This window comes from Pongo abelii, chromosome 10 (assembly GCF_028885655.2).
Source record: "Pongo abelii isolate AG06213 chromosome 10, NHGRI_mPonAbe1-v2.0_pri, whole genome shotgun sequence".
NCBI lineage: Eukaryota > Metazoa > Chordata > Mammalia > Primates > Hominidae > Pongo > Pongo abelii.
The window spans coordinates 114243033-114387211 of NC_071995.2; the positions used below are offsets into that span (position 1 = coordinate 114243033).

General features: G+C 42.7%; 1 long non-coding RNA gene across 1 annotated transcript; it reads right to left on the minus strand.

Annotated features, from left to right (window-relative positions):
• Positions 1-7850: 7850 nt before the first annotated feature.
• LOC129049234 (uncharacterized) lies at positions 7851-83510 on the minus strand. Its single transcript, XR_008512162.1, has 3 exons — positions 83437-83510; positions 78148-78240; positions 7851-8037 (listed from the first exon to the last, which is right to left on the minus strand). It is a non-coding gene; the product is annotated as an uncharacterized LOC129049234 (long non-coding RNA).
• Between the last annotated feature and the right edge of the window lie 60669 nt (positions 83511-144179).

Here is a 144179-nt window from a genome sequence, read left to right on the forward strand (position 1 = left end):
TTTTTTAACCCCATCCAGCTTCCCTCAGTGTTAATATCTTACATAATCATAGTATATTGCCAAAAACAGGGAATTGACTGTAGTACTTTTTAACTCAGGAACAGACCATATTCAGACTTCACCAGTTTTTACATGTAATCGTGTGTGTGTGTATCATATGCAGAGTTCCATGAAATTTTATCACATGTAAACAAAGGTAACCATCATCACAGTCAAGATGTGGAACTATTTCATCACCATAAAGAACTTCCTTCATATGGGCAATTTTAATCTACCACAAGGTCTAACATTGACAACAGAGATTCCCCAGTTTGAAGCCCAACATTGTTAAAAGCTGGATGAGGCTGGGCACGGTGGCTTATGCCTGTAATCCCAGCACTTTGGGAGGCTGAGGCAGGCAGATCACGAGGTCAGGAGATCGAGACCATCCTGGCTAACATGGTGAAACCCCATCTCTACTAAAAATACAAAAAATTATCCAGGCATAGTGGCATGCACCTGTAGGGAGCTGCTCAGGGGGCTGAGGCAGGAGAATCGCTTGAACCCAGGAGGCAGAGATTGTAGTGAGCCAAAATTCAAACTTGTGCCACTGCACTCCAGCCTGAGCGACAGAGTGAGACTCCGTCAAAAAAAAAAAAGCTGGATAATGCTGGATGATTCCATTGCAGATCCTCAGTTTCTTTATCTGTAAAATGGGTCAACAAGGAGAGGATCCATAGAAACCAGAAAGCCCAAGTCACAGATCTAACTTAAAATCTCAACTTCATACTTCATCTTTGTGAACACAAGGAAATAAGCTCCAGTTAATTTCAGCTCAGTTCATCAGTAAAATTGGAATACAACAACACACATTGTAGGAATGTAGTGAGGATAAAGGAAGATAATGTGTGCAAAACCCCAGCACAGTGCCTGCCAGAGACTCTTAAGAGTCTGTCCCCCATTCTCTTACATTTTTCAACTTACTTGTAATCCTGCCATCTTGAGGAGTTTGTATATTTACATACTAAGCTTTATGGTAATTGGCTTTGGTTAGTTGTTTGTGTAATTGGTTAGACACAATTCTGTATTGATTGTTAACACAATACTGTTTTTTAAAATTCATTTTTTAACCACTTCTAAATCAAACCATCCTTCTTCTCTTACTCTGAACAATAATAGATCATGCAGAAACTCAGCCCCTAAAAGAGTCTTAGCGTGATTAAAGAAAACCCAATGTGAAAAATCCAACTATCGGAGTTCCACACATCTTTAAGAAAGCCCCTATATTTAGTTCTGAGCCTTAGATGTCAAAATCTTCTACTACCCTGCAACATCACCAAACGAAATAAAATTTTAAAAAAAAAAAAGGAAAACAAAAGCAATTTACCTCCCCCCAGGCAAAAGAATGATTTTCCCCTTTCTTTTGATGCTGTCATTTTCTCATTCTCAAGAATTCCTTTTCAGTTCCTCAACATTTTCCTTCTCCTCTTAGCTAGTTCTAAGTCTGAATTCATTTCTAGAAAGGAGAATCACTGGGCCTGGAATCAAGGCAGAATTTGACCGAGGACCTACCCAAAGTATCTTGGCCCTAAAAAGTCTTGAGGCTACTTTTTTCTCTTGCCGCAGTCTACTGCCTGTCTCTTCCACAACCACATTTCTGGTACACCCCATATGTGTGTTTCTGGGGGTTTGCACACTTAGAAACGTGGCATTTATACAGTTTTACTTGGGGAGAATTTAAGTTGAAACAGCCCAACAGCATGACTTTCAAACAAAACAAAATACCAGCTTCTGAGAGTCTGCAATGGTGCCCAGGCAATATTGGACAGAAATTAAATTACGACCATTTTGAAGGAAACATGAGGAGAATTCTTTGGTTTATCTATCCTTGAGAGAGCGTTGCTCCTCAGCCGGGTGAAACCTCTGGCCTCATTCCTGAAACGTTGCAAACTTTGCTTTGTACATATTTGCTGAGGAAAGCACACAGGTGTCTGTCCTCTGCTCAGCCTAGAAACAGCATTAAGTGGCAATGATCAGCCCCACACATATCATGAATTGGACTCCCTGCATCAGTAGCTGGGGACGTTAGTTCTGTTTTGACATGCCTGCTCAAATTCGAGGCCACTTCTTTTATTTTAAAGAAGGAAACAACCACACTCACCTTTACTCTGGAGACTTCTGGAAAGATGGGGTGATGCAATAAGATCTCTAAAATAGTGTCTCCAACTTTAATGTGCACACACATCTCCGGGGGATCTTATTAAAATGTAGATTCTGATTCAGTGGCTCTGGGGTGCACCTTGAGATTCCGCATTTTACCTGGCTTCGAGATGACACTGATGCTGCTGGTTAGGGACCACACTTTGAGTAGCAAGATTCTAAAGCACTTCAGTGATGAAGGACTGAGAAAAAAACATTGAGGTCCCTTGCAAATCTTTTCTCCTTAGACATACTTCAGTAAAGCTTTAGAATCCATTGTAGCTTATTTCATAAGGCAGACTGCCTAAAAGTGAGCAACCAATGAGCAATCAACCTGCAGTCTTCCAAGTTCTGAGGGCATCAAGTCTAAGAGTCAAAACCAGACAGCAAGCTGAAGGGCTCTTCTTGTATGTGTCTGTCTTCTGTGGCTGCTGTGACAAATAATCACAAGCTTATTTGCATACAACCACAAAATTATATTATCTTACAAGTTCTGGAAGTCAGAAATCTGAAAGTGGGTTACACTGGGCTAAAAATGAAGGCATTGGCATGACTGCGTCCACTCTGGAGGCTCTAGGGGAGAATCCACTTTTTGCCATTTCCAGTTTCTTGGGACCTCTCACTTTCCTTGGCTTGTGGACTTTTTCTTGATTTTCAAAGCCAGCAGTGTAGCATTTTTCTAATCTCTCTCAGCCCTCTTTCCAGCATCACATCTCCTTCTCTGACTCTGACACTTCTGCTTCTCTCTTATCCTCTTCCTATCTCAAGGTTCTTATCTTAATCACACACACAAAGACTCTTTTGTCATGTAAGATAACACAGTCACAGGTTTCAGGGATTAGGATGTGGACATAGTTGGGGGCCATTATTCGACCTACTATGTCTTATTTCCATTGGTGAATCCTGGTGGGATAGTTTGCTCTAGACAGTGCTAGGGTATATACAGATCCTCTAAGAGGTCATCTTAAAGCTTTGACTTCAGGAGTCCTGAGAAATATCTTCCTAAAACTAAAAACTCCCCCAGAGACCAGTTTATTTGATTTAAATCATGTGGCTGATTGTTTTCCGAACACAACAATATTTTCCATTCTATATGCTCTTCTACAATATGACCTTGCACCCTCCCATGCAGCGGTTGGGGTTTGTGTTCCCATCCTTTAGACCTGGGTGGGCTGTGACTGTTTTGACCAGTAGAGTCTAATAGAGTATGGCAGAAATTATATCGTGTAACTTCTAAGGTTTTGACCAGTAGAGTCTAATAGAGTACAGCAAAAGTTATATTGTGTAACTTCGTAAAAAGCAATACTGCTTCTTCCCTGTCCACTAAGACACTTATGCTAGAACCTCAAAACACCACGTAAGAGTTCCAACTAACCCTGAGGCTGCCACACTAAGAGGAAGCCCAGGCCACATGGAGAGGCCATATGTAAGTGCTAAGCGATGGCATTTTTAAGTGATCCCAGCTCCTGTAAGTAAATCTGCCTTGCAGATTTCTGTATCAGAGAATTCCAAGCAGAGGGGGCTATAGTGCAAAGGTCACGAGGTTGGAGTGAGCTGTTAGTTTTGAACAGAGGAGTGCCATGGTCTGGTTTAGGTAACAGGTCCTGGGAGCTGGGATCACCTAGAAATCCCTTCACTTAGCACCTACGTATCCCAGCCATTGAATTATGTCCAGATTAGACCTTAGACATCTTGGAGCAGAGAACACCTGTCTGCACCTTCTCCTATCAAAACTTCTGAGTCACAGAATCTGTTACCTAATGAAATGGTTGTTTATACCATTAAGTTTTTGGACACTTTGTTACACAGCAAAGATAACTGGAACAAAGTGGATCTCTTTGGAATGCAAATGTCTATCAGTATGAGAAATATAAACAATCAGAATTGCGGAGTATATATTCCCTTGTTTATTTATTCACTTACTCTCTTACATGCCCATTTATGAACACACGCATGCTCTCCTAATTTATTCACGTACTTATCCAAAAGCATGATAAATTCTCACTATGTACAGAGATACCCTCTGAGAGTTCACTTGGCAGTGGGGATTCATTCATTCATTTCATAGATATTTATTGCCTGGGAAGTGTTCCTCAGAGATGTATCAAAATAGGAACAGACTTTCTTTCCTGCTTTGGTTGGAAAAATCCCAGGGAAGGCACCTCATTGGCTCTGTTGGATGGTGTGTCCAATGCTGCACCAATCACCCAGCCCAAGAGGGTGGGGAGCTAGCATGGACAGCCTCTATTCAAACCATATGTTTAGAGAGGAGGCAGGAGCAGTTTATCAAAGGAGTACCAGTCCCTGAAGAAGTGAGGGCGCTGCCAGGTCAAACAACGGCTGTCCCCTACGAAAGACCTGCCTTGCCTGTTCTCCACTGACATCATGCACCACCTTCGGCAGCTACTAGTGTTTATCTATCTGCTTTGGCTTTAACTACCAAACTCTAGAGGCATTTCTATTACTCGAAGCAGCAACTCAGATTTTTAAAAGCTGCTGCTTGTATCGTTTACCGTGAGATCAGCCAGGCTATAAAAAAGCATCCGAGTCTTCCCAAAGGATGAGGGAGGACTAGAAGTAAAGAAACTCTTATTTCCCTAGGCAAGTCAAAATGTCAACCCTCTGATAACCGAACTCTCTGGTGCACCTCTACTCTGCAGATTACGTGAAAAGAAACCTATTCTATATCTCAGTCCAGTGACATCATGGGAAATACCAGGAATTTTTTGGCTGCACACAAAATTCCTGTAAGATTCTTGGAAAATCTTACACAAAACTGTGAGTAACAGGGACTTAGTAATCTCAAGGCATCTTAATCAACACCAGGGGATAAAAGGAGAATATATTTTGAAACCAGGCAGATCTATATTTGAATCTCCTTGTTCTACTATTTATCAGCTATGTGAACTTGAGCAAGTTACTTTTCTCTAAGGCTCACTCTTTCCATCTTTAAAATGGGCATTATGATGCTCACTTCAACGGTTTCCAAGGGCTGATATGAAAGAATTAAATCAGTTAATGGATGGAAATGTGTGTCACAAGGTCTTGCACGCATCTCGGTTATTATGATTGTGTTGTTGCTATCACTTTTGCTGATAAGTCATAAAGCTGCATATCTTTTCTGACATGAGATTCAGGGGTATCCCAGGAATAGAAAAGAAGGCTGTATGATGTGAGAAAAATCAAAGAACAAAATGATATATTGTATATCTAAATATGGAAGTAAAAACAATAAAGTTTCTAGAAAACACTATAGGAGAGTTTTTTTAAAATTTTTATTCAGGCAGGGAATGATTTCTTAAACAAAAACAAAAGACACTCCCCAAAAATCATATTTAAAGGAAATATATACGTGTGTGTGTGTGTGTGTGTATAAAATAAGAATTTCTGTTCATAAAGACACACTATTAATACAGTGAAAAGTCAAGTAACAGAAAAGAAAAAGATATTTGCAACACTTATCACCTAGTAAAGGCTCATTTTCAGAATATGTAAACAGCTTCAGAAATCCATAAGAAAATGAGAGATAACCCAATTTTAAAAAATGGGCAGAAGACTTAAACAGGCATTTCATAAAAGATCTGCAAAAGAATGGCAAACATATAAACTGTTGGTCAGCCTCAATAATAATCATAGTAATGCTAGTTACAGCCTCAATGAGATACTACTATCCACTTACCAGAACTACTACAAATTCAAAATACAGACAATACCAAGTGCTGCCAAGTATGTGGAACAACCTGAACTCTTGCACGTTGATGGTAGAACATAATTTGGTACAAACACTTTTGAAAACATGTGGACATACATAAAAATATACACGCATTCTTTAACCGAGCAATTCCACTCCTAGGTATGTACCTAACAGAAATGAGTGTACCAAGAGAGGGAAAAGAATACTCATAATGATACTATTCACACTAACCCCCAAATAAATCAAATACCCCTCAACAGAAGAATCAATCAATAATCATATCATCATGCAACAAAATGACATTCAATGATAAACAAACAAAAGCTTCAGACACAACAGAAAGGGAGCTCACATACACAATGTTCAGGAAAATAAATCAACCACAAAAGAATGCATTTTGTTTATATTAAGTGAAAAAGCAGACAAAACTGTTGTTAAAAATCCAGAAAGAGGTCACTTTTGGGGAAAGGTGTGGATGAAGGATAACAATTTAGAGAGGGCAGGAGGGAAACTTCTAAGGAGCTAATAACATCTTAGGTCTTGATCTGGGCAAACGTTTGCAATTTCATTGAGCCATTCATTTAAGTTTCCTGTTGTGTTTTCTCTGTAGGTACAGTATAACTCATAAGACAGTTTAAAAAAAAAAAATCAGAAGGCCTGCCTTGTACCCGCCTTGTACCACCCACTTCAATGGGCCACACCCTCCCTGTAGCCAAAGCCCCAAGCGCTGTTTACCTTAGGATTGGAAGGATATGTACTGGAGGCTCCATCACCAGACCTCCCTCCTTGGGCCCAGCAAGTCTGCTACGTCCGGTTGGCCTCAGGCCAGCTTCCTCCACTCCTGGGGTCTTTTGTGCTCCTCAGGTAGAGGTGATCTCCCAGCATGCTCTGCACCGCTCAGTAGGAGGCCAGGGGGCCTGGGTTTTGTTTCCTCAGTGTCACCCATCCCTGTGGGCTTCTTCAAATGAATCCTTGGAGGACAGAGAAATGAGAGAGTATTAAAAATGTCAGAGACAGATCCTGAGATACACAGCTGGGTAAATAGAGCCGGTGGAGATGTTTTTATTAGTGGCTTTCTGGTCATGCTCACTTAAGTTATGGATGTAAGGTGGGGGTGGAGGAGAAGAGGCGTGAGGGTCTTCTACCCATTTCCAGACCTGCTCAGTCCCAATCATCCAGCACCCTCAGATGTGGGGGCACTGTCTCAGTTCTGAGGGGACTCACCATGTTAGGAAATTGTATACCTGTTCATTATGCCTCTGCAGAGAATTTTCCTTCCTGGTGACAGAAACATAGAGGGCCTTTTCTCTTGGATTTCTCTAGGAAGCCTCACCCCACCTGGGGAAGAACTGATGCCACATCGTTTCTCTGGCAAAACCTGGTCAGTTTCATATGAGAAGTAGGAAAGGGGGTGGTATTTTTGAGAAGTAGAGGATGGAAACTTCTCTGATCTACCATCTCATGGTCAATGTTCTACCAGAAATGAAAGCCATCCTTACCACTGTAATGCCCAAAGCAATCATTCTGTGAATACTCATTATGTGCCTCAGAGACCAGAGTTCAAATTCAGGCTTACCAACTTGTTGCTACTTGACCTTCGGAAAATTATTTAGGCTTCTGTTTCCACATCTCTAAAATATAAATAAAATAGTACCCACCTCATAATGCCATGGTGAGGGATAAATGAATACATCCCTGGAAAGCAGTTAGCACAGTACCAGGCACACAGTAAGCCCTCAGTAAATGTTAGATACTATCAGTGGTAGAACACCTCTTCACAGAAGGCATAATATCTGCGTTGTACCAAAAGACACAAGTCATATGAATAGTATAGGGTGGTCTCATTTTTATTATTGCATAATAATCTACTCCCAAATGTAGTAGTGTCTGGGCTCAGTGGCTCACACCTGTAATCCCCAGCAGTTTCAGAGGAGAAGGTGGAAGGATCGCTTGAGCCCAGGCATTTGAGATCAGCCTGGGCAATAAGTGGACTCCATCTCTAAATTTTTTTTTTTTTTTAAATAGTCAGTTGTGGTGGTACATGCCTGTGATATCGGCTACTTTGGAGGCTGAGGTAGGATTATCACTTTAGCCTGGGAAGTCAAGGCTACAGTGAGCTGTGATCGCACCACTGCATTCCAGCCTGGGTGACACAGAGTCAGACCCTGTCAAAAAAAAAAGAAAAAAAATGTAGTAGCATAAAACAATGGTCATCTCATGTATTCTGTGAGTCAAAAATTTGGACAAGGCACAGAGGAACTGGGTGAGCTCTGCTCCACTATATCTAGAGTCAAGTGGGAAAACTTTAAAACAGCTGGGACTAGAAAATCTACTTTCAAGTGTCTGGTGCCTTGACAGGGATGGCTGGAAGGCTGGATGCAGGAGGGATTGTCAGCTGACATAGCTCCTAGTAGCCTACCCACTGTGGCAGCCTAGGGGTAGTTAGATGTCTCACCTGGTGGCTCAGTGGTACCCCAGCAAGTAAGGCACAAGTAGCATTGCCTTTTATGACCTAACCCTGGAAGTCACATAGTATCACTTCTGCCATACTTCATTGATGAAAGCAATCAAAAGCCCACCTAGATTCAATTGGAAGGGTCATAGATTCTATTTTCTATTTTCCCATGAGAAGAGTGTCAAAAGATTTATGACTTTTTTTTTGTAAATGACCACAGGATTTACTCTGTGCCAGGTCCTGAGCTATACTCTTACTATATGTGATTGCATGTGTTCTTCACAATGAGCTAATGAAGTCAGAATTATTACTTTCATTTTCTAACATGTACATAAGGAAACTGAGTGCCAAGTGGTTTCTTGCCCAAAGTCAAACAGCTAGTTTTTTGACCCCCCAAGTGTTGATACCATGTTGTCTGACTTCAGAGTCAATGTTCTCATTAGCCCTATAGTATTGAAACCCTCCCAAAATAAACAGATAGATAGATAAAAGAAGACAGGTAGCTAGACAGACAGAGCGATAGATATAGATATATAGGTAGATGATAAATTATAGGTAGGTAGATAGATGATAGAGATAGATAGATAGATAGATAGATAGATAGATAGACAGATAGATAGACAGATAGATAGACATAGATGCCAAGCCTAAGTTAAGTTGAAACCCAAATTCTTAAAGTATTGCAGGATATTTGCAAACCTGAATCTATACCAGCTCTCTGAGCAAGGAGAATTCTTAGGAAACTAAAATAACACAAATATACCTGAGAACACTGACAAAGGCCTCCTAGGTGGTGTCTACAAGATGCTGAACATCTGGTTACTTCCAAATATTTGGATGATGGACTACCAGATTTCATCCAGCTTTCCTTGCATTTGTTTGATAAACACAGCTGGCTTAAAAATTAGTCGTGGAATCTTAATAGTGGTAGGATCCTTAGATATTTTCTCATCTAAACCCCTCTTTATACAAATGCAAGTAAATGTACACCCATAGAGAGGAAGGGTTCCGAGAAAGTTACCTACCAAGTGGCTTTGACATCCTTATTTCAACATGACTTGAATAAAATCTATTCTGATTTAAATAAGATATATCTTAGGATCCAACAGTCTACTTCCTGGGAAAATCTTACACAGATCTGTATGGTGGTAGTGGTGGAAAGGAGCTGGAAACAACGTAGGTATCCACCTGTGATGGCTAATATTAAGTGTCAACTTCATTAGATGGAAGGATGCAAAGTATTGTTCCTGAGTGTGTCAGTGAGAGTGTTGCCAAAGGAGATTAACATTTAAGTCAGTGCACTGGGAGAGGCAGACCCACCCTCAATCTGGGTGGGCACCATCTAATCAGCTGCCAAAGAGGCCAGAATAAAAGCAGGCAGAGGAAGATGGAAGAACTAGACTTGCTGTGTCTTCTGGCCTCCATCTTTCTCCCATGCTGGATGCTTTCTGCCCTTGAACATTGGACTCCGAGTTCCTCAGCTTTTGGACTCTTGAACTTAAACCAGTGGTTTGCCAGGGGCTCTCAGGCCTTCAGCCACAGACTGAATCTGCACTGTCGGCTTCTCTACTTTTGGGGTTTTGGGACTCAGACTGGCTTCCTTCTCCTCAGCTTGCAGACAGCCTATTATGGGACTTCACCTTGGGATCGTGTGAGTCAATACTCCTTAATAAACTCCCCTTTTTATATACATCTATCCTATTAGTCCTGTCCCTTTAGAGAACCCTGACCACCTCTATAGGAATGATGCAGAAGCTGTAAGGAATGTGTAGCATGAAACTCTATGCATTAGTTGGAAATAAATACACACACACATGCACAAAAGATAAACACATATATTTTAATATATTCATCCAGCAACAAGGAGAGGTCTTAAACACATGACGTTGAATAAAAAAATTCAAGTGGAAAGTAAGGTGTATAGTTCGATAACTTTTATGTAAATCAAGCACATGCACAAAACCATACTCTATGTTTTAGAAGGAAAAGTACTTAAGGGCATATTTCAGACATGTAAAAGAGAATGCCTTCAGATGCTTTCAGTGAGTGAAGGAGAGAGATGGGAGTGGGACTGGGATGAAAGAGGGAACTACAACAGATACAACGCAATGCAATACCATATGAAACAACAGAACACAACGTAATAAAATGAGGTAAGGGCGGTACCTTGCATGTTAAGATGATAAGATGATAACATGTTATCAAATGAGAAGCACCTCTACTCTGCAGATTAGATTAAAAAAAATCTATCCTATATCTCAGTCCAATGACATCGTGGGAAATAGCAGGAATTTTTTGGCTGCACACAACACTCCTGCTTTTGGTCAAAAGTTCATTGAATGAAGCTGAAGAGTGAAAGAAGCATGTCCTTTAAAAATCTTGTTTTCATCAGCGATAATGGGCTTAAGCCACATGTGAAATATGGCGCAGGTTTCACCTTTCAGGGCCTCCAGGAACCCGGTTTCCCTTTGCCTGTCTCCAGGATTTACATCTCAGCGGGTGATCACACTGTGGTCAGCTAGGGAGATCACTTTTCGGAAATGACAGATGAATTTCTGTCTTCCGAAAGGAAAGGCCTTTTTTCCAGCCACCAGACATGCTTTCTGGTCGGTGCCATCCACCACCAATATCACAGAGCAAAATAAATCATTTTCATTTTTTAGCACTGTTTATGCTTTGTAAAATCCTCTCACAATTATCACATAAATTGTAGGTGGATTAGCAATTATTGTCCCTGCAGAAAGCAAGTTAAAAAATAAGGGCACATCCAGTGATGTGCCCAAAGTCATACGTGTGTCTTTCAAATCCCATCCTAGAGCTTTCTGATATATTATTTCTCATGTAATATCTGTACTTCTACTATTACTAAGAATAATAATTTCAATGATTGATTTATGGCTATGTGTAAAATACTTTACATGAAGGGTGTCATTGAACCCTCCTATGTTTGACATACTATTCTATGCATTTGACAGACAAGAAAACTGCCATATGGAGGTCAAGTAACTTGCCCAGGATAACACAGCTAATACGTGGCAGGGCTGGTATTCAAACTGTGCTGTTCGCTTCCAAAGACTTGCCCTCTAACCACCGTACTTTGCTACCTAGATTGATAAATCCAATTATTTGTGTAATTTCTTACAGCTATAAGCATCTTGTTAATTTATTCATGCATTCATTAAGTGTTTATTTATTACTTGTTATGTGCCAGACACTGCGCTAGTCTCTTTAGTGAGGGATAGATGCGTGGGTGACAGGGGGAATAGTCAAAGATCCAAATTCTAGAGTCAACATTATTTAAGCCTGGGTTCCCCAGAAAACAGGCTGAAACAGAGATATATGTGTTTTTACTTTGCTGGCAGATGTGATCCCAGGGAACAAATGAGAGCTGGAGGAGCAGAGTTGGCGGGGAGGGGTTGCAGGCGGAAGAGAGCTAATACAAGAAGGTGTTGTTATTGTGCCACCATGAAAGCCACTGGGAATGTGCCTCAGCTCGTCTGCCTTGGGAGAAGGAAAAGGAAGTTTTCATCTCCTGCTCACATCCCTTATTCATCAAAGGCTCATCCAAACAGGCATTAAATTCCTGCCACTTCCAGGTTACACACGGGTGGGTGAAGACTTGGTTCTCTGCTGAGTTCCAGACTGTGACAACAAAAGCAAAAACCTGGGACCAGGAGCAAGAGGTATACAGAGTGAACCTGAGGTGGAACTCTGTGCATTGCCCCTGCGTGAAATCTGGTCAGACCCTGCATAGAACCAGACACCAAACAGCAGCTGGAATCAAAGACAGCCAAGGCAACGGGATGGGCAGAGTGCATCAGAGGTCTCTGAATCAACCACTTGCCAGCTGAGTTCAAGAGCCAAATATTAAATAATAATTTTTATTATAGAAATAACTATATTCATATGAGCATGGTACTTGCCACAAAGGACAAATAGATTGCAGACTCTGTATGTGTACACGTTATACAAAATGTTTTAATGCATCTAGACAACCTCACCAATCCTCACCAGGATCATATGAACCAAGTACGGAGATGAGTATGTTTCCATGGACAGATGAGGAGCAGAGTTGAGTGGTGACGTTGGTTGCTAGGGTTACCCAGATGAGTATGATGGATGAGCTGGGATTCAAACTCAGATCTCCAACTCCAGGGTTCTTTCCCTGGTATCTGAAAGTTTAGAATTCTTGTCCTATCCTATTTCAGGAAAAGACAGCTGGGTGAGAGGGAAGAACAGCTGCCATTAGCTTCATAAGAGATGAGTTTCTTGCCCCCCACTGCTACAGAAGGAAGGGAATGAATTCTTTGGTTCTAACTGGAAATAAAGAAAACTTAGCTAAAACATTGTAAGACAAAGAAGGAATATTTTTTCAATTTCATTCAGAAAGGGATTTAACCCATTCGGATATTCATGACCAATTACTATATGTGTGACTCTAAGTGAGTTACTTTTCTTCATGCTTCAGTTTTCTTATCTGTAAAATGGAAATGATAATAGCACCTAACTCAAAGGATTGCTGGAAGGATTTTTAAACGATCAGAACCGAACACAGCAAGGGATCCAGGAAATTAGCTCTTATTAGCATCATCTGTAGACTACTTTGCCACCTGTGACTAGACTATCGTTTATGCAGGTTATCTAAATAGTTTACATTATCCTATTTTCCTTCTCAAATACCTTTAGTAGTTGCATTCAAGGGCCTACAAAATAGGATCTTGTCTCCCTCTTCATTCTTTTTCAAAACCTGTGTGCTGTTCCCCAAGCACACACTGTAGTTTCCTGCTTTCAGGATTCTACCCATGCCCTGCCTTCCACATGGAATACTCTCTCATCCCCATTCATCCAACCACTCATTCAGTACTACTCAAAGCCATCTAGGAGCCAAGCCCATGGCTTAGCCTTGGGGATATAACAGTTAGCAAGATAGGTACCTGCCCTAAGGCGCTTTTGCCTTTTCACTTAAGGCAGGTGAAAAGTGTTTCTCTTCAGAGCCAACTCCAGTTCATTGTAGCTGGTTGGGCTGCCCTTAGCACTGTATTGAGGTGGATACACCACCTTCAGGCTCAGCTGTAAAGTCAGCTATGGTGGTTTATGGATGTCTACCATGGGCAGAAGATACGGAGTAGGAACATTCCATTTGCCATTTCTGGTCAAGGGGAAATTTAACATCTTTTAGGGACTTTCTAAAATTCTACCTCTTCTATCAAAATGGACCACATTCATCTATTCCCACCCCCAACCAGTTATGCATTGACTCTCCATCTAGGCACTAGTAATTCGCCCCTCTAAGAGCACCCATTTTAGCTTTATACACTTGACAGTGAGACCTTTGAAGACAGAGACCATTATTACTCATCCTTAATTCCCTACAACCTACCACAGTGCCTTAAATATGGTTAAGAATTATCTTCAGGACAGAAAAGTGAGGTTTCCTGGTTTTCTTTATGTTGTTATTGTTGGTGGTGGTGGTGATGGTGATGATGGTGGTGTTGGCAAAGATGTGAAGGCCATTATTATTAACAATGTCAATAGTGGTTGTGTTGATGGGTTAATGCTGGTGGTGGTGGTGATGGTCTTGCTCTTGGTGGTGGTGATGGATATGGTGATAAAAATGGTGGTGGTAAAGGTAATGATGAAAGTAGTGTTTTGATAGTGGTGGCTTTTTTCCTTCACATCCCCACAAATCTATTGAAATACGTTATCATATTGCATTAGAGGAACTGACCCCATGAATCTGAAATGATTTCCTCAATTCTCGAATCCATACATTAACAACATTTCCATACCTTTCACAGGTAGGCTGGTTTTCAGGCAATTTACACAAATCAAAAGAAAGAGGTGTAGAGGATAGTCATCATAAACCCAGATACATTGTTATACCTGAAGGTAATTTTTTTTGCAAAATATATTGTACCGTGAGTAATGGATTGTCCTGCTATGCTTTCAAGGAAAGCATATGTTGTATACTGAGAGTTTAATTTGAAAACGCACTGCAGTAAACATGTTAACTCTAGTATCTCCATTAATCTTAACAACCACCCTGACAGTTAGGTCCTATTTTACTCATTTTGCAAATGAGCAAACTGTGGCTCAGAGAGACTGAGAGCCTGTGGTGGTGCTTAAAGGCTGGTATGTCTGATTCCAATGCCCAGTCTAATTTCCTTGGGCTACAAGGTCTCAGAGGAACTTGGATCCTGGAAGTGAGAAGTGACCTATTTCAGATCTCCACTAGAATGTCCCTTGGTGGTCCCAATGCTCATGGGCCACCAAGGCCATTCTCATTCTGACACAGCCTAAGACCTCTCCTTTCTGCCCCCGATGATCACAGGCCACACACCTGAAACAATATACTTGAGGCCCCCATCTGTGCCTCAAAACAATATCTTTTCCTCTGTTTCCTGCACTGATGAAGGCCCTGTGGGAAACACATCTATTTCTGCCCTGGTAGCCCCTGCATTTCCCTTTTCCTGTATCTCAGCCACTTCCTTATTTCCCAGTCGCTCCAGCATTCTACTCTACAGCCAAGCATGAGTGCCAACCTAAGCCAGATCCTAGACACGTCCCCACTCTGTCAGTTGTGCATAACTGATCACAAAGCCCCCACTCTCTTAAAAGAATATTCAGATTCCAGTTTTACAGGATGGGCAGGGATCGTCAAATTACATTTAAGTTCATCCTTCAGATGAACTTCACAGAGTTCAACAGCATACCTGTCAGGTTAGGAACAACACATTCGGGAAATAAGCTATCACCCAAGACCTTCTGATCTCACACATTTTTAACAAAGGCCATTTTGGAAAGTAATTTTGATGTAGATAGTTCTTTGTACTTACCAAGACTCATTTGCTGCTGAGCATGTAAGATGTACAATGCATTAAAATAATGTAATTATTTTGTCTATACTATTAATATTTTCCATTTTAAAAAACTTATTTTTAAATTACAAAGATGATTGTTTATTGTTATAAAATACAGGAGCATCGGAGAGAAAAAATTACACATAATTCTGTCACCCAGATATTGGTATAGTTGTATATAATTAATTACAAACTTGTAAACATAGCTAGAGATATAAACATTTATTAGTGTCTTTTTCATAAAATTGGTATTGTACTCTTTATTCTGCCATCTTAATTTACTGTATCATGAATAACTTTTCATTACATTTAGAATTCTTCAGCAGCATACATTGTATTGGCTGCTTAGAATTTTATTGTAAGAATAAACCGTGATTTTTATAATCAGCCTCTTTACTCATGCATTTTAGTTGTTTCCATTTTTTCAAGTGTTCTACACAACACTGCAATGAACTTCCTTGACAGTAAACTGTTCTAGCCATCCATGATTATTTAGCAAGACAAATTTCTAAATGAAGCATTCCTAGGTCAAAATAAATGAACTTTTAAATTATAACTGCTTTCAAATTTATAACATTTAATAATTGGTACTTCCCGGTAATTTTTATGACATGTAAAGTCTCACTGTTATTTCAGGTTACTGAGATTTTATGACCTATTTTCATAATTATCAGTGTAATAAAGCAAGTTTTCCCTTCAACTACTTTTCATCTACTTTTCTTTTGCCCTTGTAGATCATCTTTGCCTAAGAAAAAAAATCCTCCTCCCTTTGAGAAAGTACATATAAAGTTTATTTTTTAAAAAAACTGAAAAAAGTATGAGAAAGTAATGTTCATTAAATGTCTATCTATAGGTGTTTGTGACATTTATTCTCTGTATGTATTTTTCTGTGTGCTTGAGTTATTACATGGCTAAAAGGAAAAGGAAAAGAAGTGTTAGTAAAGATAGTGGAAGCACCAAAGAGGGAATCAACATTTCTCCTTGAGAAGAGCTTAAAAGAATCCATAGAGAAAGAGGGACTTTATCTGAGCCTTGGAAAAACTGGGGAGGTGTGTGCCCAGCTAACAGGATGGGTGAGGAACAAGGTGCTTCAAGCACAGGAAGCAGCCTGAGCAAAGGCAGGGTGTGTGAAATGGTATGGCGCAGCCAGGAAAACCATGGGGACTCCTGGGCCTACGTGTTATAAACACATGACTTATCTTCTCTGCTTCTCAGTTTCCCTCTCTCTAAAATGGGGCTAATACAACTATAAGCCTCCCAGGGTTATTGTCTTGATCCAATTGTGCTGCTATACCAAAATACCACAGACTAGGTAATTATAAGCAACAGAAGCTTATTCCTTACAGTTCTGGGGGCTGGGAAGTCCTAGATCAAGCAGGCAGTTTTGGTGTCTGGTGAGAACCCTATTTCCTCTTCCAAGATGGCACCTCACTGCTGCATCTTCCAAAAGATGTCCTCACATGGCAAAGGATGGAAGGGCCACAAGGTGTTTCTTTCAACCTTGACCCCTAATCTCATTCATGGTGACTTAATCACCTCCCAAAGGCCACACCTAATACTCTTGCACTGGGGATTAAGTTTCAACATAAATTTTAGAGGGGACACCATCATTGAAACCATGGTAGTTATCATGAAGATTCTGTGGGATAAGCACCTATCACAGCACCTGGCAGTTGGTAAGTACTCAAAAATTATGAGCTATGAAAAAGATAAACTTCAACATGGTGAGCACATAATGTACAAGTGGGGTAGGCAGGAAGAAAGAGAAAAGACACAATTCATTCATTTATGCATCCATTCATTCAAAGTTGACAGAGTAGGGGATACAGCTTTAAACATCATGCTACCCTATCCTCAAAGCATATCAGTCTACATGGGTAGAGAGAAAGGTACAATCCCTTCAATATTGGGATAAATATGCATGTTCACATGAAGAGGTGTGGTCTCCAATCTGGAGGGAGCATCTAAATGCCTTTATATAGCTTGTAAGACCCTTTCCTGTATTCGCAGAAAATGTCTGGTGTGTGTAATGTTTGGTAGACATGTTGCAATAGTGATAAATGTCACTCCAATCCAGGGTTACACATCCCCACTAGGGAGATATCATTCCAGGTAATAGCTGGTAACAGATCACAGGAGACCGAAGGACAGTATAGTGCAGTGATTAGAAACACAGACTCTGGAGCCAGACTGTCTAGATTCAAGTCATATAATCAAAGCACACATTTATATCCAACCTCGTATTGTATGGCTGTTGGGAGGATTGAGTAAATATTTGTAAATTACCTAGGACACAGCTTAGAATGTAAGTGCTTTACTATTATTATGTCTTACCAAATCTTAATATTTGATAATCATTAGATGAATGAATTAATGATGAACTCTTTTAAGCCAAAGAGTGACAGGATGCACTCAATATTTCAGAAAGAGCCAACTTTCCTTATCATTCCTCTGGAAATTGGCTGAACCTCTCTTTGGAGGAATTTATCTATGGATGAATTCAACAGGGCTACTAAAGATTACATTCTCTTCAGTCCCAGCAGTTTTCTGGTCTTTCTTCTTCACACCGGGACCTCTACACCATCTAAGAAACATTCTTAGATGAATACCCTGAGGTTGGAATTGTGCAAGGGAAAGGACTTGGCTTACACAGCTTAGTAACTGATGGAAAGTATTGCTTTGGAACTAATTTATGTAGGAACAAGAACCACTTACATTTTAGAAGTGCATTGTTTCCTTTGATCCTGACAATAACCCTGAAAGAGGGGTCTAATCAGCCCCATTCTTCAGATGAGAAAAATTGGATGCCAAGAAATTGGGTGAATTCTAAAAATGTTTAATTGTGTTATGGTAAAGATCAAGGGTGTAAGAATCAAAATGTAGTGAGAATCCCATTTTAGCTCTTTGCCAGGGCAACCTTGGACAAATTACTGAAATTGCCTAAACTTCAGTTTCCTCATCTGTTAAATATAGGCAGTGATTATTCTTGTGTTTTGGGATTCTTGTTATGAGCTTATAAGAAGAGCACTTAGTGCCTGGCATACAGTAAATGGGAGATGTGACTATTTCTGCTCAGACTCCTGTAAAATTGTTCATCTACCCTCAGCCCATTTAGTTGCGTTGAGTGAAAAAAAATGCACAGGCAAAGCAGAGGTCAATGTTTCCAAAGTAAAAATAGAATATCTCTGCCCATGAAAGATAAACCCAATCTTTAGGAACATAAAATGGAAACATGGAGAAGGAGCTAACGAGCCATTTTGCTGACTAAATGTTGTTGTTTCTCTAGACTGCCTATGAGATGTCCAGATGTGCTAGAAGAATATTGCATACAGTTGCAAGTTCTTGCTTTTGCTAATTTTCTGCCACAAAGTTTTGGCTCAGGACAAAACAATGATTCACATTATAGCTTACCTCACTCAAAGAATCAAGAGAAAATATTGCAATTCAATCAACAAAGCCCATGCCCAAATAATCCACCTTCAGATACCCAAATGAGAACTTTAGAGCTTCTTAAAGCCACAAAGCCAAATTAGAACTCTGGTAAGTCAGTTACAATTTGGCTAAAGACCAAAGCCATCAAACCCAAGAGAGAATCCAGAAGAAAGAACAAGTCATTAGAGCAGGCACTGCTTTCAGACCAGTGAGCAGAAAGAGTAGCCACTGACCACTGTTTGGCTAACATGCTGGGGAAAAAATGTGACTAAAAATTCTACAAAGCAACATTAACATCCAGTGGGGTCTAGAGTCCAGCCTGAAATGTCAGAACAATGGTAGCTTTCATTGACTTATATACTTATGTGAATACTTCTGTGAATAGCTATATTTTAAGATTTCTAATTGAAGTAGTATAACATCCCAAAAGTAAAAAAAATGAACAGATCATAAGTTTACCATTTGATAAATTTTCCAAAAGGAACACAGCATAGAACAGACACATAGATTACCCAAAAAGGACATTACCAGCCCCCTACAAGTCCCTCTCATCCCCCCCTTCTATTATTAACACCTCCTCCCACAAGGTACCCCTTATCCTGACTTCCAATATCATAGATTGGTTTTTACCTGTTTTCACACTTTATGTAATACAATCATACACTATGTCATCTTTTGTCTTTGACTTTGTTTAGTCAACCCTGTTTGTGATATTCACACATGCTGTTGTGTGAATTGAAGATTATTCATGGTCATTGCGGTGTAGTATTCCAGTGCATGAATCTACCACAGTTTATCTGTTCTACTCTAGGTGGGCATCAGGGCAGTTCCCAGATTGGGCTACTATAAATAGTGCTACTATGAGTATTCTGTTACATGTTTTTTAATGACCATATGAGCACATTTCTGTTAGATTTTCCACGTTGGTGTGGAATTGTTGCATCGGAGAAAGACACATACTCAACTTTAATAGATTCAACCAGTTCTTTTATAGTACCAATTTATTCTTGCACAAGAAAAATAGCTATGATGTTCTGAGCACTTACTATGTGTCCAATATTGCACTGGGCCCATTACATATGTCAACTTATTAAATCCCCACAAACCTGAGAGTAGAATGATGTTAATACCCCCATTTAAAAGACAAGGTAACTGAGTCCCTGGGAGGTGATATGGTCTGGCCAAGTTCACACAGAGAGTAACTGAAAGAACTGAGATATAACCCAAGGCCCAGCTGACCCCAAACCTGACACTTGCCATTGTGCCAGTTAAGGCAGCTTCTGTTTGGAGTGTGATATGGTTTAGGATAGAGTTTTCAATCATCACATATTGGAATACTCACAAGAATGAATGGCTGTTTAATATCCAGCTCCTCTGGCTGGATTACTTTTCACACTTCTCACCCCACTTTATCTAGCTATTTGCCCCCTCTCCAGATCTCAGAATAGATGTCACTGCCTCTGAGAAGCCTGCCCTGATGTTCCACGGCAAGGTGCTTCCTCTAGCCCCAAACTTCTCCTTGCCATGACCCTTTATGCAAATTATTTTACTTACCTCTTTAATGACATTTGATCTCATTAGAGTGCATACTCCACAAGGGAAGACTGAGTCTCCTTTGCACAAAGCATAGTACCTGGAAGAGAGCTGGCCTTCAACGAATATTTCTTGAATGAATGAATAATACTTTCTGGAACCCCATAGGCTCACAATCAAGAAAAAAAAAAAAAAGAAAGAAAGAAGGAAAAAAACACTTTTACTTGCAGCAGATGTTTAAAACTGGAGTAAAGACCAATAATGCATCAGTCTTCAGCACAGTGGGTCCCGTCAGGACTGCATGTAGGATCCTGTACAGCCTGGCATGTGTTTCCCTGAGGCTTGTAGTTCTGGGGATTTGGTCTGAAACACTCGTGTAGCTTCAGGATATCCACACTGGAATGTCTTTCCCTTCTTTGCCATGTAGACCTGCTCTGACTTCAGAAATGTTATTATGATGCTGAGTGAGAGGAAGATAAGAAGGAACTGAGTGTGTCTTCCATACCTTTGTGTGAACCAAGACCTAACACATAGACTTAGCTCTAATATCAAGGCCACCTTGTAGGTCCTTTGGCAGGTTCTTTCTTTTATTCACCTTTTTTATATACCCTTTGACTCCTCTAGCAGCCTGTAAGTCTTTGCAGGCAAGGTCTCTGTCTTGTTCATCATTATATCTGGCACCTGCCTTCATCTGCAGCCTTATCTCATGTCATTCTGCCCCATTCACTAACCTCAAGCCATACAATTTTTTTTCTGCCTTGGGAGCTATGTATTTAGGCTCATTTTTGTCCCAGGCCTTTTGAGCTGTCTATTCTTTCTTCCTGGATGGCTTTTTCTCTTTTCTACATGTGACTCAGCCCTTCTCATTTTCCAGGTTCAGATTACATGTTTCCCCCTTAGAGATGCCTTCCCTGGACACTATTTTTATTTATTTTCCTTTATTATTTTATTGTTTGATAATACAGCTGGGAAATGTTTTGCTTGTTTCTTTACATGTCTAACACCTGCCTCCCTATCTAGAAGTGAGTCCTTATAGAGGCTTAATCATATCTATCTTATTCCCTTATATTTCTTCCAGCTCCTAAAATCAGAAAACTCACTGAATGTCTGTTGAATGAATTGATATATTTCACAGCACTGAGCACAGAATCTAATATATAGTAGACAATTGATCAATGTTTGTTGAATGTATCAGAAATCCTAAGACAATCCCCCAACCCTCCACCCCCCCTCCAAAATAGCTTTCATTCATTCATCCAGTCGGTCAGCAAACACTAACTGAGCAAATACCAGGTACATGTACAGAGTCAACAATGCAGTATTCCTTATCTCAGCAGACAGAGAAGCCATTGAGTCGGTTGCTTCAGCACAAATCCTTGGTTTCATCCTTGATTCCTGTCTTTCTCAATGCACACTCAAACCATCAGCAAATCCTATTGATTCTCCCTTCAAAGTATACACCGAATCCTTCCACATCCTATCACCTCTACCATGACCCCCCTGGCCCTGAGCATCATGATCTGTCACCTGGTCAATTACAACAGCCTCCTAAATGGTCTCTCTGCTTCTGCTTGTGCCCCGCTATGTTCTGTCCTTCACAAGTCAAGCAAGATGTCTGTTACAGTAATTTAAGCCATATACCCTCACCCTGCTTAATGCCCCCAATGACCTGAGGTCAAATTACAATAAAACCCACACCATAGCTTGCAAAGCCCAATGGGATCCGTCCTTTGCTCACTTCCCTGACCCCATTACCTCACACCTTGTCCCTGCTTTCTCTGCTCCAGCCACACTGAACAACTTGCTCCTCCTCAGATATCCCAGGCATTTCTCACCTTTGCATTTTCTCTTCACTCTCTCCAGAATGCTTTCCCCTGAGAACGACATGGTTCTTTCCTTCACTTCAATCACATCTCTCTTGAAATGTCCAAAAATGATCCCTGATTTTTTTTACTAAAACAGCCCCCGATCAGGATGCCTTGTCCTTATCCAACTTTATTTTTCATCTTAGCATTTACAACTGCTTAACACACTTGCTTGTGTCTCTACAACCTATTGGAAGCATCATGACAGCAGAGTCTTTACATGATTTATTCACTGTCACATTCCTCAGCACACAGAAGAGTTTTTTGCATGTAGTGGGCACTCAGTAAATAGTTGTAAAGAGAGAGAAAAAAAGAAAAGAAGGAAGAAAGAAAGGAAGGAGAAAGGGAGGAGAGAAGGAGGAAGGGAGGAGGGAAGGAGAGAGAGAAAGAGAGGAGAGAAAGAAAGGAGGGAAGGAGGGAGTAAGGAAAGAACGAGGAACGGAAGGGAGGAAGGAAGGAAGAGGAAGGAGGGAGAGAGGAAACAGGGAGGGAGGAAAGAGAAAGGAAAGAGGAAGGTAGAAAGGAAAAAAGGAAGAAATGAAAGTGGGGAGTAAAGCAGGAAGGAAAGAGGGAGGAAAAGGGAGGGAAGGAAGGAAGCAGGGAGAAAGGAGAGAAGGAGGGAGGGAGGTAGGAAAAAGAGGAGGAGGGAGAGAGAGAGGAAGGAAGGGAGGGAGGGAGGGAGGAAGGGAGGGAGGGAGGCAGGAGTGAAGGACTGAAAAATGAGATGAATGAATAAATAGAGAAGTGAATGAATAAATGATTGAGACCCAGTCCCTGCCACCTACAAACTCACAGGATAAGTCCCAGTTCAGCTCCCTCAGAAGTCCCCTAACCAGTCCAATGTAACCCACTTTGCCTGCAGTCATCATTGAGGGAGACCCTGCCCAGCACTGCCCTTCCTTTCTCCACATTTCCCCCTTTGTCCTCCTCCTTCCCAACCCCACCTCTGCCTCCCATGTTACAGATTAAAAACAATAGCCAAGCTGACATTTACTGACTGTCAAACACCTCTCTTAGTTTCCTCAGAACAAACAGACTCAGCCTATGTTTTTGTTTGTTTTCTTCCTTTTTCTAAGCTGCTGAGCTGTCCCTGGAATTGTGCAAGAGGGAACACAGAGGGACTGTCAACAGCTCCCTAACGTAGGTTCCTACCCCAGAAAGGGGGTCCAGGTTTTACAGGCCCAAGCGCCTGGGCAGGAACACACACACACACACACAGGCTGCTGTTTGTTTTCTCCGACAGGTCTGGCATTTTCCCCTTGGGAGAGAGGAAGCTTAAAACACAGAAGGCCCCCTTCTCTAATTAGACATGAAAAACAGTTTGGATAAGCAGAGGCATGTCACCCAACTGTACAATCCCTTCCTGGAGAGCAGGAGGGTTGAAGCCTTTCAGGGATTTTTTTTCAACTTTGTTTTTAAATTTTAAAAGTTTTATGATAAAACATTTCATATATTTTATATAATATAATGAAAGCCAAAAGTCCCTAATAAAACCTTTAATTCCATATCTCCCAAAAAAACAACAGTTTGTTGTTCAATCATGCATTCATTGATCCATTCAACAAATATTTATGGAGTGCCTACTACACGCCAGACACCGTTCTAGCTTTTTGGGATTGCAAAAGCAAGTAAAAGCTGACCTTTGCAGAAAGTTTCTCTTTGCAGCCAAAAATTAAAAAATGATCTATTACAAATAGGGGAGAAACTGGTCACATCTGTGTCATCCCACATAACCCTCGCAGAGTGATTGTACTAGACACACTGTTTGGGGCTTCATTTTCTTTATTTAAACATATATCTTGAGTTCTTTTCCATATCAGTTCATAAACTTCTACCTTATGCATTTCAGAAGCTGCACAGTGCTCCATTGTTTAGCGGTACCATAACGTATGGAAAGTTCTCTGTAGTTGGATACTTGGGTTATTTCCAAGCTGATTTCTAGAAGTGAGATTGCTTGAAAGAAGGAAAGGGTTGAAAAACTGACAGATATTTGCAAAAGGAGTGAAAGACTTTGAAAAGTGAAGGGTTAACTTGGCATCTATCCTTAGCTTCACATGCTCCCTCCATCTCATCTTAAAAATAAAGATGGTTTTTCCTAAGACACTTGGGGAGTTGGAGAATTCACTGACATTTACTGAACATAAAGGTATGCCCAACCTTATGAAACCCTGATTCTCACTTGTCTTGCTGGATGATAATTGTCTAGTTATATATTGGCTTCTGCCATGAGACCATGGGCTTCTGGAAAGCCAGGGACTTATCTTTCTAGTGCCTAGAATAGAACTAGAGACAGGGAGGGGAGAGTACTCAGTAAAAGCCTGCTGAAGGAATAATTAATTTGAAAGGAATGAATGAGGTATCTATCCAAAAGAAAAGAAATTATTACATAAAAGGCACCAGCACTTGATTGTTTATTGCCGCACTACTCATAATAGCAAAGATATGGAGTCAACCCAAGTGTCCAACAATGGATGATTGGATAAAGAAAATGTAGCACATTATATATATAAACACACATACACATATATATGATACTTCATATATAGTACTATAATATATAGTACATATAATTATAACCTTTTAATATGTAATATTACTATATATAATGTACTATATTATAATATATAATGTTATATATATTATATATAAAGTAATACACAAACACACACACCATGGCATACTACATAGCCATAAAAATAATGAAATCATGCCTTTTGCAGCAACACAGATGGAACCGGAGGCCATTATCTTAAGTGAAATAACTCAGAAGCAGAAAGTCAAATATCACATGTTCTCACTCATAAGTAGGAACTAAATAATGTGTATGCACGGGGACAGACAGTGGAATAATAGACACTGGAGTTGGGAATAGTGGGAGGGTAGGACTGTGGTGAGGAACAAAAAGTTATCTAATGGGTACAAGGTACACTACTGGTGTGATGGCTATACGGAAAGCCCAGACTTCACCACTACACAGTCTATCCATGTAACAAGAATTCACTTGTACTCCCTAAAGTTATAAAAGTAAAAAAAAAATAAATAAATTTTAAAATGAGAAAAAAGAATGAATGAATAGACAGACGTTGGGTGGATAAATAGATAAATGGGTTGGTGGTTAGAAAAATAGAAGGATAGATGTATGTATAAATGCATGGATGGATGGATTAAAAGTAGATAGATAGGGCTGGGCACAGTGGCTCACATCTGCAATACCAGCACTTTGGGAGGCTGAGGTGGGCAGATCACTTGAGGCCAGGAGTTTGAGACCACCCTGGCCAATATGGCAAACCCCCATCTCTACCACAAATACAAAAAAAAAAAAAAAAAAAAAAAAACAGCCAGGCATGGTTGCACATGACTGTAGTCCCAGCTACTCCAGAGGCTGAGGCAGGAGAATCACTTGAACCCAGAGGCAGAGGTTGCAGTGAACTGAGATCATACACCACTGCACTCCAGCCTGAGCGACAGAGTGAGACTCTATCTCAAAAAAAAAAAAGTGAGTAGATAGCTGGGTAGATGGATAGATACTTAAACATACGGAGGAATAGATGAATGACTATACAGATAAATTGGTGAATTAATGAACGAGTGAATGAATGCATGAATGAACATACAAAGAAGTGAGTGCATGAGTAAGTGAATGAGTGAAAGGGTGGGTAGATAGACGGATGATGACCAACTGATACATTTACACAGTTAACAAATTACAAAGATGATTACTTAGCAAATTAATTAATAGATTATTGTAGAATATCCCATAAGATTCATTTTAATAATAAACTCCTTGGATACATTAAACATTATCATTTGATTTGCACATTGCTTGTGAGAGACACACCAAATGTGATTAGTGAACCCAACTGCAACCCATTCTAGATCTTAGTGCTTAGTTCACCATGGGAGTCCAACAGATAGTAATTCATCAAGGTGATGAATAAGAAGGAGGAGGTTATGTGGCTCTCAGGGCACCAGATGTGATGCCCCATTACCAACATCTGCCATCCAACATCTAGAACAGTGGGAATGTGATGCCAGGGACTCTTTGGGCCTGGAAAATCACTGCCTACAATTGCCTCCTTCATGAATACACATCCTCCTGTCTGGAGTGTTTAAATACCCAAGCCATTACCAAGGAATGAAAAAGCCCCACCTGTCTTCATAGGTGGCACATAGAGCCATCTTTCCAAAATCAACAGAGATTAACAAGTCATTCCACTTTCAATCAATGCATCACTAGACTTCTGTCCCAACTTGTCTGTCAAACCCCTTTGACCTGACCAGGAGCCTCTGGGTCTCCTGATCCCTTGCCCCAGCCCTCAAAGGCCATCAGTTAAACAAACCACCTTGGGAGCCATCAGCACATCTTCCAAGGCAAACAAGCCTAGGCCCCAGTGAGGTCAGCAGCAAGAAGGGTGAGGCAATTAAGCCAGCATGTTTGTCTGAAACTGGTCTCCTGCTGCTGTTCTTGACAGACAGCCACTGGGGCAGTAATTGAATCCCCTGCTTCTGGGAAGAGGAACGAGCAATATTCATCAAGCACCTGCTTTGTGCCGGGTATTATGCCGGGCTGTGGACAATGTCCCATTTTATCCTAAGAGGGGGCAATTTTCATATGAGAAAACAGGGGCTCAGAGAAGTGAAGTAGCTTACCCAAGGTCACACAGCTATCAAGTGGCAGATGGAGAATGTAAAGTTAGGTCTGCCTTTTGCTAAAGCCGTTTTAAAAAATATTTTGTGACTTGTGGCTGAAAGGATAAACAATGAGACTTGTCCTCCAACTTGCTGTCCTCATAGTGGAAGTTTTAAATATTAATGCCTATAAATGCATTTTTTAATCAAAATAAGAAATATGTCAAAGATTGAGTTATTGCATTGCCCAGAGAAGAGAAAAGAGGAAATTAATCCGTTTTGATTGTCTCAATGGGCCAGGAACCCAAACCCTACCCTCATGGAGCTTTCAGTCTAGTAAGAAAAAGAGCTACCAAGCAAAGACTCAAACAAATATACCTGGAACTGCAAACAATGAAAGAAAAGTCCAATGGGCAATGCTGGTATGAAATGGGGGATCCTGAATGTTATCTAGGTTTCAAGGAGGGCTTCCAAGAGAAAGTAACATTTGAATTGAGACTGGAAACACAAGTAGGTATCAGTCAGATTAAAACAGGTAGAAAAACCATCTCAGACAGAGCATGAGCAAAAGCCCTGTGGCACAAAACATCATGTGGCACTTGAGGCAATGGAAAGAGGTTAAGGTGGCTGGATCAGAGAGAAAAGTCAATTAGGTGAGAAAAGACTAGGAGTTCTTTAGGCCCCAATCAAGTAGGGTCTAGCAGGCCACTGGAGTGGACACAGAGATACACTTAGATCCCTCTTTAAGAAAAAATGTGCTCTGGCTGCTGAGAGCACTGTCAGCAGTTGGCCTTCATTAATCAACCCCTTCAAGGAGTCCCCCAGTAGCAGAGAGCAGCTTTGCAGCCATACCCCTTCTCAGAGAGACCCACATCCCATGACTGATTCATGTGGAAATATAAAGATCTGGCCATTCCAGTCCAATGAGGGAAAATGCTGAAGAGCATTCTAGCTCCAAAGTTCCCCATGGGGCTGGCCAAGGCTGTTGTCAACTGCATCCCTGTTCACTTCTGTTCATACCCACTCCTGCTCCTTTCCCTGCCATTGCACAAGGATTGATGCCAAGAACATACCAGAAATATCTTGTGCACTAGACTCCATCTCAGTGTCTGCATTCAGGGGAACTCATAAAGCAAAGCCCATGCTAAGGAGCTCAGCTTGCATCCTAAGACCAAAGAGACCTGAGGGAAGATTTAAAGAGAAGGTGGTGCGGATATCCCATTTTTATTTTCCAATGTAGAAATGGCTACTGTCCTGAGTTCTCCCACAATCAAGCATCTTAGAGCCTGGAATCTTCTTCAGATTGGTGCATGAAGGAGAGAGATGGCAGAGGGTATATGTATCCTGACCCTGAGTAACTCTTAAGCCAAGCCCAGCCAAGCCAGACCCTGGACTTGTTGAGCACAGAGAAGTCCCTTACCCACTGTTGGGGACATGGAGCTAGGAGGTCACAAGGGGTCAACGAGGCTCACATCCAATTGTCCATCCTTCTCTCAAGGTTGTTGTCCATCTAACCTTTCATATCTGGGCCAGATGAACCATCACCCACCCAGTCATTCAAAATCATGTTGATGTCCCCACTACCATGCTTCACCAGTTGGCCATGCTGTCCGTATTTGGAATGTATTGCAATCTATCTGTCCTGCTACCAGCTACCATAAGGATACCGGCTAACAGAGCACTTTCTACATGTCAAGCACTGTTCAAGAGTAGTTTTACATGAATTATAGACTATCACATTCATAAATTATGACATATTTCATAGAGCATTTTACATGAATTAGCTCACTTAGCTCCCAAATGACTCCATGGCATAAGTACCATTGTTAGAACTATTTTGCAGATGAGGAAACTGAGACTAGGGAAGCTTAAGTAACTTGCTTAAGGCAACACGGCCATTATAGTAAGTGTACAAACTTTGATATAGATGCAGACATACTGGTCCCAGGGCCCAGACCCTCAGCCAATACACTTGGCTCCTCTTAGTTCTAATGCTCTTTTCTGGACTATTCCTCCAGCCTCCTACCTTTCCTTCTCTCTCATCTGTTTCTGTCCCCATCCCCCATCCTCCATATTGTTCTGGAACCAGCATTCTAAAGTTTAGAAAGGAAATATAATCTGAGTATTCCTCCCCTACTTAGCAATCCTTGACGAATAACCAAATATTGTGGAAGCATTAAAATAATACTTACAAATAATGTTTACTGACATGGGAAATGTTTTGGGATATATGTTGAAGGATATACTCTTTATAATGTGATCTGAACTATAGAATAACACGAATAGGAAGATAGTAACACCCTAGAACATTATGAGTGCTTGTAAGGTGTTCTGGATTTAGGGAGTTAGAACACCCAGAATACAAGCTATCACCAAAGGTGATGTCCAAAGATACAACATACACAAGGACTATGTATAATTTGAAAGTACTGAATTAATCCACAATACACATTAGATGGCTGAATGAAAAATGGATGGATGAATTGTTTAAAGCTAGACAGTGACAGGGCATACTCAGCATTTTAGAAAGAGCTATCTATACTCACCATTCATCTAGGAAACTCTCTAAACCCTACTCTTTAAAGGAATTTGCCCGTGGAGGTGTTCAACAGGTGAGTTCACACAGATCTTATTGAGCAGAAAATACCACCCATAAAAGGTAAAATAACAGTTTTGCTTTGGGTAAAAGAAAGGATATCAGGCCATTGATAGGAGGCCCTGAAGAACATCTAGGATTCCCAGCCTTTCTTGATTGACAGCTGCCAGACAGTATGTCCCCATGACAACAAGGGACATAGGGGAGCTGAGCCAGAAGCCTGCTTCTTTGCAGCCTTGGGATCTGTCCTGGGCTCAAGAGCCCATGATGTGAGTGAGAAATGTGGCTGTTCATGGGCAACACAACTTGTTAGTCAAACATGAGTCTGATGTGGTCATTGTCTGTAGAAACTTCTTTTCTATATTCTTTTCCACAAAACATTTCTGTGCCTGGCTCAAGGTTAGGTATTTGAGAATAATGTCTAAGATATGGCCCTTCTTCTCCAGAACCTCTGCTGAAGATGGGTCATCATTTCTGAAAAGATCATTTAAATAGACTATGGTAAGTGCAATTCATTTTTCAGACATTATCTCCAAATCCACAGGAAAAGAGTAAATTCTATTTAGATAAAATTGGGATGCAAAATTGTTTGTCATATGATAGGCACGCGATAATATTGCGTCAATAACTTAGCTAATCATCTAGGGCAGAGACAGATTGTCTGCTCACCCAACTCACTTCTTATTCCTCTCGGGTAGACAATGAGATAGTATTTGCCAGCCTCTCTTGCAGTTTGGGGTAGCCATGTGACAGAGTCTGGCCAATGGGATCTGGCAGAAGTGGAACGCGTCACATCCAGGTTTGGCCCATAAAAACTGCCCCATGAGGTCCTCTTCCGGCAAAACAGAGAAACTGAGGCCTTAGAGGAAGGTAGAGTCACAAGATGGAGGGAACCTGGGTCTCTCAATGACCACGTAGAAGACATCCCACTAACTAGGACCACCCAACTGGCCTTTAGTGTGAGATGAATGAACTTCCATTGGGTGAAGCCACTCACGTGTTGGGGTTGTTACAGCAGCAAGCTTATCCTGCCTGACCCCATCCAAATCCCTCCCTACCCAAGGCCCACTTGAGGCCCAGAGCTAGCACAGGCAGAACCCTCATGTGAATCAAAAAAGACAACACTCTGTCCCTGCTAACCCTGTCCTCTGTCTCTTCATTTTCCACCTAGACTGATATTGCCCCCAAACATTAAGCATTCTTGTATTACCTTCATGATTTTTGTGACATCTATGTACCACTTATACTATGATACTTGATGATTTTCTTTATGCCAACTCACTTTATTGTTAAATATATTTATTTCAAAAGGTAAACTCTATATTGCTACAGTAATTGGAAATTTATTTAGAGTAAAATCCTTTAAATAGAAAGTCACCTTAAACATAAAGACAGCCGGGCATGGTGGCTCATGCCTTTAATCCCAGCCCTTTGGGAGGCTGAGGTGGGAGGATCACTTGAGCCCAGGATTTTGAGACCAGCCTGGGCAAGGCAGAGAGACCCTGTCTCTACATAAAAAGTGAAATATTAAAAAAAAAAAATAGCCAGGCATGGTGGCACATGCGTGTGGCCCTGGCTACTCAGGAGACTGAGGTGGGAGGATCGCTTGAGCCTGGGAGGTTAAGGCTGCAATGAGCCATGACGGGCCTGCTGCACTCTAGTCTGGGTGACAGATCAAGACCCTGTCTAAAATAAATTTTAAAAATAAAGACAAAGAATACAAAACATTGTTGCTAAATTCTAGCTGGATGATTCCAACAAGGGCCCAAGGCTTGAAGGGTACGCTCTAAGAGAGGTTAGCAGGTATTGGGGAGGAAGTAAAGAAGTATTAGCATCCAACCGAAACATGCCATCAAAGAAATCTCAAGGTATGAGTAGAAATAAGGAAAAAGGAATATATTTTTCATGGTGTGGTTTAATGTTAGATATGATCTTGTGCCTCTCCCACATAAGGATACTTTGTTCTGGGAGACCAGTGAGATGAACTATGGTCAGTTTCTGGGTCCTAAATAAGGCTTAGATTAAAAACAGGCAACTGGAGGGTCTTTGGCTTTTTGTTTGTCACCCTGGGCTTACCCTACCCAACCTCTACTGGCCCTGGCATGCGGGCTTTCAGAGCCTCTGAGGCCATCCTATTCTTGGCTGGAAAACTAGGAAATGATTCCCTGGAAGTGCTGCCAGGTCGGATCACCCCTGCTCATTTCTCTGTGCTGCCCCCATTCATCTGCTCCAAAGTCCTTTTCTCCACACCTTCCCTGTCCTTTGTCCATGCCACCCTTGTATCAGAAAACTAAACTTGGGGGTAGCCAAGATGCTTTGCTCTAGCACATAGATCCCATGACCCTATATGGGGAGAAAAACACACACATGAACACACCAAATACCACAGTGCCACTCAAAGAAGGAAGAGGAGTGTGTGTTGTGTGTGTGCTATATGCATTGTGTTGTATGTTCTGTATTGTGCACTGTATGTGTGTTATATGTGTTATGTGTGTGTTATGTTATATGTGTGAAGGGTGTTCACAAATGCCCCTTCCGGTGTGCTTAAATAGTAGTTATTATTTTAATAATTTTACAATTTGATCTGCACAGAATGAAGCGTGCATTTATAAAAGGTCTTCAAAGTTCATTCCAATTTTTAAAATAATAATAAGAATATCTTTAAATATTTACATACAATAATTATTGTCATTATTGTTTCACAACTCTGCCAGAAACTCCCCAGCTAACCAGCTATATATCCTTAGATGAGCTGCTTTGCCTCTCTGGGTTTATTTCCCGACCTATAATATTCCAGCTGGGTGTTCCTTGCAGCCCCATCCAGCCCTAAATACTTATGTCTTTATCATTCCATAAGGTATTTACAAAAGTCACTGCTGCTGGGGAAACAGCATAGAGCTCTATCACCTACTAGCTGTGTGTCCTTGGGCAAGTCACTGAGCCACTCTGTCCCCCAGTATTCTCCACTCTGTAAATAGGGATCATGCTAGTAACTACCTGGTTAGGCCATAAACAGGATTAAATGAGTTAATCCATGTAAAGCATTTGGTAGGGCACCTGGTATAATGCAGCCATGAAACACTAGTGCTGGAACCCAAACTGAGTGACTTCTCTATGACTTAGTCTCCCTAGCTGTCACATGGGGATGCGAGGGTGCATCCCTCGTGGAGCTGTGTGAGGATGGAGATAATAGCAGTGGCTGGCACGTGGTCAACTGGCCATATGAAGCAGCCATTACTAACTGGTGTTGCCGTTGCTATTATTCCCAGGCAGTGCCCTGATACCAGATGAGGCAACCTCAGCAGGTGAGAGGGCTCCTCCTACAGGGGCTTAGATTCCTTCAAAACTGAAAAGTTCAGAACTCCAGAGACAAGTGGGGCTGATTTGCAAAATCACTGCAACAGGGCTCTGCCCAATTCCCAGTCACCGGGCAGCCCTGGAAGCTTAGAAGACATTGGGGGAGAAGAAGGGGGAGGAAGGGAGGGTAAAACTGGTGAGCAGGAAGGGCTTCGAGTTCATCAATGCCACTCTGAAGATTACAGGAAGACTAATAGGGCCCCAAGGCCTCGGGGATGAACAAACACGATCTTTGTGGTGCGCCTTTGTTGAGTAACCAGGGCAAACTCTCTCTGTGTGTCTGTCTTCCTTCCTTTTATTCCACTAATGAAAGAGAAAGAGAAGAAAGATTTCCCTTTAGAAAATCAGAAGACAAGGAGAAAACATTAAATGCTGAAACCCCAGAGGGCATCTTCAGCATCTACCCACACAAGGCAAATTCCTTGTCTCTCTAAATCCTTCCAACAGTTCAGCGGGCCAGGTGTTGATGGCTAAGTGAATGATTGTCACACTGGGGATGAACAAGTTCAGGTTGGCTCTCAGGACCCATAGGTGTCGAAGCCAAAGAGAGAGACAAGCCCTGTACTCAGTGATGTTCTAAGGCAGGGGTGTCCAATCTTTTGGCTTCCCTGGGCCACACTGGAAGAAGAATTTTCTTGGGCCACACATAAAATACACTAACACTAATGATAGCTGATGGGGAAAAAAAAACCACAAAGAAATCTCATAATGTTTTAAGAGAGTTTACAAATTTGGGTTGAGCAACATTCAAAGCTGTCCTGAGCTGCATGTGACCCGTGGGCCTTGGGTTGGACAAGCTTGTTCTGAAGGATCGGTATGAGACACATCTGAGGACAGGAGTTCTGACAGGACAAATGAAGCCAGGGAGCAGTTTGGAGCAGAAACCCTGACCTGGGAGCCTGAGCTCTCATCTCAGTTTGCCACCCACCTGCTATGTGACCTTGCGCAAAGCCCCTTCACTTCCCTGGGCTTTGATTTCTACATCTGAGAAATAAAAGGGGAGAAACTCATGGTCTCTAGGCTATCTTCTTATCATTTTGTACTGAGGAAACAAATTTTCTCTGAGGCTTCATGAGGCTTCTTTCACTTAGCCTCATGTTTACAAAGTTCATCCATATTGTAGCATGTATCAGCACCTAACTCATTTTCATGGCTCACTAATATTTCGTGGTAGGGATATACCACATTTTGTTTATATATTCATCTGTTGATGGACATTTGGATTGCTTGTGCCTTTTAGCTAGGATGAATAATGTTGTTATACACCTTTATGTACAGGTGTTTATGTGGACATACGTTTTCATTTCTTGTGGGTATATACCTAGAAATGTAATTGCTGGGTCATGTTTTAACTCTATGTTTAATTATTTGAGGAATTGCCAGACTGTTAGCCCCAGTGACTTTACTAGTTTATATTCCCATCAGTATTTTATGGGGGTTCTAATTTCTCCACATCCTTATAAACACTTGTTACTTTCTGACGTTTTGAATCTAGCCACGTTACTAGGTGTGAAGTGGGATATCGTTGTTTTTCTTGCATTTCTCTGATAACTAGTGACGTTCAGCATTGGCCATTTGTGTATGATTTTCTTTTTCTTTTGTTTTTTCGTTTTGAGATGTAGTCTTGCTCTGTCACCCAGGCTGGAGTGCAGTGGTGCGATATCACTCACTGCACTCTGCCTCCTGGGTTCAAGCGATTCTCATGCCTCAGCCTCCCAAGTAGCTGGAACTACAGGCACAGGCCACCATGCCCAGCTAATTTTTGTATTTTTTAGTAGAGACAGGGTTTCACCATGTTGGCCAGGTTGGTCTCGAACTTCTGACCTCAAGTGATCCAGCTGCCTCAGCCTCCCAAAGTGCTGGGATTACAGGTGTGAGCCACCGCACCCAGCCTGTGTATGATTTTCTTGAAGAAATGTCTATATAGATCTTTTGCCCATTTTTAATTGAGTTATTTATGTTGAAGTTATAACAGTTCTTTGTATATTCTGGATACTAGCCCCTGACCAGATATATGATTTGCAAGTATTTTCTCCTACTCCATGAGTTATAATTTTATTTCCTTGATAGTGACCTTTGACATACAGAAGTTTTTAATTTTGATGAAGTCCAATTTGTCTGTTTTTCCTTTTATTGCTTGTGCTGTGTCATTCGAATAATTATTTAAATGAGAAAATAACACATATAAAATTTTTAGCACAAAGTCTAGCTCATAGTAAATGCCTGATCAATATTGAGCTGCGATTATTATTTTTTTGAGACAGGGTCTCACCCTCTTGCCCAGGCTGGAGTGCAATGGCATGACCATGGCCAACTGTAGCCTCAACCTCCTGGTTATAAGGAAGTTCTATTCCAATTTCTGCTGTAAGCACTTACATGTTCATTCTCCCATTGGTTACTTCTAAACCACCTTTAAAAATTGGCTACATTATCTGCCATGTAATGGACAAGGAACCTTACAAGAAGACCTGAGAGGTTGAATGATGATAGTCGGTCAAGCTGGTATACACACCCAGAGCCCTGTCAGACCCAAAGGCCAGTGATCTTCGCTGTCCCCAACAGCAGTCTTGACACTTTTCTTCACTCTCTGGCCTACAGAGTACAAAGTCCAGATATCAGCACCTGATTCAGGAGAGGACCATTACTCAGGAAATAGGGTACACTAATAGTAGGGCAGTATGGTACACCACATGCCTATTTGACCTACTTTGCCTCTTTGACTTACACCTATTAGTGTGTGTGTCATACTGCGCTACTATTAGTATGCCCTATTAGTAGGGTTGGAGAAGGGACAATGACATTCTGGAAACAGGACATACTCCTGGCAGCACAGGATCCTGTGATGAGGTGGCTGGCATAAGCTGGAGTGACTTGGAGATGGGAAACAAGACCATGAGATCTAGAGAAACCAGGGAAGGCTTCATGAAGATGGCAGCTCTTGAAAGCTGGTAGAATTTGGATGTTTGAAGCAGGAGGGTCCTGAATAAGTAAAGATGGGTAGGTAGAAATGACAAAGAGACAGTACTGACTCAATAGAAAGGTTTATGTTGGACAAAAGGAAAAACAGCTTCTAATAGGAAATAATGATAATAATAGCAGCAGCTATAATAACAAAAATTGTTCACATGCCACATGTAATTGTAAGCTTATATGAGCTCATTTTGTCATCATGATCGTTTGAAGCAGGTAACGTGATCCTCTCCTTTTACAGATGAGAAAACTGAGGCACGAACAGATGACACAATTTGTCCCAGATTACAAATTAGAACTGGGAGAAGACTAAAATCAGCCAGCAAGGTTATTATGACTAGTAGAAGGCAATAGAACACCAAAATTGTTGGAGAAAGTAAGAGCAAGGACCACATACAAGACATTCATGAATCAACTCATGAAAGAACATAGACATGAATGAATATAGACATTTTTGGACCTAGACATTTTTAGGTTCAAATCATGACTCTACCCACTCCCTGGCTATAGAATCTTATCCAAGTTCTTTCACTTTCCCGAATTTCTATGCCTAAACAACAGGGCTGTTCAATACACAGAGGGTTGATATGAGGATTTCCAGAAATCAGGGTTATCTAAAAAGGGAATCAATAGACATTTAAATTAGTGGGTGGTGAGGGGTGTTGACATTATTTTCTTTCAGAGCAAGGGCCTTTGCAACACTGGATAAAAGTCAGGTGAGGCCCAAGGGTGTGAGCAAGTATATGGGGAGGTTTCAATGCCACCTTTGGACGCAGCTCACCTTATGCAAATTCTAGCCACTTCCTAGCTCTGTGCCTAGAGACGGGTCACTCTACCTCTTTGACCTACACCTTCCCTACAAAGAAAGGGGAAGGAAATAGGCCCTGCCTCCAAGTGTCCTGAGGATTGAATGAGTCAGTATGCTGCCCAAAATGCTTGGAACAGGGCCTGCATGGGAGAAGCTCCCAGTGACAGCCCACTGTCTTTATTGTGAGAGGTCAGGCCAAGGGCATCCCCTAAGACCTCAGAGCACACAATGTGAGTGTTTTCCAAGGACAGCCAGACCTGGGGAGGCCTCAGTGGGAAGGCCTCAGCGGGAAGGCCACGTGTGCCAGCTTTTATGTTGCCATCAATAGCAGCAGGTGTCACGGCCTTGGAACTTCCTGCTCATACATCAGAATCCCACATTTTACTTCTGTGTGCATCTGAGCATTCAAAAAACAAGATAGGCGGGCCTCATTCTGCAACTGAAAAGACTCTAGCAACCATCCCTGGCCTTGCCAACACACATACACACACATGCACACACACACACTCACACACACACACTCCCTCCAGGAACCTGCCATTGTGTGATGCAGTCTGAACTTTCTACTGTTCATATTTGAGTCAGCACCAGCCAGTGATTGCTTCCCAAGTCCTATTTATGGCAGTTTTGTTTTGGAGGAGTTAGGGAGGGTGTGGATGGCAGGCGGATATTGTTGTTTTTCAGAAAGTCTATTTAAAAAACAGAATGCCGTGACCGGTTAGCTTTGAAACAATGAGGATAAACATATGCTGTCCGGTGATGGTTTTCCCTTCATTCATTTGGGCTTTTGTTAAAATGGCAATGGACATTGATATCGTATTGTTGAGATAGGATTGCCCCCCCCTTCATTTGTTAAAAAGATAAAGAGATCTGAAAAGTGGTCCTAAATACTTGAATCAATTCTTTGATGAATTCACCATAAGCTTCTACACTTGTCCACAGCAGCTCTACTAAAATCACAATTAGTTCGTTCTATACATAATTATGTATTTAACTCCTGTCTTCCTCCAGCCAGGCAGAGGGTGTCAGTTACCTCAACAGGGCCTATTAGCTCAGGAGACAGGCAGAAGAAGAATCAAATTTGGATCTGCCTTTTATTTGCAGTGACAAATGATTCAACCCTTCAGAGCCTCAGTTTCTATGAAACAAAAGTAATAAATCCCTTTCATTCACTTGTCCATTCACTTATTAAAATAGTATTTGAGTGCTAATTTTGGCTGAGCAGTGTTTTAGGGACTGGAGATAGGGCAGTGAACAAGTGAACGAAGCACAAACACAGATTCCACCCTCACTCTTGTATAGGATGATAGACCATAAAGAAATAAAATAAATAAGAAAACTATATAGCAAATTAGACAAAGAAAAATTAGAGCAGGGAAGGAGGCTAGGAAGAGAGACAGAGAGAGAGAGCATGTGTGTGCACGTGTGTGTGTGTGTGTGTGTGTGTATGTTGCAGTAGCAGGTTTGGATAAAGGGTCCAGAAAGGAATCACTGAGGAGGTAACATTTCAGGACAAGATGTAAAAGATATGAGAAAGCAAACCATGCAGATACCTGAAGAAGGCTATTTCAGGTGGAGGAAATAGCATGTGCAAAGGCCCTGAGGTGAGAGTTTGCCTGGTTTGTTGGAGGAACAGCAAGGAAGCCAGGAGTGTATGGGAGGTTGGAGAGCAGGAGATGAGGTCAGAGAGATAACTTTGCAGAGTGGTCTAAGGATTAAGTCATTATAGGAGCCACTTACATAATAGGACAGCAATGACCAGGTTTTAGATGGTAAACCCATGAAAGTGAGTGAGTGAGTGAGTGAGTGAGTGAGTGAATGAGTGAGTAAAGAATGAATAGATATCTCATTTCTCCATCATGACATTAGGACTCAGAGAAGTCCATTGACTTGCCTAAGGCCACTAGCTGGCTTGTGAAAAATTTAAGGCTACACTTCAGGACCATCTTTTCCAAGGTTTTCCAAGAGTTAATCTTTCTTTCCTACATTATTGACACAGATGAAAATCTTCATCAATGTCCTCCCCCAACCCAAATCCAAATGCCAACAGTTGCCATTGTGAAATGGAGGGACACTGCTGAACATCTTACAATGCATGGGGCAGCCCCCACTACAAAGAATTGTCCAACCCTAAATGTCAACAGTGCCAAGATTGAAAAACCTTGGCTGAGGGGAAGAACCCCAAATCTATTGTTTTGTCTTTCCTCTTCAAACCCCATTGTTTTAAACTCTACATGGTGATTCTCAAGGGTGTGTAGAGAGCTGATAGTACCAGAATGAATGAAGGGTGGGTCCCACAAGTCCCTCCACCCACCGGGAGAGGGAGTGCGGATTCCTGGCTAGGATGAACTCAATTATATTTCCCATTCCAGGGATCTTTGTTGAAGGCATTAGCAAGGATTTGGGGACAGGGTGGAGCTAGGAGCACAGTTTTCCAAAATAAAGTCACAGATAAGAGATTAAGATCCACAAGACTATTGCTCTGCTATTCAGAGCACAAAGCCTTTCTTTATCCAGGGCTTCCCTTAGGCACAGAGGGCTAACAGATATTATCAGAGTAACACATGAAAATAATATTGTCTTACTGCAAAAGGGTAGATCTTCTCTCCTACATGGAGCTCAGTACACTTCCATCCAAGCTAGCTCATGCTATTTCACAAGGATCAGGCTATATGGATAATTTATTAAGCCAATTTGGAAGGAGGGATTGAAACTGAGAGCAAGGTTAATGACACACCCAGTGGGAATACAATGGGGACAAGGAAGAAGATACATTTTCTTGAGTCTCAGGCTGTTGTTCCATTCATTCATTCATTCATTCATTCATCCATTCATTCATTCAACGTCCTGGGTGCCCACAATGTATCAGGTTCTATACTAGACCTTGGAGACCCAACTGTGGATAAGATGTGATCCCCGTTCCCCTGAAGGAGAGGGGGATTCACAAACTAGAGGGGAACGAAGACAAAGATAAGGTGCCGTGACATACAGGCTCTTCGGAATCTAAGGACCATGCAGAGTGATGCAGGCTGCAATGGGAATGATTAGGGATCTGTGGGAACTGAGGGATGTATCTACTCAACCCAGAGAGCTCAGGGAGGGCTTCCTGGGAGAGGTGAGGTCTATACCAGTTTCTCAACCTTGACACTATTGACATTTAGGGCTAGATAATTCTTTGCGGTTGGGGGCTGCCCTGAGCATTGTCCGATGTTTAGCAGCACCCATGGCCCCTACTCATTAGATGTCAATAGCATCACACTCTCTCAAGTTGTGACAACCAGACATTGCCAAACTGTCCCCCAGGAACAAAATCACAATCCCCCCACTGAGAACACTGGTCTAGGCAGAGGAGCAAAACAGATACCCTGGAAGGCCTGGACCACTATACTATGTGGCCCTATGCTGCATGAGCCACGATGGGAGTTTGAATTTTACTCCAGGATCGGTGGAAGCCACCAGAAGATTGAAACTGGGTGAGTGGTATGATCTGGTCTTGCTTTTCAAAAGCTTCTGATTGAATGGATAGGAGGGGCAAGGGTGGCTCAGGGAGATTAGAAGGGAAGTCTTCCACAATGAACCATTCTGGGGCCTGCAAGTGACCGCAGTGAACCTTGCTTGGCACCAGGACTGCAAAGGGGAGCCTCTCCCTGGTCAAGCCTGGGCCCCCGAGCGGACACATCCTCCTGGGCAGTGGTCCAGGCCCTGAGCCAGGGAGGAGTTCCTCTCCCAGGTCCTCTGGCTCCAGGGGACAATGCTGACATCCCAACCATACCGTGACTCAGAGCAAAGGGCCTTTCGCTTTCTGGAAAGATCAACTATGGCCCAGTTTTCAAGGAGGATTAGGTGTCAAAGAGAGAACATTGAGCCTTCACTTCAGAACCCAGGCACTGAGTTCACATCAGCCAAAGAAAAGGAACTCAAACCAGACACCTACAATATGCCAGGCAGTGGCCACACCAGACACTTAGCATACTGAACCCCATATTTAAGCATACAGCATGCTGTCCTGTCACATTATCTGCTGTATAAATGACCATCTTTCAAGGAATTAGAATAACATGCACTGAACACTAAACTATTTGAAATGTAATTTCCATGACATTCCTTATAAATATCAATTATCACTGTTCCGAAGGAGGTATTGCCATCTTAAAGATGAAGAAATAGGCTTAGAGGGGTGACACGAATTGCCCAAATTCTCAACAGCTAGGAAGCTGTCCATCTAAGAATAAAATCTGAGCTTCTTCCTTATCACTGGGCTCACATTCGAAGCCCATGAGACTTCACAAATCAGCATGTAAAACTATAAGTATTAACACTTCTTAAAATTCTGGACATTGGAAGTATTGGAAACTATGATGGTTAATACTGAGTGTCAACTTGATTGGATTGAAGGATGCAAAGTATTGATCCTGGGTGTGGTCTGTGAGGGTGTTGCCAAGGGAGATTCATATTTGAGACAGTGGGCAGGGAAAGTCAGACCCACCCTTAATCTGGGTGGGCACCATCTAATCAGCTGCCAGCACGGCTAGAATATAAAGCAGGCAGAAAAACGTGAAAAGATGAGACAGGCCTAGCCTCCCAGCTTACATCTTTCTCCCGTGCTGGATGCTTCCTGTCCTTGCACATCGGACTCCAAGTTCTTCAGTTTTGGGACTCAGACTGGCTCTCCTTGCTCCTCAGATTGCAGATGACCTATTGTGGGATCCTGTGATCATGTGAGTTAATACTTAATAAATTCATATATATATATATATATATATATATATAACTAATAGGATATATATATATATATCCTATTAGTTCTGTCCCTCTAGAGAACTGACTAGAGTCAGTTCTGTCCTCTCTGTCTCTCTCTCTCTCTCGCTCTCTCTCTCTCTATATATATATACACACACGCACACATATGTATATATCCTATTAGTTCTGTCCCTCTAGAGTTCCTGATTAATACAGGAACTATCATTATATTTGTCCTTTATTTTTCAAATTTATCAAAAGGAAAAACTTGTGGCAGTAGCCCTGCAGCTAATAAAAACAATAGCAGTGCATACCAGGTATTTGAATGACTATGACTATATGACATGCAATACTTCTCTCAATGTTCAGACCCATGTTATAAAGTCAGGGCTACTATTGTTCACATTTTACAAATTAAAAAATCAAGACTCAAAAAGACCTGACACTAGAAAGTGGCAGGGCCACAATTTAAGGTGAGATCGATCTGACTCCAAAGCCCTCAGGGAACACAGCATGGTTTTTAGTGACTGTCCACACAGTGTGCTTCATTCTCCTTGGGCTGAAGTCATGGAGACAACTGCAACCAGCAGGAAGAGCATGGGCAAGACACCACCACCTGTGCCCAATGCCTTTCTTTCCTGCAGAATCACAGAGCTTTTATGCAGCACCAGCCAAGAATCCCAGGCTCTCAGCTTGGGCTTGGAAAGAGAACAGGCTTTTCCCCAACCCTTTCAGATCTACGATGCTTCTGAAACCTCAGGCACCCAGGAAGGTCACTTGGACAAAGCTATCCACCAAGCCCTTACAAAAAAGGGTGTGCCAGAATTCACGTTGCAGCAGACAGCAATCATCTTAAGCTGTTGCAAGATCAAATTGCTCTCCTGTTTGGAGCATCTCCTTTTTTTTTCATCAGATCCAAACTCTTTATGCAGCCCCTGCTGATTTGCCCACCCCAAAATTCCCACCCCTGTCTCCCTTGCTGGTCATCCCAGCCTTCCAGGTGCTGCCCGAACACCCCGCACTCTCCGTGGGCCTTTGTGCTGACTGTCCACTCTGTCTGAAACACTGTTCTCCCCATGCTCCACTGGCTCTTTTCCTTCTTAGGTCTGATCAGGTCAGTAGAAGGGAACCACATACGGCTTCAGAACAGAAGATGCCACAGGGGAAAAGACTCACTTTTACTGAGTACCTACGATAGAGTTGGCAACATATGGCATTTAATTCAATCCTCTCACCCATCTTTTTCGGTCGTTTTACAGAGAAGAAAATTGAAGTCTAAAGAGGCTTTGTCCTTGCCCAGGGCCAGACAATTTCCAAAGGTGGAGGTGAGATTTAAACCTCTGCTCGTGGTCCGCCCGGTTCCTTTTTCCTCTCCAAGCCCTTGGTCAAGGCCCTTCAAGTCATGAGCTCGGGAAACTGATGAAAACTCAGCTCTGGGGCAATTCAATTGTCCGCTTGGAAGCTGGCAGCCTTCACAAAGCACCACTAACCTCCCAGGAGGCAGAATACACCAAGGGTTTGAACTTCTCATGCAGCTAGCCAATTTGCTGGAGAATAAAAGAGCAAAAGCACCTAGGAGCATAAAACCAACCAGTAAATCTAGGGATTAAAAGCCTCTTAGCAACCCTGCTACCTGTAATTACAGCCCCCAACAAAGAGGAACCCTGGCAGATGGAGGATAAGGAAGAATCCAACCAGTAACTGGCATGGGAGTCTTGCCAAGATGGTTTATGGCCCCACCTTGTGTCTTCCCAAACAACCTTCTGCCTGATCTCTATCAACCTCAGGCCCCAAAGGCAGCTGTGCTCCCATGTTATCTGCAGATCTGCAGCACGGGGCTCAAGAACCAAACAAGGCTTAAATTCCCACTCAGGTCTTTTTGGTGGATTAAGGTGAGACTCCCAGACATCACTTGGGGGCCTGAAGGGAAGCCCACAGAGCAGAGAAAGTGTGTGACCTTTGATGGAATTGTCATCTGACCTCAACAAGCCCAAGAATGCCACCTAGCAAGAGAGATGCATGCCGGATTGCAGAGGCAGGAGGTCCCTCCTCTTCTTAAACTCCAGAGCACCAGACTGACCTGATGTTTCACTCTCTTACCCAATCCTATGGACTGCCTAGAAAATCTAAATGTCTGAGGCACGTGGCATTCTCTCCAGTAGGATCTTGGCAAATTTTTTCTGGAAAGGACCAGATAGTAACTCTTTACGACTTTGCAGACCACAGGGTCTTTGTCTCAACTATGCAACTCTGCTATTGCACAAAAGCAGCCTTGGACAATATGTAAATAAATAAATGAGGCTGGTTGTGTTCCCATGAAATAGGCGATGATCCAGATTTAGCCTCTTGATCACTATTTGTCAACCCCCACTTTACATAGTATGTGAGATTCTCAAATCTCTGTAACAGCATTTCACGAAATTGTCTTTTGTCCAAGGTTCTCAGAAGGTTTTTCTTAAAGGGAAGCCTTTCCTGAAAAGGTGAATAAATGTGGCTTTGCTTTCTTCTTGTGACCTACTTTCCCTGGGCCAGGTTGCAACCAATGTGAGCACCTCACCCCACCAGAATCCAGAACTGGAGGGAATCACAAGATCTGTTTGCTACTGCAACTCCAGTGTTTCAGAAATGTTTGGCACATAGTAGGCACATCATAAATAATTCTTCAATAGATGAATCTGCTGAGATTCTGGCTATAACCCAAAACATTTGGGACAGATTATTTTTTTCACCCATTCAATTATAGCTCTGCTGTTCCAGCCTGGCCTGTCCCAGGAACTTCTAAAGGGTTCAAACTAGAGTTCTCATGCTCGGCAGCTCTCCTGTGGTTGGCCACTTAGGCAAGTTAGAAATGTTCTTCCCTCTCACTCCCTTAGCTAACTTAGCTATAAATCACTATCCAAAGATGTAAGTTGGTAAGTAGAAGACAATCCAGTGAGCATTTCCAGATGAATCATTCGTGAATGTTCCATCTTTAATTACTTATTAAAAGCAGACCAGATTTTCCTAATTGGGTGCAGTGAACATGTGTTAATTTTATAATTAAAAAGAAAATTAAACACTCTTTTCATGTGCAAACTAGGATAGAAATCCAGGAAGAAATTTTCTCTTAAAATACTTGATGAGGTTTCTCAAATTTCAGAGCAAGCGCTAAGCTGCTTGTTAAAGATGTCGTTCCCAGGCTAGGTGTCGTGGCTCCTGCCTGTAATCCCAGCATTTTGGGAGACCAAGGTGCATCGCTTGTACCAAGGAGTTTGAGACCAGCCTGGGCAATAAAGTGAGACTTGTCTCTACAAAAAAATTTTTAAAAATGAGCAGAGCATGGTGGCATGCGCCTGTGGTCCCAGCTACACAGGAGGCTGAGGCAGGAGGATCACTTGAGTCCAGGAGGTTGAGGCTGCAATGAGCTGTCATTGTGTCACTGCACTCCAGCTTGGGCAATAGGGCAAGATCCTGTCTCAGAAAAGGAAAAAAAAAAAAAAAAAAAGCCATTCCCAGGCCAAACTCCCAGCCACTCTTATGGCCATAGGTCTGGGGTGGTGTCTTGGACTCTGCATCTGGAAGCCATGCCTCTAGATGATCCTAATGCAAGCAGAGCTGGACCACACTCAGAAGAATCACTGTCCTGGTCAATGCTTTTGATCAGCTTCTGTCAATTGCTGCAGCTTTTGAGAGGAAAGTCTAAGACACAAGAGGTCCCTCCAACCCTGTGCCTGCCTCCTCCAAAAATGACTCTACATTTTTTAAAAGGGTCATGCACATTCTGTGGCTGTTCCCAAGGACTCCAGCCTGGAATTACCTGTGAGGACTTTTTCCTCCAGTTTCCCCCAGTATATCTGCTAGGTTGCCTATGAATGGAGGTACCTTCAACTCCAAAGCAACTTAGGCTGTTTAATTGCACTAATTGCCACCCCAGGCTGTAAGTTTTATGTTAATGCTCTACCAGGTGATTCATGTGGTAAATTACACACTTGAGATTTCACCAAGATTTACCTGCTAATCCTAAACTCACTTAAGATACTACTCATGCCCGCAACCCCAGATCCGGCAGCTGGGAGAGAGGTACAGATAGGCCTAGAGACCTCACACAATGCCTTGTTGCATCCTTGTCTCTACCTCAATGATTTTTCTCCTTGTCATCTGTCCTTGGACAGTTCTGACACTCCGTACCCTGTAGCAGGCAGGACCCTACTTGCAGACAAATGGCCTGGCCTGGCCACATCCTCAACTCTCAGGGATGGATTACAATTGAATGGGTGAAAAAATCATCTGTCCCAAATGTTTTGTGTTCTAGCCAGAATCTCAGCAGATTCATCCATTTAAGAATTACAGTTAATATTCTTTCAAACCTCTAACCACTTCTTAACAGTTGTCTTCACATCTATCTCTTCTTATTCTACACTTACTTGGTGGAAGTCTTCAGATTAATCTTCCTAAAGCACCACTTTGTTCATCTTGCTCACAGCTCAGACACCTTCCATGGCTCCCACTGGCCACTGTTCAAATTCTTCAAGCTGACTTTCATAGTCCAGCCCTGCTCTGGTTATCTCTTGCTGCGTAACAAACCACCCCAAACTTAGTGACGTGAAACAACAACCATCATGTATTATTCTCATCTCTCACAGTTCTAGGAAGCAACTAGGTTCAGCAGGATGGATTGTGTTAGAGTCAGATAGTGGCAGGGTCTGGAGGCATCTTGAAGGCTTTCTCCTTTACATATGTGGCATCTGGGCTGGGGAGATTAAACCACTGGGGCTCAACTAGCTCGGGCTCCTTGGACATCTCTGCTCTCTGTCATCTCTCTCTGTGTTCCCTCTACCATGGGCTCAAAGCTCCAATGGTGAATGTCTCAAGAGGGAGGGCCAGGCAGAAGGTGCACCTCCTTATGACCTTACCACCTAGCCTCAGAAGTCACATAGTATCATTTCTACCAAAAGTCACAAAGATCCTCCATATCCAAGGGGACAGAATTAGCATCCACCTCTTGATAGGCAGAGTAGCAAGAATTTGTGGATGTGTTTTGAAACCACTATGAGCCCCAAGCTCCTTTTTACAAACATGGGCCAGGATTTCATTTCTCAACTGGGCCATCTGCTTCCAGTCAAACTATTCCTTATTTTCAAAGCACACCTAAAACTTACCCAGTCCATGACTCTGTTCACCCCATTATCTTTGTAGGGACGCCCTCACCTTGCCGCCATCCGCATAACTAAATCCTACTGACCCTGTGAGTCCATCTCATCGGAAACATTTCCGCTCCCAAGCTCAGTCTCTTTCTTATGCCAATTATTATTTGTTCAATTCATTGAACAACTAATCATTCTCTGCTTTGTGCTATCACTTCTATTTCCATCTTGCTATTTGGCTATGTCTTTTAGAATTTAACATCTCATGTGTGGATAATTTCTCCTTAGTTCCCTGGTCAAGTCTTCATGGTAATCACCATCTATTGGACGCTTACTATATGTCAGCCACAGTACTTTGCCTTTTGCTGACAGTAACTCACCTATTCTGGACAGCAAGCTGGAGTCACAGGGGTTATTAGTAACTCATTTTGCTGACAAGAAACCAAGGCACCGATAGGTTACCTTCTGTGGCCAAGTTCACGCAGGCTCAGAAGCAAGAAAAGTGGAATTCAAACCCATTTTTCCATGTTCCAAAGCCTAGTCTCTTCTCCCCTTTGTTGAAACACCTCTTACTTTTATCTTCATCTCTTCCATTTTCTCACTCAGGACATCCACAAAAACACTTTCCACGTGATTTTAATTTCTCTACTTTGGTTTGATTTTAATATCTTTACCTGAGGCCCATACAAGGCCAGACACAAGCCTAGCATGAAGAAATTTCTTAGGAATAAGTAAAAGTGCATCTGGTTAATATTTTTGGTGTGATAGGGAAGAATGGATTTAGCTATAAGATTGTTGACACAAGTTTGGAAGACTTTGGAAAGAATCACTGGGTCTTCTCCTGTTTCCTTGGTTGCCTTTATTGCCTGGGCAAACCCTTCCTAACCTCAATGTTTTTCCACTCCTCAGAAACAAACATCACATTCTTATACATTCTTTAGGCTTCAGCTTTTCAGAGAAGCCTTACAACTCCCCTGACCTACCACCACAAAACGACATCAGTTCTCCCAGTATGCTAGTAGGGGATGAATTGCATCCCCCCAAAAGATGGGTTGAAGTCTTGACCCTAGGAACTAAGCATTTGATCTTATTTGGAAATCAGGTCTTTTCAGATGGAATCAAGTTAAGATGTGGTCACCATGTGGGTCCTGCTCTGATAGAACTGGCATCCTTATAAGAAAAGGAGAACAGACGCACGGGCAAAACACCATGTGACAACAGAGAGCAGAAAGTGATGCAGCCAAGGGTTTCCCCAGAAGCGGGAGGAGCAAGGAAAGATTTTACCTGCAAAGCCTTCACAGGGAGCACTGCCCTACAAACACCTTGGTTTTGGACTTCCAGCCTCCAGTGCTGCAAGGGAATATATTTTTTGTTGTTTTAAGCCACCCAGTTGTAGTACTTTGTCACAGCAGCATAGGAAATTCATGCACACCTTATCCTACTTTACTGCATATGTCATACCCAGAATCAAGCCATTTGTATAAGTATCTATTTAATAGCCATTTGCCAGGAAAGAACCAACTCTTTGAGAGCATCAACTCCATTTTGCCTGCGGCCACACCCAGGGAGCACAGAGTAGGCCCTCAGTAAATAGCCCCTGCGTGCATCCATGAATGGAAGTCTCCCTCCTCCACGGTAACTAAACACTCTCAAGGCCTGTCCCCGCTTCTGGAGGCCCCAGAACCACACTGCCACGGCTGGGCTCTTGCTGGAGTCTGCTCTCCCTGGGACACACAGGGAGGACTGTGTGGATTCACAAGGACCTGGAGGCATGCGTGTGCTCCATCTCACTGACTTAATCCCACTGCAAGTAGGGTACCCCGAGGATCATCAGAGACCTGCCCTGTAAGCTCCTCACCTCTGAGCAATTAACTAATGGGTAGTCGGAAGTAATCAAAGGCTCCCATCGGAGTCTGTCAGCCAAGCCTCCCTTGGAAGTCTGAAAACAAAGACTATCTTCAATGCCTAGGCTTCAAAACCAGGGAAATAAACCTGTACCAAATCAAATTCCCTGCCTCCAACTGAAGAATGTACAGGCTCCTGTTGTATAGCCTTCTGGCATTCTTAGGACAAGAACGTATTCAGCCACTAACCTTTCTCTTAAATTGCCTATCCAAGATAGGCCATTATTATAATGAAATACCTCAGCTGGGAATGTTCTTGGTTGCAGCTAAAAGGTTTTCTTTCTGACTACTGTGCTCGTAGGCACTGCCTTAATTTGAGGGAACTTCCCTTTGGCTGTTTTGAAAGGATTTTGACAGGTCTGTTTATATTTTATTTGATTTGCTTCATTTCAGTGTGTGGGTCAGCATGCCCCAGTCCTAATGATGATGAAAACTGGAAAAGATGGGGCAGCCCCAAGAAAGGATTAAGGAAAGAGCCATCATTTTAGTGAGGGAGAAATGGGAGTCAAGCCTGTGGTTCTAGAAAGCTCCGCGTCCTGCCCTGTGGCAAACCCACCAGGAGCTGGAAGAAAGTGCTCAGACGTGGTGTTTGCAGCCTTAGGACCCTCTGGGCCTCCTTGTTTGAACCACAATGGCCTTTGCACAAGGCTGTCTCAGGAGCAGCTGATTTTAAGAGAAGGGTTAAAGTTCATGCTAAATCCCAAAACGCTTAGAGCTCAAATTCAAGGGAGGCTAGGTGGTCAGAGGCCTTGTCAATATTGAAGAGTAAAATGCTTGCACGTCCATCAAAGGTCCTGTTTGATCTGATATCTGGGTCTGCCCTCTCTTCCAACATCAAGGCTTCAACCCAGAGGTCTCAAGTTGGTGGTTCCAGGGCCAAATCTGGCACGTGGATATGTTTTGTTCAACCTGCTCACTGTTTGTTGGTTTTATTTACATTTCCCTTCATGTTTTTGTTTTTGTGTGTGTGTGTTTTGGTTTTTTTGCTGAGTCATCAAGATAAAAGAAAACGAGAAATTTCACATTAAAATATCCAGCTTTCCTTGCAAAATCAGAAAATCTAGCCCCCTGGGCTTGCATTTCCATGTGGCAACCGTTGACTGTAAATGGAGAGCAGCCAACTCCTGGCAGATGAGGGGATGAGGGGCCTCCTTATTCCCCATCACTCATGTCTCTGACCTGCCTGGCTCTGGTGAGCAGACTAGTTTGAGACCCCCACTCATCTAACCATTCAGCAACACAGCCCTCGTATTTATACCACAGTGTCAAATTAAATGTCAACCTTTCCAGAAAGACTCTCAAACCCTCCCAAAAGAAAACTTCCCACCTGGCCCCACCACAGGTTTGTGTTTCATTTGTCTAACTTATTTGGGTATGGATCCTCTCGTCTGTTTGGGTGATCAGAATAACTTCATTCATCTCTCATGACGTAACACACATGTCATCTCCTTCAGGAGGCCTTCCCTGATTGCTCCTCCCTCCTCCAGCCTGCTGCCTTTTGCTGCTTCTGCCTATCCAAGCTTTCATCATCCTTGTTTCTTCTCTGTCTCCCCTGCTGGGCAGGAAGAGGGGAGGGGCTGAGCTCTGTAAATCCAGCAGGAAGCATGCAGCTTGGCATCTGGGAGGGTCTCTCGGGAAGTGTTTGCAGAATAGAGAGAAAATGGGACAGAAAGGAAGAAAAGGCTCATTTGCTCAGGATATTCAGTTAGAATGCTGACTGCAGGAATGCATCATCATCATAGTAATAATAGTTCCTAGCTCCTACTGGGGGCTTTGTATGAGTCTTTTACATATTAATTCATTGTGTTAGTTTCAGTCCTCTGGGAAGCGGAAGTCTAGATGGAATGAGACATTTACTGAGGGAGATGTCTGTGAAGGATAAAGGGGAATGAAGCAGGAGTAGTCCAGGAGAACCTGCACATCAGGATGCAGGTCCCACAGGGGAAGAAGGAAAGGAAGGAGGATTGGGCAGGAAAGCCTGCAGCGATAGGTGTGGTCCACTCCGAGAAAGTCTCTGCCTGGTGATGAGGAGTGGCCCACAAAGATCGCCCATCACAGCAGTCCCAAACCAGGCAGGAGAGGCTGGGCTCTAGCACCTCTGCCATGGCCAGTCATTGGTTGGGGGCAGCTGGGAGGCCTGGTCCTGGCTGGGCATGCTTGGGTGGATCTTAAGATAGGTCATCTGGAGGCTCTCAGCTTGCAGGACTTCACACAGGGAGGTCTGAAAGTCCCAGCTCCAGGGCTGCAGCACCCAGATAATCCCCACAACGCCCCTAGGCACCACTGCTGCTATTGCCAAGCTGCGCCTTAGGGGAAGTGACATGACCTGGTCCAAAGCTACAGAGCTCTTAGAGATAGAACCAGATATCAATACCAAATCAGGCGTGTAGCCACCCTACCCTTGGATCCTCGGCAACCGTCGGGGAAAGACAGGTTATTAGAGTCGGGGTTGATTGCCCAAGGCCCATTTTTCTGAGAAGGAATATGGGACCCTGAGCCAGGAGTTGACTTGGCCATTCCCGAGGGAGGCCAGCAGGCACACCCAGGACTCCTGGCCTCCTGCAGCCCAGAGGAAGGAGACTCTGAGGCACCGATCCTTGGGGTTAGCAGGAGGTGGATGTCCACCAGCTCCTTTGTCAAGCCCTCCCCAGCCCCACTAATGATGATAACACCAGCCTGGTCCTACAGAACAGCTTCTATGTGTTGGGGACTGTTGAACCACTTATATCTTTGCCTGTCTTTAACCTCCCGGCATCCCTGTGACGCAGACACCTTTATTCTTCCCGTTTCCCAGGGGAAAAGATAGCGATGCAGAGAGGCAAGACACTAGCCCAAGGCCACAGTTAGAAAAAGGCAAAGCTCAGAAGCAAAGCCAGGTAGGCCCTGCTATTCAAGACTCTGCTAACTTCAGCCAAGCAAGTAAAAAACAATGGATGTCCTGTGAACACTGGCATCTTTGGAAAACGTCGCTGTTTTTATTAATCTCTCTCAAGATAGATGTTGCTCAAACACAGCAGCGTCGTGACAATGCCAGTAGCCAGCAGTCTCCTGTCCGCTTGGGTTGCGAGCCCCGGGCGTGGACGGGGTTGGGAGCGGAGGGCGGCAGGTGCCAGCGGGGCCCGCCTCTCCCTGCAGGCGGCCCCGGCAAGTTCACGGCCGGCCCGGGGCGAGCGGCGCGCGGCCGTGCGGCTCATTCTACCGCCCTGCGTGCGAAGGGGAGGCCGCGCCCCCGCGCCCCCGCTCGCGCCGTGCCTGCCGCCGCCACCCGCCCGGCCGCCGGGCCGGCCACTGAGCGGCCGCTGCAGACTCGGCGGCGCCGGCGCACCTGCAATCAGGCCCCGCGCCGCGCCGCCGCCTCGAGCCCAAGGCCGCCGCGCGCCGCGCTCGCCGCTGATAAGAGGCGGCGGGGGAGGGGCGCAGGATGCTGGCGTTAGGGAAGGGCGGGGGGGTGGGTGGGCAGCTGGAGCGGGGTCGGCTCCCCTCCCCTCCCCTGCCCTTCCTCTCCCTCTCCCTTTGCGATGTCTCTCCCGAAAGTGTAGGACTTGCCCATGTCTGTCTCTTGTCTGCGCCTCTGCCCTAAATTCCCTCCCTCCCCAGCCCTCGCCGCGAGCGTGTGTACGCGCGTGTTCGTGTGTGTGTGCATGTGTGTGTGTGCGTGCGTGTGTGTGTGTGTGTGCATGTGTGTCTGTCTCCAGTTGCCCCCGTCTCCTGTACCTGTCTCTGTGCACTTCTGACCTTTCTGTCTCCCACTCCCCACCTCTCTGATTCTCTCCACCTCCTGCTGATTCTCTCTTCTCTCTTAGCATCCCCTCTTAGTTTCTCCCTGTCTCCCTGTTCTATTTCTCTCTTCCTCACCTAACATGGAGCCAGTCCCTCCCCTCTCCCTGTGTCTGTCTTCTCTCCCTCTGTCCATCTTTCTGACTCTGACCTGCCTATCCTCTTCTCTCTGCCTTCCCTGTCTCTCCAAGTCCTTGCCTGTCCTCCTTCTCTCTCTGCGTCCCCAACTCCCTCTCACTTCTCCGTTCTTTCGCTCATTTATCTGTATCTTCCCTTTCCTCTTCTCCCCCTGGGCCCCTCCCCATAACTCTGCGTGTCCCCTGCCCATCTCAGCGTCCTGTGGCACTTTCTCCATGGCCGACCCGCCTGCAGGGGCAAGGCCTTCAGAGCCAGCGGTTGCAGGAACAGCTGGACCCCACAAGGGGCCAGGCTCAGCAGGTGTCCTGACTTCAGGGGGCAGGACTGTGCTCACCTGGGTGCCTTTCATCTAAGGCTCTGGCGCACTTCACAAACAGTCATTAAGGCCCGCCTGGGGGCAGGTCAGGGAATATCACAGCCTGGGCTGTTTGGTTATCTTCATTATTAATACACACCCCCCTGCCTTAAATGAGTTGAGTGCAGGGGACAGAATCCCGACTGACGCCCGGAGAGATTAAGGTTTCCGAGGGTTGCACAGGCCAAAGATGACAAACCGATACAGCAGGGATGTGAGTTTCTGCTGCTTCCTTCCTGCGGTGCAAGCCTCTGCCAGGAGCTTAGAAACCATCCTTTCTGAGATGGCTCTGGGGGTCAAGAGATGGGGCTAGATTTACCTGAATGGGTCCTGGCCTGGTGGTCTGCTTTGCACCAAACACGCAAGCAGGGATCTCCGTGGGAACCAGCCCCTTTTGCGCTTGAATAAATTCAGGAGCGATGGGAGAAGAACAGTGACATAGGGTTTATTTGTGCATTCATTTTTCTGATCAGGGGATGCATCCAGAAAGTATCAGTGGTTAAACAACAAGGGGGCTCAGGAGTTGCCGTGCATCAGCATCTCAGAAACTGCATCTGGGGCAAAGCCACTGGGCCAAGAAGGTCAACAAGGTAGTGCCAAAAGCACATTCATTGGGCAGCTTTGCTTCATGAAGAGAGCTCAGATCCACATTCAAGCCAATTTGCCCAGCCAACACTTCCCCCCCTACCAACTCCCCAAAAGGGATATTTCTTTTTTTTTTTCTTTGAGATGGAGTTGCCCAGGATGCCCAGGCTGGAATGCAGTGGTGTGATCTCAGCTCACTACAACCTCCACCTCCAATGTTCAAGCAATCCTCCTGCCTCAGCCTCCCAAGTAGCTGGGATTACAGGCACCCGCCACCATGCCTAGATAAGTTTTGTATTTTTAGTAGAGACAGGGTTTCACCATGTTGGCCAGGCTGGTCTTGAACTCCTGACCTCAGGTGATCCACCCACCTTGGCCTCCCAAAGTGCTGGGATTACAGGCGTGAGCCACCACACCAGGCCCCAAAAGGGCTATTTCTGGCAGCCACTCTGGTGGCAGCAGTCATAACTAATGCTCACTGTTTAAGCTCACATATCCCTGTAAAGAAAGAGCCTGTGTGTTGAAGCCTCTGGGATGGCTGGAATTGGGGGAAGGGAGAGAGACAAAATGCTATGGCCATTTGAGTAGTTCTCACCAACTCTGCCTCCAGTATAAGAAGTTTTGGTCTAGTTGGGCACCGTGGTGCATGCCAGTAGTCTGTTACTCAGGAGGCTGAGGTAGGAGGATCGCTCGAGGCCAAGAATTCGAGGCTATTGTGAACTATCATTGCACCTGTGAAAAGCTACTGCATTCCAGCCTGGACAACACAGTGAGATCTTATTTCTAAAAATAAATAGATAAATAAGAAAGTTATTGGTCTAATACTGTCAGTGTATTTCCTCTGTCAGTGCCTTTGCTCTGTGACTTGCCATCTCTGGGCCTTATCCATAAAAGAAGACACTTAATCTAACAATTTATTTGGCCCTTTCAAGTCTCTAATCAAGCAGTTTCTATCTTTTGACTTAATACACACTTCCCCTAAATGTGTATAAAGTCACTAAGTATATATAGTATCCTTAAAGTAAGTAAGTGTATCTTTATTCCAGGGCTGCAGGTAGGCCACACTCCCAGATCTCTGGGTTTTGTTGTTGTTTGTTTTGGAGACGGGGTCTTCTCTTTAAAACTAGACCAATCTAGTGAAATGCCATGACATTTTATTTTTAAAGACTCACGCTAGGTTATATACTAAGCATGCAAACATTCTTGAAATCTACTGTAACCTCACTTTGATAGCAAATACTAGTCTACCGGTGAGTTGAAAGACTTAAATTTTTTTAAACCATTTTGTTAATCATTTCCAGATATTTAAATAATTTTTAATAGCATCACTTACTTTGACTATCATTGTCAAAGATGACAACTTCACCTCTCTGCTTAGTAAGTAGTTCAGCTAATAAATTACAATAAAACAAAGTGTCTATTGTAGAATCTAGCTCCTAAGCATACAGGTATTGACTACGATTCTTCCAGCTTTCCTGTTTATATGAAGATTTTTATAATAAATGCTAGGAACAAAAGTATAGAATGTCTGCCAGCACCTAGGAGAATATTTAGTCTGTAAATCAAACGTCTTGTCATCAAAGATCAGGATCTGGCTAATAATTAAATCACATGCAGAATCTGGATGCTTAGTGGCTCTCTTTGAGAAAAAAGAAATGCAGCCTGCTTGGCGGCCCAGCCCAAAGCTAGCCTGGAGGAGCCGCAGGAGGGGCCTGCGATGGAGAAATCTAGAATCTGATTGCACGCAGGCCACTGACTCACACCGTGATCTTCGGTAAGTAGGTTTACCACTCGGTGTCCTGTTTTTCCATCTGTGAGATGGGAATGATAACATGGGGCTGCTGGGTCAAGCCAGCAGATAACTTCCAGAAAGCCCTTTGAGCTTCTTGGAAACAGCACTCGAGATATGATTAGGCGCCAGCATGCTGCAGAGATGTGTGCCCAGTGGCAATTGGAATGATCCAGGTTCAGTCTGGGCAGAAGTGGTCATCGGGCTGTAAACAGAGCTTTTCAACTGCTCCACCTGGTGTCATGCATCTCATCTCCCCTTCTCCCTGCCGCCCCCCTGCTTTTCTGCCCCTCCCTCCATCACTCCCAACACAGCTCCAGCCTGAAACGCTTTCTCCCTCCTAAAACCTCCTGCTGTCACAGCCCAGTCATGTCTTACAGCAGTAATGTCGATAAGAAGCAGTAATTACTGTTATAGAAGCTTCCATATTATTTTGTAGGCCCTGTACTAAGTGAGTGCTTTAAAAGCATCATCTCTTTTAATTCTTACAAAAAATCACCGAGGTAAATATTCTTATTATTTCTTTTTTACAGATATTTATAAAACTGATAGCTACCAACTCCAAAACACTTTTCCTAACTTATTCCATTAAGAGACAACTCGTGCTAGGTGCTTTACATACATGGTATCATGCAGCCCTCACCACAGCCAAGCAAGATGAGACTTCCTTGTCTTTACTTCACAGATAAGCCCCCTCTGAGTCTTCATCAATGTACTGTTCCTCATACTTCAGTATATTTTCTTTGACTTTATCAAGAAGCTGTTTTGCCACTTTCCCTTGTATTTCAAGGGTGCACAAACACCTGCAAAGTATGTTTTATTTGCTGTAAAAACAAAACTCTGAAGTCTCAGTGGTTTATCACAATAAAACTAAATACAATGCAAGTCAGTAGAGGGCTCTGTTCCATGCAGTCATTCAGGAGCCCAGAATCCTTCCACTTGGTAGCTCTGCATTTTTTATGTCTTTAAAGTCTTCTTCTTTTGGCAAATAGATGAGAAGAGAGAGCATGAAGGATGATGTGGGAGGTTTTTAGGGGCCAGGCCTGGAAGTTGGGAATATCACTAATGCCCACCATCCATCAGCCATAACTTAGTCACAGAGTCTTACTCAACTCCCAGAGACACTGGGGAACATAATGTAGCTTGTGCCCAACAGGCAGAAGAAGAGAATTTTGGTGAACATATAGCAGGCTCTGCCACAAAGTCTCAAGAATACATAGATGGGGAAAAGAGATGTCCTTCTTCTGTAAAAGTTCCAAAATCAAGTATTTTCAGAGCTGTGCACCTCGCCCCTAGCCATGAGTAATCTCTCTACAACACACCAGCTGGGATTTCCAGCCCCTTAAACAAAAATAGAAATAAAAGGGACAGGTCCGGTGGCTCATGCCCGTAATCTCAGCACTTAGGAAAGCCAAGGCAGGCAGGCAGGCAGATCGCATGAGGTCAGGAGTTCGAGACCAGCCTGGCCAACACAGTGAAACCTCATCTCTACTAAAAATACAAAAATTAGCTGGATGTGGTGGCGCACACCACCCAAGTAATCCCAGCTACTTGGGAGGCTGAGGCAGGAGAATCGCTTGAACCTAGGAGGCAGAGATGGCAGTGAGCTGAGATCATGCCACAGCACTCCAGCCTGGGCAACAGAGTGAGACTCCATCTGAAAGAGAGAAGGAAGGAAGGAAGGAAAGAGAGAGAGAGAGAGAAGGAAGGAAGGAAGGAAAGGAAGGGAAGGGAAGGGAAGGGAAGGAAGGGAACGAAGGGAAGGAAGGGAAGGAAGGGAAGGAAGGGAAAAGAAAGAAAGGAAGGAAAGGAAAGGAAGGAAGGAAAAAGGAAGGAAGGAAGAAGAAAGGAAGGAAGAAAAAAAGAAAGAAAAAGAAAGAAAGAAAGAAGAAAAAGAAAAGAAAGAAAGAAAGAAAAGAAAAGAGAAAAGAAATCTGCCCTGGAAGTCTTGACTCCTAGCTAATAGAACTTCCTTAGAGGAACAATAGGAAGTCTGACCGCTTTCAGGTTTAAACCTGTCAATGACTCCCCAGGAATAAATCTGCTCCTCTTGTCAAGTTACACCTGCCCCTTGGGATGTGGCTCTGCTCACCTCTCCAAGCTCCTCTTCTATCACTACCGTAGTGCCGCTTGTTCTGTGAACACACTAGGTTCTTTCTCATCTCCAAGTATTTGTACACGCAGCTCCCTCTAGCTGAAATACCCAGCACTGGCCCCTACTAACAGCTATAGAGCAAGCTCCTCTTCACCCTTTAACACTGTAAAAAAGCCACTGTTTCTTGAATGCCTCCAGTGCCTTCATAGGCTCCTACAGGCCTTATTACATTGTTATAGCTATTGGTTTGCGTTTTCTCTCAAGCAGTGACCTACCCCGCCAAGCCCAACCTTCAGACATAACCCCTTGGAGGGCACAGTGTTTAAGGGAGGGCGGCTGGGGAGATGGAAATAGTAGTCTCTCTGGTCCTTTAGAACTGGCTGGCCTCTCCTCACTTACTAGTTTGTAGCAGTTGCTATGCTTGGCCTACCCAACCACCCCCTTCCACATCTATTCTAGAAGAGTCCAGTTTTTCTTTCATCACTCCTAAGTTGCTGAAAAAAATCCCGATTGGTTAAAGCCAATCATGTAACCTCCTCCCCCCATTTTCTTGCTAATGATTGGATGAAGAGAGAACATGTGCCCCCCGTGAGCAGGAATCTTCGAGGAGCTACTTGGAAAGGTTTCTTTGCTCTGCAAATAAACACAGAAGGAATGGACATTTTTCTGGCTTCAGCCATGGGTGTACAAGAGAAAGTCACACCTGAAATGGCACAACCAACAGAGGCAGAGGCAACCTAGAGGGGCTGGTGAAGGAAAAGACAGAAGGAGCTTCTGACTTCAATGATATTGTTGAGTTGCTGAATTACTCAACCCTGGAACCATCTTAACTGCATTTCTTGGTCTATGAGATTGTAAAATCCCTGATGTCTAATTCTTCTGAATCTTTGTTTCTTGTCATTTGAAGCTAGTAATGTTCTAATAGGTGACAATATAAATTCTCATCCCAAGGTAATTTCTCATCCCTCACCCGTTCCCTTCCTCCCACCCTTCCAAGTCTCCAATACTATTATTCCATACTCTATGTCCATGTGTATACAATATTTAGCTCCCATTTATAAGTGAGAACATATGATATTTGACTTTCTGTTTCTGAGTTGTTTCGCTTAAGATAATGGCCTCCAGTTCCATTCATATGGTTGCAAAACACATGATTCCATTCTTTGTCATGGCCGAATAATATTCCATTGCATATAAATACCAGTTTCTTTATCCAATCATCCAAAGACGCTATTACCAGTTATATCAAGACAACAGAAGTAAACTGTGGGACTGAACAAAGTAAAGTGGGAGGTATGCTCATCTTAATCCTAAATTAGATATATGCAAGTCAGTATATATGTTGGATATAAACTTCCATTTCATCATCTACAAAATGAGGATGAAATTATCCAATTTGTATTGTTAGTATGAGAATTAAATAAGAAGGAGCTGGGCACAGTGGCTCAAACCTGTAATCCCAGCACTTTGGGAGGCCGAGGCGGGTAGATCACTTGAGGCCAGGAGTTCGAGACCAGCCTGGCCAACATGGCGAAATCCTGTCTCTACTAACAATGCAAAAATTAGCTGGGCTTAGTGGCGCACACCTGTAGTTCCAGCCACTTGGGAGGCTGAGGCAGGAGAACTGCATGAACCCGGGAGGTAGAGGCTGCAGTGAGCCAAATTCACGCCACTGCACTCCAGCCTGGGTGACAGAGCAAAACTCCATCTCAAAAAAAAAAAAAAAAAAAAAAATTAAGAAGGGATGTGAAGTACCTCAAACACCTCCAACAGTGCTTAACACATAGCAGGCATCTGTCCTTCTGGCTACACACAGAGAATTCTGGTCTAGCCCTTCAGTTTATTTCCCTTTCTCTCCTGGAGGCTTCAACTGTTGCTCTACTGAATATTCAGATTTTATTATACAGAATCACAAGAAGAGAGAATAGAAATAAGAGAAATGGTCCATGGCCCATAGGTTTTATGTCTGTTTCACAGTGTACAGGAAGTACAAATAAAAAACTTGAGTTATAGGAAATTAACTTTTGATTGTTTGTTTCATTAACAGTGATAGAGACTAGAGACTAAGCCACAGGGCTCGTGGACTTCTCGGGGCTATAAATGAGTGAATGAATAAATGGATGAATGAATATTTTATTAGTATCAACAACCAATCAAATGTCTATCTGCCAAGAATATGGCAATTATAAGGATGAATCTGAGAAAAACTATGTGCTTAGAGAAATGTGCTTTATGCATCCCATATTCCATTCTTTACCTATTTTTCAGTGGCTATACCTTTATACTGAGCATTCCTATGTGCTCTTGTTCTTCACATCCCAATTACAGAGTAACCCCAGAAATAAAATCAATTACACCTATTAGATAAAACTTATGTCATAAACAAAGTTATCTTGTACTGCCACTGCCTTCGATTCAATTCAAGTCAACCAATATTTATTGAGCACCTTGGAGGTCTCATACTGTTACCTCTTCTGAGGTATCTGAATTTTGAGAGGAAAGGAAAGGACAATTTTTAATCTAAAACAATTTATTTCAAATGCACTGAGAAGCCCCCATAGGAAAATATTTATGGATCGGAATCTCTTTTGAGCCATCATACCACTAAACATTCTGCTTATCCCTGACCTACAGATTTGACAAATCTTAAATAACATAGGTGAATAATTATGTGTTAAAAATGAAGACTGCTCAAAGAACAGTCAGGTTGTTGATCAGCCATATTGAAATTATTTTTATAATATTTTTAATGTTTTTCTTATGACTAAAGCAGCAACACTTAAGAATTCAGGACATTAAAAAAATGTGCTAAGAAGAAAATAAAAGTCACCAATCAGAAAACCATGGGCACTATATGCTTTCTTCCATCTTTACACTCTTGCTTAGTTGTAGATATCTATATATTTGGGGTTGTGGCAAAAAATGTTATCATGCTCTTTAGATTACTCTGTAACATTTTTTAATTTTATCTATCACCAATACTTCTTTCTATTCTTTAAGATCATGGTTTTAATCACTATATGTGATTGTCCTTTTTTTTTCTTTCTTTTTTTTTTCAGATGGAGTCTCACTCTGTGGGCCAGGCTGGAGTGCAGTGGTGCGATCTCGACTCACTGCAAGCTCCCCCTCCCGGGTTCACGCCATTCTCCTGCCTCAGCCTCCCGAGCAGCTGGGACTACAGGCGCCCGCCACCAATCCCGGCTAGTTTTTTTGTATTTTTAGTAGAGACGGGGTTTCACTGTGTTAGCTGGGATGGTCTTGATCTCCTGACCTCATGATCTGCCCACCTCCACCTCCCAAAGTGCTGGGATTGCAGGGGTGAGCTACCACGCCCAGCCGTGATTGTCCTTTTTTGCATTATAACATATTTTTGTAAGAATCTACTGCTGAACAGCTAATTTCCTTTTTCCCTATTGTAATTTTATGACCATCTTTGTATATATATCTGGATGAATATCTTTGATAATCTGATTCTTACTCCCATCACCTAAATAATTATTATTCTATATTGTTTTTCTATTTGATAGGCAAAAAACCAGTATCTATCGTCTTGTTTTAATTTGCATTGACTTTATTATAATGCTGCTGTTGATTATCTTTTTATAACTTTAATTGGCCATTCATATCCCTAGCCTGATTTTTCTATCTATACATTTATCTTATTAATTTACACTAACTCTTCATATAATAAAATCTCTAATCATTTTACTTCCATGATGTCTATATTTTCAACTTACAGTCCTCTTTATTTTGATTTGTATATTTTCTGGTTTTAATTTTTTATTTGGTTTAATATATAACTTGTAGTTTCATCTTTTATGATTAAAAAAACTCCAACCTGAGTTCAATAAAAGTTCATCTATATTTTTTCTAATTCATTTATAATTTCAATTTTTATATGTGATGCAATCTACTAAGTTTACTACAGGACATAAAGTAAGGGTTTTATTTTGTCAAATAATTTATCATTTGTCACAGCATTATTCTTCACCTGCTGATCATTTCTCCATTGATTTGAACTGACACCTGTATCATGAGACTTCACAAATGATTTTATTTGAACAGAGCTTCTTAAGCAAACAAATAAAATATTCTTATCTGTGCTTGAGATGATTCATGGGATTTTATATTGAATTTCATCTGTCTATTTGTCATTAGACCCATACTGTTTTAATTACTGTAGCTTTATAATATGTTTTAAATTTGGTAATGTAAGTCTTCTCTTATTTTTCACAAAAAACTTTATGGCTACTCTCATTTAATTTTAAGATCATTTTTGCTTAATCTTGATGAGTTCTTTGAAAAATTTTTTCAAAATTTATTAGGCTAATTTTTTAAACTAGAGAAGATTTTGTTTCCTTTTTTAACTCTCTTATTCTTAAAGTTTTCCATCGATTCAATCAGATCATCTGCAAATAATTATATTTTTATGTCTCTATTTCTTGTTTATCTTCATCTTATGTAGTTTTCTTCCTGCCTTATTGCATTGACTAAAACTTCTTAAAAATCACTAAAAAGTAATCATGAGCATCCTTATTTCTGCTTTCAATGGGAAGGGCTCCACTATAAATGATGTTTCTATTGATTTGGAAAAGAAAATCAGTATTATGTTAGAGAAGCATACTTCTACTTCTAGTTTAATGAAAGCTTGTTTATTATTCTTGTTTTAAATCACATGGATTTTGAATTTACCAAGGATTCCTTTTTCACCTGTGTCAAAATAACCTTGTTGGACCATCTTATATTCCTGGTATAGACCCTACTTCACCTTGGTGGTTATCCTTCTAATGTAGGATTTCCAGTTGTGCTCCAGAAGGCACTGGGAGCTCCATGGAGCCCCTCAGGAAATACGTGAGAGTGGGTTTAGGGAAAGATTGGGGAAGAAAGAAGGAGAGGTTGGGATTTTGGAAAAGAGAGACTCAGAAGACCCAGAAGGAGGTTCTATTCGCAGTACCACTGTTGCAACAAATTAAGACTTCACAAATGATTTTATCTGAACAGAGCTTCTTAAGCAAACAAATAAAAACATTAGCTTTATATACAGCATGATTTAAGGTCGATTTTTTTTTTGTTTACTATGTCCTCATTTATATTTATAAGTGGGTGTGGCCTGCAGTTTTTCATTTTAGTGCTGCCCTGGTGTATTCTCTGCCGTTATCTATGGGAAGGTTTTAGGACTGTCCTGATTTCCCTAAGATTTTCCAAGTTTTATCACCAAAAGCCCCACATCCCAGAAAACCACTCTGGGAAACCAGGACAGTTGGTCACCTTGGCAGTTTATAGAGAATGATGACTTCTTATCTCTTGAAGATGGAAAGTACTTCCCTGATAAATTCCTCTGACTCAGGATTTTGTTTTTTAAAGATGACATATTGATAGTTGTGCAAATGTTTTCCCTGGTTTCTCTACATGTATAAAGGCACATACATACCTGTATACTTACACACATATATTAATTTTTAATGAATTTTATTAATATTTCCCTAGAAAATTTGTCATGTCATTACATTTTTTAAAAAGTGATTAATATAGAAGAGTGTTTCTCAGCAGGAAGTGATTTTTTGCCTACCAAGGGACATTTGGCAATGTCTGGAGACATTTTCAGTTGTCACAACTTAGGGGTGGGAGGTCCTACTGGCACCTGGTGGGTAGAGACCAGAGATGCCGCTAAACATCCTACAATGCCCAAGACAGGCCCCACAGTAAAGAATTATCCATCCCAAAATGTCAATAGTGTCCAGGTTGAGAAATCTTGATGCAGAAATATATACAACACTCCTATAACTTTAAATATTCCCTTCATATCTTCATATCCTGTTTCTCACCACTAACTTGGGGTATTTGGATTTCCTCATTTTTTTCTTTGTTAAGCTTTTCTGTAACTTGCTCTTTTAAGATTTGTTTCTCAAACAATAATCTCTTAAGTTTACTTACCAAATTTTGATCATTTTTTAGTCCTTATTGTTTGATTTTAGCTACTTCTTTTCTTCTGCTTTTGCATGGTTTGCTTTGATGTGCTTTTTCCAAATTCTTTTGTTGAAAGCTATTAGGTACGAGGCAACAAGACCCCTTTAGGGCCGGCATTCAGTGACACAACTGTGGCCCAACATTATTTCAGCCATCAAAGTCATGCCAAATTGTGGGGAAAAGTACTGAAAACATACGTCCTGACCTGTTTTCTGGCAAAAGTCCTAGTTCTAACAGCTGGATCGATTCAACTGATTACATTTTAATTAAGCCCACTAATACCTAGAGGTACAAAATAAGACTTTCTTTCAAAAATACACATAAATTGAGATTTTTAAATAAAAAGATTCATAAGGAGAACCAGGTTAAGTAGGATATCGAGCACATGAATGCAAGAAGAAAGGTAAGGTTATGAAGTTGGAACAGCTGGAAGGAGGGATGCAGAAAAAAAAACAAAACACCAAAAGTGAGTTGAATTGATGATGGTGGTGAAGAGATGATGAGAGGGGAGGAGACCTTAACAAGAGTAGGACTCAGGATCCAAAGTGAAGACAATGCATAACGATAACAGCTGTGCTCTCTACATCCTACAAGACACATGTGGTCACTCCCACTTTGTAGATAAGGATGTGGAGGAGAATCCGAAAGGTTGGGGAACATGCCCAGAGTCAGAGGGCTACAGGAGGCAAACTCTAGGCTCTTCTGATTCCAGAAGCCAACGTCTTTTCCACTACACCACATCACCTTGCAAATTATTCCTCGCAGGTAAGAACTAGTCTAAGAATCTCACTACAAAGCAGTTTCTCCAACGTCCTCTGCTTCACACACTTCCGCCTGAAGGAACACACCCACAACTAAGAATTCAGCTAAGCTGGGAAAAGTCCACATGAGGAACATAAATCTCTAGTTGACAGGAACAAGGAAAATCCCCCTTGGGAAGATTCTGGAGACAGCTCAAAAAGACAAAGTCTGGGAATTTAGAAAGAAAGGCTAAAATGTGTTCAACCACAATTTTCATGAGTTGTCACATCCCGAGGGCACCCACATCCATGGAGATTGATGGCGAGGAAGCTTATTATTTGATCGTGTGAAGGTTGCCAAATGCCCAGTGGGGCAGTGAGGGTGGAAAGAAGGACAAGCTTTCCTTCTATGTGGCATCTGCATACAGGATTTGGCAGCTTTGCCTCTGCTTAGGTTTGCCTGTGAAACCACTTTAATTCAACCCAATAAACATTAACCCAGTGTTGGAGATCTAGAGATCATAAAATAACAATCTCTGAAGAAAACTCACAATTAGGTAGAGGAGGCAGGTTCACAAACAAATAACTACAGCAATCTGCTCCATGAACAGGATGCTACTGCCAAAGAAAAGTTGGTTGGGAGGGGAAGTGTTCCATTGTCAAATATGAAATGCTGTTCTCTTCACTGCGGGACTTCTCAGGGCCTTTACTCTGCAAGTGTCTCTTTGTAAACTTTCCTGACTTGGCAGCATACAGTTAGCAGCACTCCCCAACTATATTTGACCCTGAAAGCTCTTTCTACTTAAGGAACGTCTTAGAGAACTAGTGTGTTCCCCTCTCCACTAGATAAATTTAGATGAAAGGAGACTAGAACTAGATAGAATTAGGGTTCATGACGTGGACTACTGGAGGTGACAGGGTGGAGTTTGGGGAAGCTTGGGGATAATTTGCAGAGGCAGCGATAATTTGAACTGTCATGAAGATGAGGAAGAATTGGTCAAACAGGTAGTAGTGGGAGAGAGTGGAAAGGGCTTTTGAGAAAGAAGCAATAGCGTAAGTCAAGAGAGTCATGGAACACGTGGCATATTCAGAAAACAGTGGAAAACTGGGGGCAGGTCTATGCTTCCAGAGCATAGTATGATCCATCCTTCACACATCACCTTCTCTTGCTACCTACCCATGCTTGCTTTGGTGTAGTAGAAGAAATGCAGCCCTTGCTCAAGCTTCCTGGAGTTCTCACCTACTGAGCCCACATTTTTCCTGTTATTTCTAAGATAATAAAGTATTATGGTATGCGTTCAGGCATGGGTTTGGAGTCAGAAAGTCCTGGATTAAATCCCAATTACTCTCTTTCTATTGTCTGAGTTTGCATAAGCCATTGTCTCTTGTTCTGCCTCAGTTTCCTTGTCTATATGGTGGAGATGAGAAAAAGCACCTACCTCCTGTTGTACTAATAAGCAAATGGCCAGAAGCTGTGCACATATAGGGACTGCTCAATGGTGGTAGCTATTTTTAATATTTTTGTGCCATTTGAGAAATGAGTATTCTTTGGGAATATCAGCCCCTTGCATAATATATACCACATAGTAGCATTTATGGGAATGGTCACCCAAGTGCCCCGTCATCTTTTGCTTTACAGGTTATAGAGAATGCCTTAAAGGAGTAAGGACCATGGGCTCAAGCCAGACTTACAAGATCTGTGAACTTGAACAAGTTACATGACCTCATAAGCCTTCATTTTCTTATCTGTAAATTGGGGATTAAATGATACCAACCTCATCGAGTTGTTGTGAAGTATAATTGGGTTAATTATGCATAACATTTCAGCAGAGAGACAGGCACAAAGTAAAGTGCTGTGTGTGTGTTTGCTATTATGATTTGATAGTTTCTTCATCTGCAGATATTCCCTGGGACCCAGACCTGAAGCCCCTGGGCTGCCCTTTCTCAGTGGGACTGACTGGAGCAGTTACTGATGGCACCAGCTTAAAGAGGAAATGGAGAGTGTGTTTGCGTGTTTTCTGCCATGAAATAGGCATCCTGAGACAATCTCTTCATAAATGATGTAGCCCAGCCCTCCATACTGAAATTGCTGGACTCACATGAGGCCCAGATGTGGTTTAAAGAGCATGTGGGGAAATTTCCTTAGGAGCACACAGATCTCTCTATTCAGAGTTTTTCTTGTGGGCAGCTTGCATTTATTCATTCTTTCACTCCAGAAGTATTTATTTAGCCCCTGCTATGTGCCAGGCATTGTGATAATAGTTGGAATGCAGAGGTGAATAAAAGAGTATGGGCTTGTCTATATAAATAAATAAATATACATGTATATGTGTGTGTATAACACCTATTATATATATTATGTATTAGGTGTGTGTTGTATATATATGTTTATATATGTGTGTGTTTATGTATAAGTACATATATGATAAGAGTTTATAATCCTATATGGAGACAGATATATTAAAATGGATTTTTTTTTTTGAGACAGAGTCTTGCTCTGTCATCAAAGCTGGAGTGCAGTGGTGCAATCTAGGCTCACAGCAACCTATACCTCCCATGTTCAAACGATTCTCCTGCCTCAGCCTCCCAAGTAGCAGGGATTACAGGCACATGCCACCACATCCAGGTAAATTTTTTTATTTTTAGTAGACTTGGGGTTTTGCCATATTGGCCAGGCTGGTCTCTAACTCCTGACCTCAAGTGATCCACCCACCTCAGCCTCCCAAAGTGCTGGGATTACAGGCGTGAACCACCTCCCCCTGCTAAAATGGCTTTTATTCTGGTGGATAAATAAAGAAAACAGACCAGGACTGCTGCAAAATATTTTTTTTGCTATGGGCAAAGAAAATATAAATTTCTTTTCACTATAATACAATGTAGCAAACATTAACTGAGCATCTACTATGTGCATAGCCCCATGCTGGGTTCTCTGAGGATACATTCATGAATAAGAGGCTACCCTCAGAAAGCTCATACTCTGGTATGATTATGAGCCAAAGACATTCATTTCTTAAAGTGTCCATCACTAGCTAGCGGAGGGAGCAGTATGGCCTAGTGGGTGGTGAGTGCCTACAGCCTGCTCTCAGGTCACTTGAGTCTAAGTCACCTGCATCAGGCACCTCCTAGCTGTGACCTTAGGCAAGTGATCTAACTGAGCCTCAGTTTCTTCATCTGTCAAATTGTGCATAAAAATAGCGCCTACCAGGCGGATCACGAGGTCAGGAGTTTGAGACCAGCCTGACCAAAATGGTGAAACCCCATCTCTACTAAAAATACACAAAGTAGCCAGGTGTGGTGGTGGGCGCCTATAATCCCAGCTACTCAGGAGGCTGAGGCAAAAGAATTGCTTGAACCCGGGAGGCGGAGGTTGCAGTGAGCTGAGATTGTGCCACTGCATTTCAGCCTGGGTGACAGAGCAAGACTGTGTCTCAAAAAAAAAAAGATAATGATAATAATGCCTACCTTTTGGGATAATCGTACAAATTCAATAAAGTTTTGTACGTCAGGGGCTGAGCAAGGAGTATGGCATTCATTAACCACTCACAACTTAGTAACAGAGGAGTAGAAGAGTATTATTTTACAAGCACTTTTATTGAATTAGTAAGTGCTGGATTCAATGAAGACTTGGTGAGGATTTTTAAAAAATTTTTCTTTTAATTTTTCCAAGGAGGGTTTTTGAGTTTGGGTTTTTTTTTTTTTTTTTTTTTTTTTTGATAGTCAGCGTTGACCTTCCTGCATTCTACTGCATTTTTCTGTTGCAGAAACTACTTATTTTTAAAGGCCCTGAACTTAGCTTCCCTTTGCCTTTAGATAAGTCTCACCTAAGGGCTCTATATAGACCAAAGGACCTATTTAGAGTGACCAACTGTCCCCAGTTGCCAGAGCCTGAAGGGTTTTGTAGGACATAGGACTCTCAGTGCTAAAACCAGGACAGTCCTGGGCAAACCAGAGTGGCTAGTACCCCTCCTGGGTACATAACAAGAAGGTGCACATGTACAGCCTCTCTGGGTGTGCGCAAGTGTGGGCCTCAGAAAATGAAAGTGACACCTGGACAACACACAGCTGTGTCTGGCACCCGAAGGACAAGGTCCACAGGACAGAGCCCCAGCAGCCTGAGACCTGCATGCATCTACCCTCTCTAAGGCTGCCTCTGCCACAGCACAGCCTGCTGGTGACTCAGCAGCCTTCTAGGTCCTGAGCCGCAGCTTCCAATCACTCAGAGAAACTCTTGCCCCTGATACTAGGTACGCCCCTTGAGTCACTCAGAGAGGATTCGGAATGGAGGTGGGAAGGAAGAATTAGCAACTGCATGTGAGGTGCAACATGAGAGCCATGGCTTTGTTCTTAGGGTTGGTTCTGATTTCAAATTTGGCTCTGCTACTGTCTAGTGACATGACTTTGGGCAAGCTACCTACCTCTTCTGAGCCTCAGTTTCCTATTTGGAGAACTACATGACATAATACATGTCACCTACTTACCGTAGGGAAGGGTACACAGACAGGACTTCATAAACGGCACTCATCAATGACAATTGTTGCTACTATTGTACTGGCATGATCACGAATAGTATTGACATGATCATAAAAACACATTATTGCGACTAGTATCGACAGGATTATAAATAGTATTGACATTATCACAAATTGGGAACATGGCTATTCCTCCCTCCTCATCCTTTAAGTAAGCCATTTAAAATAGCTGCAAAATCCAGACCAACACTTCAAACACAAACACAAACACAATAATTTAGAAGTGGTGGTGAGTCTCTTTACAAGTTCAAACAAACAAACAAAAAAAAGATGTTCAAGTAGGATACATTAAAAACACATAGATTCGATTTTTAAAATCTCTATTTTTTTTTCCAGCTTTAGAAGAGACAATTCTTCCAAATTCTCATGGTCTAAATCAATCTCTCCTAAAGTATCTTTAGGTAAAAATGTGTATTATTTTATGAAATGATAAAATAAAATGAAGGAGGTAGTCCAGGAATTAAATGGGTTTGGGGAATATTGAACTAAATTAAATGTAATGAGTTTCTTTACTGCAAGACTTCTCAAAGCTTTTACTACATGGATCAATTTCCTGACTCTCCGAGATGGGAAGCATGTGCTGCCGTCCCCCTATTGACTTGGTAATGCCACCCTTTGCTCATGGAACATGGACTAGAGTTGGGTGGAATGGAGTTGAAAAGTTCTAATTCAGATGTTTCTGCCAAAGTTCTAGATTCTTCCTCATCTCAGTCCACACCCCATCGCATGGCTTCCTAGGGAATTCCTACTTTATTCCTGGTCTCTGAATCCTTCCACTTGGCCACTCAAGAGCTCTAACTCATTCCTGAGCTTGGCCTTTACTCCTAGGTGAGTCTGAATTCTACCCACTGACCTCCCAAGGAATAGGACACTAGAATCCGAGCAAACATGGAAAGTTTTCTCTGTATCTCATCCCTCCTTTCTGGAAAACTGGGTGGTGTTGTTGTTGTTTGATCTACCAAAATGTTTCATTTCTCCTCAGAGAGCATTGCTATTTGATGAAGATGATGGACATATTGATGCTCCTCATGATGATAAAATAAGAAATAGCTTATCTTTACAGAGCAGATACTATGTGCCTGGCACTGTGCCTCATCCCTATGCAGTGGGTACTATTATAAATGAGGAAACTGTGGTTACAAGAAGGTCTGTGACGTTCCCATGATTACCCACCTAGTAAGTTGTAGAACCTGTCTCTACATGAATGATCTCATTCGAGACCACCAGCAAATTGACTTAATTCAGAACTCATTTTTTTTAAACTACCTGATGCTGATTTTTCTCGAAAACATAAGTAAAGATCCTAAATGAACTCTAACAGGTAGACCCTCATCAAAATGATCACATCAAGTAGGTTTGGGAAATATTGAACTAAATTAAATTTAATGAGTTTCTTTACGACAGGACAGGACTTCTCAAAGCTCAAACGAGGGCCCTGTAAACCCTCAGCTTCCTTCAAACACTAATTTAGGATACCTCAAAATATAAGATGAGCACCCCAAGCCCCATGCAATATGGTGACCAATGACGTGAGCCTTGAATAACCATCTTCACCATCTGCTTCAGCTTGGCAGGGGAAACAAAGGCATACAGCCCCAGGTTACACGCTGATGTGACTCACAGATATGTTGGCTTTACCCTATCTCTGCCATTGGCATTCTTTTATTCCATCAGCATCTCAGGGTTTTGTTTTGGGTTTTTTCGTCTAAATAATGGGGTAATTAAGCAACCCTATCCTATGCCAAAAGATGCTTCCCTGACCTGGGGTACTCACAAGTCCAACCCTTCAAGTTATTAATTACAAGCCCAGAATCACCTCCACCCAGTCCCCCACCCCAGCCAGCAGAGATAAGGTGCTATCCTACTTCCTCCAGCAAACTGTCTCCTTGTCACGTCGTTGGCGCCATCGAGGTGACTGGCGCCCGCCGCACCTCCCTGCCCACCCCGTGAGGTGGCAGCTTATCATCTGAGAGTGAAGTGATGCGTGTGTCCACACACAGGCTGGTTGCAGCCAGTATTTGCAGGCTCGTAAAAGGTGCTGTATAAATCAATTATCAATACTAATCAGAACATGATGGCCCCACAAGCAGGAGAGGGGAGGCCCAGACGTGGGGGCCACACCCTCCTTCACACAGTCCGTCAGGAGCCAGGTATCTCATGAGTTATAAAGAGATGTGAGGAGAGATGACCCAAGAGTAATAAGAATTAACCTCTTCTCCGCGGGTCCCATCTGGCCCTTCAAAAGCCTCTGCCTGACAGCACTGCCTAAGTTAAAGAAAGTTCTGGAACTTTAGAATGACAGGACTTTGAGAGCAAGGCCTTGGTGCCAGTACTTAGTCCTACGCTCTTTGTTGAATTCAGTCAGGGCTGTAGTTTATCCTCATTGGACTCTAGAGGAAAGGGTGCCTACCAAGACATATTTCTCACAGCCAGGTTGTCACTTCTTGACATTGGGTGGCGCCATTCACGGACCATGGATCTGGGTTTATTTTCTGAAGCCACTTTCTGTTTCTCCCTTGGGATCCACCTGGTGAGCTTGGAGCCAAAGAAACCATTTCTTCATGTAATAGATGTGATGAATTGATTTCAGGTTTATTCTCAGATGTTCCAAGATCCTGGTCTAGTTTGGTTACCCTCCTAAGAGTATTCAAATTATCTTCAAGGGTGGTACGAAAGTCACACAAACAAACAAAAACCAAAATAAGTATCACCCATCACCAGAAAATAATAAGTATCATGTATCCCATGACCCTTGGAATCTGCTCTTGTCAAGGTGGCATATCCAAAGTGGACAATCTTAGTTGATTCATTAGTGATTGACAGTTAGTTGACAATTAGTGATTAACACTAAATCCTAAAGGTTGGATGTCCCTGTCCTAAAAAAAATTGATAATAAAAATGAATATTTGTTCAGCATGAATATCCTAAGAATCTAAAGTACCAAGAAAGATGGCATAAAACGGAGGAAGGATCCTGGAGGAAATGAAATGGAAGAGACCCAGAGAGTCATCGCACAGAAAAAGCCTGGGATAGATGAGCAATGATGGATCTAGATAGCAGACACCACTCCAAGGAGATACCAGCCTCAACTCACTTTTATTCTGGGGGCGGGGGGGGGCAGTAAAGTCAGTGTAGGCAGAATAATGCCCAACCCCTCCCCCACAAAAAACTTCCACATCCTAATCCCTGGAATCCCCAGAACTTGTGAATATGTGACCTTACATAGCAAAAGAGACTCTGTAGATGTGATTAAGCTAAGGATCCTGAGATGAGGGGATTATGCTGGATTAACCAGGAGGGTCCAATGTCATCACAAGGGTCTTCGTAAGAAAGAAGCAGGAGAGCTAGAGACGGAGGAGATGTGAAGGCAAGCAGAGATCAGGGCAGTGCAACTACTGGCTTTGAAGAATAGAAGGGGGCCGTGAGCCAAGGCCTGTGAGCAGCCTCTAGGAGGAAAAAAAAAAGCAAGGAAACTGATTCTCCTCTAAAGTGTCCAGAAGAGATGCAGCCCTGCCAAGACCTTGATTTTAGAACTTCTTATCTCCAGAATTGTAAAGTGGTAAATATGCGTTGTTTCAAGCCACTGCATTTGTGGTAATTCCATTGCAGCAGCAGTACTAAATTAATATAATGGGTAAGTTTGGGCTGTTCTCCAGTCTCAGCCCTCTTAGGCACCCTGAAGAGCTGTGGTCAATTGCAGGGTGTGACACATAATTTATTTCTAATCATTGTTCAATCACTAAAGTTTGGGAATTATTTACTTAAAAGTTTAGGCCAGGCGCAGTGGCTCACACCTGTGATCCCAGCACTTTGGGAGACTGAAGCAGGAGGATTGCTTTAGTCCAGGCATTCGAGACCAGCCTGGGCAACATGACAAAACCGCATCTCTACAAAAAACAGAAAAACTTAGCCAGACATGGTGGCACATGCTTGTAATCCCAGCTACTCAGGAGGCTGAGAGAGAAGGATTGCTTGAGTCCCAGAAGGGGAGGTTGCAGTGAGCTGAGAGTGCACCACTACATTCCAGCCTGGGTGACAGGGTGAGACCTTGTCTCAAAAAAAAAAAAAGGTTTAGAATAGGTTTCTGCATGTATTCATTCATTCAATAAATATTTATTGAACACCTCCTATGTGCCAGGTCTCTTCCTGGTGCTGGGATGCAGAGGTAACTGAGCCAGGTAAATAGCTGCCCCCATGAAAGTGACAGTCTAATGGAATGACTCTATGGTGAAGAGGTGAACAGTTGAATGACTCATGTCATTGCAGATAATGATGAGGGCCATAAGGATGCTGGAGAGTGGACCAGAAACTGACCCTAACCCCACCCATGCCCACAACAGGGCACGTTCTGCAGGTCAACATCTCTGCTTAGGAAGCATTGCAGGAGATTCTATGCCAAGGAACATTTGAACCCCGCTGATGACTTTAGGGAAGACACTGTAGGTGATAGCAGAGTCTTAAGGGGTTTGAAGAAATGTGGGGTCAAGCCACTTAAGGGGTGCCCAGGCTACTTCCTATGGGCATCTCAAAGGTCTCCTCAACCCAGTGACTTCAGGGCTATATAATAGCACTACCTGGGTGGTTTTTTAGTTGTTATTTTAATTATACCAGTGGAAAGACAGTTTGGACATATAAACAAACACTTTTCAAATTCCAGCGGACACATAGATCCCCTGGAACCTTGTCAAAATGAGACTGGTTCAGCAGGTCTGAGGTGGGGCCTGAGATTCAGTATTTCTTGCCAGCAACCAGGGAATGTCCATGCTGCCAGGCCACAGACCACACACTCTGGATTAGCAAGGGGGTGCACAACCAAATTAGCCAAATTCCACCAACAGCCCCCAAATGGGTAAATCGCCAAGTGCAAAGGGTTAATAGTTATCTTCTTGTAACACCCCAGTGGTTTTCTGCACATGGGCTACAGGGTACAGTTATACTCTGACACTTACTAATTGTGGCATCTGGGGTAAGTTACTTCATGACCCTGTGCCTCAGTTTTTCCATCCATAAAATGGGATCATGATGGTATCTACCTCAGAGTTGTTATGAGGATTCAATGAGTAAATACAGGAAAAGTACCGCATGTCGTAAGTGTTCAATGTGTGGTAGCTATCTGAACTAACGTTTCTTCCCCTCTTTAGACCGTAGCTTCATAAGGATGAATTTTGCATCTGACATTTTAAATATGCTCTATGCTGAGCCTGGATTCTGGCACTTAGTAAGTGCTTTATATGTCTGTCACATGAATCAATGGCTTAATGAATGAAAGGATACAAGCAAACCAAATAAATTTAGTTTTTTTGTTTTGTTTTGTTTTGTTTTGAGGCAAAGTCTTTCTCTGTCACCCAGGCTGGAGTACAGTGGTGTGATCTTGGCTTACTGCAACCTCCGCCTTCTGGGTTCAAACGATTCTTCTGCCTCAACCTCCCGAGTAGCTGGGATTATAGGCATGCACCACCACCCCACCTGGCTAATTTTTGTATTTTTAGTAGAGACGGGGTTTTGCCATCTTGGCCAGGCTGGTCTCAAACTCCTGACCTCTAGTGATCCGCTTGCGTTGGCCTTCCAAAGCGCTGGGATTATAGGCATGAGCCACCACGCCCAGCCTCCAAATGAGTTTATTTTCAAAGGCACCATCAAAAGAAGAAAAGGGGAAAGGGGGTAAAGGGAGAAATTCACATTTATTGATTAGCTATCCTGTGCCCAGCATGTCACCAGTTGCTTTTCATACACCATTATAGTTCATGCTCTCAAGAGGCCTAAGACAGAAGAAAGAGAGATCCCTCAGGCTGAGGCTTAAAGAGGCAAAAACGCTTGCTTAGGATCTCGTGGCTGTTAAGTGACAAAGGTAGGGTTCAAAGCCATGACTGCCCAAGCTGGTTTTCCTCACCAACCCTGTGACACAAAACCTTCTCTAACCCCCGGTATTTCCCATTAAGAGAATTAGTCACCGTTGGCTTTGATCGGCTGGGCTGGGCTGGCAATGCAGTCCTGAATGGCATTTCTCTCAGGCCCTTATCTTTATTAACTGTGAATTTATCTTCCTCCAGAGATAGGGCTCTGGGTGAAGGGCCCCCTGCCCACACCTAGGCAAGTCTTACCTGCTCTGAATGGGCCAGCAGGTGACTGTGAGTCCTTTAATTGCCTTCTTCCTCACCTAACCCCTTCCCTTAAGTTCAAACCTGCACTGTAAACATGATCTCCAGGACCAAAGGTAAAGAAGGTGAAGCTTGTGGACATTAACCCATAAAAACCCTTGATAAGCCAGTGCATTTCATAGCACCATAAATTAATCCTTGTCCTTCATAGCCTGTGAGGAGAGCAGAAGATGAAGAGCAAACTGAGGAGTCACGCGAGGCCAATAATTGCACAATTGGCGCCAAGAGATGCTATCTGAGTCAGAACAGAAGAGGCTGACCCCAGAGTGTCCCCTTCTAGCAGGTGAAGGGTTTGGGCCAGATCATCCTGTATGGATCGTGACATTCTATGAATTCGAAAACAAAAGAAAGAAAGCGCTCTGTGAAGGGGCATGAAAGGGCTTGTCCAGCCTGCATTTCATGGCCTGAGACAGTTCCTCTTAGAGTCCATGAGATACAAACAGGTGACTATTTGTCAAGGCAGAGGTTTCCCCCCAATTAGATTGAAACCCTCCTCCTCAGGGTGAGCCTAGAATTAGTGCAGTTTTGATAACTCAAAGAGTGATTGAGCTCATTTCAGCCATGTCCTCAAAGTTCTGACCCCAGAGGCCACCTAAGTTCGCCATTTTCTGCAAGTCTTATGGTTCTAAAACATTATCTCTTATAATGCTTGAAAAGAAGGTTTAAGAATTTTCCAATGTATGGTGGTTCCTAACAAGCAGAGTCATTTCTCAAGAATTGTTTTTGCAAGGTTGTCTACGACTGGCTTTCTCACTTGTTTGCTTCCTTCTAACACAATTTTCTGAATACCGGCCATGTGCCAGGTATTATATTATCAGCCACGGTATACCAGATGTATATTTATGGCTTCCTGAAATTCCTGATCTAGTGGAGGATAAAGATGAATCTACCAGAAACTATAATACACTGTGACAAGTTACATGATTAGAGAGAAAATACGGGTGGGATTTTAAGCAAACCACCACATGAGCTTACTTTTGCTACACAGCAAATATCTCTCAAATTCTTCATTCATTTGGAGTCAGCAAATATTTGGAGAATACGAAATCACTTCATTACTAGCTGAATGCAACCTACAAGGTAATCCATATAACACACTCCAAGGCCAATCATCAAATTCATTTGAATATTCCACTTCTTGGGGTTTCCTGCTCATCAATTCCCTACATGTATAAATGGTATGAGATAGCCCATACTTCAAATGTTTCAAAAATATTATTTGAGTTGTCAAACATTATAAAATAAAAAACTCACTTAGGCAATGTAGAAAAGAAGATGAGTCAAGTATCTTTAAGAGTCCGACTTTGAGAAATTGGCTTAGGGCAGAGATAAGGTAAAATTCAAAGACTCATTTTTGACCTGAAAAATATGTTGCCCTCCCTAAGACTTACCAAAAACAAAAAGAAAAAACAAACATATCGAACTCAGATCCACAACCTGATTTTCAAAATCAGTCTACACAAATGTTCATGTTTAAAGACGTCCTTTATGGTGTTATTTATAATACAAGAAACTTGAAAGGCCCTACAAGTTCATTAATAGCAGAATGGTTAGCTAGCAATTAAGTAGCAAATAAAAATATTTAGAAAGCTTTTACTGACATGTAAAAGAAAGACTTCTGATGCTAGGACGAAAGGCAGAATACAAAATATAATATTTAATAGCTTTAAATAAGTTTTAAGAATCAAGAATAAAGAAAGACACCAAAATGTTAACAAAAGTTGCCTCTGGATAATGGAAATGATATTAAACAAATGAGATTTGGTGCATGAGAACTTTGGATCAAATCCTGGCTTCACCACCTTTTACTTGGATTTCTTTTTCTTTTTCTTTTATCCTAAAACATTAGTATTTTATTTTTATTTTTTATTTTTTTTATTTCCATAGGTTTTTGGGGAACAGGTAGTGTTTGGTTACATGAGTAAGTTCTTTAGTGGTGATTTGTGAGATTTTGGTGCACCCATCACCCGAGCAGTATACACTGAACCCAATTTGTAGTCTTTTATCCCTCACCCCCTTCCCACTCTTTCCCCGAGTCCCCAAAGTCCATTGTGTCATTCTTACGCCTTTGCGTCCTCATAGCTTAGCTCCCACTTATGAGTGAGAACATACGATGTTTGGTTTTCCATTCCTGAGTTACTTCACTTAGAATAATAGTCTCCAATCCCATCCAGGTTGCTGCAAATGCCATTAATTCATTCCTTTTTATGGCCAAGTAGTATTCCATTGTGTGTGTGTGTGTGTGTGTGTGTGTGTATACACAGGTAGTGTACACAATATCTTTATCTTTTGTTGATTGTTGATTGATGGGCATTTGGGTTGGTGCCACATTTTTGCAATTGCGAATTGTGCTGCTATAAAAATGCATATGCAAGTATCTTTGGACTAATATTCTCTCTCAACTTCTTTTTCATCTTCTAAAAAACGGGCTTATAACAATACCTGCCTCATAGTGCTGCTGTAACAATTAAAAGAAATAATGCAAGTATGGGAGTGTAAATTAGTTCAGCCATTGTGGAACACAGTGTGGCGATTTCTCAAAGAACTTAAAATAGAATTACCATTCAACCCAGCAATCCCATTACTGGGTATATACCCAAAGGAATATAAATCATTCTACTATAAAGACACATGCATGTGTATGTTCATTGCAACAGTGTTCACAATAGCAAAGACATGAGTCAACCTAAATGCTCATCAACAGTAGACTGGATAAAGAAAATGTGGTATATATACACCATGGAATACTATGCAGCCATAAAAAAAAGAATGAGATCATGTCCTTTACAAGAACATGGATGGAGCTAGAGGCCATTATCCTAAGCAAACTAACACAGGAACAGGAAACGAAATACTTCATTTTCTCACTTATAAGTGGAAGCTAAACAATTAAAACACCTGTAATTCCAGCACTTTGGGAGGCCAAGGCAGGCGGATCACGAGGTCAGGAGATCAAGACCATCCTGGCTAACACAGTGAAATCCCATCTCTACTAAAAATACAAAAAAATTAGCCAGGCTGGTGGTGGGCGCATGTAATTCCAGCTACTCAGGAGGCTGAGGCAGGAGAATGGCGTGAACCCAGGAGGTGGAGCTTACAGTGAGCCGAGATTGAGCCACTGCACTCCAGCCTGGGCCACAGAGTGAGACTCTGTCTCAAACAAAAAAAAAAAAAAAAAAAAAAAAAAAAAAAAAAAAAGGACACAAAGGGGGGGAAAACAGACACTGAGGCCTACTTGAGGATGGAGGATGGGAGGAGGGAGAGGATAAGAATAAATACCTGTCGGGTACCATGTTTATTACCTGGGTGATGAAATAATCTGTACACCAAACCCTTGTGACACACAGTTTGCCTATATAACAAACCTGCACATGTACCTCTGAACCTAAAATAAATGTTTAAAAAATAATATATACTAAATGATTAATAATGGAAACTATTATATGTGAACATATGTAAGACAATATCATGGGCATATACTTTAATAAGCTTTCCACAATTTAAATATACTACACATTGCATCAGAAACAGATTTATATTAAATGTTTTAAAATTTTACAATTAGAAATAGAATTTCAGATGTCAAAATGCCATTAAATAGGCTTAGTTCCATTATTCCAGTGCTTTAGCAATGAACCAGGCTTGGCAGGGGTTGTGGTGATTCAAAACTCTGAGCAAGGTTTAAATGCTGATAGGGATCATTTCTTACCTTTATAGAGAAATGTTCATAAATCATGAGAGAGGGTTTGAATCTCTGTGTATTTGTCCTATGAGTATAAAGTAAGGTTGTTTTCTTGTAAGTAGAGAAGGAGATTTTTACTGTTCATATAAAGTGAATTTATGGAAGCCGGGTGCAGTAGCTTGTCCTACCTGTAATCCTAACTACTTGGGAAGCCAGAGCAGGAGGATCCCTTGAAGTCAGGAGTTCAAGACCAGCCTGAGCAACACAGCCAGACCCTGTCTCTAAAAAAGAAGAAAAAAAGAATTTTAAAGAAAAAATAGGAAAAAGGGGGAAAAAACAGTAAAAAAAGTGAGTTTATGAATAGCTGGAAAACACAAAGAACTAGCATTCAGAGTATAAATTCCTAAAGGGCTAGAACTTTCAATTAATAGATACCATTTTCCTTGCTCAAATTTTAGAAAACAAATGGGGAGAAAAATGATTGCCTATTAAAAGTTTAGTAAACAGAGACAGAACTTCCAGAAGTAACATCCACATGTTCTTTCCCTGACTCCCAGAATCCAGAGACCCATGAATAACCAACCATACTGAAAATGGAGGCAAAATGACGAGCTCGTATGAGAAATCTCATTGCCTTCCATCACATTCTCAAAGCAACCTGACTCCCAAATATTTGGGAAACTCTGTCTTATATCTTCAAACTTGGATGAAAGGAGATATTTTAAATGATGGATCACAAGACACACAAGGAAATATGTAGTTTCACAGACTTCTCTAGGCTGGCCTATCTCACTACTCTGTGCCTGGCACATAGTAGGCATGAAATGAATGAATGAATGAATGAATGAACGAATGAACAAATGAGATACAAAGATTACCCACACAAAAGGTTGGATGTGCCAGGTATCCAGATTTTATGTTAAATCTCAGTTACCCATAAAATCCACTTTCTTTAAACACCCAGTCTCCTGAATGTACCAATTAATATTATAATGTTTGAAGTGTTCTTTTCACAGAAGCTGCAGAGATGGAAGTTCTGACAATCTATCCAATGTCAGAGGCGAAGAAGGACCAACAGGTTGGAATCGCGCAGAGTAAATATTTAAACATGGGTAGTTCAATAGCTGTTAAATAGGTTCAGTAACAGGCTCATTTTTAAACGTCAATACTCTTACTAATGGTAATGCACTAGCCTTCAATAGAAAGGAGGCAACTCCATTGAAGTCATTTTTAATCAGAAGTCAACAGGAACTAGTGTCTCAGACAAGCCCCCACCACCCATCCACCAAATTGGTAAAAACAAAACAACATATGAAATGCAGTTTTCTATTTCCCAGAAGCCAGGCCTTCATGGATTGCTGAAGTTGATGAGGTCCACAGATTTTACCTGGGCAGGGTGAGGATAAGGAATGACTGGGGAAAGACAAGTAAGGCAAGGGAATAGGGAACCCATGAGTTTTCTCTCGGATTATTTTTGTTAAGGGGAACTTTTAAAAACTTTCATTTTGCCCGGGTGCGGTGGCTCACTCCTGTAATCCCAGCACTTTGGGAGGCTGAGGAGGGCAGATCACGGTCAGGAGATCGAGACCATCCTGGCTAACACAGTGAAACTCCATCTCTACTAAAAGTACAAAAAAAAAAAAAAAATTAGCCAGGCGTGGTGGTGGGTGCCTGTAGTCCCAGCTACTCAGGAGGCTGAGGCAGGAGAATGGTGTGAACCCAGGAGGCAGAGCTTGCAGTGAGCCGAGATCGCGCCACTGAACTCCAGCCTGGGCGACAGAGCAAGACTCCATCTCAAGAAAAAAAAAAACAAACTTTCAAGTTCAGGGGTATATGTGCAGGTTTGTTCTACAGCTAAACTCATGTCATGAGGGTTTATTGTACAGATTATTTTGCCAGCCAGGTATTAAGCCTAGTACCCATTAGTTACAATATATTTCCCAACCTTCTCCCTTCTCCCACACTCGTCTCTTGTAGGCCACAGTTTGTTGTTCTCCTCCTTGTGACCATGTGTTCTCACCATTCAGCTTCCACTTACAAGTCAGAATATGCAGTATTTGCTTTTCTGTTTCTGCGTTAGTTTGCTAGGGATAATGGCCTCCAGCTCCATCCATGTTCCTACAGAGGACATGATCTTTTTCTTTTTTTATGGCTATGTAGTATTCCATGGTGTGTATGTACCACATTTTCTTTATTCACTCTACCACTGTTGGGCATTTAGGTTGATTCCATGTCTTTGCTGTTGTGAATAGTGCTGCAAAGAACATATGCGTGCACGTGTTTTATGGTAGAATAATTTATTCCTTAGGGTATACACCCAGTAATGGGATTGCTGGGTCGAATGGTAGTTCTGTTTTTTAGGTCTTTTAGGAATCGCCACACTATTTTTCATAGTGGTTGAACTAATTTACACTCCCATCAACTCTCTCAGATTATTTAAACAAGCAAAGACTTGGCTTTTTAACCTGGCTGCAGGTAGCAGCTGTGTAGCCTTGAGTAAAGAAGTTAACCACCTGAGTGTGGTGAATGCCATGTGCCCTCCCAGCCCCCAGCTCCCTGAGTCTTATATTTCACTTTCCTATTTCAATGCAAGTAGTCAGACTTACAGCTGTCAGCACCTGGACTCTTCAGCCTGAGGTTTTTTTTCTGCCTATGCACAGGCCATGGAGGAAGTGGCCTGAATCGGTGCTTCCACCCAGTGGCCCTCAATCGTTGACGGACAGGAGCTGGACTCTTCTCTGCAGTGCCTGCTCTGCACTGACTCTCAGTGTTCCTGGGAAGGATTGAGCCCCCGTTTCCTGCAGAGGTGACCTGCTCACTTCCCACCCAGTGCTCCAGGATTAACTCCCAAATAAAGCACTTTAACCTGATATCTTGTCTCAGGTCAGGGCAGCACTCTGGGACCCCCAAAAAAGACTGGAAGTGTCTGTCTCTCTATCTGCAAAATGAGGACAGTAATAGCACCTACCTTAGAGGCCCGATGTATAAATTAAATGTGATAATCTTATGAAGCATTGCACCTTGCCTGGCACTAACCAGGAACTCAATAAGTATCAGCTATGGTCATTATTAATCCCATACATCAAAATAAGCATCCTTCAACTTACTCAAAATATGGTAGGCTTTTATTTTCTTCTTTCTGCCTTTCTATGTTTATGACATTTTGAAAATAAGCAGCTTTTGGGGCCGGGCGCGGTGGCTCACGCCTGTAATCCCAGCACTTTGGGAGGCCAAGGCGGGTGGATCATGAGGTCAGGAGATCGAGACCATCTTGGCTAACATGGTGAAACCCCATCTCTACTAAAAATAAAAAATAAATAAAAAATAAATAAATAAAGCTGGGCATGGTGGCGGGCGCCTGTAGTCCCAGTTACTCAGGAGGCTGAGGCAGGAGAATGGCTTGAACCTGGGAGGCGGAGCTTGCAGTGAGCCAAGATCGCACCACTGCACTCCAGCCTGGGCGACAGAGCGAGACTCTGTCTCAAAAAAATAAAATAAATTAAATTAAATTAAAAAAAAAAAAAAGAAAAGAAACAGCTCTTGGAGGCAGCAGTGGGCATTGCGGAACCCAGACCCACCCAGGTCCAGATGACAGCCCTGTCCACCGTTAGTCATAGTGTCAGTGGACTACTCTGTGCCTCAGTTTCCTCATATGTAAAATAGGGGGAAAGAGCATTTTCCTCCGAGGTTTTCAGGACATTCAAATGAGAAGTGTTCAGCGCAGTGGCTGGCACATAATAAGAGACGAATAAACATCAGCTGTTGTAAAGAAAAGGGAATTAATGAATATAAGAGAGATACATAGATAGGTAAGCTGGGTGCAGTGGCCCACACCTGTAATCCCAACACTTTGGGAGGCCAAGGTAGGAGGACTGCTTAAGCTCAGGAGTTCCAGACCAAGCTGGACAACATAGTGAGACCTCGTTTCTACTAAAAATTTTTAAAAAAAGAAAATTAGCTGGGCATGGTGGTGAGCATCTGTGATTTCAGCTATGTGGGAGGCTGAGGTGAGAGGATCGCTTGAGCCCAGGAAGTCAAGGCTGCAGTGAGCTGTGATCAAACCACTGCACTCCAGCCTGAGCAACAGAGTGAGATTCTGTCTCAAAAACACATACATACATACATAAAAAAGTTTAAAAAGATAGATGACAGATGGATGGATAGATAGATATTATTTGTATTAGATGCATATATAGAATATTTCCTGGATCAGGGTTAAAATTTGTTAAATAAGCTTCCTATAAAGAATTAGACAAATTAAGATTCCAAGGAGTTGGGATTTTTTAGAGTTTACTAACTTTGCCTTAGAAAAAAGATTGAAATAGTTTCTCAAAACAACATATATTAGTAACGAGCAAAAGGAAATGGCTAGAAATAAACACTTTCAATATGACCTATTTAAAGAAAAAGATATAGCAGATGTGAAATAGAAACATTGGCTTAAATACAGGAGTGGGGTGGGGTAAACAGAGAGGGGGAGAGAGGGAGAGAGAGAGAAAAAAACATTTGCTCTTGTAGTTTTAGCTCCTATAGAAACCCTAATAAAGGAAAATTGGACCCAAATTGCACACAGGTGTATAGTAGAAAGATGACTTCAGAGAATCAAATCAAGGAAATGATGGCAATGGCCACAGACTTTAAATTGCAGACTACTCTGGAATTGATTGCTTTCCTTCAAAATGACAACTCATCCATTCTTCTGTCTATTCAGGCATTCCTTCACTGCCCAGGCTGCAACCATCTACACCCCAAGTATAACAACAAAGATACAACACCAGCAGTAATGGGTAACATTTTATTGAGCCCTTACTGTGGGCCAAATAGATTATCTTAAGTCCTTCACTTGCTATTAACCAATTTCATTCTCACAACAACCTACAAAGGGTGTGCTGGCATCCTCGTTGTACGGTTGAGGAAACCAAGGTACAGAGAGCTAAGTGACTTGTCCAAGATCACACAGCTAAGAAGTGGGAGAAGCAGGATGTGAACTCAGGCATGTTGGCTCTAGATCCCCTTCCTCCACCCTCCTTGACCACAGTGCTCTATGCCTCTAGGCCCCTGGCATGTATTTGACATTAGTAATATTCTGCCCTGCTGCCTACATTGGTCCTCCCCCAACACTTCCTCTACACAAGTATTTCTAATTGAGTGCTACACTCTTCGCAGTTTTTGGATGAATCCTCTGAATGCTTCTTAACACAACACTCCATGTAACCATTATCAATTAATTAGAATTGGCACGGTGATAAAGCCAGTTTGACAACCGAACCAGTTGTGACTGTTTGATTGTAGCTGACTCTGGTAACATAAGCCAAAAGGAACTCCACTAAAAGGGTATGGGAGAACTTCAAGGACTAAGGTTTAGCAACTAGGAATTTCTCCTGGAGCCCTTGAAAGCAGGTACCTACTAGGCTGGCAGATTTGTCTGGACACTCCCGCTGAAGTTAATGTGTTCTAAGTCTATTTTTTTCTCTTACCCTTGGATCTTTTTGCTGAAGATTTCAATTTCCAAGACAGCGTCTCTTGGTTTCACACATAGACTATCTGTCCACTGGAAGAACACAGAATGAAGTTGGGTGAGTTGCCCATAAAGGAAACTGAGGGACTACATTAAGGAGAAAAAATATTCTGGGTAGCCCAAAACAACACCACCAGCAGCAGCACCAAATATACACTGCACTAGACCTGATCTGCCCAATTAACCAGGCCCATGAATTCTAACAGAGCCACAAACTGCTGAACAGGTTAGTCGGTTGGACTGTAAGCCATCACTAAAACAGTTTTGCTGATGATTATGAATCGAGGTTGGGTGTCTTCACTTGGGGAACTAACTCATCAACCAGGGAAAGATCTGGCAACCTCCAGAATGAGCCTTTGAAAGTCTCTGATGAAATCAGCTTGTTGATTAACGCAATTAGCACCATTACGAAAGGAAGTTGTTAACCTAAATCAATTATCCACAGACATCTATCATGCTAAGTGTTCCTTCTTTGTCTTAAGCATATTGCACTGCTTGGTGTTTCAGTGGTGATGACCATTAAAAATAAATGATTATTGTTGATTTTCTATTGATATAGCTATTAATGTATTGGTGCCTGTGTGTATAGGCCACTTACATGTAGTGTACAGAAAATAGATGTACTAACAATAGGAAGTAAGTATTGACCCCCATTTCTCAGTTCAGGAGGTAAATATTGACCAACGAAAAGCAGCTACTAGCTTATGATGAGCTAAAAGGTAAAAGGTTCATCTCAGCTCGATTTTTCTTTAATTACTTCTATCATTCATCATCTGTAGTGACAAGGTTCAGCTGGAAGGATGTAATTCTTTATCTTTGCTTTGGTATCTAATTCAGTCTCCTCAATCATGGTCCCAAAGTACTTTCTACCAGTCAGTTTCCACCTATGTGAAAACTCTTGTTCCTCTTGCCTTTTCTAAACATTTTGGACTAGCAAACTTAAATCCTCTCTATCAATCTTCCACACTAACCATGATCACATTTTCTTAAACCCAGCCCCAAATGCACAGAACAACTGTCCATGATAATAATAGATAACATCTATTGTATTCCTTTTACCACCCAGTCCTTTGCATAAAACTCTAATGATCATCTCCATCTTACAGAATGATAATAAAAATAATGATAGCTATTGCTTATGCATTTAAACACTTTGCACATATGAATTAATTTAAAGTCCCAACTAGCTCTGAGGTGACATTATTATGACTATTTTACTGATGAGGAAACACTAAGACAGAGAAAATAAAAATTCTACACAGCCGGTAAATAATAGCATAACCCATTAATTCTGACTATACTTTTCCCCCCACTCATCTATGCTTCTCTGTATGTATTTACTTAAGTTTTGTAGCAGGAGCCAAGTTTCAGGAATATATTTTTGTTGTCATAGATCTTTGCCCTGGTGTGTGTGTGCATGCATGTGTGTGTGTCTCCACCCTACCCGCCAAAAAGGGAACTGAAATTCAACAAGTTCAAGTAATTTACTAAAGTGTACACAGCCAATAAAGTGAATCAAAAGACTTAAGCCAGCCTCTGTCCCCAGACTTTCCTTCTTTGGGCAAGATAGAATCTGAGAAGTTCGATCTTGTAAGAGAAACATAGTCAGGGTTTTTAAGCCTTTTGTTTTCAGATTTCTCCACTGCAGCAGTGCCTGGAATGAGCACTACAGGAATAGAGACAACATATAATTCTTTATACTCCCATCGGGGCCTGGAATTTGATTGCCACATCCAGAAATATCTACTTGATCGATGGGAGTGACTGGATTTAACAGAGCAAGTAAGGCTCTGCAGGGAAAGAAAGGACTGTTGCTGGGGGCAACCAGGGAGAATTAACATGAAGAAAATCACAATGCAAAAGAGAAAGAGCGATTGTTCCAAGCATCTTGCCTGATGGTGCCCGAGAAGGTCAGACTTTTACGGAGTCATCAAAAGGTTTAAACACAGCAAACCAGAAAGGCAAGCTGGACTTTCCCTTGGGAGCTGAATTGTCAAGAACTTATTTCAAAATGCTTTAGACTTTCTGCTAAGACAACACTTCTTCAGCTGGTTAATTAAAACTGGGTGTCAGCAGTGCTTCCAAGTCACCAAGAGACATGTCAGCTTCGGGGCACACTGGGCTGAGGAAAGCGCACAGGTTTTGATCTTCAGGGAATTGCTTAAGGGCCGGGGCACCTCCTTGTAAAAGAAGCTAGAGAAGAGCAGAGAGGATGGGGGCGAGGAGGATGAACTGGGAAATTCCAGTAGTGGAAGAGGGGAGGCCATTGAGATGTGGACTCAGGATGGATTTATTTCTTTAGTTTATCTAGAATGACACCCTGGTTTCCCTGGAAAGATTGAACTTCAAAAATAAAAGTTCCATCTCACTTTTGTTCATTGTTCCTGTTAAGAGTTCATGAAAGATAATTGCTACACTACCTGATGAAAATCCCAGGTCATCAGGTACCACTTCATGTCACGAGTAACTTAGATGATTGACAAGCTGATGTAGTTGGCTGCATAATACCCTCCCTCCTCCTCCAACCTCCGAGATGTCCAATTCCTAATCCCCAGAATCCCTGGCACTGGTAACTGTGTGACCTTATGTGGCAAAAGGGACTTTGCAGATGTGATAAATTTGAGGATCTTGAGACAGGAGATGATCCTGAATTATCTAGGCAGGACCAATTCCATTATAAAGGCCTTTACAAGAGAGATGCAGGAGGGTCAGGAAGAGGAGATGCAATGACAGAAGCGAGAAGAAAGTGACGTGGGGCCACAAGCTAAGGAACGCAGGTGGCTCCTAGAAGCTGGGAAAGACAGGGTACCTGTTTCTCCCTAGAACCTCCGGAAAACCTCACCTTGATTTTAGCCCCATAAGACTTACTTTGGACTTCTGATCTCTCGAACTGTACAAGCCACTAAACTTGCAATAATTTGTTATTACAGCAAAAGGAAACTAATAGAATTAGCTCATGTATTGCCTTACTCCGGAAAGGTCTTCGAGTCACTTTCAATGCTATGTAAAATGCAACAAAAATAGCCCAAAGTAAAATGGGGTTAGACAACTTTTTTCCCTGAAATTATTATCAATCGCGAGGGCATAAAACAGCAGAAAAGGAGGCTGAGATTCCTCATATATTCTGTTGATTTGCCAGGATGGACCATGCATCTGCCCCTCAGCTTCCTGCCAGCCAATGTGAAAAGAGGAATTAGAAAGTTGTGTGATTCCAAATAGCTGCACAAAACCAAGCCAATTGCTCAGAAGAATAGCTATTCTTCATACTAAAGCTAGAAATCTTCATTTCTTAGGGTTCTCCTCAATGTTCTCCTTGTGTGATGAGATGAAACAGAAGTCACCTGATCATTTCCTTCACACCATTTCTTAGAATAGCTCTATGGTCTAGGTGCTAAGACACAGAGATGAAGGGCAGTTGCAGGAATAAAGTTCTTGTGGCATTCAGGAAAAAGCAAAATAATAAGTACAGTGCTGTAAAATGAGGGCGATAAAATTGGAGAGGAAAGAGGAAGCCCAGAAGAAGTTTAGATGGGGCAGTGAGAACCAACTTGGATAGAGCAGGTGGTTCACAGATGGACATTGGACAGGAAAAAGTAGATCCAAACCACGTAATGGAAAGCCTTGAATCCCAGGATAAGACGCATAGACTTTGCTCCAAAGTTAACAAGGAGCCATGGAAGGTTATTGAGCAGGATAGTGACATGATGGAGGAAGATTTGGGGGACTCTTTGGGCAGGCGTTGTAAAATAAATTCTCTACGTTATTATTGGCCCAGAAGAAGCATCAAACCCAGCCTAGGCACAGGGAGAAAATCATTCCCAAGTGCTGCCCAGGTTGAGCCTTGAAGGCTGGAGAGGAGTAACCAAGCAGAGAAGGGATGAATATGTGTGTGGAGGTTGTATGGGAGGCAATTAAAGTCATGGTGGAAAAAGATAATGTGAAATAAATACAGATATCTGGGAGCCAGGGCAAGCCCAGCACCGGTCATGAGTTACGCAGACCAGCCTCGAAGATGCCTGTCTGTGCCCTTCTCCTTTGAAGCACCAATCATGGATAAGAAAAGCTTTCCACAACCAACATTAATTCATTCATTGATTCATTCATTTATTCAGTAAATATTTATTCAGGACTTACTGTGTACTAGGCACTGTGAACACAACAAGGAGCAGACAACACCTTTTGCCTTTATGGAGATTAGATTTGAGGAAAGAAAGACCATAAGTTCACAAATAAATAATGATATGATACGTCAGGTGTTGATAAATGCTACATAATATACAAAGCCCAGAAAAGGACAAAAATCCACAATGGCAGTGATGCTTGGGTAGAGTTGGGGTCAGGAAAGCAGATGGGATTAGAGCAGAGACCAGAAACAGCTCTACCATCTATGATATGCTTCAGCTCTTCAGTTGAGTGCAGACTCAAAGGTGTGATTTTATTATTGGGTCTTTCTAACTTAACGAGATGCTACATGTATTCTTTTGGATGTGTCAAATATTAACTGGCTTAAACAATTTAGAGGGCTAGGGGCTGCTATTTTTTTTATTGTGATGGTCTGGGAAAGCCTCTATAAGGAGCTGGTATCTAGCAGAGATGTGAAAGAAATGAGAGAGTGAACTCTACTTGTGGGAACAGCATCCAGGTAGCAGGAACAGCAGCTGGGAAGGTCCTAAATTCTTGGAGTGTTTGCAGGATCAATCATAGGAGAAAACCTTGGAAGCACAGAGCTACCTAGAACCTCTTTTTGATGGCTAAGGCTGTTATTCATATTTTATATCATTCTCTTCCTGTCCAAGGACTTCGAAAGAGATAAAAGTCATTAATGCATATATTCATTTATTCATTATCATTTGTTAAGCACTTACTGTTTCCTTATCAGTGGAGATAAAAATAACAGTGAAAATAAGGTCCATACCTTTAAGGAGCTTATCATCTGATGAGGGAATCGAGGGGAAGAAATTGAGGAAGGTAGAAAAAGCCCTGAGCATTTTCCATGTTCAGCTCGCCCCTTCCTAGGATCCCCACCCATGAAGAACTTGACTTGGGTTCTTCGTGGAACCTCAGTTAGCATGACAGGGTGCTGATTCCTGGTTGAGAACAACCTCCCAGGTCAGGAAGTTCGCTCCGGGCCCAACAATTAGAGGTGGCGACGCTGATGTTCCACAGCGGGTGGCTTCCCCGCCCTGTACGGAACCACAGTTGCACACAAACAGAGGTCAGGTGTGGGGCAGCTCTTGCATGCACTTGATAGCTTTTCCAGCCAGTGTAGGTCCAGAAAGTGCCAGACTCCACATCAACTATTTGCACCAAAGATTTGCGTAAACACCTGCTTCATGTAGCAACAGGCAGGATCACGTTTAGGACACTCCCCTCGATCTGTAAATTCCCAATAAAATTTGCACATCCTTCCCAATTCTCTGTTCACAAACGACTACTGGGAAAATCAATAGAGAATGAGGTAAGGGAAGCACTTTGTACAAAATGGAAAATTCTGTATTTCCAGTGTAAACCTTTCCCTAGTACTTACAGCATTAGAGAAGCTTGCAGTAACAATAATAACCCCAACTTTCTTTGGCTACTCTTCCTCCTTGCTCAAGCAAGAGCTTAGTTGACTGAGCTCTCTCCACCCCAGGTTTTTCTGAGAGTCCACCGGCAGTGTACCACATGTGTGTATAAACAGATTAGCTAGTTCCTCAAAAAGTTAAACGTAGAATTACCATATGACCCTGCAACTCTGATGTGTATCCCCAAAAGAATGAAAACAGATACTCAAACAAATGCTTGTACATAAATGTTCATAACAACATTATTCATAATAGCAGATAGGTGACAACAATTCACATGCCCATCACTGGAAGAAAAGATAAAACATGGTCTATAAATACAAAGACATATTATTCATTCATAAAAAGGAAGGAAGTACTGATAATGCTACAAGGTGGATGAATCTGGAAACTTTACGCTAAGCGAAAGAAGCCAGTTACAAAAAAGTCACATATTGTATGATCCCATTTTTATGAAATTTCTAGAATGGACCAATCCATAAGGATATAAAGTAGACTGGTGGTTGCCAAGGGCTGGGAGCAGGAGGGAATGGGAGTGGCTGCTTCATGGGTGCAGAATTTTCCTTTGGGGTGATGAAAGTGTTTTTGGAACAAGATAGAGATGACGATTGCACAACGGTGTAAATATACCAAGTGCCACTGAATTATTCACTTTAAAATGGTTTAATTAATGGTATGTGAGTTTCACCTCCGTTTTTTAAAAGTCAGCTTATTTGGCTGCTATAACTAGCCCACACTTTCTCACGGGGTACTGTAATCTTGCATTAACCACTTTCAGAGAACCACTGGGTACTGATGGTTGACTGGGTGCAAGCATCCAACATGTTTATTAGATGCAACTTTATTTTGCCAGCATCCATGGGGTCCCATCATTTTTTGTTGGATAACCTGCACAGCTAAAAATCTGGAATCCCGAAGACCGAAGTTTTATGCTCCCTTTATTCAGCACCCTTTTAGAGCACGTCCTCTTTCTTACAGTGTTTTAGTGAAACCTTTGGATTTGATTCCAAGCAGAATGCAAGCAGGCACTGCTTGGAAACAGTAACATCAGTAAAGCAAATGATAGATTTTTAGGTTCCACACCAAACCCACACCAGAGTCCTTTCAACTTAGAACCTGGTAAGAAGGATTAGCTGTTTGTCACCCACAGGCCACATGAAAGCTACTCTGTCTGTTAAAAGACATCTGTATGCACACCCTGGTCCAAGGACCCTATACTCTCTGCCCTTTGATAAAACCAGACTCGCTTATATGGATGTTTGGCAAGGGAATAATGAACACCTGCTAAGAGAATAAGAGAGGTTTACTAGGGGGGAGGGGAGTGAGGCTAGACACGAGCACTTTGCATTGTATATCATCTGCACGGCTGATAGAGAATGAATTATTTCTTTCCAATTTGGCGCCATCATCCATCACAGTCAATTTTCAGCTCATCTGGAAGGTTTCAAGAAGCCCAGAATGGGATCAGTGCTACAAAACAGTCACAGCAGCAAGCCTTTCTAAATGGATTACAGTGAATAAAAATATAAAAATAGTTCCCAGTTTAGAGGAATTTACTCTGCTACACCCTACACTCAAATTTCCTCATTTAATCCCCACAACAAAGCTATGAGGTGGGAAATTTAACTGTTTCCATTTTGCACATGAGAAAACCAAGGCTCTGAGAGGTCAAAGGAAGGGTCTGTGGTCACACAGGTAGAAAGTGGCAGGTCTGGGAAATGAACATAGATTGCATCAATGCCAGGTCCTGCAGCTCAATTGCGATGCTAATGGTACAAGCTCAGTAAGTTCTACACTTCTGTCTACACTCTCTCTGCCTGAAATTCACTTTGTTTTTAGTGGTGAACTGAAAGTGCATCAGAAAAGAGAATTGCTCCCTTGGGGTCTTTTGTCTTTTCCATCTTCCTTAGACTTATTCTCATAGCTAAGCATAAAGGTGACTTAGAAGACACATGATAGAGACTTGGAGACAAAGGAAAATATACATTTTGAGTGTATTGAACTTGGTTCTTCCCAGTAGCACTAGTTCATCCCGAAAGTCCTGGCATTTGCAGGCAAAGGGAATCCATTGGAGAGAAGAAGTGAGCGTGTAAGGCTGAGAGAAAGATGCAGGCTTCCCCTTCCCTGCGTTAACTGCCCGGGACCTATTGGAGAGGTTGGGAGCAAGGAATATTTGTTCGTTCTATAAATATTCATCAGTGCCTCCTCTGGCCTGGCCCTCTGCCATGTGCCAAGGTGTAACAACAAATAAGAAAAGACACAGTCCCTACCTTCAATGAACTGCACACTATTGGAAATGTAGATTAAATAACAATTGTAAAATAAATAATGCATTCCGGCTGTGATGAGTATTATGAAGAAAACGTACAAGATGCCATAAGAACATTTAAAAAGAGCCAGAATCAGAGCAAGTATAGGAGGAAGAAGGCTGCAAGTGACAGAAAAATCCAACATGACAGTGGCTTAAACAAGGTAGTTTAGGCTGGGCACAGTGGCTCAATCCTGTAATCACAGCATTTTGGGAGGCCGAGGTGAGCAGATCATCTGAGGTTATGAGTTTGAGACCAGCCTGGCCAACATGGTAAAACCCCGTCTCTACTAAAAATACAAAAATTAGCTGGGCATGGTGGCAGGTGCCTATAATCCCAGCTATTTGGGAGGCTGAGGCAGGAGAATCGCTTGAACCCAGGAGGCAGAGGCTGCAGTGAGCACCATTACACTCCAGCCTGGGCAACAAGAGTGAAACTCCATCTCAAAAAAATAAAACAAAACAAAAAAAGGTAGAAGCTTATCTCTTCAGCATTTAACAGAAGTTGAGAGATGGCAGATCAAGGCTGACATGGCAGGTGAGTGGGGACATGGGGGACCCAAGACTCAATTTTTGCCCTACTTTCTGGCACATAATCTAGTCTCATGGCTGCCTCCTGGTTCAAAATGGCTGCTAGAGCGCCAGCCATCACATTCAAATTGCAGCTTAAAGCAGAAGGAAAGGCAGAGGGGCAAAATAGGCTTCTCCCAGCCAGATCAACACCCCATAAACTGTCTTCCCAGGGCCGGGTGTGGTAGCTCACGCCTGTAATCCCAGCACTTTAGGAGGCTGAGGCAGGCAGATCACCTGAGGTCAGGAGTTTGAGACCAGCCTGGCCAACATAGTGAAACCCCATCTCTACTAAAAATACAAAAGTTAGCCAGACATGGTGGTGGGCGCCTGCAATCACAGCTACTCAGGAGGCTGACGCAGGAGAATCACTTGAACCTGGGAGGCAAAGGCTGCAGTGAGCTGAGATTGCACCACTGCGCCCCAGCCTGGACAACAGAACAAGACTCCATCCAAAACAAAACAAAACAAAACAAAACAAACAAAAACCTGTCTTCCCAGGAGTTCCATATATCAGCTCTTCTTTTATTTCATCGACCAGAGCTTAATTGCATGGCCGCAGTACAAGTAAAGTTGGACAATGTAGTTGTTTATGCCTGGTGACCCTGTGCTTAGCTAAAAAGGGGGATTTCTGACACAGTAAGTTCAGAGTAGTTGAAAGTGCTTGGAATTTGGGGAAAGAAAATTTTAGTTCAAGCCCCTTCTATGTTGCTTACCTTCTGTGTGAACTTAGGCAATTCACTTAACCTCTCCAAACCAGTTTGCCCACCTGTGGAATGGGATCAACAGTATTCACTTCACAGTGGTGCTGGAGTCTTAACTGAGAAATGTAATTTGAGTGTAAGAGCTTTGCAAGGTCTAAAGCCAAGTGTGTGTCGGAAGAACCACTTTACTGCACGGAATAGTTTCCCTTACTCGTTTGATTCTCCAGTATCTGGCAAAACTAGAATATTTCCCGGGGGTTACTGTTCCAAGCTTTCTCTTCTAAAGATCCTGACAATGACCTTTCTGCTTAAAAGGCTGCTCTTGGAGATAGAATTCAGGAACTTTCGACTCAGGCTTTGAATCATGATACTGGCATAGGGGTCAGGTAAGAGACATCCTACAAGAACAAGAGATAAGGCACACTTGTGAGGACATCAGAGGCCATAATCAATACCCCACATCACACTCAGAAGGAAACCCCCTGGGGCCAAGAGGGGGTCTGATGTGTTTGGAAGGCCAGGAAAATATCCATGGTGCCTGGCTGCTGGATGGAGCTTCAGGGAGGCAATTGCTCTTAGAGCTGTAAGAAGAGAAGAATCAAAAGGAACCTGAGTTGTTAGGAAAGGTGCTTAGAGAGGGAGAAGGATTTTAGCTATAGCAAAACCACTGACTGCTAACTGTGAGCTTACTGTGCATGAGGCACCCTGCTTTGCTCTTAACGTGTAATATTGTGCCAACTCCTGGATAGAGCACCCTGAGTATGTCATTTTATGATTCCCCCATTTACAGATGAAAAGTTTCATGTAGGTGGCAAAGTGGCTTGCCCAGGGTGATGCAGCTAGTAAGTGGTACAGATAGGACAAGTTATGATAGATGAGCAGGAACAGAAAATGCATTTCATGTAACAGGGATCTATGAGCAAAAACCAAGAGGCTGAAAGTGCATGGTATAGTGAAGCCACGAAGAAACCAATTCAAATAGATCAGGTGGTTCATGGAAGGGGATGGGATAGGAAAAAGTAAGTCCAAACCACATAATGGAAAGCATTGAATTCTGGGGTAAGATCCTTAGACTTTACTCCAAAGGTAGCAAGAAACCATGGGAGGTTATTGAGCAGGATTGTGACACAATAAAGGAAGACTTGGGGACATTTTTCCTGAGCAGGCTGTTTAAAATGGATTCTCCAAGTTATTATTGGCCCCATTGAACAGATGAGGAAACTGAGGTTACAAGAATTTCATTAGCTTTCTCAGGTCATAGAGCTAGGAAGTGGCAAGAGCAGATTTGAACCTCGGGTTTTTGTTTATCCCACCGCATGGTAGGCAATAGTATTTCCAAGATTTAAAAAGTCACACACATTAAGTCAAAATGTCATTAAACCCTTGGCATGGGACATCATGCAGGTTACCATGATGTCAGGTGAAGGATGATCAAGAAGAAGCCAGGGTTTTAGTTGTGGTTGCAGGAGCAGGCCTTTTTCCAGGGGCCTACATGTGGGGCAAACGTGTAGGTTAAATTCTGAGGGCAACTTTCTGAGGGCTACCTGCATGCATCTTTGCCAAGACTGATCCCTCAGTGACCTATGGTCTTACCTGCCTCTCATCCCTGGGGAGGAGGAAGAAGCAGAAAGATGTCTCCATTTGTTACCCTGGTAAAGCAAGTAGGGATGTGAAAGCTTCAAGACCGGGGAGGGCCCCAGAGGCCAGCATTCTAAAAAATAATTGCTCTATTAATTAAGCAAAGCCACTTAATAGCTCATTAAAGGGGCAAAGGCGATAATTATCCAGGTTTTTATCTGGGGAATCTCATAGAAATGCCAGAGTCACATTTCCAGATAACCTAAGAGTCTGAAAAGCACAGCAAAAGCTGAATCACAAAAATCCAGGTCACTTTGGCAGAAGTCTTTTTTCCCCTCTTGAGGGGTTCACTGTACTTGGGAATGACCAAAAATGTAGCCAAAGTTATTGAGCATTTCATATTCAACAGAAATTGTACTAAATGCATGCCCATCATGTCTTGAGGCTTCACAACAGCCCGACACAGAAGGTGCATTTAGTAGACCCATTTTACAGGTGAGGAAACTGAGACTTGAAAAGGTGATGTCATCACTTGCCAAAAGTAATTAGGCTAGTAGGTAGCAGAACTGGGACTCAAAAGTAGATGGTTTGTCCATTCTGTTCTCAACAGATCTTAGCTTCAAAGCCCAGTCAAGGTGATCTTCAATAAATTCTGGGGGATAGGTGATCATAGCTTTCTGTCATCCAGGGCTGAACTTACCAAGGAACATGACAACAAAGAACAGCCAAACTGATATGGATGTGGAAAAGGGTAGCAGACCTTGTGTTTTGCCAACCTTCATTCTGTAGCTCTCTGCATTGACAGTCACATTCCACCAAGCCAGGATCCTCCCTCTTCAAGTAGCCTTCTCTTATCCACTGGAAACAACTCACATCTTCACCCTTGGAAGTACCCATGTTGCTTATAACCTTGGCTCATTCATTGCAGACTGGGCTTAAAGCTGGAGAGACAAGAGAATAGAGAAATATACACAGATAGGTAGACACTATTTGCTGAGCACTAACAATGTGCTAGGCACAGTGTCAAAGACTTTATGCCAAGGTAAGCATTGTCAGCCCATATTATACAGGAGAAAGCTGAAACTCAGAGACAGGAGGTCAGTTGCCCTCATCCCCCAGCCAGTCAATTGCAAAGCAGAGATTCAGGTCTCCAGGTCTCCTGGGCAGGCTGCAGGTCTGTGTGCTAAGCCCACAAAGGGTTAAGCAGTTGCCCTTGACAGTCAACTCTCACTAGGCAGGAAGAGGATAAAGGAGGGATGCCCATTTCATGTGTATAGACCTAGAGTCCGCAAACTAAGGCTTGAGGGCCAAATCCACTTACTGCCTGTTTCTGTATGTCCCGTGAGCTAAGAATAGTTTCCACCTTTCTGCATAGTTGATAACAATAATAAGAAGAATAATATTTTGGCCGGGCACAGTGGCTCACACCTGTAATCCCAGCACTTCGGGAGGCCAAAGTGGGCAGATAACCTGAGGTCAGGAGTTTGAGACCAGCCTGGCCAACATGGCAAACCCTGTCCCTACTAAAAATACAAAAATTAGCCAGTCACGGTGGCATGTGCCTGTAATCCCAGATACTCAGGAGGTTGAGGCAGGAGAATCACCTGAACCTGGGAGGCAGAGGTTGCAATGAGCCGAGATTGTGCCACTGCACTTCAGCCTGGGTGACAGAGCAAGACTCCATCTCAAAAATAAAAATAAGGAGTATTTTATGGCACATAAAGGTGATATGAAATTCAAATTTTAGTGTCCACAGATTAAGTTTTAGTGGAGCACAACTACACTCATTCATTTACATATTATCTAAGACTGCTTAGAATTTACAAAGGCAGAGATGAAAGTAATTGTCACAAAGACCGTGTGGTTCCCAAAGCTTGAAATATTTACTGTCTTACCTTTTAAGGAAAAGTTTGCCAACCTGCGGTGTAGATCATGAAAGTTCAACCTATTGGCATCATCTTGGCAAGTTCAAGGATGTGCAATGGCAGAAAAATCCTAGCTTCTTGGGAAAGGAAGAGATAGAGAAATACACAGACCTCCAGGAGTATCACACAAGGGGTCACACCCTTAGAGGCAGTCAGGAGCACACAGATATCTAGGCATAAACCCACAGAGAAAAGCAAACATCGAGAGGACATGCAGAGACACAGAGATATGGATAAATATCCTAGTGTACACACTCAAAAGCTTGGAGCCACCCAGGTGTAGTAGGCACACAAGCATCTAAGTAAACACACACACATACATAGAGGAAACACACACATACATAGAGGAAACCCTTCATGCACATAGACACAAACTTCCAGGGCCCCAAAAAGAACATGCCAGCTACCAGGTATACAAATATATATGATACTACATATGCATAGAGATATATACAGAGCCATCCAGGCATATATACACACACACAGAGGGAACCCACAACTGTCCAGGTATGCTCTCACAGGTAAAGAAAGCAATGTCAGCTGCACAAGAATAACACAATAATTCAGAGACAGCAAGAGAGAGATGAAAGGGAAGAAGGAGGAGAGAAGAGGAATGAGAGGAAAGGAGGGAGGTAGGGAGACAGAGAGAAAGAGAAAGAGGAGGAGGAGGAAAAGAGAGAAAGAGATGAGGGGGTGGGAAGAGGAAGGGGAGAGAGACCCCAAGGGTCCTTCCTTCTCACCATTTACTTAACATCTTCTTCTGGAAGTTCACATGCCAGGGACTCCTTTGGGGGCCTGGTGACACCTATAGACCCCTTCTCATAATAACATTTCTAAATGATTAAAAACAATGCCTGTTCCATTGACATAAAGTTCTCTTCTAGAGTTGTGCAGAAGAGCCACCTCCTGCAATGACCCAAAACCTGTTCCTTCCTTCCAAGGCCTCCTTGTTCCTCATGACCTCTTTCCTCTCCTTGCCAATCTTGAGAATTCCATTCCAGAGACATTTATAAAGCACCTACTGGATACCAGGTGCAGGAGAAACAGATGAATTGATGGGGTACCTGCTCACAGGGAGCTCTGGTTTGAGAAGGGATTAAGAAGGAGTATCTCATGGTGATGCAAATCAGACATCAAAAAGTGCTTAGGTTCAAAATACTCTGTAAACCCAGATAAGGCCAGGCAAGATGGAATATTAACAACAGCTAAGGCTTCTCGAAAGCTTAGGATTCACCCGCTATAACTCCAGGTGCTTTATATGGATTGCCTCCCTGGATCCCAGCATGCCCCTGTAAGGTAGGTGCTATTATCTCTATTGTAGAGATGAAGACACTGTGGAGAGGGGGACGGGCTCAAGGTCACACAGCTGGGCTTTGTGGCCATCTGGCTCTAGGGTGTGTGCTGTTAGTCACCACACTATATGAACCCCACATTACTAAGCAGAGATCTTTCATGGAGATCTTCAGTAGACTATGAGTGTGGAGAGAGGTCATTCTCTGCACCTAGGGCCTGGAACTTAGCAAGGAACACGACTTGCTAAGAACAGCCAAACAGATGTGGAAAAGACTAACAGGCCTTGTGCTTTGCCAGCTTTCATTTTGTAGCTCTCCACATTGACAATCACATTCCACCCAGCCAGGATCCTCCCTCTTCAAATAGCCTTCCCTGATCCACTGCAAAGAACTCACATCTTCACCCTTGGAAGTATCAACCTCACTTACAGCCTTGGATCGTTCACTCCATACTGGGCTTACAGCTGGAGAGACAGGAGAATAGAAAAATAGAGATGGGTAGACACTATTTGCTGAGCACTAGCAATATGCGAGGCACCGTGTCAAAGACTGTATGCCATCATAAGCATTGCCAGCCCATATTATAGAGGAGAAAGCTGAAACTCAGAGACAGGAGGTCACTTGCCCTCATCCCCCAGCCAGCTAATTTCAAAGCAGAGATTCACATTCAGGTCTGGCTGATCACAGGACCATCGCCCCCAAGTCATGCTCCTCTCCATTGGGGTCATGGGGACCACCTTAGAGTCTGTCTTTATAATTATCATAACCACGATTATTATCTCTGTTGCAAGCACTGGAACATTATGAAATCTCACTCCCTTACTTTAAGACATGAGCTGAGAAAGATGAGGAGAGGTCACCTAGATCTTGCAGCCCAAGGTAAATATTTGTTACACTTAAAGCAAAGGGCACTATTAACACAGTTTAAGCAGCCAATTGACATGATCTGATTTTTTAGTTTTTAAAAATTATTAATTTTAACTGTGGTAAAATACACATAGCAAAAAATTGTCAATCTTAACCCTTTTAAGCATATGGTTTAGTGTTATTAAATACTTTCGCATTGATGTGCAACCATCACCACCATCCATCTCTAGCACTCTTCATCTTTTAGAAACTAAAACTCTATACTCATTAAATGATAATTCCCCTTGCCCCCATTGCCAGCCTTTGGCAACCACCATTCTGCTTTCTGTGTCTGTGAATTTACTCCAAGTACGTCAGATAAATGGAACCATACAGTATTTGCCTTTCGGTGACTGGCTTATTTCACTTAGCATAATGTTCTCAAGTTTCACCGTGTTGTAGCATGTGTCAGAATTTCCTTGCTTTTAAGATTGAATAATATTCCACGGTGTGTATAGACCACATTTTGTTCATCCATAGATGGATACTGGTGTCGATTGCACCTTCTTTTCTTTTTTTTTTTTTTTTTTTTTTTGACAGAGTCTCACTCTGTCGCCAGGCTAGAATGCAGTGGCACAATCTTGGCTCACTGCAACCTCCGCCTCCCAGGTTCAAGCAATTCCCCTGCCTCAGCCTCCCAAGTAGCTGGGACTACAGGCACGCGCCACCACTCCCGGCTGATTTTTTTTTTTTTTTTGTATTTTAATACGAAATACTAACATGGGTTTTGCCATGTTGGCTCTTGATCTCCTCACCTCGTGATCCCCCCACCTCAGCCTCCCAAGGTGCTGGGATTATAGGCGTGAGCCACCACGCCCGGCCGATTGCACATTTTGGCGACTGCAACTGATGCTTCTATGAACATGGGTGCACAAACATCTCTTTAAATCTCTGCTTTCAATTCTTTTGGGCATATATGTAGGTGGCATTATTGCATCATGTGGTAATTCAGCTTTTAAGTTATTGAGAAACTGCCTAGATCTGTGTTTGTTCAAAAACCACTTGGATTGCTCCATGCAGAATGGACTAACAGGAGGCAAGAGCTGAGAGGCTCATTAAGGCCTCTAAGGTTGTCCATCAAGACCAGAAGAGATGGAGACTTTGTGTAGGATGATGGCTGCAGATGGAGAAAATGGACGTATCAGAAGCACAAATGAAATTTCCCAGTAGATAACTCTTTTCCATTAGATAACTTCAAGCTCCTAATTAATGAAAAACTGCTTAGATAATGGCAAGGAGATTGCTGGAGCGAGCTGGAAGTTTTCAACCTTCAGAAAGTGGATGTTTACAGTGGTGAAATGCATGAGCTTTGAGGCCAGCCCACCTGAGTTTAAATCCTGGCTCTGCTTAATCTCTCTAGGCCTCAGTTTCTTCATCTGTAAAAAGGAAATAAAATATCTACCTCTTGGGGTTTGTGAGGATTAAATGTGATAATCTGGGGGCAGTGTCTTGACTAAAGTAAATCCCACTAACCTCTAGATGGTTATGCTACACCAACCACATCTAAAAAAAGTATATATTAGACACGTAGCCTGCCTTCATTCTGCCCTCAGCCAGGATGGTTTGGGATGGTGGCAGTGGCACATGCTCCAAGTGTCTTGTGACATCAGCTGGGTGGCCAAGGAGTCAGTACAGCAGAGGGCCTTTCCTCTCTGCTTCCATAACCCCATCTGCATTGCCCCCAGCCCTCACCAGCCCTTCCCACCTTGGTCCCCTCCAGTGATTGACAGGCTTCTGAATTATGAAAAATGAATGACAGATATTGCTGTCTCTGCTTGAGCCTCACCCCCATCCTTCGAAGGAGTGGGAATGTCTTTCTGTGCAGGAAAATCTATAAAGTCATCAAAAGAACCATGTTTCTGCCCTTCTCAGCAGCCTCTTTCAAGCTCCATTCTCCCTCATCAGACAGCTGTCTCCTGCTGTCTATCCAGGTGGCGGGCTGGAGGGTGGGGGCAGGGAAGGGGGGAAGGCAATGGAGTTGGGGGGAGAGGAAGTGCCACCTGCCAATCTCCATCACCTCTGCACCCTCTTGCCGCTGCCTCTACTGGGAAGTGCTTTCCTTGTTTGTATGTTGAAGGATAGCCAAGCTTCTGGGTATTAACCACCTGCCTGGATAATCATCTCCTCACTTAACCTCCATGACCATTCTTCCCTCTAGGCCAACTCAATGCAAAAACACAGCACTCAGACCCAGTTCTGGGTGCTCAAGTTCACGGTTGCATTCGGTGTCATGGTTCCAGGTCAGAGCATCCAGGGTTCAAACAGTGACTCCACCACCTACTAGCTGTGTTCACTTTCGGCAAACGATTATAATGCTCCTCAGTTTCCTTCCTGTTATTGGATTAAATTGTGTCTTCCTAACTTTTCTATGTGGAAGTTTTAACCTCTAGTACTTCAGAATGTGACTTTATTTGGAAATCGGATCATTGAGATTTAATTAGTTAAAACGAGGTCCTGTTGGAGTAAGATAGGCCCCTAATTCAATATTAACAGGGGAAATTTGGACACAGGCCTGCAAACGGGAAGAACACCATGTGAGGACTGAAGTTATGCTGACACAAGTCAAAGGACTACCAGAAGCTAGGAGAGAGGGCTGGAGCAAATTATTCCTGCTGTGTTCAGAGGGAGCATGGCCTTGCCAACATCTTGAACTTGGTCTTCAAGCCTCCAAAAGTATGAGACAATACACTTCTGTTGCTTAAGCCAACTAGTTTCTAGCATTCTGTTATAGCATCCCTGGGTAAATAATACACATCTCTTATAAAATGAGTAGTCTAGAACAGTCCTCAGTATGTAGTGAATGATATTTAAGTATTTGCTATTACTGGCTGTGTGGTCTCTGGAGGAGTCTTCTACCTCTCTGAGCCCTTTTTCTTCCTCTCATCTGAAGGAAGACCAGTAGCTCTAACTTTCCAGGACCTATACGTGACAAAGACAGTGGAAGAAACAAACATCTCTTTTCTTTTCTTAATTTTTTTAAATTTTAAGTTCTGGGATACATGTACTGAACGTGCAGGTTTGTTACATAGGTGTACAGGTGTCATGGTGGTTTCCTGCACCTATCAACCTGTCATCTAGGTTTTAAGCCCTGCATGCATTACGTATTTGTCCTAATTCCCTCCTTCCCAAACCTCCCCTTTCTTATATAGATTATTCAATCCTTCACTCTTTTATTAATTCATTCAACAACCACTGGGGATACAGCATGTATATAACAGTCAAAATCTGTGCCCTCAGAAGCTCACATTTGAATGGTGGAAAACAAAATAAATAAGGTGAATAAATGAATATGGTAGACGAGATGTGTTCAAGTGGAAATGAATGCCACACAGAAAACCAAGACTGGAGAATGGAATCTATTTCAATAGGGAGAGCAATGCAATTTTAAGTGGAGAGTCCAGAAGGTCTATTATCACCGTAGTGTTCATTTGAGTAGAGACTTAAAGGAAGTGAGAAAGTCAGTCATGTGGATGTCTGAGGGAACAGTGTTTCTGGCAAAGGGAATTGCATGGGCAGGAGTGTGTTTGGTTTGTTGGAGAAATGACAGACAATGAAGCCCTGCAGAAATGATAGTAAGGATAGTGGGAAGCAGGGTGAGTTACAGAAGCACCAAGGATTCTGGATTCTCCTGGAGGGGGAAATTAATAAAACTTGGAGCTACTACATTTGAGCACTTACTATGTGCTGGGCACTATCTTTTTTAACCTTCAAACAACCTTATGGGTTATAAGTAGAAACATTATCCCCATTTTATCAGATAAGGAAATTGAGTCACAAAGAGGTCATAGATCCTGCCTGAGGTCACAGATCTAGTAGGTGGTGGGTCCAGGAGTTTTTCCTTACATATTCATAGGGAACTCAGAAGCAGAGGCCATTTCAACATAGTGGGGTTGAAGGCTTGGCTTACTTGCATGAATGGAGAAACAGGGAAGAGTATTCTAGGACAAGAGAACAGCATAAACAATGATAAGGAGGGATAGACATGCTAGATCTCACCATAGAGCCACAGCCATAGAAGCTAGATTTCTAGATAATCATGCAGTGAAAATTCCTTTCCTCATTTAACATACATTTAATGGGCAACTACTGTATGCCAATATTTGCTGTAGTACTAGGAATGTAATGCTGAACAAGGCAGAAAAGATGCCTGTCCGTATGGTGCTGACATGGGCATCCCCATCTTACAGATGATCCAATGGATGTTTAGTGAGTTTAACTGGTGGCCCCAGGTCAGTGGGTTTAATTGGTGACTCCAGATCATGTAGCCTGCAAAGAGAGAAGCCAGGATTCTGGCAGTGCTGGGTTTTCCACTTTTATGAGGTCTTTTCCTCAAGTATATGTAGCTCAAGGGTCAAGGACTTGCTCTCAGACCTGTCCTGGCTCTTCCTCTCCTGCCCACACCCCACTGATGGGCAAGTAGGAATGGTATCTTGAGAAAAGTCTGGCTGCAGAGGGGGCCTTGGAGACAAAGCCAATGCGTCTCCCATTTTCCCACTCTTGATCTCTAAGTCTCTTGGCCTATCCTTTGCCTCACCAACACCACTACAATGATTTCAGAGGAGAACTCCCATCTGTCGAGCCCTTTACATTTTCCTATTCATCCTCATGCCTCTCACTTCCATGGCCCCACAAGCCCATGAGGTCGGTATAATGATTGTCCCCCTTTTACAGATCTGAGTACCTTGGAGCTAGGAGTGGGGCAGGGATTTAGCAAAGATGGTCTAACCAAAGGCCAATGGAGACTTGATGTCTTGTTTCTAATCTCAGGTCCTGTGCTCTTGTGGCTGATATAAACTTGAACATTTTTCTTTTTTTATCAAAAACCTTCAATGGCTATCACTACCCTGAGCATGAAGCCCAGTCTCTGTCATATAGCCTACAATGCCCTCATGGAAAGTGACCCTTGGGATGTCTCTCAATCCTCATCTCTCACAGTTCCCCAAGAGGAACTCCATGCTTCAGTTGCAGTAAACCCCATTATCTCACCCCTGGGTCTTTGCATATGCTGTTTCCTGTTCCCCAACTGCTCTTCTCAAGCCTCTTAACCAGAATAACTCTCCTCATCCCCCAGTCTGCACAAGGACCCCCTCTGCTGAGCTCTCACCGTCCACATTCTAACCTCAATTGCCGCTGAGGCAGTTGCTCCATTGTTCATCAGTTTTCTCCTGGCCTGAGAGCACCTTGAAGGCTCTGGGTCCCTGGTGTGTGGTAGATGCAGGACACATCAATCAAGGCAGAATGCAGAGTCTAAACTCAATTCCTGTCTCCGTAATCTACCCACAGGGTGACCAGGGTGGCAGCCTCCAAGATGGCCTTCAATATTTCCCACCCCTTGGCATTCTCAACTTTATTCAATTCCCTCCCTTGTTGTATCAGGATTGGTTAGTGTGACCCATAGAATATGGCAGAAGTAATAGTATGTCACCTCTGAGGTTAGGTCATAAAAGAGAGTATGGCTTCTTCCTTCTCTCTTGAATCACTTGCTCTGGAGGAAGCCACCTGCCATATTATGAGGATGCTCAGGCAGCTCTGAGGAGAACCTCACATGGCAACAAACTGAGGCCTCTTACCAAACAGCCAAGGCAGATCCTCCACCCCTAGTCCAGCCTTCACATGTGGGCCAACCATTTACCAACACTTTAAAGTTCTGGTAATTTGTCAATGCTGTAAGGAATTAATTTATGTAAAGTGCCTGGTACTTAGAAATAACTACTTATACATTTGCTATTATTTTAAAAATTATTTTATTTAAACACCACAATCCCCTAAGAGAAAGACTGTTATTCCCATCTTACAAATGAGCAGACTGAAGCTTAGAGAGATCAAGCAAATTACATAAGGTCATATAGTTAGCTATGGTCATGTAACAAGTTAGTCCAAAAGTTAGCTGCTTAAAAAAGAAAAAAAAAATCTTATCATTTGTGTGAATCAAGAATTCTGGAGTGGCTTAACCGGGTGGCTCTAGCTGAGGGTTTCTCAGAAGGTTCCAGTCAAGATATTGGATTTTATTTTGAGATGGGATTTTGCTCTGCTGCCCAGGCCACAATGAGCTACGATTGTGCCATTGCCCTCCAGCCTGGACAACGGAGTGAGATCCCATCTCAAAATATAAAATAAATAAAATAAACTGAGGCTCAGAGAGGTAAAGTAACTTACCTAAGACCACACAGCTACTAAGTGGCAGAGCTGGGATTGTGAACCAAGTGCTCTGAGAGCTCCGCTCATCACTATGCTCTGTGCTGTCTCATACATCAAGGACTTAGCTGGTTCCAGACATGTAGAAATCGCTCAGTCAACATTAGCTAATATCACAAAATGATTTTTGCTATTTCTTAATAACTCTTGCTGGTATTAATTCTCAAGTAACTAGTAAGTTCAATCAGTTGATCAATTAATGCTTTACCATGGAATTCTTTTTATCTCTGAGACCTTCCTTGATTTGTTCTAAGTTTGAGCTCCACCAGCCAGGAAACCCAGAGCTCACACATGTTACCTATGCATGCTTCAGGCACTCTGCTACACACTTTACTAATGCTACCTCAATTAATCCACCACCAGCCTCTGGTAACATCATGATCTTCATTTTACAGATGGGGAAACTGAGGCAGTGAGGCAGCTGAGCAGGAGTTCCCCGTCCAAAGTCACATGGCTTTCACTGCCCATGCTGTAACCTACCGCAGTTGCAGACCTGGCCCACAGGCATATCAGAAGGCCAAGGAAAAATCTTTCAATTTAACCACACCAAGACACTCTCTGAATCTGGTCCTTTCTAAGCGTATCTAGTGGTTTCCACCAAAACACATTTCCCGAGGCCTTCAGAGCAGCTTCTTGGCTCTGTGAAACCCCCCAGCTGGGGCCTTCCTTCCTGTTTTAAGAAGTGAAAGCACAGAGACACCAGCCCAAGCCCAATATAGTTTCAGATCTAAATTTAACAACAATAACTTGGCTCCAGCCTGACCCTGCAGAGAAGAAAGGGGAGCAGGGGAAAAAAAAAAAAGCAACGACTAATTCTTCACAAATTAGGACAATAATAAAGTTCCTTTCAAGTGTCAGGGCATATTCTTAGCAAGAGCGTAACACCTAAATCAAGTCCAGGCTGTAAAAATGGCATAATAGCAGGAAGCCAGGCTACAGGCCTGACTTCCTCCGGGGAGACAGGGGATTTGTGGGGGTGTCAGGAGGCTGGACAGGCAGGGATGGAGCCAGGCAGGGCCCAGCTCACTGGGAGGCACACACCTCTGTCTGGCCTCCACACTGAGCCCCAATTGGGGTTGCCCATACAACCCCCTGCATAAGCCTTTGGCACTAGAGCTTTTAACGGTCATCAGCGTACCTCTTGTCCACCCTCTCAGCCTGTCTTCTTAGAATGGCCGAAGTGCACGTCTGAAAATGCAAGTCAAATGGGGCAAAACGCACCTCGTGGAACAACAAGAACAGGGAGCCCAGTGGCCCGAGGGCCCAGCCGCTGGGCTCTGGAGCTCCCTGCATGAACAGGAGGCCATGTGTTCTGGGGGCCATCCCCAGCCAATGTCTGAAAACGGCAGGATACTAAGGCAGGCCCATTCCTGGGAGATGCAGAATTCCTTTCATAGTTCAAGGGCTCCCCATGGCTTTGATGAATCTTTCTTGGACAGCTTGGCAGCCTGGGATGCTTCCACCCAAGCTTCTCTGTATCTCCTTCACTAGGAATCAGACCTGTATGCCAGTCCTCCAGCTAGCTCTCCTGCCTGTCCAGCTCTCTCTCCATTTTCTCTCCAACAGGCACTTCCCCTAAAAAAACCTTTCCACATTTAATCTGCATCTTGGAGGACCCAGATGAGCACATTGGGTCATGTCGCTTCTCACTGTAACACCCTTCCAGGAGTTTCTTTTTTTGCTGGAAGAAAATCTAAATTCCTTGCACTGGCTTACAAGGCCCATGACACTTCTCTAACCTCAAATACTCTTCTCCTCCCCTTGATGGTATTCTTTGTGTTCCTTGAACATCCCAAATTGTTTCTGCCTCAGGGCCTTTGCACCTGCTCTTTCTGTTGCCCAGACCACTCTTCTCTGGGCCTGGAGGCTTCTCAATCATCCAGCAGGTCTCAGCTGAAACATCACCTCCTCAGAGAGGTCTTACTTGATCGAAGCAGGCTTCCTGTCTGTGCTCCCCAATCAATACCCACTCCTTACACTGCGAAAACACATCAGACTTTGCACTTAGTTGATTTGTCTGACAGCCCTTCTTGAATGTAAGCATCTTGAAATATCATAGCCAGCATTTACTGAGGACTGACAAAGGGCCAGGCAGTGGGTAAGAGCATCACATGTTTTAACTCATTCGATCCTCTCCCAATCCCTGTGAGGTGTAGGTACTACTGTTGTTGCAGATGAAGAAACTGAGGCACAAGAATAAATGAATTTCCTGGGGTCATAAAACTGGGCAGCAGAAGAGCAGGGCCTGGATTCAGGCTATCTGGCTCTAGCATCTGCCCCCTTTGTGGGGATGCCGTTTTGCCTCTTGTGAAAAGATGACACCATTGTATACCAACAAGGATTTCCAGGGCTTCGTCCTGTGTCTGGCACTGAGTACACACTTTGCAAAATAGAGCTGCCAGAAGTGTTTAAACCAGAGCAACTCCATCTTCAATAGGGGCTGGGTAAAATAAGGCTAAGACCTACTATGCTGCATTCCCAGAAGGTTAGACATTCCAAGTCACAGGATGAGATAAGAGGTCAGCACAAGATACAGGTCATAAAGACCTTGCTGATAAAACAGGTTGCAATAAAGGAGTTGGCCAAAACCCATCAAAACCAAGATGGCGACAAGAGTGACCTCTGGTCATCCTCACTGCTACACTCCCACCAGCGCCATGACAGTTTACGAATTCCATGGCAACATCAGGAAGTTACCCGGTATGTCCTAAAAAGGGGACGTATGAATAATCCACTCCTTGTTTAGCATATCATCAAGAAATAACCATAAAAATGGACAGCCAGCAGCCCTTGGGGCTGCTCTGTCTATGGAGTAGCCATTCTTTTATTCCTTTACTTTCTTAATACACTTGCTTTCACTTTCTTTACTCTATGGACTCGCCTCAAATTCTTTGTTGCACAAGATCCAAGAACCCTCTCTTGGGGTCTGGATCAGGACCCCTTTCCAGTCACAGAACTGATTTATTGTGTGCCTCTTGCAGACCAGATGCTTTCCATAAAAAAGCCCTATTCCCTTTGCACAAGGACCCTAGAAGATGGGCCTGCAGTTAGTCTCCATTTGCCAGCTCCCTCTATTCTCTACCCTTCTCTGTCCTGTGCCCCTGAAGCTGACCCCTGTGGATGACACCTCCTAGCACCTCTGTGGTCTGCTTCTGGCTGGGGTCATCTAATAGGAAGCACTGGCAGGAGATCAAAGGGAAGAAGGAGAAAAGCCAGGTGTTTCTTCCTTGTTTCCTCCCTAATTCAGAACCACATTTCTGGAGGGGTGTGTCCGTCCCTGACCTGTGCCAAGTGACTCATCCACCATGACCCCTGCCCTGCCTGGGCTCCTGAAACCCTTCCTTTTTTCTTCCTACTTCAGCTTATAGATGTGAACAGCTCTCCACTGTTGCTAGACTCCTGATGCCTCAGCACCTCATGTTCATGTGATTAACCCCGTCCATCCCGCTGTAAGTAGTCGCTTAATTAAACTATCATAGTTTGAACCATCTAGGGCAGATTCTATCTCCTGCAGGCATTGCACTGCAATGAGATTACAAGCATTAAGATGACCTATCCTATTTTACAGATGAGGACAAAGAGGCTTAGCGATTCCAGGCACCAGCCCAAGGTCACGTGACTCAACTTACTGGGAGCACTCTAGTGTGCCTGCCCCCAGTTCACCTCCTCTGCCCATTTCTCATGCTGCTCATTGTTACAAAGAGCCATCTGAACCCAGTGGTTAAGAGGACTGGCTTTTGAAGTCATACAGACCTGGGTTCAAGGCCCAGTTCTGTGACCTGGGGCAACTTATCTGCTCCCAGCTGAGCCTTATTTTCTTCATCTGAAAAATATGGAGAATTACAATGAGAATGCACAGTAATTGACGTAACAGTTTTCACCGTCCAAGGTTGCAGTTAGGTTTAAATGTAAATGTAATGTAAATGTAATGCATTGTAAATGTAAATATAAATGTATATGTCATTCTTAGCAGAATACCCAGAACATGGTACGAGCACAGTAAATATAGCCAGGCATCATCATCGTCATCATCATCATCAATTATTATTATTGTTATTAATATTCCCTGTCCACCAACATCATTTCCAGACTTGCTACTCCCAGAAGATAACAGGAGAACAATTCACAGAAGACAAGATGAGCTAATAAGCCCAAGCTATTCATAGCCTCTGCTAAGAGTTTATTCTTACCAGGGCAGGACAGCAGACCCCAGAGTAACTAACTGGGTCAAAGTTGGACCTGACCCCTCCTTTCCTGCCCCCCTCCTCAGCCCTGGCACAGGAATTATCACATCACCCATCGCCTCTGAAGGCCATCCCTGCTGTGAGGCTTTGATAGGGAAAGTGTGAAGAACAAAGACCATTGTTCACAGAGGCGGCTGGTGCCTCTCAGGCCCCAGGCCAGCTTCCCAGGGGTGAGGTCTGGCTCCGAAGACACAAAGACGAAAGTCATTAGGACCAGGGACAAACAATGACGGAATCTCTTCTATTTACCTGAACTGGAGGGGGCTGCCAAGTGGAAAACAATGAGGCCGAGATGCTGGACATACTCTCCCTCTGCCCTCTCCTCACTGAGTTTCTTTTGAAATAGTGGGACAGTGTATGGCCCAGGGGGCTCAGGGATTGACTTCAGATCTGTTTCTGGAAAGAGAATATATGACCGTGTTTAAGAGAGAGCTGGGACACCCAACTGCCTGGGTTCCAATTCTAACTCCATCATAATCAGCCAAGTAACTTGGGTTTAGTGACGTCCTTCTCTAAACTTCAGTATCTTCAGCTGTAAAGTGGAGATAATAATCATACCTCCCTCTCCTAAGCCGCATGTAACTGGGACCTAATTGAGGGCTCCTTATAGGATGTCAATCATTAGCATCATAAATAGCAGCAGCAGCAGCTCTGTATGGCTTTGGGCAAGTTCCCTGCCCCTTGCTGAAACTTCATATTTATATCTATCAAATGGGAATAAGAAATCAGTTCCAGAAATCAGGTGAGAATTAATGAGGAGATAAAAGCCACTTGGAAACTGGAAGGCTATATCGAATTGGAAGCAAGCTCTCATGAAAAATCTAGTCCTGGCTCACCTCTGTGTGGCAGTCCACCAACCTCGACCCATGTGTCCTTCTTCCCTGGCTACTGCCCCCATATGCAAAGGGGAGATACGGACAGCATCTTCCTTGCGGGGTGAGTGCCCTGAGGGTTCAAAGGGGTAACAACCCTGATAAAGCACTTAGCATGTGCTTTGTGCATATCGAGTGCCCAACACGTTACCATTTTACTATTAAGACATTGAAGTTTTCAGTAAGGCCAGGAGCAGACATAGGGAAGTAACTAGCAGAAATTAACATGCTGCCCAACCAGAATGGCTGCACTGCCCAAGCATACCCATTTTAAGGAAGGAAAAACTGAGATCTGGGAGACAAAGTGGGTAGGAGAAGGAGATGCACTTTCTAATGTCCTGTGGCACCGGGTGAGTTCAGGTCTTTTTTACCGGAGTCCTTACCAGCCAGGAAAAATGGCAATGGCAGGAAATGTAGGGTGAATCCTCATCACTCCTTGAGCCCAGCGTCCTCACTCCTTTTCTGTCACACATCCAGGTGTTGATGTGGTTTAGAACAGACAGACATTTCCTTGTCCTTCTGTAGGGAAATCAACTCAGACTGGCTGAAGCCATGTCTCAGGCCTGCTTGTATTGGCTTAATTCTTAAGTAGGTGCATCTCATGGTGGCAAGATGTCCACCAGCAGTTCCCAACAGATATTCTACCAGCTCTGCAATCCCAGTGGAAAAAAAAAAGAGTTCTTCTTTCCTATTATTTCCAGCCAGAGTTCTAGCATTGTTGGTTGCCATTGGACTGCATTGGGTCTCATGACCCTGTATCTATTCCTGAGGTCCAGGAGATGAAATTTGCTGATTGACCAAACTGGGACAAGAAGTAGGTCCCTTCCCTTTGGAAGTCAAAGACTAGAAGTGAGGGAATGAATGGTATCCTGAGGGAAAATCGGGGTGCAATTACCAAGAGAGGTGAATATACTGACTACTTCCCTATAATCTAGTTTTTACCTTTATAACTTTAAATATACAGAATCATAGAGCTGTACTCCTCTGTGTCTGGGTTTTTTTCTCCATACTATGTCTGTGGGATTTATCCATGTGTTTGCATGTAGCAGCATTTCATATTTCACCACCAGACAGTATTCTACTGTGAAAATACATAGTAATTCATGTATCCATTATGCTGTGTAGGTATTTAAGCTGTTTCAAGTTGTTTGCTGCTGGGAATATTCTGGGTACAACTCTTAGTGCACATAAGGACATGTTTCTGTTTGATGGGGTTATGGTGCTGGTTCGAGGCTCCTATTTCCTTTTTGAAATACCGAATTCCTTTCTACCAAATTCTTCTACAAACGTTAACTTCTACTCGAGTTTCTAACCTTCCAGCCTGCCCTCCAGATTATGGACTTGCCAGCCCCCATGATTATGTGAGCCAGTTCCTTATTAAAATCTTAAGATAAATGTCCACACACATACACACACACACACACACACTATTGGTTTTGTTTCTTTGGAGAAAAGGCTCCAACCCAACTCAATACTTTACTCTGTTAACAGGAATATACCTAGGAATCATTGATAACTTGTTTGAGAATGAGACTTGATAAGAAAAAAAGTGGAGGTGACATAAGAAAACACTGTAGTAAAAACAAATTCAAAGAAAGGCCAAAATGACATCTTGATTTTTAAGCCTGCAAATACCTAAAAATGTCAGGAGATATTGAATGAGCACTTACTGCACACCACATTTGTGCTCATTTTACGGATGAAGAAAACTGAGGCTCAGAAAGAGGATACAGGTCCTATAATTTGCACAACTATTAAAAGATAAAGGTTGGATCGATTTAATATCAAATGGGTGCTCCTAACCAATAAGCTCTGCTTCCGTCTCCTTTTCAAGGGGCAGTTTGGGAAACCCCTGAAGGCTAGCTTTCACCTTTGAGATCAGTGTCTTCTTGGCCTACCTCTAGGGAGAAATATGTAGCCTCACACCCACATGTGCACCCAAAGCCGTATCACGCATTGGAGAAATTGAGTAACGGGTCTAATTCTCAACCCCAATCTAATCCTAACCCTCCAGTCAACCACCCAGCAATGGCTTTGACCACCTGACTCATGGTTGCATATTTTAATGTGCAACAGTAATAATTGAAACACAATTATCCCAAGTCTCTGCCACCAGCCAGTAGCAAGGCAAGAAGTCAACAGTTTATAGAAAGGGCTGAGACCCTCGCTCCACATTTCTAACTGCAGAACCAAGGTTGACCTGAAGCCAAGGTTGACCACACATGCCATCTGGTATGTGGTTTCCAGACTCACCTCTGTAGTCTCACGTTTCCAGATTGTCATCTACTCAGTGGCCAGAGGGCTTTTGACAAAACACAAACCTGATCATGTCACTTTCCTGCTCACAGTCTTTCTATGGCTCCCTATTACTTTTAGAATAAACTTCCCAGTTTGGTCTAAATGCCCCTCCATGATCTGACTTCTGTTTATTGTTCAGGGCTCCTGTCTTATTGTTTCTTGAACTTTCTGCTCCAATAATCCTGTATTATTTGTAGTTGCCACAAACTCGGTTTACTCTTTGAAGCCTCCATGCCTTTGCTTTGCTGTTCCCTGTGTGTGGAAAGCCCTTCCCCTATCCTGTCTTCCTGAGAGCTCCTCTTCATCCTTCAAAACCCAGCTTAAGCAATGTCATTTCCTCTGCCTCTGAAGCCTGGCCTCCCTTATGGAACTAATCCCACCTTCTCCTGCCTACTTTATTATTGCCCGATTCCCCACTCTCATGCTTCCAATGTGAGCACCCAGGGTTCTCTGTACTTCATAGCCCTTAACACACACTTTCTCACGTGGCTTGTTTACTGCTTTGTCTTCCCAGCTAGACCTTGGCCTCCTTGAAGACAGAACCATATCTACTGTGTCCATTATCATATCCCCATTGCCAGCACAGTGCCTAGCACACAGTAGGTTCTCAATAAATATGGTTGGAAAAAAAAGGAAGAAAGAAGAGAGAGAGGAAGGGAGAAAAGAATCAAGTGTTCTAACTATTCTATTAGACTGTGGATTTGCTTATTGATCTCCATCCTTACAGACCCAGGTACAAGTCAAGACACACAGTAGGCCTTTCATAAATGTTTGCTAAATTAAAAAAGTAGCACTGCAGATGCCCCTACAAAATCCAGCATGGCCCCACCACTTTAAGCTAGTAGCCCTCATGCCTTCATTCCCATTAGCTACAGCTTAAGAACACCCCCCAAGCCTTCCTCTTCCCCGCCCTGCAGTCAGAGCGCCTTTGTTTTCCAACACAAGACCCCTTCAGTGATTTTGTTTTTCATGGAAAAGCCAGGCAAGTTCATTACATTGTGTTCCTGCCTTGGAGATCATTGTCATTCATCCAACATCAAAGTCAGAGCCATGATCAGCTCATTTAAGACTTGTTCCACCCATATTTTCTTACAACCAGGAAATGGGGAATTTCCTTCATTTTTTAAACCATCCCAGTGAGTCTCTGCCACATGGCTTCCTTTACAAACTTTTCTTGAAACACAAGGATGGAATCATACCTCCCTCACCACTAGTGGTCATTAGGGGCCCCAGCCTTCCTCTGATCCTTATCAAACACTTGTCCAGCACATTGTAATGACAGTATTTTTTATTTACATAACACCTTTCTTTGGGGGCCAGGGTTGGGCTGTAAGGGAGTGGAAGCCAGATTGAAGCCTTGCATAGATTTTTGCTTCATTTATCCTGTAAGGCTTGCAATGGTGATCTTTAATGGGAAAACATAACAAAGCTCTCTAAACAGTTAGAGAGAAGAGTGATTTGCCTACAGAGCCAAGGCATGTGCCAGGATGGAAAACAGCTGCCTGACCTTCTATGCCTTTGTTCCATGCTGGTTGTTATTTATTTCCCAGATTCGTAAGTCTCTAGGTTTGAGTTATCATTCACTTGAGAGCTAGCAATACAAATAAGTTCCTGTTACCCATATTCCCTGCTGAGTTTCCAATTTTTCCTCCATCAGCATCTATGGCACCACCCTCTGCTGGTTGACCTCTTACCTCCTGTCATCGGCCTTATTTGGGGATTCCTCCTCCTCCTTTGTCTTACGTGTTCTATTCCTGAGCATTCAGGTCTCAAGCCTTTCTCATCTCACTCTTGGTCATTCCATGCTCTCTCTCGGCTTTGATGGATAATTCCAAAGTCTGGAACTACAGCCCAGACCTAAATGAGCTCCGATGTGAATGATGTGTTAGGGCAGGTTAAGCTGCTGTAACAAACAATACCCAGGTCTCTTGGGCTTATAACAATAAAGATGTATTTCTCATTCATGTCACAGTCCAGTACAAATCAGCAGGGCTAGCTCTGCTCCACATAGTCATTCAGGGACCGAGGCAGCTTCTGCATTATGGCTTTGCCATCTTCCAAGGCAGTGATTCTCACACACAAACATTTGGCAATGTCTAGAGATACTTTTGGCTATCTGGAGGCAGAGGCAACCTGATATTTAGTTAGCAGAGTTCAGGGATGCTGCTAAATACCCTATAATACACAAAACAGTCTCCCATAACAAAGAATCATCTGGCCCACAATATCAGTTGAAAAAATCTGCTCTAGGATATCAGAATCCTCTACTGGATCTTCTGCATCTGGCTAGCAGGTGAGCAAGGAGAATTCCTGGAAGATTATGTGGGAGTATTAGAGGCCAGGCCTAGAAGGCGTATATGCTACTTTTACCCATATTTCACTGAACAGAATTCAGTTACATGCTCTTACCTAACTGCAAGAGAGGCTGGGAAATGAAGTCTACTTGTGTGGCCAGGAAAAAAATGACCCAACTTTAGGTAAAGACATGATGTGTCCCTGTCATAGACAGCTTAAACTCAATGTGTCCCATCCTGAGTATGTCACCTTCTCTAGGTCTCCCAAATCTCCCCTTCTTTCTGCATAACTCACATTCGTTTACACTAATTCTCATCTGTCCTCCATTCAGATTCAATCTTATCTCCTTCCATGGACAATAACTTTATCTCAAAGGAACAACTTCCTCATGCAACACCCCCAGACCCCCAGATTATCCAAGGCCAGCTCTGGAATATCTAAGTAGTACCCAGCTGTTACTATCACATTGCTCTGTTTATTTTCCTTCATAGCACTTAGCACCACTGTGTGTGTGTGTGTGTGTGTGTGTGTGTGTGTGTGTGTATGTATTCACTTTCTTGTTTGTTATCTATTTCCCACACTAAACTGAAGGCTCAAGAAGGGTGGGGTGCTTATTTGTCTTGTTCACTGCTATTCCCAGCACCTTGTAGAATGCCTGACACATAGTAAGAACTCAATAAATACTTGTTGAATAAACAAATTAATCCTACTTATACAAAACAGTTCGATTGGTCTTTCTGAAATACAGGTGAGGCCGTAGCACTTCCCCATTCTAATCTCCTAAAATATTTAAATGCAAACTCTTCAGCCTGCCATTCAAAGCCATTCATGATCTGGCCTTATTCTACCCTTCCACATTTTCCTCATATATTCCTAGCTATGTGCCTTATACTTTGAGCACCCTACACTTCAGCTCACAAGTCTTTGTATATAACACGTCCAATACATTTTGTTTGTTTGTTTGTTTGTTTTGTCGAGATGGAGTTTTGCTCTTGTTGCCCAGGCTGGAGTGCAATGGCGCGATCTCGGCTCACTGCAACCTCAGCCTCCCAGGTTCAAGCGATTCTCCTGCCTCTGCCTCCTGAGTAGCTGGGATTACAGGCACACACCACCACAATGGATTTTTTTTATTCTCAGATCTCTATCTTTGCATATACTATTCCATTGCCTGGAATACTTCATTTTCCTTCACTTGGCAAACTACTACTCATTCCTCAATACCCTGTTCTTTCTGATGACCCTGGTAGTCATTCACTCTCTCCTCTTCATTCCCTATGTACTCTTTGAAATACACTGCAATTGTTTTCTCTGTGGTTGCTTTCTCCCCCATTAGACCATGGGTTCCTCATGAAAAGGGAGAATGTTTTACTTGATTGTGCAGCCATTTCCCACCACAATGCTTAGTAGAATGCCAGGCTCCAAGCAGGTGCTCAGAACATGTGTGAGGAAATCGAAGGTGGATGCATGGATATTCTGGTCACAATCTCCATGTTCTCTGGCCATTTTCTTGAAGGAGCCAAGAACCCAACATGGTTATGCTGTGCTTTCCCTGGGATCACAGCCATATTCACTGCAGAACCAACTGGTGCTCAGAAACATCTGCTGCTGGATCCAAATCACCAGAGTGAGTGCAACTTGCAATCAATTGATTGATCACTGGAAGCAAAATGAGTGGAGGTGCCAGGTCACAGAGGAGCAGGGAACAGCCAGACCCAGCACTGCTGGCTACACCCCTGATGTCAGTCAGCAAAGGGGCTCCAAAAAGTTTAGCTGGGCTGGCCACTACCTCCTGGTCGGGGAATTCTAAAAACTTCTCTCATGCCTAACTCTTGTTAGGCATGTCAGATCTCAGCTTAAAAATGCTACTTACTCAAGGAGTCCTTCCTGATCCCCAAGACCGTGTTAGAGGTCCCAGGTATACAGGGCTCTGTAATGCCCCTTTATGGAGCAATCACTGTTGTAAGCCTGTCTGCTCCATCAGAAGAGTGTAAGTTTTCATGGGAGCAGATCTGGGTCTGGCTTATTCTTTGCTGTATTCCCTGTATTTCCACAGTTCCTGAAACAGAGGCAGCTCTCGATAACAGTTCAGGTCCTATCATGGAAACAGAAACCACTGTGGGTATGTGAAACTGAGGGACTTTAATGCAGGGAAGGGATTACCCAAGGGATGGAAAATCTGAGAGGCCAAAGGGGATGGTGAGCGACTCAGAGAATAACCAAAGCAGGGAGTTCCTGCCACCCCAAGACTGGGGGACAGAAGGAAAAGGAGATGTGACTGAAGCCCAGAATTGGGGTCTCCTGGTGGGAAGTGGAACCACAGTGGGCCTTGTGGAGACTGCTGAATACAAAAAGAAGATGCAGTGTCCTGGGACAAAAAGTAAGGTGTATTAGTCTGCTCTCATGCTGTTAATAAAGACATACCCAAGACTGGGTAATTTATAAAGGACAGAGCTTTAATGGACTCACAGTTCCACATGTCTGGGGAGGCCTCACAATCATGGCAGAAGGCAAGGACAAGCAAAGGCACATCTTACATGGTGGCAGGCAAGGAGAGCTGGTGCAGGGGAACTCCCCTTTATAAAACCATCAGATCTCATGAGACTTATTCGCTACCACGAGAACAGCATGGGAAAGACCTGCCCCCATAATTCAATTACTTCCCACCAGGTCCCTCCCATGACAGGTGGGAATTATGGGAACTATAATTCAAGATGAGATTTGGGTGGGGACACAGTCAAACCATATCAGAAGGGGAGAGAATACTCTGGGCATTTCCTGTCCCCTGCCCTCCAATATGTCATGAGTACCACCAGTGCAAACAAAGTGATGGAAAAGCTGGGACCTGCAGCTTGCAGAGACCAGCTCCTGAGATACAGAGTCAAGCAAAAGAAGGGTGAAGAATAGATCTGACAGCAGATGGGTTCTGGACCCAGTCTTGGGAGACCTGGATGACCTTCTCCCTTGGGACTGTGCATTAGTCATTAGTCATGGTGAGTGAGGTTAAACTGCAATAACAAAAACACCCCTAATTTCAGTGACCCAAAACGACAAAAATTCCTTCCTTGTTCATGCTACATGTAAGACCCTCAACAGGAGTGTCTGCTTGTCATTATTCAGTGGCTCATGCTGACAAAGGCACTGTGTAGACATGTGCTTCCATGACCATTCTGGTAAGAGAAGAAAGAGCTGTAGAGATGCGCACTGGCAATTAAGTACTTCCACTTAAAAGTTACATCTACCACTTCTCACATGTCACTGGCCAAGCAAGTCACATGGTCATAATTAATTTTAAATGATAGGGAAAATGTAATCACCTCATATCCTCTAAAGAAGAAGACAATTGGAAACATAGATGAGCAGAAATAGTTAATGTTTATCACTGCTCTCTTACCTGGCTCCTACCCAATTTCAGAGTGTCTGCCAGTTATTGTCACTACCCAAAACACCCCCACCTACACACAACACATATTTCCAACTGCCTCCCTAGGGACCCATTGAGAATGATGCTATAAAATTATATTTATTTGCAACAGGAGATGATCACACCGTACTGATTTTGAAAACAGCAAGTCATAGAAACGTAGCACCTTAAAACAATAAGTGTATTATCTCACAGTGTCCGTGGCTAAGAAACTCAAGAGTGGCCTGACTGGGCAATTCTGCCTCTGAAGTTCTTCGGAAGTTGCAGTCAGATGTTGTTGAGGACACAGCGTCATCTGGAGGTTTGGCTGGGGCTGGAGGATCTCCTCAAGATGACTCGCTCATATGGCTGGCAAGTTGTTATATATACTACAGCACCATATTTTGTTTAAAAATTATGGATATCATATATTTTTTATAATGGTAGCTAGCCACCAGCATGGACCCTAAGGATCCTTGCCTCCTAATCCTTGGGTCGTCTTCATCTACATTCCCACACTATGTCAGAGCTGGTCTCTGTGATCAATAGAATATGGCACACATGATGGAGTATGACTTCAAGTCTAAATAAAAAATGTCTTTGCTGTTTCTGTTTTGCTTCCTCTTTGATCTCTCATTTTGAAGGAAGCCTGCTGCCATATTCTGAGGGCACTCAAGCAGCTTATGGAAAGAAAGGTCATCCTGGTGAGAAACTGAGGTCTCCTACAAACACCTAGAACCAACTTCCCAGCCATAGGAGTGTCCAAACTTGAAAGCAGATCCTCCAGAGCCAATCAAGCTTTCAGATCAAACTGCAGTCCCAACAACATCTGACTGTAATTTTATGAGAGATCGTGAGCCACTACTGCTCTGTTAAACTGCTCTTAAATTCCTGACCAGTGGAAACTGAGATAATAAAATTTATTGATTAAGTTGCAAAGTTTTTGGACAATTTTTGAGATACTCATGTAGACATCTATAGGGTATGCAATGGTTTGAATGTTTTCCTTACATTTCATGTGTTGGAAACTTAATTCCTAAATTCATACATTGATGTGTTTCGAGGTGGGGCCTTTGAGGAGGTCACTAGGATTAAATAAAGTCATCAGGGTGGGGCCCCCAGGATGAGACTGATGGCTTTATAAGAGAAAGAGAGATCTCAACTAGCATGCTGATTCTGTCTTGGCATGAGGTGCCTTCCACCATGTCATGACACGGCAAGAAGGGCCTCAATTTGTTAGCATGAGCTAAACAAATTGTTATTCTTTATAAATTACCCAGTCCGCGGTTTCAGTTATAGCAAATAGACTAAGTTATAGAAAATAGACTAAGACAGGATATATGTATATATCTTCAGAGAAAATTTTTAACAGGATAATATTATTGGAGGAGGTATTTATTTTCTTCTTAGTGTTTATCCAATCTTTACGTTTTCTGAAGTGAACACATATTACTCGGAATAGAAGAGAAGACAAACAGGAAGAAGAAGAGGGAGAAAGAGAAACAGCAGCAGCACTTGGGTGATAGTCTTTTATCAGCTGCTTCAAACACGAAAATAAGCTAGACTGTGCTAGTGAGTCTGTATAGCTGCCAGTGTAGATAATTTGTTAAGGAAGATGACGGAGCCAAAGGAAGAACCTGCCAATGTTCATCTTGGGCCTCCCCATCCAGTTAGCTCTGCTTTGAGCTGCTCAGAGAATGTGTTTGGAAGCACTATGATGCTGGAGACCCATGGCCTGGAAGTGGCGGGGATGTTGCATTTGGAAAACCTAAAGGTTTCTGAACTGGCAGGATATGTCAGCAAAAAGCCCTTGCCTGTCTAGACAAAAGTTTGATTTTGAATCAAAAAGGGAATGTTTGCAAATAGGAAAGCAGTTTAAGCATTTTTTTCTTCTTTGAAAATAACCATGAATTTTTAACTATCAACCCTAAAGAGAGACAGTGAGACTCCAGCAGTGACACCAGGGATTTTAATCTTGCCCACCCCCTTGGATGGATTGTGAGATGGGGCCATTTCTGAGATTGGACATTGACTCCTTGCACTGAAGAGAGAGGTTTAACAAGGCCCCAGGGCATCCAGGAGAAGAGACAGCTTTCTATAGCAAACATCTAAGGCTTGGGAATTGGCATTACTCAGGCAGCCTGAGAAAATGATCAATTTGACTGCTGACAAAGGGAAATCACTGTGCCAGTTTTCGCTGACCTTGTGGGGAAAGAAATCCATGTTGGTTCACCTGGCTCCGATGGTAAGGGTTCTTGTAGGTTGCTGTCTGAAACCACAGTTTCAGCTGAGCCTCAGGGTTCAAGGGAAGGCCTGCTCTGGATATGGTCCCCCTGAACATTCACTGGCTCTGTTGGCTTGACCCAGCCTTTGGCAGAGAAATTGAGCATTTAAGACTAAGCTGGGTGAGTAGGTTAGATTCATGTGGTTGTAAGTGACAGAAATCTGATGGAGGTTTCTTAGGTAGGAGATACTCGAAATAGCTAGATTGGAATGTAGCTGAACTTGTGGCAAGACTAGAACAGGAAAAAAGGTCCTTGGGGACCCAGGTGGGACCTTTTCTTTACCCCTTGTTTCTGTCTCTGGCTACAGGCTGGCTTCATTCCTCTCTCTTTAACTGCAAGCAGACTCCAGTTGCCTCTCCGACCTGCATAGCAGGCATCCCACTGTGCCCAGGTTTGCAGGTTATTTATTCTACCACTAAAAGTGAATGAATCAATATGCATGTGAGTGGGTGTGTATTTTATTTCTTCTCTCTTTATTCTAAGTTATCAGGGAGAAACCTCTGATTGGCACATCTTAGGTAAGGTAACTGCCATGGTCTAAACAGGATAACTAATGAGTTTGGACTTATCAGGCATACAATGGTGGCCAGGGCCCTTAGCTGGGGGTGAGGCAATCATGGCACCTTGGGGATTCTTTCCAAAAGAATTCTGCTCCCCTATATAATGGACTCATGCACCAGTGTGGAGGACTCTAAGCTACTGTTCTCACTCCAAGCAACTGTGAATCTGAACCTACTTGTCATTCTTTGACGCCTCTCCACACAGCACAAGTACCAGCAATATGTATTTTTATTTTTCTGTAAATCTTTCCCCCCCCCAAACTTAGCACGATGCCAACGAAATCACAAGCTTAATGTGATGAGAGGCAATACCAGACTGACAGGGTTTGAATCCAGCTCTGTCACTTCCTTGCTGTGTGACCTTGGGCAAGTTGATTAACCTCTCTGTACCTGTGTTTTTTTCTTACTTTTCATTTTTTTACAGAATATTTATTAAAGTGGTACAATGTACAACTTCTTATTTGTCATTTGGAAGTCCTTTATTATAAAGGCAATTCTTTTGTCTTTTGACAAACGGCTGCCACAGAGGTTATTCTATTTTTTTGTTTTAATTTTTGTAATTTTGTTAATTTGTAATTTTTATGGGTACATAGTAGGTGTGTATATTTATGGGGTACATGAGATGTTTTGATACAAGCATGCAGAGTGAAATAATCATATTGTGGAGAATGGGGTACTCATCCCCTCAAGCATTTATCCTTTGTGTTACAAACAGTTCAATTATGCTCTTTCAGCTTTTTAAAATGTACGATTAAGTTATTCTTGACTACAGACATGCTGTTGTGCTATCAAATAGTAGGTATAATTCATTCTTCCTACTTTTCTTGTGCCTATCCTCTGATTTTTTAAATTATTATATAAAGTAGGCATAATGGTAGTAGCTAGATTATAAAAATGTTTTGAGAATTAAATGCAGACATGCTTAATATAATGCCAGGCATTAGCTAAGATGACTCTTAGCTAGTAGCAGTAGTCATAGCAATGATAGTGATAGTAGTATTGCTATTGTTATCATTATCCATGTACCATATGCTTCATCATATCAATGAAATGAACAAAAACACAGAATTTACAAATGACCGCCTATGTATTTCATCTGAAAAGAAAGTGATTCCTGACATAAATTCTCCCTAGCAGGACTCTCCACTGTTTAAAAATAAACTTTGTATAAAGCTAAGGATCTATATTTTCCAGGTCTATAGATGAGAGTGTGATGAAACAAGGGGAAGGCAACTAGATGGTGTAATAGATGGGCATGGAGGGCAGGACGAGAGGGCAGTAGAGGGTCATGGTTAAAAGACAGGCTCAGCAGTAAGGCCAACTTGAATTCAAAGCATGCACCCATAGTATCATTTTGGACAAGTAATGTAACCTTTCTATATCTTAGTTTTCTCAACTATAGAGTAGGAATTTTAATAATATTCCTCTCTTATAAACATCTGTTGGTTTTCAATAACCATTCACCCTTCTAAAAAGCAACATAGCCTCGTGCAGTGGCTCACATCTGTAATCCCAGCACTTTGGGAGGCCGAGGCAAGAAGATCACTTGAGCCCAGGAGTTCAAAACCAACCTGGGCAACATGGCAAGACCCTATCTCTACAAAAAATAAAAATAAAAATAAATACAAAAATTAGCCAGGTGTCATGGCATGCACCTGTAGTCCCAGCTATCAGGGAGGCTGAGGTGGGAGGATCGCTTGAGCCCAGGAAGTTGAGGCTGCAGTGAGCCATGAGTGTGCCATTGCACTCCAGCCTGGGTGACAGAGCAGGACTCTGTCTCAAAAATATTTGTAAAAAGAAAAAATAAATAAAAAGCAGCACCCTGAATTTCTTTCAGAAAAAAATTCCCTTCCCAATTTTCACCCCTGTGGTTTGGGTAGGGGAACCCTACCGATGAGCATGATTTGTACAATGCATCCTGTGGTCTCAGGGATTAGCTTGGAGATGGGCACATGAGTCTTCAAGAGGCAATGAGATATCCTGAGACTCTTGCTAATGCTTCTGGAAAAGAGCATCTCGCTTTGCTTCTCTGGAGTACAAAACTAGAGAGAAATAAAGATTGAAGTCCTGGCAACCATCCCGTGTCCTTGCAGAAAGATGCAGTGTGAGAAAGGGGCCCATGCAGGAGAGAGGGAATCAGTCAGACACTGAGGACAACAGCTGGGTGCTGGATCCAGTCATCCCTGAAGCTGCTTGACCCCAGGATTTTTCAATTTCAGAAGCCAATAGTGTTGATAACTATACAGCTTTCAATTATGCCTTTTTGGCACAAATCAACCAGAACTGGGTTTTCTAGCCCTTGCAACAGAAGCCCTAAATGTTCCTCTTACTGATCAGATTAAATGAGAAGTCAAGTTTCCTAACATACTTAGCACATAGTAAGGCTCCCACACAGGAAGTTACTGGGGTTTCAAGGTGACTAGAAGGAAATCTTAGTACCAGGCAAAATGACATGCTGGCTGAATCCTAAACCTTTTCCTTCCTTTCTAAAACCAACATTTTTTCAGCCTATCTGAGAGTTAAACAGACAACAGCACACCAGCCAATGACCTGCTAGGCTAATTAGCCCAGAATTACAGGCGTTATGTGAGCTTGCTGGACTTGCCAGGAGATGCTGTTTTGCAAATTTGGAGTGAAATATTTAATTTATCAAAGCTGCTCAGCCAGTTGTCATACCAAGTCAGCCAGTCAGCATGCACCCACCCAGGCAGGGGCCAGGGCTCTGAAGGAAGATGCCAGTGCGAACTTGTCCTGGGCCTTCCCTCTCCTTCACCACGGAAACCGATCGAAAAGTATCAGCCATGATGATGAATGTAGAATACTCGCTCTTGGCACCTGACATTTCACAGCTCCAGGGTGTTCAGGGTGTTCGGGGAGTCTGGTGGCAGGCCGACATCTGTCCCCAGGGTTTCCACAGCACCATGCCAGAGCGGTCAAGACTATATGCTTTGGAGAGGGAATATTCCCACTGATGGACCAGCTCAGGGAAGAAAAGATCAGGTTGTGGCTTTGTTTTAGATGTATATATAGCAATTTATTTTTAGCTGTTATAATGCATATTTTAAAATTTAGTTTATTATTTTGCACATTTAAAAATAGGGAACATCTTGCATATTTCTATTAAAAATAAAAATAATAACAGAAACTGCTATAGTAGGCAGGATGCAGTGGCTCACGCCTGTAATCCCGACATTTTGGGAGGCTGAGGTGGGAGGACAGCTTGAGGTCAGGAGTTCAAGACCAGCCTGGGCAACAGAGGGTGAACACATCTCCACAAAAAAATTAAAAAATTAGCCAGCCATGGTGGTGCATGCCTGTAGTCCCAGCTACGTGGGAGGCTGAGGTGGGAGGATCCCAGCTATGTGGGAGGCTGAGGTGGGAGGATCCCAGCTACGTGGGAGGCTGAGCTATGACCATGCCACTGCATTCCAGTCTAGGCAACAGAGTAAGACCCTGTCCCCCCACAAAAAATTGCAATAATGGATTTATATGTTGTGTTTACTTTTACAAACACATATACACATAGACACGTACATATAAATCCATTTAATCTTCACAACACTCCTAGGAGCTACATCCTGTTATCATCACATCTATTTTACCAATGAAGGAGCAGAAGCACAGAGAGGTTAATCCACTTTACAAAGTCACACAGACAGCAACAAACCAGGATTCAAACTGAAGCAGTGTGCCTTGGAATCTGTGCCCTCAACCTCGAGGCTGAACTGCCTCTCACTGCTTCTATGTCATGATTTAGTTTTCAAATCACAAAAATAATATGCTCATTGGGAAAAAAAAATAGAAAGTACAAAAGAAGAAAAAAGTGACCCCCAAAAATTGCTCCACAATCATATATTTTGTTGTATATTTGTCCAGTCCTATTCTGTATGAGTGGGTATATGATTTTATGTAAAAATAGGATAATATTTGGCATGCATTTTTATAACCTGCTTTGTCACTAAATAGACAGGAAATATAAAAGGATATCCAGGTATTCCCTGTCCCCAGTTTCTTTCTAAGAGATGACCAGCAAAATAGTCTATGTACATATGTACATACTACCAAATACACACACAGGAAGTTTTTTAATATGAAAAACTATATATATATTTCTGTTTTTACACATACGGTGGCCTCTTACACACAATATTTATGCCTTTCATTTTTTTTCTTTTCTTACATTAGATTTTCTTGAAGACTATTCCTTATTTTTATGGAAAGAGCCTCTTCATTCTTTTATAAAATGGCATTGTATTGGCCGGGCATGGTGGCTCATGCCTGTAATCTCAGCACTTTGGGAGGCCAAGGTGGGTGGATCACCTGAGGTCAGGTGTTCAAGACCAGCCTGGCCAATATGATGAAACCCTTCCTCTAGTAAAAATACAAAAAAATTAGCTAGGCGTGGTGGTGCATGCCTGTAATCCCAGCTACTTGGGAGGCTGAGGCAGGAAAATTGCTTGAACCCGGGAAGCAGAGGTTGCAATGAGTCAAGATTGTGCCACTGCGCTCCAGCCTGGGTGACACAGTGAGACTCCGTCTCAAACAAAAAAAAAAAAAAAAAAAAAAAAAAAGGAAAAATAACTGCATTGCGTTATATCGTGTGCTTGTACCGTAATATATTCCACTAGTGCATATTGGTAAATATTAAGGTTATTTCCATTCCTAAAAAGGTAACATTTGAACTGAGACCTAAAATAAGGTAGAAAGGTAAAACGTGGAGAGAAAGGAAAGAAAACAGACTCAAGATGTAGCAAATAGCACGTGCAAAGGCCCTGAGGCCCATAAAATGGAAATGTTTCCAGAGCAGGTGCCCACACCAAAGTGAGGCATCAGATTCTGGGCATTACTGGTTCTGGCAAAAAGTCCCGCTTTCCTTCTAAGAGTAATGGAAGCTACTGACAGGGACACATTTTGGACAGTTAAATAGGAAAGCCTCACCTAGGCTAAAACCTGAGCTTCTCCACCCCTACCAGCGGGGATTCAGGGCCATGGGAAGAAGCTTTGTCTACCATCCCGTTCCAGGTGACCAATGCTTGTCTACCTCCTTCCAGTTACCCCACTGTCAGAACTCAAGAACTTCCTTCATCCTGACTAACCCCCTTGCATTCTCACCCAAGGAAAATGCTCTCTGAAGTGTTAAGAATTCTTGTTATTTCCCTCCCAGGACTGGGTATATAAAGATACAGGAGAGGTGTTAAGCCTTCAGTAATTATCACCTCTGTAGAGGGAGGAGGGAGTTCAGATGGGGTCAAGAGGAGAGCGAGTTTATTTTCCCAGTGGATTCCATGTTTTCATTAAAGCCCAAAGCCCAAGCTCGGGGCATATGTGTCTATCCCTGGATTAAAAGGAAGGGAGATCATTGCCATGGCTGCCTGGTCTTTTGAAGGAAGAGACAGTCTTCAGCACTGCAGGAGCAAGTTGAGTTTGGCCTAAGCTGGGTGTACTGGTAGCATCCTCATAATTTAATTGCCAGTTTTCATTTGATTGGATTAGAATAACCCTTCCCCATGTTTATGTGACTCAAGAATGCTTCCTCCTAAGCCCCAGTTCCAAAATGAGAAATGTTCGTGTTTTGATTAGGATTTTCCCATTTTATGAGCTTCAGAGTTCCCTGAAATGCAAAAGGAAAGAAAAAAGGGCTGAGACAGAGGCAGAAGTAGATTCTTGACTTTAGAACTACTCTAAGACCCCATGAACCCTACGGGGTCTGGGGTAAACTCGTATACTGGATTCTAAACCACATTTTTAAAATTATCCTCTCTTCTAGTCCCCGAGTCTTTTGCTGAGAAGATGCCAGCAACAAATGTCTGGCTGGTGTATGTACAACCATGACTGGCCTGTCTAAGTGATTCTACACCTTTGACAGTAGGATGGTTGTTTTTAAATAGTTATGATAATTGATACTGTATGTTTTGAACTCTTTAAATGTGTTAACTTATTCAGTGCTCTCTACAGCCTTATAACGTGGGACCTATTGTTATTTCCAGTTTACAGATGAGGAAACGGAGATTCAAAAACTTAGCCAAGTTAAACAGTTATTGGTGGCAGAGCTGGAATGTGAACCTGGGTAGTCAGGCTTTAGAGCTGTGTTGTGCAGTCCAATATGGCAACTACTGGACACATTAAGCACCTGAAGTGTGAAGAGTCCCCATTCAGATGTACTGCGTGTATGAAATACTCACTGGGTGTCAAAGACAGGGTTTTGAAATGCTCACTGGGTTTTGAAGACTTAAAAAGAGAATGTAAAATTTGCCATTCATGGTTTTTTATTTTAATCTGATTGCATGTTGAAATGAGGATACTTTAAACATATTAAGTCCCATAAAATACTAATTCATCCTGTCTCTATCTTCTTTTTCTCCCCCAGATGGAGTCTCATTCTGTTGCCGAGGCTGGCGTGCAGTTGTTTGTTGAAACCGGTTATCTCAAAGGTAGCAACTAAAACACGCTGCTACCAGTCCTAGGATTAGGGACTAAAGGGAAGATGTTAGAGTTACTAAAACTTAGAAACTTAAAGGAGGGGCCCCATGAAACTGAAACTTGGCTAGTGATTCTGAGTTCAGAAAAGGGCTCCCATTGGCTAGATCCCTGATTTCTGAGGAAGGGGCACTCTCAGCTGGTACTGTTGTTTCCAAGGGGGAACACCACTGGAAAAAAAGGCAAACCACTGGAGAAAAATACCAATGGGATTTACCTGTTGATACGAGAAAGCACCACTGCTGCTGGGAGTAGAGTAGAGGAGGAAACCCGGTGCTCATAGGGGCCACGTGTAGACAGGAAAGCACAAGTCCCTTCACATCTTCAAAGCCATTCAATCTCCCTCTATTGCTCTCCATTGGCAAAGCCCAAGAGGAGGCCTCTGGCAAAGCATAAATGACATTTTCAGAGTCCTGGCCTTAGTATTACAGGGCAGAGCATAGAGGGTGAGTTTGGAGCTCAGACAGTAATGACTGGTGCTGTGGCTGACATCCCTACCAGCCTGTAACTGCCATGAGCACAAGGATTAAACTTGTCCACTACTCTTCTCTTAGTGCCTACAACACAGGGAACAGAACGTGGGAATGAAAGGTCAAAGACCTTCACCTTGGAATGGGGGCAAAAGGGAAGTCACTTCTAAGTCCCAAGGCCCAAGAAGCAGTTGTTTGAGGAGTAATTTAAGGATAGCTGAAGAAGAACGAGAAATGATAAAGTCTGTCATAGGTTTCAACATTCCAGTCCACAGCTTCCCTTTACTGTGGAGACATATATCCCCAGCTAAGGTCGGTGCAAAAGTAATTGCTGTTTTAGCCATTAAAAGTAATGGTAATTACTTTTGCACCAACCTAATATATTAAGCATGTTTTCTAAACCTCAGCTGAGATTATTGGCTCGACTAAGGGAAAGATGGACCACTTTAAATCCAGACTTGGTCAAAAAGTTGGGAAGTATGGCAGCTACAGCTTATGTTCCATCTTGTCCAATACCTAGCACATACTAACAGCAAATATGTATTTGTTGAATTAGAATGGAAGATGGGATGAAATAGCATGCAAGAATGGATCCATCTAGAGGCTCTCCAGATCATTCATGCAGTAACAGGACGCCACATGCAAAGAAAATCTTGGACAGGGTTGAAAGAACCAATGGGACTTTTTGAATGACTCAGAGTAAGGATTCAGCAACAGTGGGCTCCCATCTTTATTATCAATACTGCTATTTTTCAAAAAACTTTTAATGCCATTAAAGACTACAAAAGTGAGACTTTTAATAATGTAAATATTTAATTTGCTCTTGCCCAGTTTAATAAATAATGTAATAGTGTTTTTTTACCTTAAAATCTTATAACTGTTTCTGTAGATTTTGAGCCCTTCAAATGTATTAACGTATTCAACTCTCTCAACTGCTCATTGATTTTAATTCACTCTTTTTGTTGTTGTTGTTGTTTGAGACTGAGTCTCACTCTGTTGCCCAGGCTGGAGTGCGGTGGCATGATTTTGGCTCACTGCAACCTCCACCTCCCAGGTTCAAGCAATTCTCCTGCCTCAGCCCCTCTAGCAGCTGAGAGTACAGGCATGCACCACCACGCCTGGCTAATTTTTTTATTTTTAGTAGAGACAGGGTTTTGCCATGTTGGCCAGGCTGGTCTCAAACTCCTGGCCTCAAGTGACCCACCCACCTCAGCCTCCCAAAGTGCCGGGATTACAGGTGTGAGCCACCATGCCCAGCCACTTAATTCACTCTACTTGTTTTTTAAAACAAATATGTGTCAGAGATGCATATTTACATCTAATATATTTGTGCACACACACACTGTATTAGTCTATTCTCATTCTGCTAATAAAGACATACCCAAGACTGAGTAATTTATAAAGAAGAAGAGGTTTAATGGACTCACAGTTCCACATGGCTGGAGAAGCTTCACAATCATGGCAGAAAGGAAGGAGGAGCAAAGGCTTGTCTTACATGTGTGCAGGCAAGAGGGCATGTGCAAGGGAACTGCCTTTTATAAAATCATCAGATCACATGAGACTTACTATCATGAGAACAGCAGGAGAAACCCACTCCCATGATTCAATTACCTACTACCGGGTCCCTCCCACAACTTGTGGGGATTATGGGAGCTGAAATTCAAGGTGAGATTTAGGTGGAGACACAGCCAAACCATATCTCACACATATATGCATATACACATATATAAATATATATACATATATAGATGTGTGTGTGTGTGTATATATATACACATATATATATCCACATATATATTTTATATATATATGTATATCCCATCCCATAAGCTTCTCATGACAAGAAGCACCAAGCTGATAAGGGATGATGAATTGTCAAGTTCTAGCTTACAGCTATTCATGTTAATCCCAGGAATTTGGGGATGAGTCTTCATTCTCTTCTCACTGGCTGTCTTGTGAGGGTGGACAAGAGTTAGATTTATCTGGGTGACTCAGAATGCTTGTTCTATGCTCCTAACATGCTGTGTGACCTTGGACAAGCCACTTGAACCCTCAGGGCCTGTGTTCCAATCTGCAAACCGTTAATCCTCTCAAATGTTTATTTTAGCCATAAACAACTGTCCAAATAATTAGACTCCTCAGCCCCTGATCCATTATCAGAATTTCATGGAATTCCATGGGTCTTTCTCACTCTTAATGATGGAGACAAAGTGATTTCAGAGGTCCAGAAATGAGTTTTTGGCCAGGTACGTGCAGTAATAATAAAGGAATGGGACTCACACACAACGGAAATGAGATTCCAAAGAAATGCCCCCATTCATGTAAGGGCAGAAGAAAAAGAGAAAGACTTTTCATACTGCTGAGGTTTAAACACTCAAGAACATTATACAGGCATCAGATATCTCGGGAAACAAGGGGGCTGGCGTCCCATTAGGTTAATACACATATGGAAAATGTTAAATGGGGAGGTGAGGGAAGTGGGAGTGTACATGAGCTCAAGAATCACCTCGATTTGTTTCCGGGAAAGGAAGAAATTGGTGCACATGATGAACAAGCCAAAAGGTTGGATTAAACTAAGTCCCAACAGGGGAAATTGGCACAGAATGGATGGGCCAGAGCACATTTTTCTTTCTTTCCTGTGCGCGTATTAGTGTGTGTGCACGCACACACATACAACGGTATCATTATTGTTCCTTTTCTATTAGTAAAATTTATCTGCTCAAGATGCTTGACCAACATAGCCTAGAAACTAAGGTGTTGTAAGTTCTAAATCTAATGCCACTGCTAACTTACTGAATGACCTTTGGCAAAATCACAACTTCTGTGGATCTCAGTTTCCCATAATGGCATCTGGGAGTGGCTGCTTATGTAGGTCACAATGGATGCAGGGCAAGAAGATGGGATTCAGGATCCAAGATGTTTGTTGGAAGGGGCGTGAGTTAGCCAAGTTTCCATCTACACATCCCAAAGTTACTCTAAAATTCATTCTGTTCTCTAAAGAGCTAGATGCAACCTGCACAGCTCTTTCTCCATGGTCTGTGGATGAGGATTGTTCTGAGTTAGGGATAAAGACAATGTCAGAATTCTATGGAACTTACAAGAATCTTTTTTCCACGTAGAAGGTATAGATTAAATTTCATCACAGCATTGCCCCTAATAACAAAATAAATGTAGGTTGTCTACAATGCAAACTAAAGGAAATTGTTAAAGAATATATCATGGACACTTGCACACTGAAATAGGGAACAGCCATTAAAAATAAGGCTTTCATTGATTTGGTGGCACCGGACAATGCTCAGATCCACAAGTGTCACAAGCAGGACTCGGAATTGTACATATTGTTAGAATCTAAGTGTGCAATGTATGTGTAAAGGCCTGCAAATATTTAGGCACAGGTTCTTGTGAATTGGCTATGATCTATAGGCATCATCCAGCTTACTCTCTCTCTTGAATAGCCTATGAGCTAAGAATCATTTTCTATATTTTTAAATAATGGAGGGGGGAATCAAAAAAGAATAATATTTCATGAAACCTGAAAATTCCACGAAATTGAAATTTTAGTGTTCAAACTCAAGTTTCATTGGAACATGGCCATGCATTATTAATGGCAAAGTTGAATCTTTACAACAGAGAGCAGATGGTTGTAAGGCAGAGAATATTTCTATCTGGCCCTCTCCAGAAAATGTTTGCCAACTCATGCACTAAAGGACAGCTAGGAAGGAAACCTACCAAAGAGCTTACTGTGAAAATGGTTACATTGGACAGGTTTTTCATTTTATTCTTAAAAATTTCTTGTAATGTCTACCTTTGCTAACAATTACTATTAGATGACTTTTTTCCTAATCAAAACATGCCCATTTACTACAAATTCTGCACATTTGCAGAAAACAGTCTTCTGGAACTAGGATGAGCAGTGTGAGTTTCCAAAGGATGCCAATAAAACTATTGTCTTCCTCTAGAATTTATATTCACAGCCACAGGACTACTATCATTAACTGAGTGCCTACTATGTGCCAAAATTGTGCAAACTTTTTTTCTTTACCTCTGATACCTCATTCAAATTTCACATATATCCTGTAAGAAGACTGCCATTGTTACCTCACAACTGACTAAACCAAAGCTCAGGGACATAAAGGTACTTCTTCAAGAGTGCACAAGGAAAGATTTGAAATCCTAGCACTGATTTTTCTGAACCCCACAGCCCGATTTGTAACCATGAATCCCTGCCTCACATATGGTGGAAAAAGGATGTGGAGTTTGCAAGCTTGGTTCAGACTCTTCTTCCCTTAGATGGCAGGACAGGCAGCCATCGGGCAAGAGCTAAATAGCCCTCCTGGTGCACTTGCCAGGGTGTACACAAACGGTGTGCCTCTGTTTGTCACAGCTATGTGAGCTGTTCTGTCATTTGTCCTTTAAAACTCTATTCTATGATGATATTGCTTTTCCATGTAAGATGGGAAAAAACTCCAGCCACAAATTGCAAGCAGTGAGCTGAGCTGCTGACCAGATGTGGCTGTCTTAGAGCACTTGACCTGCTGGCTCATAATAGTTAACACGGGCTCCCCTAGAAAAGCCTGTAGTTAATAACATCCCCTTCTTCAATCCCCAGAGGCCTCTGCTTCCTCCAACTCCTATTTCTAATACCCCCAATGCATGCCAAACACAGAACAGCTGAAAAATAGAATGGGCAGATGCCCACACAAACACATGCCCATTTGGCATCTACACTGAGGGCAAAAGAAGTGAATCTGGACATGAACATCAGCAGGAGAGATGTGAAGTAGAAGATAGAACAGATCACCAAAAGGTGGCTAAACATTATAATGAGAGATGGAGACAAATGTGAGGCATTCTTTAGAGAGGCAGTATCCAGTGAAGTTAACAGGCCCTGGCTATGTTAAAAGGGTGACCGAGTCGCATATATTGCCTCTTGCCTCTCCAGACCCCAGAACTCATCATTTCTCTTACCCAATTCCCATCCTCACCCTCACCCCATCCCCAGCACAGCCAATGGTCCCAGGGATGTGTATCTAGCATCAGATACACCTGAGGTAGTCCCAGCTCTGCCATTTACAAGTCCTGGGACCTGGGGTAAATCCCTTAATCTCTCCAAATCTCAGTTTTCTCATGTAAAATGTTATTAATTGTCACTTCCTTGGGCTGGTATGATAATTAAATCAGAAGAAAAGAAAAAATCAAGAAAAAAATTGAGCACAGTGTTTGGTACATGCTAAGCACTCAATAAATAATAACTATGTTATTATTATCATTTTTTGTCATTGTTATTGTAGCAGTAAGCTCTTTTGTTTGGAGGTGTTTTTAATATCCAAGTTTCCTCCTGATTCAAGTGACAGGATAAAAGAGAAAAACTCTAGAAGCCTTTGAAACCATAGAGGAAACACAGGGAAAGGTGGAGTCCATGTGGGCTTTTGTATCATCAACTCTGGCAATCCAAATCACATCTCTGCACCAAGCAAGTAACATCTCACTTTTCTGAGCCTCAGTTTCCCCATGAGCAAAACAGTGATTGTAATATTGCCCTCATTAGGTTGTTGTAAATATTGTAAAACACAGAGTAAAATTAAAGCATCTCTACACATCCATTATTTCCTTGTGGCTCTGAGTAATGTGATTTGTAAAAAGGGTGACTGAGTCCACTGTATTGCCTCTTGCCCCTCTAGACCCCAGAATGCATCACTTCTCTTATCCAATTCCCGTCTTTACCCTCATGCCCACCATAGCCAATGGTCCCAGGGATGTGAAGTTTCTTTCATGTTCCACCCTATCTTGTCTCTGAAAGGTCTGCATTGTGCTGTGAGCAGCTTGTGCTGGGTAGGTTTCCTTGCAACAGTTCCACAGCCCCAGTTCCTTTTGCCGACTGCAAAAGGAAGTGCCCACGTGTAAATGAGAAACAGATTTCTCTCCTTTTGAAGCCTGCCAAGGTTGTAGACTACTGGGTTGATCTGCCTTTCATTTTTATTTTTATTTTTTTGAGACAGAGTTTCACTCTTGTTGCTCAGGCTGGGGTTCAATGGCACGATCAGCTCACCTCGACCTCCGCCTCCCTGGTTCAAGCATTCAAGCTATTCTCCTACCTCAGCCTCCCGAGTAGCTGGGATTACAGGCACCCACCACCACACCTGGCTAATTTTGTATTTTTAGTAGAGACAGAGTTTCTCCATATTGGTCAGGCTGGTCTTGAACTCCTGACCTCAAGTGATCTACCCGCCTCAGCCTCCCAAAGTGCCGGGATTACAGGTATGAGCCACCACGCCCTAGTCTGCCTTTTATATTCTTGATTATTAGGTCTAGGTTTGGCCCACAAAGGAATATTCTTCAAGAAAAGAATGAGCACATAGAGAGAGAATAAGGTAGAGAGAAAATAAGGTCACATCTCAGAAAGCTTATCTCAGGGAGAGCCTCTCTTGGGAATGATGAGGTTGGGGTAGACTTGGTTGGCCATTGAGATTTGAATGAAAAGGTTTTGGAGGCCAGGCGCGGCGGCTCACACCTGTAATCCCAGCACTTTGGGAGGCTGAGGTGGGCAGATCACCTGAGGTCAGGAGTTTGAGAATAGCCTGGCCAACATGGTGAAACCCCATCTCGACTAAAAATACAAAAAATTAGCTGGGCATGATGGCACGCACCTGTAATCCCAGCTACTCAGGAGGCTAAGGCAAGAGAATCGCTTGAACCTGGGATGCAGAGGTTGCAGTGAGTCAGGATCACGCCACTACACTCTAGCCTGGGTGACAGAGCAAGGCTCCATCTCTAATACAATAAAAATAAAAAATAGAAATATGTTCTCGGGGAGAGAGCATTACTGAGGGTACTCTGAGAGACAAGGAAGAGAATGTCCAGCTGATGGTGCCTGAAATGAATGGAAGGTTATTTTCTCACATAGCAAGAATCTTGTCTTAGGCAACTCTGGAGTTTTTGGGGTGGCTGATGATGGCAGGGATCTGGACAACCTCTATATTCTCCTGGCCTTCCCCTCATGGTCACAAAGTGGCTGCTGTCTCTGTCGACATCTAGCCCTCAGAAGATAGAACTCAAAGTAGGGAGAAATGGGGCTGATGGAAAAGTGTTCTGTCCTTACAGACATCTTTTATTATGGAAGGAAATCTTTGCTGCAAACGTGTATCAGGATGCTGCTTATATCTTACTGGCCAACTTTGAACCAATTGTCTATTCTGGACCAATCGTTAGCCAAGGAAAAGGGGTTTGCTGATGTTGACCTAGATCAATTGTGATCATTCTCTGGGGCTTGGCTCACTGTTGCTTAAATAAATTGGGGGTTTTGTAAAGGAAAAATAAAGAAAAAAGTGGTGAGGAGCTCAACAACAGCGTCTGCCCCCAACAGAGATGCTCCTCAGAGACCACATAAGATCCACCTTTATGTCTCCCCTGCCTAGTGTGGCACAAAGTCAGGGCTCTGTAAATTATTGTTAAAAGGAATGAATGAATGTATCCAATCTGGCTCCTACCTTAACAACTAGTATTTAGTAGGTGCTCAGTAAACATATGTTGAACAAATGAGAATGCCTGTCCCAGTGCCTTGAAATGAATTGAGTGTACTCAGTAACAATCTGTCAAACGAACTCTAATATCTGCTTCTCAGTTTCCTTATTTCTTAAAGAAATAGATGGAAACTAAGGGTAGGTGACAGGCTATTTATCCAAACTCTATTGAAACAACCAGACGTGTTGATCATGGGTGTTTTCAGGTGGTAATAAACATTATTTGTTAACAGCCAGTGAATAGATGTAATATTTTCATCTTTGCAGGCCATATGATCTCTGCTGTGACTCTTCAACTCTGCCCTTGTAGCATGAGAGCCCCTATAGACAGTAGATAAATGAAAGGGCCTGGCTGTGTTTCAATAAAATTTTATTTACAAAAATAGACAGCAAGGCCAGACTTGGTCCATGGGCTATCATTGGCAGACTCCTCCTCTAGGCCACAAAAGCAGGATTTGAACCTGGAACATGGCCATCTAGCTCTCAGATGCCAGCAGAAGGCATGGATGTTTTGGCTTCTGTCTTAGGATCCTCTGAGAAGTAGACCCCAAAGCAGGGTTAGATATGCAAGTAGTTAATTGAGGGAAGCATCCATGAAGGATTAAGAAGAAAAAGCAGGAGTAGGCAGGGAGACCCTTCAGACCACAGTGCAGGCCTGACACCTCCGAAAGGAGAAGGGGAAGGAAAGATGTGGAAGGAAAAACTGGGAGGGAAGAGCCTTAGACCACTGTGCACTCCCAAGTCTTGACCAGGCTAATGGGGAGACCTCAAGCTAACACCCTCTGTTAGAGGAGCCTGCAGACTGCAGGCATGGCCTGAGATCATATCCTGTCCCCAGGCTTGGTCACTGGCTGCACACAGCTCAGGGGAAACATGATCTCAGCAGGAATGCAGTAGAGGGTCCAGACAGGCAACTACTCTGAGGTTTTCTGTCGACTCTGCTCCCCAAAGCAGGAAATCTGTGGGGCTCATTTTACCCACAACTTCTCCAAAGGTCACTACTGGAGACATCATCAGAAAAGACATCCACAGGCAAGAGGACACATGGAAAATACCAGCTGGTGTCTTCCCATTCAGCTGAGGACCAGGGGCTAAAATGCAGAAAGCCCTAGACATAGTTGGTGGCACTTGCAAAGTTCTCCAGAAGGTTACATTTACTACTGTTGTTTTAGGAACCTTAATGTAGTCTTGGGATATCCTAGTGCTGAGAAAGCCTATCCCCATTCTGCAAGACCCTGGAGGAGTGAGAGTCTATTGCTTTCCCAGGAGACGCTTGATCCTCTAACTACCTAGAAGAAGCAGGATTTCTCAGAGTGTGTCTGTGGAACCCCCGTCCACAGAAAGGGGAGGCTGTGTATAATATGCTAAGCAAAATTACTCCACATTCAACTAAGTATGAGAATCATTTCTTTAAATAAAATTAAACAAATTCTTTGTCTACAAATCTCCTCAGAGTCTTTAGTCCAAAATTCTGAGAGTTTTCCAAACTTATATTACCATGAAGTTTTTTTTTCTTTTCCTTTTAAATTCAGCAGCTCATAGATCTAACACAGTGGAAAATCCAGTGTAAAAATTACAGGTCCAGAGTGAGTCTGTGGAAATCATCCTGGTTGTCTCTTTGATGAGTTTACCATAGTCTTAAGGAATATCCAGATAATAAGAATTACCACTGACCTAGCGCAGTGGCTCACGCCTGTAATCCCAGCACTTTGGGAGGCCAAGGTGGGAGGATCGCCTGAGTTCAGGAGTTCAGGACCAGCTGGCCAACACAGCAAAACCCTGTCTCTACAAAAACAAAACAAAAAAAATTAGCTGGATGTGGTGGTGTGCGCCTGTAGTACCAGCTACTCAGAAGGCTGAGACAGGAGAATTGCCTGAGCCCAGGAGGCAGAAGGTGCAGTGAACCGAGATCACACCACTGCATTCCAGCCTGGGCAATAGGAGAGACCCTGCTCAAGAAAAAAAAAAAAAAAAAAAAGAATTAAAAAGAATTACTACTGATCTTTGATGCTCTTCTATAGAAGTAATGCTGCATCATGGCTTAGTGCATGGACAGGGAGACCAAGCCTATTTGCCTCAGTTTGCTCATCTGTAAAATGGGGATAGCTATCATCCCTACCTCACAAGGTTAGTGTAAGGTCAAAATGAATCATCATGTGTAAAAACATTTGAAATAGGCACTTAGAAAGTAGTATGTGTCACTCACTGCTACATGCTAGGAATTTTATATATGTCATTTTTATTCCCCTAAGAGCTCTTAGAAATTGGCTCAAAATGCTAAACAAAACCAAGTTAACATTTGTGACTTTGAAAGGGTTTTAGTGAAATTCAGGACCTGAGTTGAGGCGAGACGATTTCCTGGACAGACAATTAGAGGTCGTGAAACCACCAGAGTATGTGTTTGCGGCATGAATCCAGGTGGTGGCTTGTCAATTTTCTCCTGGGCCCAGATGCATCGGAAACTCTACATGGAAACACGGAGAGGCCAGAGCCCAATCCACGCTTGGTGACATTCCCCAGAATCTTTCCAAAGTGTCAAAGGATATTGGAACCATGCTAGGGAATGCAGTATCATTTTAAACATTGTGAAAATTGGTCACTTTAGAAACAATTTAGTTCTACTCTGTGTATTAAATCATTTCCCCATTTTATGAGTTATATAGAAAAATAATAATGAATTATTTCCCCCCAAGGTACTAGGAGAAATTGTGTTGCAATATTAGGTTATGATCTCTTGTACTATTTAATAGGTATTCAAGGCTGTTTTATTTTAATACACAAATAGAGAGATTTAGTGAAAAGGTGTGATGGGAAATACATGTTCCTGGATCATCGAGGTTTTTACATTGGGGTCCCTTCCACCTAACTCCTTATGAGAAATTACATCTCTGTTATAGGAGTATTTAGGGAACCAGGGTACCGAGTAAGTAAATTACCCTTTGGGCATGAGTTAAGTGTTTGGGAGAAGTTCACTGACTGCTGTGGGGTATTTCAGTGAATTACAGTCCCAGGGACCTGGTGATGGGTTGGGGGGGATGGTAAATCCCTCTTACAATCAACTCTTGCTTTACTCTGTCAATTGAAAGAGCAGCAGCAGCAAGGATCCCATAGAATCTGAGATGACTCTAAAGTTGATTCTGGTTGACTCAGGAAAGTACATTTCATAGAGATATTTGGCTCTACACTGAATTTACTATATAAAATGGAAAGAAAGCATGAGAAAAGACAGAACAGTGGAAACAATGGAAGGGAAGCAATATTGTGGAGTACCTACTATGTGTCAAGTACTGACAATTACAAACATGGTCATACACAAAACCTAATGTCTGCCCGCATGGAGTGTGGCAGGCAAGACATGCGAGTAATGGTCAAAATATTTGACAACTGCAGTTGATAGACTCCTAAGATTATCCCACTTATCCCAACCTCCCAGTATGCACAATATTGTATAATCCGCTTCCCTTGAGTAAAATGTTTCTAATAGAATACAACTTTGTTGAAGGGATGTCAGTTCCATGATTAGGTTACAATAAGTTGAGACTATAGTCATGCTGGCCAACTCTCAATGTGCACACCTTCTCAGTTTGCATTTTTTGATACAACAAGATGACGATTTAAGAGGTCCATGTGGCCAGGAGCCGAAGATAGCCTCCAACCAACAGCTGGTGAGGAACTGAGACCCTCAGCCTTATAGCTCACAAGGAACTGGGTCTTCCCACCATCACATGGGCTTGAAAGCAGACCTTTCCCCAGTTGAGCCTTCAGATAAGACCCTGGCCTTGGATGACAGCTTGATTGGAGCCTTGTGAGAAACCTTAAGATAGATCACTCAGCGAAGCCCTGCCCAAATTCCTGACCAACAGGAACTGAGATAATAAGTACATGTTGTTTTGAGTCACTAAATTAGGGGGGATTTTTTATGCAACAAGAGATAATGCAAAAGTCAACATAGTGCTTTCTTTGGGGAGTCAAATCAGGCAGAGACACTCAAGAGCAACTGTAGTGTCAGGGATTAACCCAACAAATTGATGTGTCACTGTATTGTCTGGAAGTCATAAGGGAGGTGCTGAGGTAGCCACTGGGTACAGGAGGACACTTAGGGAGATCAAAGAAATAGTTGTCTACTAGATGATATGATAATATTTCAAAATTGTAACAACTAGAATGGTCTCACCAGTACAAACTTATAATTCATATATGTATAAAATTTCTTACCAAATCTGACTTTTGTCTGGGTATGGGGAGGTGGAAAAAGGAGGAAACAGGAGTTAAAGAAAAAAAAAAAGCGTGCTGCTAGTACCCGCTGTATAATGGATATTCTGAGTCACAAATGTCCAGGGGTGCACTGGGGCCAGCTTGAAAGTCTCACAACAGTCAATTATTCCATATTCAGGAAATATACAAGCCAGTTGCTTATTATCGTCATAGGTAAAATTTAAATTATATATACTTACATTGCAATAAAGTATATTAAAGACAAATGTAATAATTATTAGTCAAAATCAGCACTTTCTGATCATTTTATATATTTTCTATTACAGTTATTTTCCTCTATTATATCTGCATAGTAGAAATACGGAGTAACACTGTGTTCCTGTACATCTCTCCCCAAATTTGTGTTCAGTGCTATTACATTGGTAGCTTGAAAGTGGTCACAGTGTTAGCAGTATTTACACCACAGAAATGGGAAGACACTATAAATCATGGTCTTTTTTTTTTCACCTCTCTCAAGAGAGAACTAGTTGGTAAACATTTATCAATATGCCACTGGCAATGGTAAACCAAAGTCACTTCTATACTCAAGGAAAAATCAGGGTAATGGAGAAGTAAGCAGTTAAGTACAGTACAGTGGCTGGTATTGTGAGATAACAAAGCACATGGGAACATGTAGGCAGGGCCCTAATCCAGGCAGGAAGAGTGAGGTCAGGGAAGGCTTCCTGGGGAGGAAGGATGAAAGTAAGAAGTGGTTGAGTGTGGGCCAAAAGATCTCACTGGAGCCAGGTGTGGTGGAGTGCACCTGTAATCCCAGATACTCAGAAGGCTGAGGCAGAAGGATCACTTGAGCTCAGGAGGTTGAGGCCACCCTGGGCAACATAGCAAGAACCCTGACTCCAAATAAGAAAAAAAAAAAAAAAAAAGCCAGCCAAAGTGGCTCACACCTGTAATCCCAGCACTTTGAGAGACTGAGGCGGGCAAATCACTTGAGCCCCAGGTGTTCAAGACCAGCCTGGGCAACATGGCAAAACCTTATCTCTACAAAAAAATACAAAATTAGCCAGGTGTGCTGGTATGAACTTGTATTCCCAGCTTCTCAGCTATTCGGGAGGCTGAGGTGGGAGGATTCCTCAGGCCCAGGAGGTTGAGGCTGCAGTGAGCTGTAAGCCCTGAACTATGATCATGCCACTGCACTGCAGCTTGGATAACAGAGTGACATTCTGTCTCAAAAAAAAAAAAAAAAAAAAAACAAAAGATTTCATTGGAAAAAAATACTAACATGGAAGTCTGGAGTTGTGGATTCAGTTTTCATGTCTGCTGTGTAACACAGATAAGTCTGATAAGGAGATGAGTTGGGAGCAGGATACCATTTACAATTTTGTCCAGGTCTAAAGGCTGATGACTTGCATACTAAAATGAGTGTCAACTCCCGAATATTTATAAGCCTTTGGCGTGTGTAGAGAAGGATGGTTGTTTTGAGATATAAAGTAAACAAACTTGTAAACAATCACAAAGGAAACAGGTCTCAAGAAATCATATTTTCTCAGAAATTCTCACTTCCCCACTCACATACACATATTACCTCCACTCCCAAGATCCAGTAAACTCATAACAGAAAACTTATGATTTTGTCTGTCTTTCATCCTGTCTTTGTAGCCCCATCAAGCTTAGTTGACCTTGAGTATATCATGCCTTAATGAGTACAGACTCAGCCATGCTTTGGCCATTTAAAAGCCTTTTCCTGTCCTCAAAGCTTGCACCTCCACCAGGCAGAAGGCATGAAGAAGTCTGTCTGACCATTGGCTGCCTCCAATAACCTAGCAACATGTGAGTTGCTTCTAGTCATCAAGACCAATAGCCCAGCAACCAAGAAGTCCCAAGGTCACAAGGTATCCAAGCACAAGGACTTCGAATATTGTCATCTGGTGGGAAATAAAGGGAAACATTAGGAGGCAAAAGATGAAGGATCTGGAGAAGCAGAACCAGAATTCAAGCACAGAAAGAAATACCAGATAGATGGAAATAAATTTTCCTCTTTGACCTCAAAACATCATCCCTGTTTTGGCTTTTCAGGGTAGATAACTGGTGAAATAGTTAATGCACTATTCTGGAGACTTTCAAGAAGCAGGAAAGACTTTGAGACATTACAGTTAAGCAGTTTTTAGCACGATTTCAGAGCTGGAAGGCAGAAAGGAGCCATCATGCCTGGCTTAGACCAGACATGATTCAGGCACCCACCTTCTTGTGAAATGGGAGCTGAGGAGGGACTCGTCTTCTTGTGAGGTGCATGACTGACCAAGTAATTCGGGAAAACATCAGAGCTCTATTTCTAAGGCAGAAAAGACGGAATGGCTATTCAGTAGACAACCAAGATCCATTTATATCTCCACCCTCTTAGTCTCCTCCTTTCTCAGATTTTGTTCCCTAACATTGAAAGCTTCAGTGCCAGGTATCATGCTAAGCACTTCAATACATTACCTTGTTGAATCTTCACATTAACATTATAGGTAAGTACCATTTTCATCCTTATTTACTGATGAGGAAACTGTGGCTCATAATGGTGACACAGCTTTCCTAATACCTTAGGAAAACCACAGTTACAAAGTGGTAGAGTCAGGACTCTTGAAATCGACAAACTCTAGGGTTGTGCTGTCTAATATGGGAGCCACTAGGCACATGTGACTCTTTAATTTTGAAGTACAGTACAGATGGTCTTTGTCTTACAATGGTTTGATTTAAGATTTGTTGACTTTATGATAATATAAAAGTGATATACATTCAGTAGAAACCATACTTTGAATACCATACAATCATTTTGTTTTTCACTTTTAGTGTAATATTCAACAAATTCCATGAAATATTCAATGCTTTACTATAAAATAGGCTTTGTGTTAGAATATTGCCCAACTGTAGGCTAATGTAAGTATTCTGAGCATGTTTAAAGTAGGTTAGGCTAAGCTATGCTCTTTGGTAGGTCAGGTGCATTAAATGCATTTTTGACTTATAGAATACTTTCAACTTATAATTCTTTTATTGGGATGTAACTTCATTGTAAGCCAACGAGCATCTATACTTAAAATTTAAAATCCAATTCCCTAGTCCCACTGGCCACATTTCAAGTGCTCAAAGAGCAGTATTAGTCTGGTAGCAACCACATTGAAGGGTGCAGATACAGAACATTCAAATTATCATAGAAAGTTCTGGGACCCAGGTTCTTAATCATCCACTAAAATGGCTTCACATGATTTATATCTCATGGACTGGCAGTTTTTGTGAAGGTTTCAAAAGCAACACCTTCAAAGGCAAGAAGATTCCACCTCTTCCCACCCCACTTCCAAGAAAAAGGCTCTACCTCATCTTGAAGCTCCTAACTCTTTTCTGCAAAACTTATCAACAACCCGCCTAACAGGTGAAGGGAAAAATTGAAATCCTGGGAGTGACTTGGAGTACGAAGAATAGAAAAGCAACAATACAGTAGTAGCGTTTCAACTTGGAGACACTCATAACTGCACTGTGGTTTCTGTTTCCCAACACCCTCTCCAGCAAAACCCCTGCCAGGCCCACAATCCCAAGCTCCTCCTAGTTCTCACCCAAACCGCCAATCCACAACAAATATGTTTCCCAATTCATGACAAGACGACACTGTGTCAATAGCAGGTGACATTGTGGTGTTAAGTACAGCACCCGATGAAAACCCAAAATACTCTTATTGTTCCACCCTCGCAAAAATTCCTTATGGGCCGGAGCACATGACTCAGTTTGTGGTCTGGTTAATTCCATTTCCAGACACTGGTGAGTTAGGGGACTGAGAATGATTCTTCTTTTAAGGTGTTGTAAAAACCACAGTAATATTTAAGATAACACATGACTCTTTTCCTTTATTCATCTCCCTTCCTGCTCTGCAGGGTGCCAAGTTAAGGCTGCCAGGACTAAGCTGGCCTCAAGAAGATGGGTCATGTCCAGGAAATAATATATACTCAGAAGACCCAAATTTCAGCTGGAATCCTTCCCCTGCCATTTATCAACCCTCCAAGAAAGGAAAGTCACTGTTCTTTCAGATTCCATCTCCATAAAAAGGAGCTAAAATGCCAACCTTACATGGTTATTGTGAGGATCAGAGGAGATGATGGTTATAAAATAGTGGCACATAGTAGGTCTTCAAACAAATGTTGCTTCCGCCTTCCCTCTAAGTATTGGGTATTTACATTAGAAATTTTCATAGAAATGAAAGTAAATTTAGCAAATATTCTGGACAAGGAACCAGAAATACCAAATCCTGGTAGTTGCTCCTTCCCAAAAGAGTGTCATCACAATGCCAGACGTATGGGAAGCAAAATAGCATTGTGTTATTAGTTGAGGCTTTCGTGACAAATCCCACGGCAGGGCTTAAGAGTCACCGGGGCTGGGTCACACCACTGTGAATGGTTTCTTTTCTAAAGCTTGCAGTCTAAACAGCCTCAGGCCAAAGTCAACCTTGAATCCAGCTCTCCTTCACCTTGTATTGCCTCAGCTGCAAACTGACACTAGACATGTAGGGGCGGGGAACAGTTTCTAAGAGGCAAGACTGTAGCTCTGTGTTACCTAGCCAGAAAGACATAAAAGAGAAGAAAGACAGACAGACAGAGGATAATGCCCTCCCCTGAAAGCTCCAGCCCTAGAAAATGAAACCCAGCCAGAGTCCTCAAAGATTACGAATCAGATCCAAGTTATTCCTGGTAATAGAGGAAGTGTTTCTTGCCCTTGTATCTGATGAAGAGCATGGCAGTGGGGTGGGGAGGAGCCTCAGACTACACTTAGAAGGCTCCAATTGGCCTAATTACCTAAAGACTCATCCTATGATAATTCCAGGCTGGCTTTACAAAGCCCCTGAGGATGTAGGTAGCTTTGTACAGTTATCTACCTCCAGTACAGCTTCTTGAGTCCAACCCAGGAGACTATGATCAGAAGGTCCAGAGTGGGCCCTGGGAATCTGCACTTAACAGGTTGACTGCACAGTCAGGTGCAGGAGAGACTCTTGTGGTTGG